Below are 144179 nucleotides of genomic sequence, written 5' to 3' on the forward strand. Positions count from 1 at the left end.
TAACACAAGGATAATGATTGAATCAGGACACCATCCACTGGGTGGTAAAGTTTTTTCAAAATTTTTTGCTTTTTCTTTTTCTTTAATTTAAGGACTTACCTTGGAGTATTCCTTCAAATACATAATTGTGACCCATAAAATACTGGTAGTAAGTGTGTCAGCCATTAGTGCCTATCAAATTAATGATTGCTGTGGACGATAAGGTTCACTGAGCTGCAATATGAGAGCTAATCTACTTCTCGTGCACTCTGAAGTGATAATGAAGCCCCAACGGTGTTTCTTGAAGGCACCTTGAGCATCATTGGTTGACATGATTTTCAGTGCAATAAAGTCTCCCTGATTAGCAGCCATGTGCTGATTGCTGATCAAAAGGCTCTGCACTGCTGTAACTTGATATTCATTGCAATGATCACACCTGCAGGCACTTTCTTCTTAAGGGACTCCACATACGAACAAAGAAGAATTTATACATTTTTTTAAAAAACAGGACGTGTAGTAGAAAATACTGGGATGTGAGATCAGAAGGTGATTTCCTATCCTATTAGCCATCATAGGCAATGGAAATCAGCTATTTGTATCAGCAATTATTGATAAAATAGATATTTATTGGTTTATATGCATTTTTCCATGTAAATGTGTGCAAACAATTATATAATTAAAACAGCAATGGTCCAACAATGAGATTTTTTTTGTTGATGTTCACCTTTCCTCCTCTTTTGAAAACATTGAAAAAGAAATAAAGACTTACATTTATATAGCGCCTTTCACGACCTCAAGACGTCCCAAAGCATTTTGCAGCCAATGAAGTACTTTTGAATTGTAGTCACCGTTGTAATGTAGGAAACGTGGCAGCCAATTTGCACACAACAATGTGATAATGACCAGATGTTTTTAGGTGTTGGTTGAGGAATAAATATTAGCCAGGACACCGGGGAGAACTCCCCTACTCTTCTTCGAAATAGTGCCATGGGATCTTTTTCGGCCAGAGGGCAGGCGGGGCCATGGTATAGCATCTCATCTGAAAGACGGGACCTTCGGCACTCCTTCAGCCCAGATTTTGTACTCAAGTCTCTGGAGTGGGGCCTTCTGACTCAGAGGCGAGAGTGCTACCGCTGAGCCACGGCTGACACCTACTGGTGTACATTTCCAAGGGTGTCAGGTGTAACAAAAGTAAAGCATTTTTGTCTAAGATTTAATATGGCACATAAAGGGTTAAAAGCCAGCTTCACTCACAAAAATCATATCCCAGCTTAATTTGGTGGATAGAGAGAAACTATTTCCGCTGGTTGGGGATTTTAGGAGTAGGGGGCACAGTCTAAAAATTAGAGCCAGACCTTTCAGGAGTGAGATTAGAGAACATTTCTACACACAAAGGGTGGTAGAAGTTTGGAACTCTCTTCTGCAAACGGCAATTGATACTAGCTCAATTGCTAAATTTAAATCTGAGATAGATAGCTTTTTGGCAACCAAAGGTATTAGGGGATATGGGCCAAAGGCAGGTATATGGAGTTAGATCACAGATCAGCCATGATCTTATCAAATGGCGGAGCAGGCACGAGGGGCTGAATGGCCTACTCCTGTTCCTATGTTCCTATAATTTAATACAATTGTCACAGGTTTTAATCGGTTTGTCTGTTTGTTGTTGTCCAAGGGAGGACCTAAGGCATTCAGATCAAATACAAACATCTTGTGGGATTTTTACAAATATGTTTGATTGGCAGTTATTTAAATCTGCTGGCCCGAGACATTTTTTTTAGAATGTATTTACCGACCTGTCTTCTTCAAATCAGAGTCTGACTGAAGCTTTTGAAGATAAATAGATAGCTTCCATAAAAGGTGAGAAAAAGGAGCCACTATGAAAGAATATTACTCATAACATAGTTGCAAACTACCTATTTTTTCTAATTATTGAGTAATTAGCTAAGCTTAATAACTGCTGCAAAGAAAGAAATTGCATTTATACAGTACTATTTACAATCTCAGGACAGCACAAAGCACTTCACAGCCAATAAATTACTTTTGAAGTGTAGTCATTGTTGTTATTTAAGCAATATATATTATGTTATTGCAAACTGCTGCTGTGTTTACCTACATTACAACAGTAACTATGATTCTAAAGTACTTAATTGGCTATGAAGCACTTTGAGTCATCCCAAGGTTGTAAAAGATACTATATCGATGCAAGCTCTTTCTTTTTTGCTATTCATTTGTTCTATGAGTGCTTAATAAATTTGTTTGGCAGTTAATGCCTCAGTCAAAGTTCAGTATAATGTCATTCTGCCACCTTCTGAAAACAAGGTAGATCAGTTTAATAAACTGAAGAGGGTTCTCTGTTCATTCCCTGGGCACAGTATGAATTTACCTAGATGTTAAGGCAAGTGAAAACTCTCTCTCTGGGACATAGAGCTCACCTGCGAATGTAGTCTGAAATACAGAAGCCAAAAATATGCAGACTTAAAAAAATGAAAAGAACCCAAATCATAACACTGGGCACCTTCCGGTTCCTCCCCCAAATGGTTGTTCTTTGTGCTCAGACAGTATGTTGACAGTTCCTCAAGTGTGTTCTGCCATTCTGTTAGATCATGGCTGATATATACCGCAACGCCATTTACCCTTCTTTTTTCCATATCCCTTGATACCCTTACCTGACAAAAATCTATTGATCTCAGTCTTGAAAATTTCAATTGGCCCAGCATCCACAGCCTTTTGGGGGAGACAGTTCCAGATTTCCACTACCTTTTGTGTGAAAAAATGCTTCCTGATTTCACTCCTAACTGGCCTAGCTCTAATTTTAAGATTATGCCCCTTGTTCTGGATTCCAGCACCAGTGAAACTGTCTCTGTATTTACCCTATCGAATCCCTTTATCATTTTAGACACTTCTATTAGATCACCCCTCAAACTTCTAACTCGAGGGAATACAAACCAAGTTTATGCAATCTGTCCGCATAATTTAATTTGGTGCCCAAAACTGAACTCAGTACGCCAGAAGGGGTCTGACGAAGGCTCTGCAAAACTGAAGCATCACGTTCTCGCTCCAGCCCACTTGTCAAGCCAATTGTATCTTCCCCTGATGTCCACACACATGCGCTTCCCAGCAGGGCTCACTGGATAAAGCATGAAGGGTGAATGATTTTCCCCTCCATAGCACAACAGCACTGAAGCCAGTTGTAGCACCTCAGCTGAAATCACTCTCAGCACAGACCAAAAATCAAACCTGAAACCTACTGGTCTATATTACTGAATAACAATCCGTCTTTACCAACTTGGCCATCAGGGCAGCTGGATGCTATACATTTAACAAATTTTAATCATGCAACCCCAAGTGCAGTGTATTAATGTCCTGAATTGAATACTATTTAGTGCGTTCAAGTTGTCCCGAGGGCAGTGGGAGGGAAGAAGAAATGGAGGGAAAATTACCTGTGTTACTTTTGAATATCTCTATCAACTAGTTTAAGATTTGTAAGGAATCCTACAACACCAGGTTATAGTCCAACTGTTTTATTTAAAACTCACAAGCTTTCGGAGGCTTTCTCCTTCGTCAGGTGAGCGAGTGTGCTCGCTCACCTGACTAAGGAGAAAGCCTCCGAAAGCTTGTGATTTTTAAATAAAACTGTTGGACTATAACCTGGTGTTGTAAGATTCCTTACATTTGTCAACCCCAGTCCATCACCGGCATCTCCACATCATAGTTTAAGATTGCACAGGCAGGGACTTGGGAGTAGGTACCTACCAGACCTTTTGGTGATGGAGGAATACATGACATGCAAGAGCTTTGATGGGGGGAAATATAAATTGTAATTAAAAAGGCGGCACAGTGGTACTCGAAGCTCAGCACTGCGTCATGGAGTACCAGGCCACAAGTTCATATCTATAATTCCCCACAAAGTGAGTTCATGTTTTGGGTCAGCATTAAGAGACACCAAGCAGAGATTGCTTTCTCAGCTGGCGAAGGTACAGTACATTGGGAATACTCGGTTGTGGGGGGGGGGGAGGAGAAGAGGGGAAAAGCAAATAAGTTGCAAAATTATAAAATAAATACTACATTTCTCAACACAAATTACAGCTAGAATGAAATAGATTTCAGGGATCAAGAATTTAAACAGTGCATTTTACTTACAAATGACAGAGATCTCAAGTCAATGGTAAATGCTAGCAACATGCAGATGAAGATCAGCAACCCAAAGGGGTAATTTATATTATTGCCACTTGCTCCAAAAAAGTAACATTTCTAAATTAATCACATTTCAAATATGTTTCTGTACTTTGAGTTTGTGTGCGGGTGGGGGGAGAGGGAATGAGATGGAGGGAGTAATGTATTTTAATGATTTATTTGTGGGGCACTGCAATGTTAACATGAATAAATATGAACACACAAAGGAAAGAAGCTGCAGAAAAAAATTTAAGAACAAACTTTCTTTATCATTTGTGATTATAACCATTGACAGGCCAATGATTTTTCTATATCATTATTACTAAATGGGTACAAACAGAAGTTTTATGTTGAGTGTTTTGTGCCAAAAGTGTCTAAAACAGTGTTTTATGAAAAGGAATGTTTGTCTTTATTTTATTACTGGTTTGTTAGTCTATCTCGGTGTTGTTCTATGACCTGAGTATATCATTGGTGACAATGATTTGGTACCATTGTCATCCTACCATTGTTAATTTGGGATCATTGATGTAGGATATGAAGGATTAATTTATCAGACCATTATACAAAATTATATACTTTCTTTAACAAAGGCTAATTATTGATAGTGCTATAGTTTGAGTTATACACCGTACTTTTATTTGATTATCACATCAGCACCATTTTTTCATCTTTCCTCCTGGTTTTGTAGCCTCCCCTTTTAGGTGTAAATGCAAATGTGCAGGAAATATTCTTGCCAACTTTACCACCCTCCCTGCCCCAATCAACTCGGGCAATATTAGACGGAGCAGGATACACATAATTAACATAGTGATTTTTTTTTTGTTTAATATTAGATTTAAGAGATGTTTTCCAGATATCTGAGCAGAAGATGAACTTGAGAAATGAGAAGGGCTCCAAATGGATTAAATTATTCAGCCTATTCATTGAAAGTGTATTTTCCTGAAATCCTGGCAATGCCTCAGCCAGTAGTCCAGGTGTAATATAAATTTTTGCTTTATAAGAAGCAGTTTGTAATTATAATTTTTACAAATGTACAAAGAGTATTCCTCCTCTCACAATGGAAACCTACTGTGAAAACAGTCATTTTTTTTATATAAAAAGGGAGAGCCAATGCTTCCATACAACGATCGATCCATCAATGTAATATTCCTCCTGGGCGTGAGGCTCGAGAAGCTTGTGAATGGAATTACTGTTCAACATCTTGAAGATAACAGTCTGCTATTACAGCACCACCGTGGATTCCATGATAATTGCACCTCCTAATTGCTCAATCTTTCATCCATCACAATGTTATGTTATCAGATGGATTTATTTTGATTTCATGCAGTTTGACATCAAGTTCTTCTGTACAACCTCCTTGATATAGTCTTGGAGCATCGCCTCTCCCTTTTTGAAAATTTCATCCGCAATTGTTTCTAGGCAAATTGTTTTGAATTGATTGTTAGAGTCCATTTATTGTAGCAGCAGATATTCCACAGGGGAGGATACTGTTTCTTCTTGATACTAATGGTCCAGAAGACAATAGCATGATTAGTCTTTGCTTATTTTCTGCTACAATTCACATTTTAACTGGAAAACCATCATTACCTAATGGCAAATCTTAGTCTAAAGTTTTGGAATGACCATGTAAAGATACAAAAAAATGGTCTGGCAACTAACTTGCTGACTTTAACTCCTGGAACCATAGATGTTTACATCACAAAAGGAGGCTATTTGGCCCATCGTTTCTGTGCTGTCATTTTGCTAGAGCAATCCAAAACTAATCCCACTGTCCTGCTTTTTCCCACAGCCCTGCATTTTTCTCTGCTTCAATTATTTATCCCATTTTCCGTTAAGAGATGCATTGTTCTCTGCCTCAAACACTCCCTGTGGGAAAGCATTCCCAGATCCAACAGTCCTCTGCTTAAAGACATTTCTCCTAACCTCTCTCTTAGTGACTATTTTAAATTGATGGCCGCTTGTCACTGATTTCCCAATCAGAGGAAATAACCATTCCCTAATCACTCTATCAAAACCCTTAATAATTTAAAGAAAAACACTATTAATTCTCCTCTTAGCCATTTCTGATTCAGTGGATACCTCCCCCCCCCCACAACGATCATGGACCCCCGTGATGACCCACGATTCCCCCCCCCCACCCCAACAATCATGGACCACAGCAATGACTCCTGAATCTCCCCAACGATCGCGGATTCCCACGATGACCCCCAATTTCCCCCCCCCAATGATTGCGGACCACCGCGATGACCCCCGATCCCGACCCCCCCCCCCCCCCCCCCGCCCCCCGTCAATGACTGACCTCCGGTGATTGACCCCCGATCCCTCCCCCCATGACTGGATGCCCCCAGGTGCCCCTATGCCCCCCAGTGCCCACCCATGCATCCCCCCCCCCACCAAATCCATACAATCTAAGACTTGCCTGTAGACTTTTTCCTTTATACGTCCGTCCTCTTCCTTGCTCTGCTCCCACCCGACTGAGGCCAGCCTGTCAATCAGGCCGGCCAGTCGGACGAGAAACCGACAAAATAAAATAAAAGACGTTCTAACGTCAAAATCGTAAGGATGTCCAGGAAACCCGTACTAATGGGTTTCCTGTCTGCAATTCAACTCCCCCGCCCTCTTCCCGGCTCAAGGTCAAAATCCTGGCCTATCTCTCAGCAGAATACTGCAATACTACTACACTGTATCACCCAGATACAATGTGTTTCACTACTCTACAACCAGGAGTTTGAAGAAAAAGGTGCAGTAGGAAACATAGGAATGTTAGTTAAAAAGTAGTGTCACTAAAAAAGACTACAGCAAAACCTGAGCACCACTGTATTAGATAGGGTCATTGCCATTAGTAATCACACTCTTTCTATATAGTCATGATGTGGAGATGCCGGTGATGGACTGGGGTTGACAATTGTAAACAATTTTACAACACCAAGTTATAGTCCAGCAATTTTATTTTAAATTCACAAGCTTTCGGAGGCTTCCTCCTTCGTCAGGTGAACGATGTTCACCTGACGAAGGAGGAAGCCTCCGAAAGCTTGTGAATTTAAAATAAAATTGCTGGACTATAACTTGGTGTTGTAAAATTGTTTACAATCTTTCTATATAGGACATTATTGGTAAAGGAATGTTCTGAAAAAGGGACCTACAACAGTCTTCAAATGTACCCTTCCTGATATTTAGACATTTAAAAAAATGTAATTTTATATGACATTTTTGTATTTTATCAGACAGTGATTGGTCTATTAGGCAGAGCTCCTCTCTTCACACTGATTCCGACACTGGTTGTTGAAATGTGACACTTTGGTGATAAGCCTCAGTTCCCAGCATGCCCCACTGAAAACTATAAGAAACTGTCTTCCTGGAAACTCAGGTTGAAGGCCCAAAGCTCATGTTTGAGTGATGATAAAGGCTCCAGTCAAAAGACAGCCATCCATCCATTGCAAAGAGAAAAATTACTTTAACAGGATTTTTTTTCTTTTCTTTTCAAACTAAGTATGTTTTGAACAGGTATGCAAAATTAACACTATTTTGGGGCTCTTACCTCAGAGTACATTCTTTTAATTTATTTAGCAGTAGTTCAACAATAGAGTACATAAGTTTACATCCTTAATTTACCTTTACAAAACTATCAAGGGTAAACACCAAGCAGCACACTTGACTTTTCCCTGAAGCAAAAAAGCTAGATGGAATGTCATTGTGTACTTGGATTATGCATACCTGCAAAGGCCAAACTTTTAGCAGAGTGAAGAAAAACATTGACACAGACTAAAAACTCACTGGAATGAATTGAATTCTTTTTTTATACAAGCAAGAGAAAAAATGTTTTTCATTTTTAAAAAAAGTAAACCTCAATGGAAATAAGCAAAATTTGGCAGGTTTGCCATGTGTGACGTTCCTATGGCGTTTTGGGACATGGCAGTGCAAGCTCTCAGGTAAATGAAATTTCAGGTTTCAATGTTGTAACAATGGTTCTGTGCACCTCCTCGCAAATGTAGGTTCAGGCATTCAACTTTAGTTCCCAGGATAGAGCAACATTGGAAGAGGCCTGGACACGGGTAGGGAATGCTGTGTGGCACAGAGGAATCTAAAACTAAATGAATCAGCAAAAGTGATTATAAACAAAGAAAAGTCTTATTTCGATATTCTTGCCCTTTGATTATATATAAATTCAAAAGCCTTTTGTTGCCCTACAGATGAGATTAGGGACAGTTCCAAATGTTTCACTAAGTTGTCAGTGCATTGGCTGCTTGGCTAAATATATGTGGTAGCTAACAAAGTGCATCTTTTTTCCAAGTACATTTCATACATTTTAACATGAATAGCAGCAGACAGGATTCTGAATCTGCCTAAGTATCTTGCTAAATATTTTAACAAGTAACAATGTCTCTTCAAAATGATTTCTAGTCTGTTTAGCTTCCTTTGCTCATACATTTTCACTAATGTCAAAACAAAATGTAATGGAAAAGGATAGCATCATGTGGTGGAACAAAGTAATATTTCATGACACCCGACTAAATTCTCCTGAAATATAATTTACAAAAAAGCCATAATCTGGCCACTTAATCCATCCCCTTCCCCGGCCATTGTCTCAGGCTGGACAAGATTGTTCGCAATCTGTGTCCCTTTCGACCCCGAGCTGAGTTTTATGACCCCATATACGCTTCATGTCAAAAATCACCTAACTTCCACCTCTGCAACATTTCCTACCTCAGCCAATCTGCTGCTGAAACCCTCATGCATGCCTTTGTCACCTCCAAACTCAACTATTCCAATGCTCTCCTGGCCAACTTCCAATTCTTCACCTTCTGTAAACTTCAGCTCATCCAAAACTCTGCTGCCCGTATCCTAACCCATACCGCGCCCTGCTCGCAAAACTACAATGGCTTTCAGACCCCAATGCCTCAAACTTAAAATTCTCATCTTCGTGTTTAAATCCTTTCATGGCCTCATCCCCTCCTTGTCTCCAGAATCTCCTCCAGCCTTACAATCCTCTCCCGAACTCTCCATTTTTCAGACCCTAACCTTCAGTGTGTCTCCTCTGCTCCTCCCCCCCCCCCCCCCCCCCTGCTTTAATCCCACCTTTGGTGGCTATGCCTTCAGATATCTAGGCTCCACACTCTGGAATTCCCTCCAAGGTTGCCAACTCTGCTTGACATATACTGGGAGGCTTCTGCCAACAGGAGTCCTGGTCCATTTTGAGGAACAGGTCTCATTAACATAGGGTCAGCGGACTACAGTCCTATGAATGTCATAGGAACACGGCTTGCATGTTAAAAAGGGGCTACTGCTTGACACCCAGCATTGGACCCGTGGGAAGATAGCATCAATCATGCTGTTGGCTCAAACAGGGCGGTCATACCTCACCGTTTTTGAGGTGCTTCCACCCCTTCTCCGCCAGGCAGGAGGCTTCAAAATCACCACCATATCCCCCTGCCTGATAATATAATTAGCTATGTTCATCTCCTGGGTTGCTCGTAGGAAAATTTACTTTCTGGAGAATACTGGGACAATCAGGGAGGGTTGGCAACCCCTTCACCTCCCTTTCCTCCTTTGAAGCCTTCCTTAAAAAATCACTTGTAAACAATTTTACAACACCAAGTTATAGTCCAGCAATTTTATTTTAAATTCACAAGCTTTCGGAGGCTTCCTCCTTCGTCAGGTAATTGTCAGGAGCTCCTTGAAGCCTACGCATTTATACATATAGAACAATACATGGTGTTTACAGACTGCCCCTGCAACTGCCCGTTGCCAAGGCAATCACCGTGTTCAGACAGAGAGGTGTCACCTGCAGAACCCCCGAATACACATTCAACAAAAAAACAAACAGGAAAAAAAAACAGAGAGAGGCAGAAACATCCGGAAGGCAGAGAAAGCCAGCAAATGACCCATTATATTAAAAACAGATAACATTTGTTCGCTGGTGGGGTAACGTGTAGCGTGACATGAACCCAAGATCCCGGTTGAGGCCGTCCTCATGGGTGCGGAACTTGGCTATCAATTTCTGCTCGACGATTTTGCGTTGTCGTGTGTCTCGAAGGCCGCCTTGGAGTACGCTTACCCGAAGGTCGGTGGATGAATGTCCATGACTGCTGAAGTGTTCCCCGACTGGGAGGGAACCCTCCTGTTTGGCGATTGTTGCGCGGTGTCCGTTCATCCGTTGTCGCAGCGTCTGCATGGTCTCGCCAATGTACCATGCTCTGGGGCATCCTTTCCTGCAACGTATGAGGTAGACAACGTTGGCCGAGTCACAGGAGTATGAACCATGCACCTGGTGGGTGGTGTCCTCTCGTGTGATGGTGGTATCTGTGTCGATGATCTGGCATGTCTTGCAGAGGTTACCGTGGCAGGGTTGTGTGGTGTCGTGGACGCTGTTCTCTTGAAAGCTAGGTAATTTGCTGCGAACGATGGTCTGTTTGAGGTTGGGTGGCTGTTTAAAGGCGAGTAGTGGAGGTGTGGGGATGGCCATAGCGAGGTGTTTGTCCTCATTGATGACATGTTGAAGGCTGCGGAGAACATGGCGTAGTTTCTCCGCTCCGGGGAAGTACTGGACGACAAAGGGTACTCTGTTGGTTGCGTCCCGTGTTAGTCTCCTGAGGAGGTCTATGCGATTTTTTGCTGTGGCCCGTCGGAACTGTCGATCGATGAGTCGAGCGTCATATCCCGTTCTTACTAGGGCGTCTTTCAGCGTCTGTAGGTGTCCATCGCGTTCCTCCTCGTCTGAGCAGACCCTGTGTATTCGCAGGGCCTGTCCATAGGGGATGGCCTCTTTGACGTGGTTAGGGTGGAAGCTGGAAAAGTGGAGCATCGTGAGGTTGTCCGTGGGCTTTGGACACACGAATCTCCATCAAAGACGGGCACCTCAGCACCTCACTCTACCGCAAGCCCACGGACAACCTCACGATGCTCCACTTTTCCAGCTTCCACCCTAACCACGTCAAAGAGGCCATCCCCTATGGACAGGCCCTGCGAATACACAGGGTCTGCTCAGACGAGGAGGAACGCGATGGACACCTACAGACGCTGAAAGACGCCCTAGTAAGAACGGGATATGACGCTCGACTCATCGATCGACAGTTCCGACGGGCCACAGCAAAAAATCGCATAGACCTCCTCAGGAGACCAACACGGGACGCAACCGAGTACCCTTTGTCGTCCAGTACTTCCCCGGAGCGGAGAAACTACGCCATGTTCTCCGCAGCCTTCAACATGTCATCAATGAGGACAAACACCTCGCTATGGCCATCCCCACACCTCCACTACTCGCCTTTAAACAGCCACCCAACCTCAAACAGACCATCGTTCGCAGCAAATTACCTAGCTTTCGAGAGAACAGCGTCCACGACACCACACAACCCTGCCACGGTAACCTCTGCAAGACATGCCAGATCATCGACACAGATACCACCATCACACGAGAGGACACCACCCACCAGGTGCATGGTTCATACTCCTGTGACTCGGCCAACGTTGTCTACCTCATACGTTGCAGGAAAGGATGCCCCAGAGCATGGTACATTGGCGAGACCATGCAGACGCTGCGACAACGGATGAACGGACACCGCGCAACAATCGCCAGACAGGAGGGTTCCCTCCCAGTCGGGGAACACTTCAGCAGTCATGGACATTCATCCACCGACCTTCGGGTAAGCGTACTCCAAGGCGGCCTTCGAGACACACGACAACGCAAAATCGTCGAGCAGAAATTGATAGCCAAGTTCCGCACCCATGAGGACGGCCTCAACCGGGATCTTGGGTTCATGTCACGCTACACGTTACCCCACCAGCGAACAAATGTTATCTGTTTTTAATATAATGGGTCATTTGCTGGCTTTCTCTGCCTTCCGGATGTTTCTGCCTCTCTCTGTTTTTTTTTCCTGTTTGTTTTTTTGTTGAATGTGTATTCGGGGGTTCTGCAGGTGACACCTCTCTGTCTGAACACGGTGATTGCCTTGGCAACGGGCAGTTGCAGGGGCAGTCTGTAAACACCATGTATTGTTCTATATGTATAAATGCGTAGGCTTCAAGGAGCTCCTGACAATTACCTGACGAAGGAGGAAGCCTCCGAAAGCTTGTGAATTTAAAATAAAATTGCTGGACTATAACTTGGTGTTGTAAAATTGTTTACAATTGTCAACCCCAGTCCATCACCGGCATCTCCACATCATTAAAAAATCACCTCTTTGACCGAACTTTTAGTCACCCTTCCTGATATCGCCTCCGTTGTCTGGCTGTCCATTTATTAACCGGTCACGCCTCTGTGAAGCATCTTCTGATGTTTTTAAAGGAGCTATATAAATGCAAGTTGTTGTTGTTGCTGCTGCTGCTGCTAAACAGATGTGTCAGCTCCCATTTCTGTGCAGCATGTCAATATTTTTTTTGATAATTAACAGAACTTTCCGTGTGTGCAGCTATGTTATTAAAAAAAAAGAGATTTGGAATACAGCAAGCTGAACACAAGAGGGGAAAAGCAGAGCCAGATTCTGCCTGGCCTGCTGGTGGGGGAAATGGACTGCGCATGCGCCCCGCTCGGACTCGTTTGTTTACACAGCATGCGTGCCGCTGCAGTCACGTGAGTGGGTGACGTCGGCGCGGTTGTCCGGGACCTGACGATGCGAGCTCTCAGGTGAAGGGAATCTCACAGGTACGTGACGGCGGGGGCGGGGACGGGACGGCGCCCGATAACTTTCTGTCCGGACACTCCATAATAACGCTTGCGACGTGACCTCCAGCTGGTAGGGACCGGAGTTCGTTCACTCCAACCTTCTTTTCCAGGCCCGCTTTGTCCTGTCCTGCCTCGGCCGGTTGACGTGAGGTTGCGAAGGCCTCGCGCAATTGTTTGTTTGACGTCTCAGGGAGGGGGCGGGCGTAGTGACCTGATAAGCGGGCTCTGATGATTGACGGGCGTGTCATCCAATCCGTGGCTGGCAGTGGGCGGGATAAGTTGATTGGCGGGTGGCTGGCGAATCATGTACTGGCTAGGGCGGGATGATGCATCCTGGAATGGGCGGGGTCTCCTGTAGCAGGCTTGGTTTCACAGTGAGTAACTGCAAGGATGTGCGATGATAAGCAAGAAAGTAGCAATGAATGTTACGCTTTGTCCAATAAGTGAATATAATGTTTAACTCATTTAAGGTACACTTTTTTTTTCCAAAAAGTCTCCTTGGTCAGTATTAATACACATTCTTACAAATATAGTCCCATGTATTTTTAGAAAAATAAATAATCGTATAGACAACAATTATCGTTTGACTCCTGCCAGTGGCTACGGTTATCTTCAAATCATAAACATGAACCCCGCAAATAAATTCCCGTTCCGCGAATTTTCTAACTTAAAAGGATTATTCAAAATCTTAGAAGGCTTATATATTTTTTAATTTTTGCATCTAAAGTTTCGAATTTTAGAAGTAACTTATTTTCAAAAACTTGGCCTGCCTAGTTTTGAAAATTTAAGAATATCACTTTGTGTTATATTTAACAAATTCATTTTCAGCTTGAATATGGAGGTTTTGCAGTGGAAATTTTATGAAATACCTGTTCACAGTTCCTGATAAGTCACCTCCCAAATAGCTAAATTACATAGTTCTCTATTACATATTTCGTGAGCAGGAACATATTCATGTTTTAAGAGGTTATTTTGTAATATTGTATATTACATATGTGAATATGTAATTTTGCACTAATTCACTCAATTATTCCTTCTGCAGCAATATTAACTTTTATTTAGTATGTCGCAATATTGTTTCATGACACATTTTGCCAGATCATTAACCTTTATCACTTTACATCTCAGTGAAACAACTGCCATCTTCACACCCACCAATTTGTAGATTTTATTTAAAACACATCAGGGAAAGATTTCCATTTATAAAGAACAGATTTACAATTTCACTATACCGAGCGCACCTAAAATAAACTTTTCCCATTATTATATTGCATAAATTAACAGTGATGGGAGAGACACTTGAAATTGTGATGTCAGGAAGCACTTCTTATCACGAAGGGTTGTAGAAATCTGGAACTCTCCCCAAAAGCTGTTGAGGCTAGGTCGATTGAAAATTTCAAAACTGTGATTGATAGATTTTTGTTAGGCAAGGATTACGGAAACAAGGCGGGTAGATGGAGTTAAGAGATCAGCCATGATCTAATTGAATGGAGGAATAGGCTCATGGGGCTGAATGGCCTACTCCTGTTCCTATATGTTCCTAGTTATATTTTGATTGTTGATATTGCATCATTTGGAATCAAGAGCAAGATTGGGACTGTGCTGTAAAATCCTGACGCAAAGTGTTAATTTTAGAACTTTAATTGCATTCTCCAAGTACGGCTGCCTCACAATTGTTGCTGCCTTCTGCTTTAAATATTTTAAGTTTGAACTCCATTTAGCTCGGGATTTAGACAGTTGAGTATTTTTAAATCATAACAATTGAAATTTAATTGCTGAAAAGTGAATTGGATCTAAGGGCAACTTAACTGAAAAGCCTGTGTGTATGTTCTTTTAAAACCATATTTTTTGCTTAATTGGCATGGGAAATCCCTGCCCCCAAAATAGTCCTGTTCATTATCAAGAAGGCCCACCACCACCTTCTGAAGACAACTAAGGAAAGAAACATAGGAATTGCTGGACAAAAAAAGACCAAGATCCATCTAGTTCACCTTCTGTCATCCTGGTAGTCGCATGATACAATGATAATGGAGGTGTTGACTAATCATAACAATCAATTTCTATCAACAGAACCAGAAATGACATGAGAAAAAAGGCAGTGGTGGAGAGCTTTGAAAACCATAGGTCCAAAGTCACCTTTCTCCTACCAAGCATGCTACTTCTACCATATGACATGTCTCAAATAACTCATATACTGTATCCCAAAATCTTATTTTCTGAAAGAAATCTATTGAATTTGCATTTGAATGAATTAATACTAACTGCTTCCACCGTCTCCCTGGGGAATCTGTTCCATAGATTGACCATAGTATCATAGTATGGTACAGCACAGAAGGAGGCCATTCGGCCCGTCATGCCTGGGCTGGCTCTTTGAAAGAGCTATCCACTCCCCACTCCCCTGCTGTATCCCCGTATCCCTGTAAATTTTTTCCCTTCAAGCATTTATCCAATTCCCTTTTGAAAGTTGCTATTGAATCTGTTTCCACGAGCCATTCAGGCATTGCATTCCAGATCATAACAACTTGCTGCGTTTAAAAAAAATGTTTCCTCATGTTGCCTCCGGTTCGTTTGCCAGTCACTTTAAATGTGTGTCCTCTGGTTACCGACCCTTCTGTCACTGGAAACAGTTTCTCCTTATTTACTCTTTCAAAACTGTTCTTGATTTTGAACACCTGTATCAAATCTCCTCTTAACCTTCTTTGCTCTAAGGAGAACAACCCCAGCTTCTCAATCTCTCCACATAACTGAAGTCCCTCATCCCTGGTACCATTCTAGTAAATCTCTTCTGCACCCTCTCTAAGGCCTTGACATCCTTCCTAAAGTGTGGTGTCCAGAATTGAACACAGTACTCCAGCTGAGGCCTAACCAGTGTTTTATAAAGGTTTAACATAACTTCCTTGCTGTTGTACTCTGTGCCTCTATTTATAAAGCCCAGGATCCCATATACTTTTTTAACGGCTTTCTCAACTTGCCCTACCATGTTCAAAGATTTGTGTACATACACCCTCAGGTCTCTCTGTTCCTGCACTCCCTTTAAAATTGTACCACTTAGTTTATATTGCCTCTCCTCATTCTTCCGACCAAAATGTATCACTTCACACTTCTCTGCCCATTTCACCAGTCTGTCTGTGTCCTCCTAAAGTCAGTTACTATCCTCCACATTGTTAACTACATTTGCGAGTTTCGTGTCATCGGCAAACTTTGAAATTATACCCAAGCCCAGGTCATTAATATATATCAAAAAGATGTAATCCTAATACCAACCCCTGGGGAACACCACTATATACTTCCCTCCAGTCTGAAAAACAACCGTTCACTACTCTCTGCTTTCTGTCCCTTCGCCAATTTTAATTCCATGCTGCCACTGTCCCTTTATTGCCATGGGCTTTAATTTTGCTAACAGGTCTATTATGTGGTACTTTATCAAATGCTTTCTGAAAGTCCATATAGACATCAACCACACTACCCTCATCAACCCTCTCCGTTACTTCACCAAAGAACTCAATCAGGTTAGTCAAAACAATTTTCCTTTAACAAATCCGTGCTGACTTTCATTTATTAGCCCATACTTTTCCAAGTGCCAGTTAATTTTGTCCCGGATTATTGTCTTTAAATGTTTCCCCACCACTGACGTTGCACTGACAGGCCTGTAATTGTTGGGTTTATCCCTCTCCCTTTTTTTGAACAAGGGAGTAACATCTGCAATCCTCCTGTCCTTTGACACCACTCCCATATCTAAAGAGGACTGGAAGATTGTGGCCATAGCCTCCGTATTTTCCACACTTACTTCCCTCAGTAACCTTAGGTGCATCCCACCTGGACCGGGTGACTTCTACTTTGAGTACTGCTAACCTTTTAAGTACCTCCTCTATCTATTTTTATTCCATCCGATATCGCTACCACCTCCTCCTTTAGTGCTACATTGTCAGCATCCATCTAGTGAAGACCGATGCAAAGTATTCATTTATTACCTCAGCCTTATCTTCTGCCTCCACAAGAAGATCCCCTTTTTTGTCCCTAATTGACCCCACCCTTCCTTTGATTACCCTTTTACTATTTATATGTTTACAAAAGACTTTTGGGTTCCCTTTTATGTTAGCCCCTAATCTATTCTCATACTCTCTCTTTGCCCCTCTTATTTCCTTTTTTAGATCTCCTCTGTACTTTCTGTATTCAGCTTGGTTCTCTACCATATTTTGAATCTTACATTTATCATAAACCTCCTTTTTCTGTTCCATTTTAATCTCTATCTCTTTAGTCATCCAGGGAGCTCCAGCTTTGGATGGCCTTCCTTTCTCCCTTGTGGAACTGTGTCTACTCTGCCATCTCCTAGAAGGCCTCACGTTGTTCAATTACTGTTTTGCTTAACAATTTCTGATTCCAATCCAACAGGGCAAGATCCCTTTTCAACTCCTTCAGCTTGATTATTCCTTATCGTTTTCCATAACTATTCTAAACCTGATGATATTATGATCACTGTTCCCCAGGTGCTCCCCTACTGAAACATGCTCCACTTGCCCCATTTCATTCCCCAGAATTAGGTCCAACACTGCTTCCTTCCTCATAGGGCTGGAAACACACTGATCAAGAAAGTTCTCTTGTACCCACTTCAGGAATTCCTCCTCCTCTTTGCCCTTTACATTGTTACTATCCCTGTCCATATTGGGATAATTGAAGTCCCCCATTATCACTACTCTATAGTTCTTGCATCTTACAGTAATTTGCCTGCAAATGTGCTCCTCTGCCACTCGCACACTGAAATATTGTTTCCACAGATTAGTTTTGAACTTACCCCCCTTCAAGTGCAGCCTGTGTTCTGCTTTTGTGGACAAAGTGAAATAGCTTGTCGTGGTCTACATTACCTAGTCCCTTTGGAATCCTAAAAACAGCAATTACATCACCTCTGAGCCTTCTCTTTTCCAGTGAGAACATGCCCAATTTGCATAATCGCTCCTCATAATCCAATCCTTCCATCCCCTCAATCATTCTGGTTGCTCTCTTCTGTATCCTTTTAATAGTTGTAATATCCTCTTGTACTGTGGCAACCAGAACTGTACACAGTATTCTTAATGTGATCGTACCAATGATTTATAACGTGGCAGGATTACCTCATTATTTTGGCTCAATATTGTTGACATAAGGAAACATTTGATCAAAGTTATGATCAGCATGCAAAATGGTCATGTGATGAACAATTGAATTACGCTCCATTTCTAACTTGGTAGATTCTTGCCCATCAAGTAGTATCGAGGCAAATTGCTTGAATGCCAATTTCAGAACATTTAAGTTTGTAATATCTGGTTGGCTGAAATTGTCCAGGTTTAATGTGGAAAATCGAATATGCATAGGTAGTTGAATCATTTTTGCCTTCAGTGCTTCTAAGTTGATGTAAAGAAAGAGTTTCAGCACATTTGTGTAGAATTGTTCCACAGCTTAGACACCTTGCCCTGGAATGATTGTAGATTTTTTTTATCCGTTCATGGGATGTGGGTGTCGCTGGCGAGGCTGGCATTTATTGCCCATCCCTAATTGCCCTTGAGAAGTGGTGGTGAGCCGCCTTCTTGAACCGCTGCAGTCCGTGTGGTAAATGATGATGCACTACCTACCTCACAAAGTATCTAGTTGTGTTGAGAATCTTCTGCAGTACACTTCAGTAGGAATGTACTTTACTCATTCTTTATCACATTGCAAAACTCTTGAAGTACAGTTTGGTGAAGAACATAGAGAGCACAATGATGACAGTGTAAAGTATTTTTAAAGTTTGGTGAGCTGTCATTTCCTATACCAGCACTGTTACTCAGCTTATCAAAACAACTTGCCATGATGCCTTATGCCATTCCAAGCGTGAAAAGTAATTTGGATTGAATTGCCATTTAAATTACTCTTCTACTCTTTTCAACAGTAAAACATTATTTGGCATTATTATCACTTCTGACATGTAGCAGTTTACAGTGCTCTAATCCATGTCTGTAGGCAATAGGAACTGACAAGAATTGTCTTTTGTTTGACATGGGGAAATTGATCAAAATGATGAATTATGTTGATTTATGATCAAAATATCAAATTATTTGTGTTGGAGCTATTCGGAAGGGATGTTCTGTTATTCAAAGACCAAAGTGGAGGCACTAATAAAGTTGAATTGAGAAGACCAAGAAATAATTGTTAAGTGACACCAGGCTTGAAGACTGTAAATAGAATGGGAAGACTGAGAGAAGTGAAGAGTTCCAGTTTGAGGTCCTGGAGAAGAATGAGTTTGAGCAGGATACCATGCAAAGGGTCTTCTGCAGTGATTCTTGATTTAAATACAGTGTGCATGTAGGGTGGAGAATGTGCATGCAGGGTGGAAGATGAGCATATAGGACAGCTTATTTGGAGCTTAAATGAAACCAGAGGAAAGTTCAGAGGAGCAATGGTCATCCTCGTATTAATAAAATAGAAAGATCCTGACAGCGAAGGATGGTAGTCATAAGAGACAGATTGCTTGTCAGACAACCGGACTTTTCTTATATTCTGTCTAGAAGTGCAGCAGAGTGATTAGAAGAGCCTCCTCAGATATGGGGAATTTTAGATTGATTGATTGAATTACAAAAGGGCACTCTTCCACCATCGCATTCAGAAAAAGCTGTGGAATCATCTGAAATTTGAAGAGCTTGTTAAACGCTGTGAATTTGAATCACACAAAAATGAGCACGTTTGGAACAGAATTCTGATTGGCATTGCTGACAAAGATCTATCACAGACATTGAAAATTGAATCAGAATTGACGCTTGACACAACTATCCAAATGGCACGTCACAAGGAGCTGATGAAATTCCAGTTAGGTCAGAGGCGTGGGTGTTAAAGCATTGATTGCTAGTGATAAATTACATGATCTAGAGTCATTTTTCCATGGGTTAGTTAATGTCTGACAATGAAAATCATGGCAGCTAGATAAATGGCAAATGTTAATTTTAAATGAAAACAGAAAATGCTGGAAATACTGAGCAGGTCAGGTAGCATCTGTGGGCAGAGAAATAGCATTATTAATGTTTCAGGTCGATGACCTGTCATCAGAACTGGAAGATGTTCGAGATGAACAGCTTTTAAGCAAGTACAGAGCCAGGGAAAAGTGGGGCAGGGAAAGCACAAAAGGGAAGGCCTGTGATAGGGTGGAGGGCAAGAGTGATTCAATGACAAAAGGGACGATGGTGCAAGGAGAAGATAATAGGACAAGTATGGAAACAAAAGATGGGTCCAGAGGAGGTTTAAGCAGTTACAGCAGAGGAGAAGGGAAGCATGGAAAACCTGACAAAGCAAGGAAGATTGCAGTGGCCTGGAAATGTGGCGGAAGATATGCAGGTAGACCCCCAGGAGTACAGCCAATCCCGCCAGCTGTGTACCGACGGGATCACCAGCCCCACACTTCCTCCATTCCCAGTGGCTCTGCTGCAGCCATCGTCCATATTTTCTGATATAAAGTAAATTGGCATTTCTGAACGATTCTTTGGAAATAGTAACTTGCATTTCATTTTTTTTAAGTGTCAGTGGCACAATAGACAAGCAGTTACAATATAGGCTATGCCCCTTTTATTGTCAAGTGACATGCAACAATATAGTTCCAGGAGATCAAACAGACTGCATTAAATGTAGAGTTTACAATGCTATACAATGTTTTTCAAAACTGTACAATGTTAGTCACAAATATATTATAGGGATACAAAGGAAAATATAAGTTCTCAAATTATACATATTAAACCTGGTGTTGCTTAAAAGTTGGCAAAGTCTAATAGTGTGTGAAGGCAGAAGGACAGGTGGAATTAAATCTGATCTTCATATAATCTGTTCCTTAATCTGCACTCATGATAGATCACGTCATCCTCATAATTACCAGCATTTTCATTGGACTGTGGGTTCTCGTGCTGTCCAAGAAAATGCAAAGAAATTAGAGGAACATATGAACAGGAACAGGCCATTTGGCCCCTCGAGCTTGTTCTGCCGTTCATTGAGATCATGACTAATCTGTGACCTAACTCCATATACCAGCCTTAGCCCCATATCCCTTAATGCCATTGGTTAACAAAACAGAGAGAGTAAAATCTGCATTTTTAAAAAAAATGGAGACAGCATTTTGAAATTGAAAGTAGCATTCATGATATTCATGTGCAGGATACAGCTTTGGGTGGGGTGGAAGAAGCAAGAGGGAACTCCATGCTAAAAGATTAATTAGACCGTGATGAGCAAAAAGTGTGTTTAAGTCGATGGTTTACCACATTGGTGGTTGATTTGGTATCTTTGAGTGTTAAAATGATTGCTGTTGACAAAAAAAATTACAATTGCTTTGAAGTTCATTGTGTCAGTGGGATTCTCCCTAAAATTTAAAAATATGAAACACTGAATATGAACAAACCAGATTTAAAATTAAAAATAACACTTAGTTACACCAGTAACAGGAATAAATGGAAATTATTGTTTCAGCAATCATCTGATATAGTTTTAGTATTCATCTCATTTTTTTCCTCCAGACCCAGGACTGAGTGCAAGTATCGTCACAGTAGCAACATGCGGAGAGGCCTTTGGAAGATGCTGGTGCTCAAGGGAATGTGGTTTACACTGGTGTATGATTTTACAATGTATATACTGACAAATCATAAATCGGTTAAACCTGGTGTTGCTTAAAAGTTGGCAAAGACTAATAGTGTGTGAAGGCAGAAGGACAGGTGGAATTAAATCTGATCTTCATATAATCTGTTCCTTAATCGAACAGGCTCGAGGGGCCATTTGTTAGTTTCCTTAATTGTTGATTACTATTATCCTTATTTCTAAAAGCAAATTATAATTACTGGTGTTTCAGTATTTTCAGTGCTTCGTATAATTTGTTTCTGCTTTCTTTCCTCCCATTGAGTCCTGTTTTTTTCCCTTCACCTATCATCTCCATCACTGTAAAATGTTTGCAATGGGAGGAAGTCAGCACAAATATGGACTTCAAAGCTCAGAGGGAAGATTTGAATTGTCGGCTGTAGGGTTTGATCTGTGCTTGTAAAGATATAATGTTTTATTTCTGAACTGCCATATGTTTTGCTTGAGAGCCAATAGTATATTTCAACAAAAAACTTTTAAAGCTAAGAGAAATATTTTTTTCAGAATTACCTTTTGATTATCGATAATGCACTCCATTAGCAAGTAATTTACCAAATCTTGTTTAATATATCTGTTGTCTTGTGTTTTGAACAGTACATGCTTTCATCCACGATGGAGCTAGCAACTAATTTTTATCGTGTGGAGTTCCCAAACTTTACAAATACTCTACTACAGAAGTTAAACCAACAGCGTCAAGAGGGACAACTATGTGACATTGCTATTCACGTTCAGGGCCATTTATTCAGGGCCCATAGGGCTGTCCTAGCTGCCAGTTCGCCTTATTTTTGTGATCAGGTACTACTGAAGAACAGTAATCGAATCCTTCTACCAGATGTGATGAATCCAAAGGCATTTGAAAATGTCTTGTTGTCTTGCTACACGGGAAAACTAGTACTGCCAGCCACTGACATTGTCAGTTACTTAACAGTAGCAAGCTTCCTTCAAATGTGGCACGTTGTAGATAAGTGTACAGAACTTTTAAAGGTGTGCCCATCAGTTCCTTATCAGAAATCGAATCATTTGAGTGATCATCAGTCACCTAGCAGCAGCAATTTTAATGGTTCAGGAGAGCCTTCAGAACTTGGAGCTGTAGGGCAGCCCGAATTTCATAAAAGTGTGAATGAAGATTCAAAGGCTGATGAAAATGGCGAAGAGAGTCCCAAAGAGGGTGATGCGTCACCGCCCCAAATAATCGATCACGACAACCTTCCTAGCAATTCTTCAGGGGAGCATGATCATTTAAGTGCAGAAATGAATAGCCAGGATGGTGAGGAAGGAGCAAGTGATAGTGCAGAGTACTCGTATGTCAGGCCAATCTATAGTCAACCTAGTATAATGCCTCACAAACGGTGGGTGTATGTGAAACAAGAAAAATTTGAACAGGATTACGGTGATGGAATGACTCGCCCTGCTGCTGAAGAGCAGCATGTCTCTGAATCAGAAAATATTAGTCAGGCCGAACCAGTAATACAATCTTCTAGCATTGATGACAGCTTTAATATTGTTGCTGCCAAAACGCAGGAGGCATTTGAGGAAGGCCATGAGAATCGTTCTTATGATGAGCAGGCTGATTACTATGGTTCATCGTTGGACGAATTTTCAGCTGACCGAGGAGATACAAATGTCAGTGGACACCGTCAGGACCCTTTAACGGCAGCTGAAATGCAGGTGAATCGGTTGCCAGGGTATGGCATTGAAGCTGAACTAGGAACAGGTGTCAGTGAAAAGACCTCTCACTCTGGCTTCACAGCTGTTGTTTACAAACTTTACCCTTGCCAGTGTGGCAAGAATTTTACTCACAAGAGTCAGCGAGATCGACATATGAGCATGCATCTTGGTCTTCGACCTTATGGCTGTGGTGTTTGTGGTAAGAAATTTAAAATGAAGCACCATCTTGTAGGCCATATGAAGATCCACACTGGCATTAAACCATATGAGTGTCACATCTGCGGTAAGAAATTCATGTGGCGAGACAGTTTCCATCGTCACGTGACATCATGCACTAAGCTATATCAGGTACCTGATGTCCGCTGACAGAACTAATGGGCCAACTGGCTCAGTGATATGATATATGGTACTTGATGTAGTGAAGATGTTTTAAGTGCTTTTGACTCATTCAGTGGTGTTCTCATTCGCAGTAGAAAATCAACGGTCTCAGTGGTGATAGCCTAGGAGTCTGTTAGAAATGTGTTGGTGCCATGACAACACTTATTTAACCAAAACCATTTTCCAATAGTGTTACACTTAAATATTGCACAATCGTGTGACTCTTAGTGAACTGAAATGAAGAAATGAGCCTTACATATATATTAAAATGAGTGGAAAGAAGGAAAAAAAAACCAAGAATAGACTTAGAACAGTATTTTGCTAATGTGTTGTAAGCCCCATTTGCACACAAATATTGTATGTTGAGTTTAGACTGGGTGTGTTGTGTGTAGAAATGCTACTCAACTTACAAAGGCAATTCTGTGTAACAGAGAGGATTGAGGTAGCAGTTTAAACTGACTTTACTTTTAATCACTTGCATGAAAACCAGAAACCAAAAGTGAAAACCGTCTACAATCATTTTATACCGAAAGGCTGAAAAGGACATTTTAATGGAAATTCCATTAAATTGCTGTATTCTGGAGCCTGATTCTCAAAAAAACAATATTTTGGTCTTGAGCATCAGCAACTAAATCAGGCCCCTGGTGTTAATTGGTACTGAATACGATTTGTGTAAATAGGCTACAGGTCAGTTTGCAAAAGACATAGAAATGCAAATTACAACAGTCATTCAAACTTCTGAAATCTTTCAGTCAGACCTTTTATTTGGGATGTTGGATGATGAGAAGAACAGTTCAGGAACATTTTCTGGTAACATTGGAATATTTGTCACATTTAGTAATTCTTAGTAGCTTTGCAGTACGTACTGCAAACTTGTCTCAATTGAGACTGATTTTGAATAACTAAGTGTGCAGCAAGTTGAGAATAACAAAGGTAGTCGACTAATGTTTTTTTTTAAATTATATTTACATACTGTATATAATGTATGTATATATTTGAGGTTAGTATGTGTCTTAGACACAGTAAATGTTGAGCATACATGATGGATGAGGAGTGTCAATCTTATTGATGGTTTAAATAATCACTTATTCAACCTGATAAAAAGATTCCCTTTAATAAAACCTTATTCATAAGAGATCCACACCTTTGAAACCATGACACAATAATAAGACAATGCCTTTGGGAGGAAAAGGGAGGGGAAAAAATTAATAAGACAGAAGACTCCTTTCTAGCAGCTCCAAAGCCGAAAGTGTAGCATTGAATGGAACAGCTTGTTGGTTCCATCAATAAATATTGGATGGTTTGTAAATGATGCATAGTAAATTATCTGAAGTTAATTGTTTCCTTGAAAATGGCCAGTCATGTCCTACTGAAAGTGAAGTACTCGATTACTGCGCTTGCATTCCAGATTTGCATCACTGTAGTTAGGAAATAGGACTAAAGGGAGTCTGGGAATGAAATACTTATGAATTTTAGACTACAACTTTTTAAAAACTACTGCAAACAGTTGAATTGTTGATTTCCAAAAACTGTAGCAATAGTTTAGCTATAACCCACCTTGACTCAAGTGATTTGATTAATGTAATTACTGTGTAAGATTGCCATTACTGTCATGTACTACAATTTTACATTACTTCCAAAAAGTCATAAGATTTGCAAGAGGTATCTAGAAAAGACTGCTACTTGTGTTTTGAATTCATATCTTCTCATCCCTTGTAAACGGAGGCTCTGCGTTCAATTTAGCTCCAAAATGACACACCTGTCGACGGGAATTGGAAACCAGGTAGCAGATGTGGTAATGTGATATCTGAGGTAGGAAGGTCAGGAGTACTTCAGGATGCTGTTGATGATGAATCACCCAGACTGGCTCATTGATAAGATGTGGAAGGATAGGTGTGTCAATGGGGCTGCCTAACGTAGACGTGGCTGGACAAGCAGCAGCAGACGTAAAAGTGCCATGTGCTGGTAAGCTGCATAATTTTAGCGAGTTCAAAATTTAGGAACATCTTAATACAAATTTGAAGGTCTCAAAGTTAGGTTTAAATTCTCTGAGCTTGGTTATGTGGTGTGTGCCTGAAGAGGGTAAGAGCATGCACACCATTATCAGGCAAATGGAAACTCAAGTTTGTAAATTTCTCAGTCGTTTGATTAAGCATATTCCTTGGTTCTTGCCCATGTCAGACTCTTAAGCTGATTTTTTTTAAAAATCATCCATTGCGAATCTCATTTAACATCTCAAGCTTAATGATGGACTTGAAAGTGAAGTAGATACGTAGAGATCGATTTTCAACTTGTCACCCGAGCATAAAACTGACGTTGCGGATTGGCCACCCATTATAGAAAGCACCTGATTTTCAGTTCCATTGATTTCAGTGGAAATGAGAATCAGGCAGTTTCTCGAAAGGTGGTCGATCTGCAATGCCAGGTTTATGCCCAGGCAACAAGTTGAAAATCTACTCCATCGTCTTTATTTTAAGGGTTGGCATTTAACTTCAGAATATTGTATTTTTAAATGCTCTGATTTCTGTAGGTAGATACATAGGCATCGAGTAAAGGATTAGTGTTGTGAATGACGTGAATCTGCCATTCATGAAATTTCCAACACCAGCAGGATTTATCAAAATGTCAAGCACATTGTTTAAATTGAAGTGCGCTAATTTTGGTGGTGGGAGCTGGAGGGAGGGAGTAGGAATCTGTTTGTGCCTTGACAATTAGAGAGAGACTGAAGGGTGTTGTTTACTCTTTGTAGCTTCCATTGTAGGTCCTTTCCGGTGACCAGTTAATTCTGGAATAAAGCAAAGGGTGCACCATAATGAGCTGCAGGCTTGCCAACTTTATTTGAGATTATTGGACGCCCTCTCCACTGTAGTCCAGTGTAAGAATCACCCAGACTTGCATGACATAACTTTTAAAAACAGAACCCAGAGAAGATAACTCTCTAGATATTCATACCTCTATACTACTATTTTTTTTAAAAAATAACTCCCCAGGCTAATCACAGAGCAAAAATTGCTTATTTGTAAAACATAGTTGATTTATCTATTTTAATAATCCATTTATGAACAGTATGGTTCTAGTAGTGATTTAAAAAGTGCAATTTATTAAATATGCAGTCTCTGAAAGATACTGGATTTTTGGAGTCAGTGGTGTACAACTAAATTATGTTTAAAATTGATCCTTTCCCTATCCTAGACATGTTTTCAATAGTCCAATTCAAACCTGTTTTCACACTCACTCACTCCATTATTGTTCACTGTAAATCTATAGCAGAATAGGTTTCACTGTTTGTAGAAAGTATGCACTTGACACTACGTAAATTTTGTGCATTTAGCAGGAGACCCCAGTCACCCCCGTTCTGGAATATGCTGACTCCACAGCCTAAACAGCAGTAAGTACAGGCAAGAGCAAGGAAGTGGGATTAGAGTAGTTATGTCAGCTGAGTGAACTCGCACCTGTACAATGCTCCAAATAGTCTGCTTCAGTATTGAAACTTCAGTGATTCTGTGTGCATGTATTATGTGTAACTGAACTGTCTGTTTTGAAATGAACATCTTGCCCTGCATTGTGGTATTATGCAGCTGATTGCACAAAGCTAATTTTGTTGAATTGTCTTATTTAAGATATAGGGCACAGGGGGGGCATTCAAAATTGCAACCATTTTGGACCCGCCTCCAACCCGCCCATTTCCGGTTTTCACCAGGGCGGAATGAGGGGCGGGAGACCAACCCGCTCCCAGGAGGCGGGTCAGGCCTTAAAATTTTTCATGGAGGCTTTGGGCCTCCGTTTTCCCACAGTTTCCAATTTCAACCCCGGGGGGCCGGGATTCCCGGGCCTTCTCTTTCACGCCACGTGAAAGGAAGCGAGAAGGTCCGAGCAGAAGTGCTTCCCCTAGGCCCAACAAGCCTACCTGCAGCAACTCCCCCCCCCCCCCCCCCCAACCCCCCCTCCAATGATCGCGGACCCGTGATGACCCCTGATCCTGACACACCCATGACTGACCCCCGATCCCTCCTCCATGACTAACTGCCCCCGTGCCAACCTGTGACCCTATGACCAAAAAAAAGACGTACTTCCAGGTTTCCCGTCCGCAATTTAACCCGCCCCCTTCCCGGCCCGGAGTCAAAATCATGCCTGTAGTCTTCATTCAATTTATAATCTGTACAGTTGCACCACATTTTGAAGCTTTTTCATGAGGGCAGAGATGCAATTAGGTTCCCCCCTCCTCTCCAAGACACACCTGCGATTTCCCTGCTCCTGAAACAATTTTTGTTGCTGTCACTGATCACAGTATGTTACAGTTCTATGCCGGCATTGCGCACATGTCAAGCACCATTGATGTTATCACAAGGGATATATTAATGGAACAATACCTGTGAGTGTAGCGTGACAAATAATATTGGAAGAAACTGTTCTACTGAATCTGGAAGTACGATAAGTGACATGGAATAATACGAGTGACTACATTTCAAATAAAACTTTTTTAACAAACGTAAAAATCAGTATTTTAAATCCATAACTGTTCTATCATTTCCCGTTATTAACCATTTTCATCTTTATTATCTGAAATAAGTAATGTAAAGTGAAACTTGTTAAAGGTGGTAAGTAAATGTGCACTGATTATTTTATGACTAGATTACAGAGGTTAGTTTATCAGATTTTGAAATCGATAGTTTATTATATTGTAGATTAATATAAATTGATTTTAGACTTTTATATATAACAAAACTGATGCATTGAAACAGTTACAGTTTTAGAGGTATAATTGACTGGATACTAACTAAATAATTTATATTGGAGAAATGTATAAAAACATACTTTGAAGAATTTAATCAATGAATTACAGTAGTCATTGCAATAATATACTCATCTTTGAGAGGCATTCTCGTATTAAATTTAACTTCAAAAATGTGACCTTTTCTGTGATAAATATTCAATACAACTCCATTCAGTGAGTTTCGGACAGATATCCCGTATGTAAAGGCTACTCTATAAAACTATATGTTAAATTGTAATGCTACCAAATATCAGATGTAAAAGTTTAAAGTGCTAGCAACAACAAATTTAGGTTTTGTGAAATGGTATTTACTGTAGGTTTTTTGATGCCAAGTGGAATTCCAGTGAATTTGAGTTCCTCTCTATTGCACATCACTAGTTTGTCAGGTTTCCCATTGTGTTAAGATATTGATATTTATGTGTCAACACAGCTAAGCTTTGAATGTCATAAGTTCAGATATCCACGAACAGTACCATGCACATTTCTGGTGCTGGGCTTGGGTCATTATGACTAAGGGAATAAACCGTGGTGCCTGATCAAGGTACTGTAGTGAGAAATAAGCTCAGAACATACTGTTGTGTGTTCGTTGCCTGTGTACTGTGCTATATGTGAAGTTATATCACAAATCAGTAGAGACTGAATATACGGTGATAAATTAGGCTTCTGTTTCACCATTGCACCTTTTTGTTCTGTAATTCCTGGTGCTTTATTTTGATTAGCTGTTACAAAATGTAAATACACAGCGTCAACTTGAATAAATAAATAGCATTTTTACTTTGACTTTAAAGGTCAAGTAACAAGGATGAGATTATGGCATATTTTATCAATTCGATGAACAATGAGATCAATATTTTTTGCTTTCTGTAGCATCATCTTGTTAATTATTAATGTTTATATAATTGGCCTTCAATCTAATTTGTTTCTTTGGTAGTTTTCTTAAAACTGTAAATCAGTAATGTTGCTACTAATTTGATACATGTTATAAAAGCCAAGGATTAATCTAATAGTCTGATCTTTTTTATTTTCAGTTGAAAAGTCCATTAAATCAGGTGGCATAAAGTCCTCAACTAACAAACTCCTTGCTTTAGAAAACAAAAACTCAAAACATGTTTAACAATGAGATTTCCAGTTGTATAATTTTAAGCTTATTGCAAAGTGTAAATAAGAAGATATGTATTTAGGAAATTTTGACACAAAAGACATCTTGTCATTTGACCTTTCTAGCAAATGGTGTAGCAGAAATTGCAATTTTTTTAGGATGTTGCAGTTCTCCAATCCCAGTGTGTATCAGAAAATTTTCAAAAAGACATATCAAATTGATATTGTGTTCTACTCCGGTTTAAAAATCAAGTGGGTCACTTAGTTTAACCTATGTGGGTTAGGTTTTTGAATATAAATGATCACTATCTTTCTGAACAATTGTTATTAAAGTTGTTTATTAACTGTTAACTCGCAAGTGTTCATGTTTTGTCCAATGTTATTTAAAAAGTGCTGTCAATGTGAAGTTACACTGAAACTAACCAAGGTAATGTCAGCTATTATGTGAATCTAATTTTTCTCTTTGTGCTTTAAAGTTTTTTTCCATTCTAATAAGTATATAGTATATGGCTTGTTTATTTAAATTGCCAATACTGTGAGTATTAACTTCTTCTCATAGAAGAAAACTGTGACTGTTTGTATAACTATATATAGTAAAATAAATGTAAGCTGACTCAGATAATTTGGTTGCTGATTTGTTCCATTTTTCCCAAAACAATAGGACTTCTTTCATGCCACAAGATCCACTTAAAATTGATTTTCTTTTCTGTGTGTGTGTAGTGTGAGAGTACACACATGTTAAATGTAGATAGCAATAGTTATTTTTATTAAAATGCTGAAACTAGTCTGCATGCTTTCTGTCCATCTTGCTGTACAACACCTGTCCAGCAACTCTGTGATGCAGATACAGTTGAACATGTCTCCAAAAGTTCTTTTTCAGATCATATCACTGGATTATTATTTTCATATGAAATATGTTACCCATTGACAAGCTACATGTTTCTGTCCATGTACAAGCTGTGAAAGTCCACTGTAGTGTACATCAAAATAAATCCTGATATTACTGTTGATCGAATCAAGTGATACATTACCACTTCTGTTCATCGGGGAAGTTGATTGAGGGAGCCGTTTATTACAACATCCTCAGCAGCAAAAAAAACTACAGAACAATGCACTAGAGCAATTAATGCGAAGTTTGCTATATTAAAGAGTAGCATGTGTTCCAAGGCAGTAAAATATCTCTGGGTTGAGATGACATAATCCTGACCCCTTCTCATCATGCTGCAAACTGTGTTCTGTATGTGAAGTGTAAGTAAATGGAGTCTGTAATGCAAATTAGAGTTTCAGTGCATTATTTTGCAACGTCTGCTCTTTTGTATTGCAAGGAAGCTTATTTGGGACTTACATATGTTTGTGTTGGGCCCTGCCCAAAGCATGCCAGTTGTCTGCAAGTTGACATATCCTTGCTCCAGACAGTTTGAGGGGTGTAGCTATCACTTACGCTTTTCCAAAACTCATTCTCGGGACGTGGGCGTCGCTAGCAAAAACAGCGTTTATTGCCCATCCCAAGTTGCCCTTCAGAAGGTGGTGGTGAGCCTTCTGCTTGAACCGCTGCAGTCCATGTGGTGAACATACTCCCACAATTCTGTCAGGTAGGGAATTGCAGGATTTTGACGCAGCGACAATGAAGGAACGGCGCGACATGTCCAAGTCGGGATGGCGTGTGACTTGGAGGGGAACTTGGAAGTGATGGTGTACCCATGCATCTGCTGCCCTTGTCCTTCTAGGTGGTGGAGGTCATGGGTTTGGGAGGTGCTGTCAAAGAACCCTTGGCGAGTTGCTGCAGTGCATACTGTAGATAGTACACATTGCAGCCAGTGTGCCGGTGGTGGAGTGGATGTACAGCTTGAATCTGCAATAGTAAGTTCCAAATATCAAGGCTGCTTGTTCTTTCAGTTCATGCATTTTGTGACTAAAGAATAAGATGGAGAGTGCCAGAAATCAGTCTGCTTGTGGATGATGCTTGATGGTCTAAGACAACAGAGCTTCATCTCTTGTTTCAAAATTGCAGGCAGGAAGGCTAATTTCCTTAAACCCAGTGTAAATGCAGCAGGTTTCCTAATTTGAATTCACACTGCAGTAAAAGATTTTCCTGTTGGTTATTTGGACAATGAACTTGGAATTGATGCTGTGTAAATGGAGAATCTTGTTCTGTTCACTCTTACTATTGCACATTGCAGCGTTTTTGCTGTAGTTTAAGCAGTGAAACTGTGTGTTAAGGTAAGAGAAACAGTGACTTTCTCACAGCTTTTAACTGAGCTCCACTACACAGCTCTGAGTGAAGTAGAATTTTAATTTTAACTTTAAAGAATGGAGATCATCACCTACTATCCCTGGGATGGCCGTACCAAAATATGACAGGGACAAAGTGAATGTGTGGGACTGTACTATTTTAAAGCGACAAATGCTCACTTAGTGTTATAAGTATAAAAATCCAATATTATTAGAGAATAAAACTCTGCAAACTCAGGCACACGTTCTGGCTGTGTTTTCCACAAAATGCGGAAAGAATGCATTTCATATTCATCATTTAAGGTCATGCTATAAGATGTATCTGCTCTACAAGAGGCTTTTACACTAATGAAATAGATGGATGTAATGGAGCCCAGGTTTAATATGACATTTTCCCAGTTTGTGGCTTTGTTCGTTCACATATTTTGTAATGATGGAGTTCTTGTGTACAAAAGACCAAACTTCATCTTACACTGTCTTAAGTATGAAGCAGTTGCCAGTAACTATGTACATTAATAAAATATAGGTGCTTGAAACAATTGTGGTCTCAGTAACTTTTGTACAAAAGGAAGAGCTTTAAACGTGGTAAGTTTCCATGTAGAAGGCTTTTCTATCAATGTAATATTAACACTGAACTACCAAAAGATTGAATTATTCATTTATTGGAAAGATCTGCATATCCCAAAATTGCTCAGTTATGGACACCAGTTTTAAGCAATGATTTAAATAAATCATTTCAATAGTTGACATGGGGTTGTAGGAGAGATGGCTGTAATGATGTAATATCCTGTCAAGATACTGTTGTGTAAAACCATGGAGGCATAGGTTGAAAATTTAGATTCTAAGCGAGCATGTTCTTTAGGACTTTATGTCGAAAAGTTCATAAGCTCAAGCTGTGCATCCCACTAATAAAACTCGATATTAGGATGAATACTCCCTTCAAGCACATGGAGAAACAGTCCGATCAAGTGTAGCTGGGGCTTATAGTTACACCAAATCAATTTAAATGTAACTCCATTTAAAGTCATGAAAACTTTCTCTGCTTAAATATTGTGTCCAACTGTAATCCAAAGACCATACTGTAAATCTTTGTCCTGAACTTGGAAGTATATAGCTGCCCATGTGTGGGCACTCCCACAGATGAAATTTTCAAAAAAGCCACTGACGTATAAAGTAGGGATTATTTTCAGAGTGAGATGAAAATAAGTGGTTTGATTTTTAATATTTATTTATGCCAGCACAATTTTTTCTCTTGTTAGATGTTCATGGTTGATTCTGGAAGTCAGTAGCTCCCTTCAGTGGGTGTGATGAGAGAACTTTCCAGTCAGTTTTTTCCATCTCCAATATTTTATAACTAATAAAAATGTTCAAAGAAAATGGGGGGAAAAAACTTTTTTAATGCTCCTATGATTTTTCTCCCGGGTTATTCATATCAGTGTCCAGGAGATTAATCTTTAAATTCCTGGAGACTCCAGGACAATCCTGGAGCGTTGGTAACCCTAGTCCCAGTGAAGGAAGACCAGTAACTTTTAAAGCAGAGTCAGGGATCTGTAGGCCACTGAGACTGAAGCGGGAATGAAGCTCCAGCAAAAGTCAATCGAGTGTGTGCTGGCAGGAAGCCACAGCGGTAGCCCGTAAGGATTTCGAGCTGTGGGCGGTAAGGGCCAGCGGGTTGGCTCGAGTATTTAGAGGCGGACGGAATCGGGCTGTGAGACAGGGTGGAGTTTGTCCTCTATCGGGGCGCAAAGGGCGGTGCCACAACACGCCGCTAAGATTCATTTGGCAGCGAGCCAGAGCACGAGTTAGGCCAGGAGCCAGGGCGCCAAGGGTAGTGCTGGCAGGCCCAGCGGGAGCAGTGATTGAGCCCGAGGCTGGAGAGGGGTTGTTGTTGGAGCGAGAATATGAAAAGGTTAAAGATGATACCTGAGAAATAATTGTTCTATAACTTACCTTATCTTTAAATTTACCCAATTTCTATACCTGTCCGATTACCTAAAGTTGGACTGAACAGCTCTCCACAAGGAAAAATACTGTTTTTAAAACTGGATTGATGCAGAAGCAGCAGTGCTGTGCAATGTGGAGGCTCCACTGCTCCACCTGCTGTCCACTTGGACCTGCCCATGTGACTGATACCCATGACCGCTCACAGCTGCTCACTTTGTAATGGGAAACAGTATCAAGGTGCCACCTAGAGGCGTGACGGGAAATGGTAAACCCATTAAAAGATACCCTCAAATCGACTGCACCAAACACATACCGATTTAAATATATTACTAGTCGATCTCCCCTGGCGTTACACCAAGTGTCATCTTGAGGTGAAGCGGGATTTGAGCTGAGGTATAAATAGATTAGAATGCTCAGACATAATTTATTCCCCGTTTTAAATTCATACATTCTAACATTTTTATATTTCGATGTCCACATTTAGAATGGAAACTGCCTATGTAAACTTGTCACATTGTAATTACACTTTCCTGCCTGGGACGGCACTGCAACAGCATAGCACAGAGGTAAGTGCAATAACAGGATGGGAGCTGAGGCTAAACAATGAAATGTCGTGAGTTTCCCCCAGCTTCAATGTTCCATAGTCTCCAGCCCCTATCAAGATAAGACCTATCACTTGCAGCTTTTAAAAGCATTTCAATTAGAAAGCTAAGTGAGACACCCATGTTTGAAGAGCTTTAATAAACATTTCGAAACCCATTCTATACATGTTAAGAAATATTGTCTTCTGTATATGTATAATGTTCTTAAGGAACATTGCTATAAAACTCAATGCTATATTTGTTTCATACAAACTAAACTACCACTTTCCACCAAGGATTACATTCACTCAGCCGTAGCCACGGCAACTTACACAATGTCAATAAAACAAACTTTTTTTTCCAGTTGTTAGGCAAGATGTTTACTTTATCCTTCACATATGTACGGTTACATCTAGCGCATTATTTCTATGTACATGGCTTCCCATGTCCTGTAATCAATGTTTTAGTAAGTAAGCTAAAATACCAAACAGCTATATTTACACACAGCTACTATTATTTTTCCTGACTTTGCTCTTTTTGACGCCAGTAGTATTCCATGAATTTCGTAATTTCATTACTATGGTGATGAAAATTCAGTCTCCGATCAGTGAGATCTGAAGTCACCTGTAGGAGAAATTGACATTTTAAATGATTATACTGGATATCTAAATAACTTGCATCTTCTAAATGTTGTCCAATTATAGGCAACAGTGTTCCAAAACCAAACTGCTGACTGTAAAATTGTGGCCCCGTGTTAATATTAAAGTCAGTACTGAGTCATTGTATGGCATGAAACACAAGATCCCATTGACTTCACAGGATAAATACAAATGAGGAATGCCATCCAGAATCCTGCTTTTCAGATCTCAGGTGATGAAAAATGTTCAACGTAGATCAGGATTAAACTCTAATCAGAAGCTAAAGCCAACTTAGTCAATTTGTACTATTTGTATCGCAACACATTTGAAGAGGCGAGGAGACACTGGTACAGCACCAAATCAATCTCAGCCATGCTACTGGGACTATACTGAGCACCTTCCCACGGGACAGAATGCCAAGCAGGTCTCCTTAGCAGCCGGAACAAGGTATCATTAGCAGGTGCCCAGGAGCAATTTGTCTCTCATTAGTATGGAGACTGGGGTGACTAGAGAGAGGGGGAAAAATACAACAAATGTTAACATGAATTATGTTTACAAGGTGTAAACAATTTGATTTCTGGTGTGAAGCTGTCTTTGCATGAAATTGGTCATCAGTTTATTACAGAGAATAGATGTTTGAATAAATTATTTCCTGGAATTATACCTTTAACATCTTCCTCGGAACAGAACACCTGATGCATGACCAATATGTAGTTTTTGACCTGATGTGGATTTCAGAAATACAAACAATCACACCTAGGCACTTCCTTCAGGTCACAAGAACTATACCTTTGGTTAATATTTTTTTTGTATCAGATGTTGATGAATGTTTGCAATGAAGTCATTAATTTGTGAATTTTTAGATTTTTTTTATTTTAGCAATTCAGGAAGGAGATTTTAAATGATTATATTAGGAGGCTTCTGATAATGTCCGGTTCATAATTCAGTAGAGAACCAAGCTGAATACAAAAAGGACAGAGGAGAACTGAAAAAGGAAATAAGAGGGGGAAAGAGAGTGTATGAGAATAGATTAGCGGATAAAATAAAAGGGAACCCAAAAGTCTTTTATAAACATATAAATAGTAACAGGGTAGTCAAAGAAAGGGTGGGACCAATTAGGGACCTAAAAAGAGGGTGCAGCGGAGATTTACTAGAATGGTACCAGGGATGAAAGACTTCAATTACATGGAGAAACTAGAGAAATTGGGGTTCTCCTTAGAGCAGAGAAGGTTAAGGGTAGATTTGTTAGAGGTGTTCAAAATCATGAAGGAATTTGATAGAGTAAAACTGTTTCTAGTGGCAGAAGGGTCGGTAAGCAGTGGACACAGATTTAAGGTAATTGGCAAAAGTACCAGAGGTGGCATGAGGAGAAAAAAATGTATGCAGCAAGTTGTCATGATCTGGACTGCACTGCCTGAAAGGGAGGTGGAAGCAGATTCAATAATAACTTTCAAAAGGGAATTGGATAAATACTTGATGGGGGAAAATTTGCAGGGCTATGGGGAAAGAGTGAGGGAGTGGGACTAATCGGATAGCTCTTTCAAAGAGCCGGCACAGGCACGATGGGCCAAATGGCCTCCCTCTGCGCTGTATCATTTTATGATTCTATGATATTAGTCTAGGTTTTATCAGTACTTTCTTCTCATACAAAAAACTAATAAAAGCATGAGTATCTGTTCAAAAATTATTTCCTTTGATGCATTTTACTTACCCATTGCAGAGAGATGCTATAAAAGGTTTTTATTTTGCATTAGTTGCATTCCAAATTTCTGACTGCTCTAACTGGTGATGTAATTTTCAATCTGACCTTGCATCATGCATCTTAAACTGTTCTTACCAAAAATAGTGGCCATACAATTGGAAAAACTTAATGGGCCTGATTTTGCTGTGAAAATAACAGTGAGGCTAATGGCACTCACCATTATTTCTGTGCAAATTGTACAGCAACTTCCGGTGAGTGCACATGTACAGTTAAAACACGGAAATCCAGAAGTTGCTGTACAAGATGCGATCCTCCTCCGTAGGCTCCACGAAAACGGCATCTGGCCGACTGGCTCCTCGTTCAAATCAATGGAACAGCATGAAGTTCCTGCACTGACATCGTAGATATGGACTAATCGCGCCAGAAAAAATTAAGGCTTGTCCATTCCGATGTAAGTACCCTTTAACACTAGGGTAAGTCTTAATGATTGCCAAACAACCTCTCTGGCACTGAAAATTAACTTTAACAAGTGTGGAGTCTCATTCCTTCAGATTTTGATGGGCATATAACAAAAATGTAAATTTTTATTTTTTTTACTTTCTGTCTCTTAATTCAATCTTTCTTTCTCTTTATTTCGCTTTCTGTACCTGATTTGACATTGAATTCACTATTCTAACTTGCACTTCCTGGTTCAATCTGCGCAGCTTATTAATGATGTTTCAATCTGATTGGTTAAGGAGATACATAGTTGCTTCCCCTGTTCACACAGGTCCCAGATGCCCTGTAGAGGGCTGTGTGCTGAGTGGATCTCGAACTTGCAGGAACTTGCCTTGCAAAACCCCATAGAAAGTCTATGGGCAAGTGTAAGTCTAACAAATGGCTAGTGGCATTCGTTCATTGCTCACAGCAAAATCCGGCCCATAACTTTCAGCCAACGCCCCAGACTCTTCCATCACCGTCCCTGGGTATGTCCTGTCCCACCGGCAGGACAGACTCACCAGAGGTGGCGGTACAGTGATATACAGTCAGGAGGGAGTGGCCCTGGGAGTCCTCAACATTGACTCCGGACCCCATGAAATCTCATGGCATCAGGTCAAACATGGGCAAGGAAACCTCCTGCTAATTACCACCTACTGCCCTTCCTCAGCTGATGAATCAGTCCTCCTCCATGTTGAACACCACTTGGAGGAAGCACTGAGGGTAGCAAGGGCACAAAACATACTCTGGGTGGGGGACTTCAATGTCCATCACCAAGAGTGGCTCGGTAGCTGGCCGAGTCCTGAAGGACATAGCTGCCAGACTGGGCCTGCGGCAGGTGGTGAGCGAACCAACACGAGGAAAAAACTTACTTGACCTCGTCCTCACCAATCTACCTGTCGCAAATGCATCTGTCCATGACAGTATTGGTAGGAGTGACCACCGCACAGTCCTCGTGGAGATGAAGTCCCGTCTTCGCACTGAGGACACCATCCAACGTGTTGTGTGGCACTACCACCGTGCAAAATGGGATAGATTCAGAACAGATCTAGCAGCTCAAAACTGGGCATCCATGAGGCACTGTGGGCCATCAGCAGCAGCAGAATTGTATTCCAGCACAATCTGTAACCTCATGGCCCGGCATATTCCTCACTCTACCATTACCAATAAGCCAGGGGATTAACCCTGGTTCAATGAGGAGTGTAGAAGAGCATGCCAGGAGCAGCACCAGGCGTACCTAAAAATGAGGTGCCAACCTGCTGAAGCTACAACTCAGGACTACATGCGTGCTAAACAGCGGAAGCAACATGCTATAGACACAGCTAAGCGATTCCACAACAAACGGATCAGATCAAAGCTCTGCAGTCCTGCCACATCCAGTCATGAATGGTGGTGGACAATTAAACAACTAACGGGAGGAGGAGGCTCTGCAAACATCCCCATCCTCAATGATGGCGGAGTCCAGCACGTGAGTGCAAAAGACAAGGCTGAAGCGTTTGCAACCATCTTCAGCCAGAAGTGCCGAGTGGATGATCCATCTCGGCCTCCTCCCGATATCCCCACCATCACAGAAACAGGTCTTCAGCCAATTCGATTCACTCCACGTGATATCAAGAAACGGCTGAGTGCACTGGATACAGCAAAGGCTATGGGCCCTGACAACATCCAAGCTGTAGTGCTGAAGACTTGTGCTCCAGAAGTAGCTGCGCCTCTAGCCAAGCTGTTCCAGTACAGCTACAACACTGGCATCTACCCGACAATGTGGAAAACTGCCCAGGTATGTCCTGTCCACAAAAAGCAGGACAAATCCAATCCGGCCAATTACCGCCCCATCAGTCTACTCTCAATCATCAGCAAAATGATGGAAGGTGTCGTTGACAGCGCTATCAAGCGGCACTTACTCACCAATAACCTGCTCACCGATGCTCAGTTTGGGTTCCTCCAGGACCACTCGGCTCCAGACCTCACTACAGCCTTGGTCCAAACATGGACAAAAGAGCTGAATTCCAGAGGTGAGGTGAGAGTGACTGCCCTTGACATCAAGGCAGCATTTGACCAAGTGTGGCACCAAGGAGCCCTAGTAAAATTGAAGTCAATGGGAATCAGGGGGAAAACTCTCCAGTGGCTGGAGTCATACCTAGCGCAAAGGAAGATGGTACTGGTTGTTGGAGGCCAATCATCTCAGCCCCAGGACATTGCTGCAGGAGTTCCTCAGGGCAATGTCCTAGGCCCAACCATCTTCAGCTGCTTCATCAATGACCTTCCCTCCACCATAAGGTCAGAAATGGGGATGTTCGCTGATGATTGCACAGTGTTCAGTTCCATTCGAAACCCCTCAAATAATGAAGCAGTCCGAGCCCGCATGCAACAAGACCTGGATAACATCCAGGCTTGGGCTCATAAGTGGCAAGTAACATTCGCGCCAGATAAGTGCCAGGCAATGACCATCTCCAACAAGAGAGAGTCTAACCACCTTCCCTTGACATTCAACGGCATTACCATCGCCGAATCCCCCACCATCAACATCCTGGGGGTCACCATTCACCAGAAACGTAACTGGACGAGCCATATAAATACTGTGGCTACGAGAGCAGGTCAGAGGCTGTGTATTCTGCGGCGAGTGACTCACCTCCTGACTCCCCAAAGACTTTCCACCATCTACAAGGCACAAGTCAGGAGTGTGATGGAATACTCTCCACTTGCCTGGATGAGTGCAGCTCCAACAACACTCAAGAAGCTCGACACCATCCAAGATAAAGCAGCCTGCTTGATTGGCACCCCATCCACCACCCTGAACATTCACTCCCATCACCACCGGCGCACTGTGGCTGCAGTGTGTACCATCCATAGGATGCACTGCAGCAACTCGCCAAGGCTTCTTCGACAGCACCTCCCAAACCCGCGACTTCTACCACCTAGAAGGACAAGAGCAGCAGGCACATGGGAACAACACCACCTGCACGTTCCCCTCCAAGTCACACACCATCCCGACTTGGAAATATATCGCCGTTCCTTCATCGTTGCTGGGTCAAAATCCTGGAACTCCCTTCCTAACAGCACTGTGGGAGAACCATCACCACACGGACTGCAGCGGTTCAAGAAGGCGGCTCACCACCACCTTCTCGAGGGCAATTAGGGATGGGCAATAAATGCCGGCCTCGCCAGCGACGCCCACATCCCATGAACGAATAAAAAAAAAACGTAGCTGGAGTACAAAATAACAGATTGTATCAAGAACCAATTTACAATTTACAAATCAGTTGCAAGAAACTCAGTTATATTGTATGTCTCTGCTTATTTGGCCTTGTCTGAAACTGCCCCATCGTAAATTTCAAACTCCATTATCAGAGAACTTTTCAATTTCAATCTGCTTTACACTCAATCTCCCCTTTGTAGTTTTTTTAAGGGACTTTCAGGTCCTTACCAGTGGAGTGGTCATCCAGCCAATCTCCTGAGCTTCTGTTTGTGGGAATGTATATTTCATCCTTGGTTCCAAAAACTTCCGCCCGAGTATTTTTCCTAAATTCTCTAAAAATATATATAGAAACCATCTTCAGATTTAATAGTACAAAATTACTTTTGTGCAACTTGGGGAAATCTGTATTAATTGTTATGCAAAATAAATAATGGATACATACGGTCTTCTTCCCCTTCCATGTCACGGTCCCGGACATTAGGTTTTCCTGTTATACAATGAACTGTGAGAAAATAAATACAGGAAATGATTTACAAAATGTAGACTTGATATTATTTAGAGTTAAATGTGATCTAATATTCCTCACCCAACAAAACAAACTTTTATACTCCAAGCATTATTGGTAAAAGACCATGTCTTACCCTAAAAATCAAATTGCTTGTCCTTTTAAGAGACCCTTAAGTGTTCCTTCCTTGTAGCAGTAATGAATGAAAAGACATCTACAATTACTATCCCCCTAATTTTGCTATTATGCTGTCTGAGATTTTTTTCTTCAACAGTTCGCTGCATTATATTTTTGGCACTTTGATCTGAAACTGTGGGTTATTAGTGTAAGTTTCTAGATTTCCCAAAATATGGGTGTAAGCCAGCTGATGCCTTGAAATTTTGCATCGTGTTACAGGCCGTTCTGCATTACGACCACTGCTCCTACTAATGTCATAACATTGATTTTTTTTTTAACCCTTTGCAAATTCTGCCAATGATTTCTGGAAAAGGCTGAAATGATTATCAAAATAAGATCATTCAAAATGAGGCAACAGTTATTGAATCAACTTACAGGCACAGAGGAATTGGCCATAGCACAGGGCTTCATCTTCTTCTCACAGTTATTTGTTCTTGCTGGAGAAAAATTGGAAAAGCTGTGCACCACAAACATGCTCTTTCTCTGGGAGCAAGGCCAGCACAAAGTTGTCTTCTATGCAGCCAACGTGAAAACGCATCTAAAGACAGTAATTATCACCCCTAGCCAATAATTGTTGCTGGGTTAGACAAGATTACTGAAGAGAATCCAACTAGTCAAGAATTTTCTCTCACCCCTCACAGCCAAGCTTTAAGAATTCCTGTCACGTGGCTGCTTGTCTGCATCATTTAGCCCTATGTTCGAGCCAAGAATTATTGACAGGTTTCTGAAGGAGACAGAGTCTCTGTATATATAACTGGATCACAGTTCTAAAGCTCAAGTATCTTGGCCCATTATATCTAAAGGCTAATGTAGTTAAATGTCCTATGTGTGTCTCTTAGTTTTGATAAGTCTTAGCCAGGCTGTGAAAGCAGCGTCTAGAATTCACCTCGTCGTTTGTAAGGTTCTGAGTATTAACGACCCTGCTTTGATTCACTAATGCTCAACTGAAAAGAGTGGAAAAGAGAACAACTTAAAGTAGTGGGGTATCCTCATTCAGGCCAGGTTCCTAATTTATAAAGACAAGTTACTAAGACCATCTAAATTTTGACCAGCATAAGATTCCACACCCACTAAGGTGATCACTTCTAATGATTACATTCTGGTGAGTCTGTATTTTAGTCGTTTCTCTGGAGATGATTATGTATCTTAAACAAATGTGATATAATTATTTTTACAAACTACTGGATTTTAATGTTTATGGATTGATTTAAAATGTATTAATAAAACGTTACCTGTTGACCAATTGGTATCTTGCAAAGTTCAGTGTTAAAGAATCAATTTTAGGTAGTCAGCTACTGATAGCAATGAATGATGCCAATGTATGGTCCTGAAATGGGAGAGACATGTCTTCTGAAAGCATGGCCATTGTGTTGGGACATTATGCATGTATTTAAATTGTCACTCTTCAATTTTCTAAATAATTTTCCTCTTTTCCTGCTAATTAACCTCTCTCCTTTTCTTCTCCCCTTCCCCTCCTGAAAGTGTTGACAAGTTGCTCGGGTATGGTTCTACTAGCTGTGTGCCCTTCAGTACCTAACCCAAATGGCCATTCTTCCAGCGTGAACCTAAATGATGAGGGTACGCAAGGGATTCAGTCACAGGTGGCATTTCAGCTGAATCCAATCCTGTTCTCTCTCACACACACACACACATATATCAGGGGTTGCTGAATAATGCCCCTAGCAAGCCTGGGCAATTTTATCTTCCATCGCCCAGGGGTGCTGAGACCAGTTGCAGAAACTCACCACTGCCCTAGTTGAGACCAACTAACTCAGCACAAACCAGGGACTTTGGTCTGTATTCCTTAGTTGCTCACCGGCTTAACCAGCTGAACCTTTAGGGAAATTACTCTTTAAATTCTTTGATGTCCGTGCACCTTATCAGGTTCAACTCCACATTGGGAAATCCCCACAGTATGCTCTGTCCCTACTCTCCCCCCTCCCCCCCCCCCACAACAAAAGAACTCAGGAAACCATATCTGATTATGGAAAGCAGACAGCAGTGCAGTTGCACCAAGAACTCATGGGTAGATGGGTGAGTTTATGCCCACAATGCCACCACCACCTAACATGATTGACTTGCTAACTGATCATTTCAATTTCAGACCTGATCTGCAGAATTTGTTTTCAATTTCTCCCATTTGCATTGATTGATCCTTGGGTGAGCTGAGCTTCTCCTTGCCATGGTTAGTTGCACATTTAAAAAAAATATATAATGTCTTCTATTTCTTTGGCTTCTCTCTATTGTCTGAATGAGAAGATCTTTTACATCATCTAACAATCTCCTGTTTTTCTTTTTAAGCAGTTTACACGTTATTCAACTGATAAGCTTCGCCTCTGTGCTTGGGGGATCTGTCTGTTCCTTCCCCCCCCCCCCTCCTTTTTGATTCAGCTAAAATGCTTGGTAATCTTTCATTTTTCAATTCTGAATAAGGGCCTGACCCAAAACCTTGGCATGTCCGTTTTCTCCACAGATGTTGACCTGCTGTCCATTTCCTGTTTAAGATTGCCAGCATTTGCCGGGAATCGTTGCTTATCATTTGATTTCCAATTATGGGATGTTGCTGGAATCTGTGACTCACGATTGACGAACGCCTCCTGCCCCTGAGGGGCACTTTGCGCACGGTTTGATTCGTTAGTAACAATTCCGCTGACCGCTCACTTACACTTTGTGTTTGGGTTGATGTTGAAGTGGGTGTACAATTTCTGAGACCGCAGTTCTTTCCTGATCGTTTCGCGTTCAATTGCGATCTGCTGCGCCGTGTCCATTGCCGCCTTCCCTGCTGGTGCTGCTGTCCCAGTGAGCTGCCTTATTCACAGGCTCTTCACCCCCTCCCCCCCCAATCTCTCCCTCTCGCCAAGGACAACACGGAACTCTGTTCCCGGATTGTTACACTGTAACCAGGCAACCAGCGCAAGGACGCAAACACACGTGGCGCCCCGCAAAACCCGCCGCTTGTCAGATACCCGCGCTAAAATAAACCAGCCAGCAAACTGCTTTAGAATTTAACCTCATTACTATATTTTTTCAGACTGGTTTGTCAACTGCGGAAATGTTAACTATCAAAAAAAAAATGAGTTTTTATTAAAATATATAATACTTTTTTTTAATAATATGTAATTTAAAATAATATATAATAGTTTTTTTAAATAATATGTAATTTAAAATAATATATAATAGTTGTTTTTAATTAACTATCCACTCTAACAGAGATATATCGTGAAAAATATGTGATTAATTTGTGCCTTCTCAGAGATCGGGGAAGCTCCAAGTCAAGTCATGTGGCACACTACTTATGGGAAGAAAACACGGATTATGGATTCAGACATATTGAACTTTTTTTTTTCCTTTTTACTATATTTATTTGCATTTTAAGTTTTCTTTCCGTTTGTTCCTTCTTGTTTTCCATCCGTCCCCCGACGCTCAGGCCAGTCCAAGAATCACTGTTCTTGTCACGTCCCATCTCTCGAATCCTTGCCGCACTCCCGTTCCTGACCAGCGCTGTCAGTGTTGAGTCCGCAGTTTCAGTGCAGAAGCTGCCCAGCTCCTGAAGCAAAAACCAGTTCAAAATGTCGAAAAGTCGCATCTGGTTAACAGGGGGAATATCTGAGAATTCCAAGTATCATTAAACCAGTAATGAACAAGTTTTTTCTCATAACATAAAACTTTCCTGAGCAACAAGAATTAACCTCCTATTGATCTCAGAATGTAGCTAATCATAGTACTTACCCAGAGAGAGCAGTGGATCAGATTTCTGTTCTGGTCCAGTTAGATTTTATGACCTTAAAGCGACAGGTCAGATAAACAGGATTTATAATACATTGTGGATTACATTATATAACCTGCTTGTCATTATAAATCACCGTATCTTCTGATGCCATGGAGATCTGCTAGTGTATTAAGATGAGAACATTATCAGTAATGAGAAGGGATGATCAGATGTTAATGAGTTGATCTGCAAAAGTAAGGAAGAATCAATTGATCTTTTATGTGTTTTGAACGGGGAACGATATTAACTCAAATGAAGATAGTGATACTTGCTGAATATTTTAATCCTTGTGAAATTTCTGGATTAAAGCTTTAATTTCAGATTCATCAAAGACAGAATAAGTTTTTAATTAATTTAGCAATAAATCTAACACTTAAAGGAGCTATTTGAAAACATTTTGATGTAAATGTAGTGTTTCTTCATGATAAGTGCAGTTTAAAAAAATCATGTGGGTCTTTGACCTTTTGTGTCCCTCTGGTTCGAAAGTTTGGCAGTCTGTCCCCTGACCCCTTCCCTGTCTGGGATTGGCCACTAGAGCTGCCAATTAAACAAGAGACCACCCTTCCAAGAGAGGATTCCTACCAGACAACTCTATGCTGTTTATGCAGGAACATGGACAATCCCACCAGCATATGTGTGAGTGCCTACTAATAGTGTCTGAAACAAGATAACAAGTACAAGATTATTGTAAATAACAGTTTCAATTGCTGGTTCATTAACTCCTGGATGGTGCATTGGCATACCGATCCCTTTCATTATGTTGATGGTACCTGTCCGCCTCGCTCTGTCAAACTGGCAGAAAGGATGCTGGACCTTTAAGGATCAATCTTTAAAGATACTGACCCTGAACCAAAACTCCAATCATATCAGTGATATATAATTATAGCTCAAACTGGAAATCCCTGCTAGGTTATATAACCAATAATCTCTAGTCATGTATGTAGAGGGTAGTACATAGGCCCAGTGTGATGCACATTTATACAAGTGGACCCAACTGTATAACTTGTGAGCAGTGACATACACCATTGTATCATATCCCATTGAATCCATAAACTGCGTAAATCTGGAAACACACCACAGTACTTTGCTTATGATAGTACCATATTTTGTAACAGTTATGCAAAAAAAAAGCCAGTAATATTTTTATGGAGTCACTGTGTTCTGGAAAGTCGCATCAGACAGGTCCGCATCCTTGCATTGTGGTATAAGCTCTGCTTCAGTTAAAATTGCTGTATACAGGTCACCTTCAGATTATTGAGGACCTGGAGCAGCAGTTGCTAAAGTTGATGATATGTTGGTGCTTCCTGCCAGTTGTAACATGGCAGGAAGTACTAGGATCATTGGCCTATGTAACTTGTCAGCCAGTTTGAAACGTATGTTATTAATTTGCTTTTGTTTGATGGATTTCTTTCCTTATTTTCTGCAACAGCTCTACAAGAAAGATGCAACAGAATACATGGGGTAGAGAACACTAACAGTGTCCAGCTCATGCAACTATTTAAACCACAAAATGAACTTAACTGCTTCTTTGAAATCTCTCTGTGCTCAAACTATATAAATATTTTAATAACTCTGTTTAATATTTAATAACGGTCTTATTAAACTGTTTTCTTTTTTGATAGAACTGACAGAAGATTCAGTAACCAGAGGATACAGATTTAAGGTAATTGGCAAAAGAGCCAGAGGTGAGATGAGGAGAATTTTTTTCACACTGCAAGTTATGATCTGGAATGCACTGCCTGAAAGGGTGGTGGAAGCAGATTCAATAGTAACTTTCAACAAGAAATTGGATAAATACTTGAAGGGGAAAAAATTGCAGGGCTATGGGAAAAGAGCTGGGGATTGGGACTAATTGGATAGCTCTTTCAAAGAGCCAGCACAGGCACGGTGGGCCAAATGGCCTCCTTCTGTGCTGTAAGATTCTATGATTTTATATGATTAACTATACAAGTTCATAGCATAAGAGGAGATCATTCAGCCTATTGTATCTGCAAAACTCATCCCACTACACCACTGTCTCCCCTTATCTCTGTATCTTCCTCTGCTTGAAATATTTATCCCAATTTTCCTTAAAAGATATCATGATCTCCACCTCAACCACTCCCGGTTGCAAAGAATTTCATAATCCAGCAACACTCTGTGTAAAGAAATGAATGGTTTAACAGCAGTTCTCATAACTGGGCTTTGTCCTTTGTAATCCATAAATTACACTTTTTTCTGTGATCTGCCCTTGCAGGATTTCATACCCTGCGAATTAACAGTTGCCCTACATGCATTAAACTGTTTACTGGATTTAATGTCTATCACTTTTTTAAAATAGTGGATATTAAACATTGACCAGACCAGGTTTTACAAACTATAATTTATTTCTTTACAATTAAATGGAGATATGAAGCACGAATTTTGAGCAAATACTAAAAGCCAATAAAAACATACTCACAATAATGATCCTTAATGGGTCAATTACCCTAAGAACTTTTTCAGCTCAAAAAATGTCTTTAGTTTTAAAAGGTTGATTATAGACAAGGTGACTTCAGTAAGTTCTGCTTTCTGGTACCGCGTTCAGTATTGCTGCATTGGAGCCGTTTTCAGTTTAAGCCAACAACCGGCGATTGGTGGATGGAGCATGCATTATAATGGCCATGAGGGTCGATCCATTTTGAAACTTGGGCTTGTACAGCTGGAAGAGATTACAGTGATAGCGAGGGTCAAGGACATGAAGGGATTTAAACACAATGATGAGAACTTAAAATTTGAGGCTTTGAGGGGCTGGGAGCCAACATAGGTCAGCAAAGTCAGGGGCGATGGGTAAACGAGAGTCGGTACGAGTTAGAGTACAGGCAGCAGAGTTTTGGATAAGCAGAAGCTTTTGAGGGTGGAGGATGGGAGGCCGGGACAGGAGACCTTTGGAATAGTCAAGTCTCGAGGTGGCAAAGGCATGGATGAAAGTTTCAGGCAGCAAGATGGGCTGAGGCAGGGGCAGAAGCAGGTGATGTAATGGATGTGGAAGTATATGTGATGATATGTGGTCAGAAACTCAGCTGAGGTTTGACTAGGATACCGATATTGCGAGCAGTCCAGTTTAGCCTGAGACAGCGGCCGGGGAGGGAGTTGGAATAGGTTGCAAGGGTACAGCTGAAGGAAATTGCGGCTTATCCAAGACTGGATATTAGCTGAGCAGTCTGAGGCAGTGAAGGGGTCGAGACAGGTATTGGAGAGGTAAAACTGAACCCAGGTGGCCAATGAGGTCGCTCAGGGACCGAATGTAAATGAGGAAAAGGAGGGGGCTATGCTAGATCCTTGTGGGCTTTATGGGTAATGGTGTAGGAGCGGGAAGCAAAGCCATTGTTGGAGATGCTATTGCTAGTATTAGATAGGTAAGAGTGGAACCAAGTAAGGGCAATCCCACTGAGCTGGACAATGGAGGACGGGTGTTGGAGGAGGAGGAGGCTGCAAAGAGGTCAAGGAGAACAGGGAGGGAAAATGCACCATGGTGACAGGCACAGAGGATGTCATTTGTGCCTTCATTTAGGGCTGTTTTTTTTCTGTGACTGTGAAGATTCAATATGGTTGTGGGTAGCAAGGACCTTATTCATGAGAGAACGGACATTTGGGAGGGATATGTGGAGAAGGTGGTGATTGATCTGGCAGAATCCAGGACAGCAGTGGTGAGTGGGATAAGCAGGATGAGAAAGAGGATGGCAAAGTTAGCCTCCAGCGGGTGTGCTGGATGGGAGGATCAGTGAGAGAGGATGATGGGGTAGTTGGAGTTGCTGTTCGTTGGAATTTTGCACACTGGTAGCACAATAAAACACAGTAATTCACCCTTAATCCCAGCATCAGCTTTCCTCAGCTGCTGGCCTGCATTACCTCTGTGGCAGCTTTGTTTAGCTTTGTCCTCTTTATAACAGACAGGTAAACAAGTAAAAACCAGAAGGGCAAACCAGTCTATTTTTAGGCCATCAGAGCAGAGCCCAGACCTGTTTTCACTGGACCTCCACGCACTCTCAGCATCAGTTTCTGCAATGCACAGACAGCAAATACTTTCTTTAGCTGTTGACAGGATAGTTTCTGCATGTGTGGCTTTCCTCCTCTATATAACTCATGGCATGGAGTCAGAGATATATATATACCTGTTGGAATTCATCCAAGCAGGTCTTTATCAACCGGGAGATCCAGCATGGCAAGTCTCTGTGACGCTACCATTTTACCAGCAGAAGTGGGTATATCTCTTTGAGATGAAACATTCTTATTTTTTTTACTGTCTTATTGCTTATAGTACTTGACACTTGAAAGCTACTTCCCCCTCCGTCACTAAGGCAGGACTCGAGATTAACCAATATTGGTAACAATCTAGTTTAACAATGTAAGAGAACGTAAATAGGCTCCATACCATGCCATGAATTTGAGAGAAAAAGGATGCAATGCGCATCGATCAATCAGGAGAAGGAGAACGAAGGATATGTTGTGCACAAGATAGGAGCGAGTAGCACATCAGATAACGAGCTCTTTGCTAAATCTCACTTCTCCCCCTTTTGTGGGCTGCTGATTGTTTTTGGCATGACCAACCTTTCAGATAATTTTCAATGTAAAAACTGGCCTCATGCATTTTTAGTTTCCAGCCTCAGGCCTCTGGCCTTAACCTTGCAATCTCTTGATTAAAACCTGACTGTGCCCGAGCATGGGCTTTCTCTTTGTTTCTGTTATTTCTGACCCCAGGAGACAGAGGGGCAGTGTCTCTGACATGTTACCTTGCACAGATTCACCAGTAGTCTTGTCAACCGAACAGACTACGCCCTGTCCGCAGAACCTCATTCCGTGCCCACTTGAATAGAATCGTCCTCGCTACATTATGTGCGAATGTTTGTTGGCCATTTGGATTGAGGTGATTAATTGCTTAACAACTCTGGTCATCCTGGCTAATGTGCTGGGAAGAGACAACAGACCCTCCTTGTATCAGTTTGAAATAGATTTATGACTATCACATTCCCCAAACTGGTTCATCTGGCTTTAATGGGCAACGTCAATGCCTTCAGCCAACGGTGCTTCTTTTTAAATATATGCAAATTCAATTTGTTTTAAAACACAACATAATTCAATCCCAAAATCCTTTCCGTGACGAAAGAAAAGGTAAAAAAAATCCCGAAACATGACACAAAGCATAGTGGAGTGGAGAATCAAACTTCCCTTATTCCTGTCAGATTAACAGTTTTAAAAAGTAAAACAATCTGACAGTAAATGTTTTCTGCATTATTGTCTCTGAAGTGTCATTAGGAAACTGTTGTCTAGTGACATCATGACTGGGAACAGACACTTTAGACAACATTCCGAATTCATGATGTCACTAGACAAGAACTTCATGAATTCATCGTAGTCAGTAATCTGCTCAAAGACTGCACTGACTGGCAGTTTTAAAGCACAAAAGTACTGAGAGATTCCAATAAATATACAGATATCTTCCTTAATAGCACCGTTGCTTATGTGGGAATCAGATGAAAGCACTTGACTTCCATGGAAATATTCCGTTATCAATTATTTCTTTAAGTGGAGTTGACTGTTGCAGCGTGAATGATTGCAATCCGCAAATAATTGGTTTGTTTTCAGGACTTGTTAAGAACAACAATCGTTCCTACACTCAAATCTATTAATTGAGATCAGACTGGTTTTGCCAAGAACTCATAGGTAACACTTTACATCTTTCACTAAATTACCTTTGCTGATACTTAGGAAGAACAGCAATGGTAGTGGCCACATTGTCGCAAACATGCAATTTTTCATAGATTCTCTTCCTAGTTCTAGTGAAGACAACTGTAAATGAAGGAGCTTTATTTTTTGGATGAAAGATTTACTTTAACTACTTAGGATTGTGACAATTACAGCAAAAGTTAAGATCATATCTAGTAGAATTTAATTATCACTTAATAGCCTGCATGACATAACATGTTTCCAGAATATATTTAGGAAGGCACCCCATGAATAGAAAATTGCTCACTGACAGTGTTACGTTATGGGAATTCTTTCAATTGCATAAAACAATATCTGTCAAGGACTTGTAGATCTTTCATGTTCATGGAAAACATACATAATTTTAGATCAATTGTATAACATTCTATGTAAAACAAACCAGCTCCATGTTACAAATTGAATGCCATTCAATATCAAATTTATAAAGAGTAGGAAGAATAAGGTTTTGTTTTTTGAGAAGGGCAGGGAAAATATATTGGAAGCCATTCACTGCTCTGCAAGTAGGGGAGCATAGAATGGTACCTGCTTACAGCAAAGCACAGACAATAGACCCAAAATAATGCTGATTCTGCATTGCTTTTTTATTATTTGTTCTCAGGATGCGGGCAGTGCTGGTAAGTCTACATTTATTGCCTGTCCCTAGTTGCCCTGAGGGCATTAAAAGTCAACCACATATTGTGGACTGGAGCCACATTGGCCAGACCATGAACATTATTTTTCCCACTGGTGCTAGAACACAAATTACCAGATTTATTGAATTCAATTTCATAACTTGCCTCTAGATTGCTAGTCTAGTATCGTAATTGCAACACTACTGTACCCATACAGTAAGGGAAAGCACAGCACACCAAATCCTGGTTACGTTTTAGCAAAGAGCAGATGGCTCTCTTCAAATGTGGAAAAGATTAAACTTTGCTTCACATCTATTGCAATTATACTCCTTGAAGGTGGAATTTGTACATTTTATATCTTTTTATGTGTTGATAATGTTAAACTTTACCTAGAGAACATAGAAAATAGGAGCAGGAGTAGGCCATTCGGCCCTTCGAGCCTGCTCTGCCATTCAATATGATCAGGGCTGATCCTCTATCTCAATACCATATTCCTGCTCTCTCCCCATACCCCTTGATGCCTTTTGTGTCTAGAAATCTATCTAGCTCATTCTTAAATATATTCAGTGACTTGGCCTCCACAGTCTTCTATGGTAGAGAATTCCACAGGTTCACCACCCTCCGAGTGAAGAAATTTCTCCTCATCTCAGTCCTAAATGTCCTACCCCGTAACCTGAGACTGTGACCCCTCATTCTGGACCCCCCACCAGGGGAAACATCCTCCAAGTATCCAGACTGTCTAGCCCTGTCAGAATTTTATATGTATCAATGAGATCCCCTCTCATTCTTCTAAACTCGAGCGAATACTGAGATCCCCTCTCATTCTTCTAAATTCGAGTGAATACTTTTGGCATATATAGTGTGAGAAATTATAATGGCCACTCAAAGGCCTTTGAATTTTTTTGGGGGGAATGCAAATTGTTCCCTTTTATTAATGGAAATTGTTTGAGAGGTAGTGAAATAATTGGTTACGTGCTTTTTAACGAATGTGAAGATTGAGCCAATCATCATGCCTTATGCTACATATGCATTGGATATATGGTAGATGAAGACCTTTTAATTACATAAACAGATGTTTAATTTTACAGAGGTGATGAGTATAATAAATTTCATCCAAATTTAGTCCAGGCATTTTTCTCCACCCCAAAACATGGGCGATACCATGTGTAACTTAAAAGTGCTGCAGTTGCATCTGATACAAAGCAAATCATACATAGTTGAAAATTAAAAACTGGAAGCGGTTTTTATTTTTAAATGATTGATTCCCAACAGATTCCAGCCCTCCTGCTAATCTCGAAAGTTCCTTTAGCAGAACTAAAGACATTGTTTATACTGAGACCTGGGACAATATTTTGGGCTCATGTATGCATGCAGGCAGTTTAAATAGAACTGATACTTATACTGCTAGCTTCCAGCTGAATAGCTGTACTGCCACCACTTCCCCTCTAGATTAATATTCCAGAGAATGTGAGTTAATATCCCACCATGGCAGATCAGGAATTTGAATTCATTTTTTAAAAAAAATCTGAAAATAAAAAGCTAGTATCAGTAAAAGTGATCATCAAGCTGTCAGATTGTCATAAAAACCTAACTGGTTCACTAATGCCCTTTAGGGAAGGAAGCCTTGCCATCCTTACCCAGTCTGGCCTATATATGGTTGCCCTCTGAAGTGGCCTAGAAAGTCACTTGGTTATATCAAACTGAGGGCTAAACAATAAACGTCAGCCTTTCCAGTGACACCCTCATCCTGAGAATGAATAAATAAAAAATAAAAAAATCCCTCTTTTGTTTATAGATTCACCTGTATCCTTATCAGCATGAAACCTGTTCCTCGGGTAGATCTTCTTTAAGCCAACATAAATCTGACCTGCAAAAATCAGACAATTTATGTTAACAGATGTAAGTCAGATCCTGGCCAACATGGGGTGTGATCTGAGTTTCTGTTTGACACTATAAATGAGGAACTATAGTGAAAATCTCAATTTTTAAAAAATCAGTCGATTTTTATTTTTACATGGAGGATAGAGCAAGTGAAACTTACATTTTAAGGAGGCTTACATTCTGTTTCTCGAGCTGCTGGAGCAAGAGATGCAATTGTAACCCCGTTGTATCTATCACTACACCATGTAGCAGTGAAATGGGTCAAGCTGCATATAGAAAGTAACAGTCAGTTCAGCCCACCTGAATTCAAAATTGTGGCTGTGCTGAAGCAATAGAACTGATATTTCCCTATGGATGCCACTCTTTTAAAGAGTAAAAGAGAAGAGATCAATCAGGAAGTAGTCATTTATTTTTTTTTTAAAAGGATAGATTTGTGTCTTCTGGATTGTTAGTGGCAGAATTGCAATACTAACTATCGTATCTCTAACAACTTCAAATGAAAGAATATGGTACCTTTAAATGATCTATTTTTGTGGCTCGCAGTACAGCCTTCTGTTATAACTTTAAATTTTCTCTTTTTCTGATTATTATTTTAATGTATAAAGTACAGCAATTTTATTGTATAAATCACCTGAAGTAAAGTGTATAAGTAAGCCATTTTGTCTTGTCTCAATTATGTTGATTGACAGCCACTGTGAAAAAGTAAACTATCTTACTATTAGAAAAAAAAATGGATTTGAGCCATTTAAAAAATTTTAAAAATGTCCCGTATTTGCAATGGTCTGACCATTGCAATATTGTGCAAATAGCAGCTAAGATTACCTCCCCAGAAATGTGTGTGTTGTGGGACAGGGTGGGGAGGCTGGTCCCATTACACAAATGAATTTCTGGATCTTGGCAATTGTCACTTGGAATTCTTAGCTTAATATTTCCAAGTCTCGTCCCAGACCTGACCTCTACAGTTGTAACTGCCAGCTTCATTCCGTTGGTTGCACTTCTGAGTCACAGTCAAGCCCAACTGCGGGACCTGAACACCCATTCTAAGCTGGCATTCCAGTACAGTACTGAGGGAGAGCTGGATTGAAGTGCTGTTCTTTAGATGAAACATTAAACTGAGGTCCTGTCTGCCTGGTTCAGGTGGATATTGAAGATCCCAAGGTACTATCTGAAGAAGAGAATTTCTCCTAGTGCCTTGGTCAACATTCCTCCCTCCACTACCAAAAAACAGATTAATTTGTGCTTCACCTCATTCCTGTTTATGGGAACTTGCTATCTACATTTCAAAACTACATTTCAAAACAGTTCATTGTGAAGTGTTTTGAGACTTTTCTGGTAGATGCTATCTAAATACAGGTCTATATTTTGTTTTTGCAGTTTTGGTCGTGCTCCCACATTTCAGATAAGCATGTCATTGAATTCAAGTCCCATGCCACTGACCCAAATTCCCGATCTCTGTGCTGATCCCACTTTGCTCTGGGTTTAATGCAATCCCACCTTCTAATGCATTTTCACATGCTTATTGGATACTCCATTTACTTTGTAGGCTTCCCTCTTAGATTGCTATTAGAGGCAGCCCCATAAAGTAAACCCCACATCAGTGCTGTCAGAGGGACCATAATCTTCCTTGAGCAGAGTTTTCCCAGGGTATCTCTAACTGCTGGCTTCCACAAAGATAAACTGCTATTGGCAGCACTTGGGTTGGGTCTGATGTTTTGGCATGGGTTTGACACTGATTACCTACAGATATTCCTCCAACATCAGGGAATGCCTTGTCTCTACTGTCAAGGTCACAAATGTAATTTTGAACTAACTGCCATCTTGCACTGTTGTAGTTGTTACCTTGCAGTTTAATCCACTGCACAGTATAAAGGGGGGAATCATACATACCAAACCAGAAAACTAGCAAAATCTGGCAAACAGCGAGAGAAAAGTTGATTCAGCCCCCGAAAATCTGACAACTCGAGCACAGCCCTGACATATGAAAACAAGTAGTTACACGAGCTTTGTAGTTTAAGTGGCAGATATGCAAGATATTTCCTCACTTATTTTGAAGGGGAAAAATTGTAAATACATGAAAGCCTGAAAGGGAAATACAAAATTTGAAAGGTACAGAATCGGTGATACATATCTAGGAGGTTTGGGTCATGTTCCCCTGGAAAATTTCAATTTTACATTAAAAATAATGCATTCTGGTTAACTTGAAGCACATTCATACTTCACAATTAGTAGGTTTTTAATCAAAAAAAGGAAAAATAAATTAGTATTTGGATTTTCAACAGCCCAACCAGACCATCACAGCAGTCACTGTCCCACATTGAAATCCCGCCACTGTAGTTTGCAAAGGAACTCTATCCTGCCAGACCCAGTTCAGACAGACACTGCACCTCATCCAACTCCCCATCCTTTAGAGAAATACTACTATTCCCTTCCAACCCTCAGTTCATACTGATACTCTTCTCCTCATCCATTCAAACTGGCACTCATCTCCCCCTCCAACCCCATTAAGCTGTTACTCTCCTTCCACTCCCCGGTTAAAGGTGGTACCATTCCTTCCTCCCACCCCAGTTCATGCTAGTATTTTCCCTCCCCACTCCCTCTCAGTTAGTACCAGCATTATTCTTCCTCTCCCACTCCAAAACACTGTTCCCAGCTTCTCTGCCCTCAGCTCCAACCACCTTCCATCTCCCCTTCATTATCATCTACTTACTGCCCCATTTATTGCCATCCATTTCCCCTTTCCCACTCTTCCTTGCCATCCGTTCCCCCTCCCTCTCTCTCTCTCTCTTCCAGTCTCATCCTCTCCTCTCCTTGCCATTCATGGGCCCACTGCTTCCCACTCTCAACCGTTCTCCCCCCTCTGCCCTTGTGATCCATTCTCCTTTCCCCTTGCCATCACTTTCCTCGGTAGTCATGATGTGGAGATGCCGGTGATGGACTGGGGTTGACAATTGTAAACAATTTTACAACACCAAGTTATAGTCCAGCAATTTTATTTTAAATTCACAAGCTTTCGGAGACTTCCTCCTTCCTCAGGTAAATGTTCAGGATCTCCTTGAAGCCTACGCGTTTATACATATAGAACAATACATGGTATTTACAGACTGCCCCTGCAACTGCCCGTTGCCAAGGCAATCACCGTGTTCAGACAGAGAGGTGTCACCTGCAGAACCCCCGAATACACATTCAACAAAAAAACAAAAAAACATTAGAGGCAGCCCCATAAAGTAAACCCCACATCAGTGCTGTCAGAGGGACCATAATCTTCCTTGAGCAGAGTTTTCCCAGGGTATCTCTAACTGCTGGCTTCCTCTAACTTCTAATTTCCCTGTTTGTTTTTTTGTTGAATGTGTATTCGGGGGACTATAACTTGGTGTTGTAAAATTGTTTACAATCACTTTCCTCCTCCACCTATTTCATCCTCCTTCCTGAAAGGTTGAACAACAACTTGCATTTATATGGAGGCACTGGGAAGCGCAAGAGGCTGTGCTGACTTTTGTTAGCAAATGCTGAATGTCAGCGTGAAATGCTTATTATTGGTGTGTATTGGGATATAGGGCAGCAACGAAACGGATTTCATTGCAGCAGCTTTTGTGAGGAAATGGTTAATGAGATGTTCTTTGTCCAATATACAGCCCATTACAACTTTCTAGTTTAAAAATTAAATATTTAATATTTTCAGGCTGTGAAACCCATTAACTGCTTTTTTTTTGTACAAGTAGTTACAGTTTCTGGCACCACTCATTGCACTTTTAGGACCAGTGCCAGGTTTCAAACTCAATACCATTCGGCTCCGGCTGGGCTCTCGCTCGGACCTGGCTCGGCTGCTCGGCTCCCGGCACTCGGCTCCGACCTCGCTCGGCTGCTCGGCTCCGACCTCGCTCGGCTGCTCGGCTCCCAGCACTCGGCTCCGACCTCGCTCGGCTCCCGGCACTCGGCTCCGACCTCGCTCGGCTGCTCGGCTCCGACCTCGCTCGGCTGCTCGGCTCCCAGCACTCGGCTCCGACCTCGCTCGGCTCCCGGCACTCGGCTCCGATCTCGCTCGGCTCCGACCTCGCTCGGCTCCCGGCACTCGGCTCCGACCTCGCTCGGCTGCTCGGCTCCCGGCACTCGGCTCCGACCTCGCTCGGCTGCTCGGCTCCCGGCACTCGGCTCCGATCTCGCTCGGGCATCTTCGGGAGTCGATGCCCGCCAGCGCCGGAAGTGTGGGGTGACGGGGTTTGACAGATTCAGTTCCGGGTTGGGACGGTTAGTCGGAGAGGCTGTAGCCGAGGCCTGGGAAAGCGACAGCTCCGGGGGGGGGGGCGGGGGGAAGGGGGAAAAAAAACACACACACACCACTGCAGGCGGCGTAAGTATGAAATGCGAGGCGGCGGCGGCGGTGGTGGTCGGCCACAGATAAAGCGAGCAGCGGGTTTGAGCGTGAGCAGGGCCCAGCCTCCATGTTGTAGGTGAAGTTAGGACCCAAGTAAGTGCTTTGCTGAGTTGTGTGCGCGCTGACCTGCGCTCGGACTCCTCACTCACACAGGAAGAGGCGGCTTCACCGCAAACCAAGTTTCGGGCTTCATCTGTTTATTGTTTATCGCCGAGTTTTCCCAACAAGCTCACTCTTAGTCTTTTAATAACAATTACAACCCTTTTCGGTCTCTTCCCATGTCACTTAAATGTTCCCCCCCCCCTCACGCCGCGCCAAATCCAAGTTAAAGGCAGTGGTTTTTATTTTTCTTTTTTAAAAAAGAAATTATTTTAATAATCTATTGACCTCGGGTTAAAAAATGATTTAAGCTTTGAATTGCCATCAACGTAACAATTGATGAGAGTTAAATAACAAAAAGGATTGTTCATGACGCGCTCTTGTCCTTTATGAGGAAACGTTGATAACAGTTACAATTTGTTTTTAAAGCAAACTGTCCCGTGATTTACGGGGAAAATAAACACCCAAGAAGTGTTTTTTTTAAGTTCGAGACATGTCCTTCAGAAAATTCTCGAGCTGTATGGTAAAATTGATTCGTAAAATCTACTCGATTACTAACATACTTGTTTGTAGTTTGTAACAAATGGACTAAAGTAGCAGAAGATACTGTGCAGAATGAAAGTGAAATGAGAGAAAAACTGTTGACCGTGTAGGGTACGTCGTCTGGACTAAAATCAACAGAGTCGTAACGCGGTCCGTGACTAAACCGGTGTTTAAAGCTACCTTTTTTTTGCTAACACTTTCTCTACATCCGTAAGACTGACCTTGTAATCCTAATTTACTCAAAACTAATGCCCATTAACATTCTCATTTAAACGTCGGTCAGAGAGTTTGTAGTTGGAAAAGGTGGATTAATCATTGTTTCCCCATTACTTTGTGGTAATATATATCCATATTTTTTGTATTTACGAGGATAAACACATGTTTGGAATTCTTTATGTTGGCTCCATGCCCACCTTTTAAAACATTTTGGGGAGGATATTAATCAAAAATTCCGAATCAAGGTGTAATTCACCAGTGGCAGCTGCGTCTGGAAAAATCAAGATCCTTTTCCCACACCCCTCCATTGCTATTGCGTGTGTTTTTAGGCTAAGAAATTCATAGACATTGTGGAGATTACATTGTTTCATTGTGGAAGTACAGATGTGCAAATATGATTATTACCTCATAGCAACATGGAGCTTTATTGTTTCCATCTGAAGTCCCTTCAGCTATCATGTACATTTAAACCTCTACCTCATGTCAACAAATTTGATTATAATTTTTATTGTGGACTGATAGTGATTTCAAAAGATACAAATAGCTGAGCTTTCAGAATTCTGATTAGAATTATAGAATGTTCAGCATAGAAACAGGCAATTATCCCATCAACTTGTGCTGGTTTTCTCCGTGACGCACCTAATCTAATATCATTCTCCCACTCGCTCCTCGTACCCTTTAATAATCCTTTTTTCCAAAATCCTAACACTATGATGCCAGTTTGATTCTTATCAATTCTAATTGCTTATTAAAAGGATAAAACTAAGTGCACATGGTGATATAATATTCTGAAACCAACTGCTCATAGTCAGCGGTAACTATGTAGCAGCTCTGCATCTTTTACCTGATAGCCATGTCTGTGGTTTATTTTGTTGAAAACTTGATCTTTTTGATTTACTATATGTCTATGATCACACATAATAAATACTGGGAGCTGTAGTCTGTTTGAGCCACCATTTTGATTGACTTCAGATGTTAAAGCTAATTAGCCCTATGAATATATTTTTATTGCACATACTTTAAAAAGGGCAATTATAATCCACCCAATTTTGGTGTTTTAATTATCTTTTTAAAGAGTCATTTTTTTTGTGCATTTGTCAATTTACCTGCATTCTACTTTTCTGCTACTTGTAAATTAGTTCCAGTATTCTATCGCTCAGTAGTAATGTACTTCTAACTGTCCGTAACTTTTGCATTCTGGTGAATTGTAGAAATAAAAGTACACCTTTGGTATTGCTATGCTGGAGCTGCTGTCCTCTGCTTTATGGAGTGGTGGCCTCTGGGTTTATAGTCTCAATTTCCTTCATTGTGAGTTCCTTATCTTAGCTATGCTGTTTTGGTGAGGTGCTGTGTGGAGGCTGGTGCTTCTCCATGGTGGGGATGTTGGAATAAGTCACCACATGCTGGCTGTTCCCTAGTAGCCCCTGACATCAAGTTACAACGTAGCATTGACATTGTTCAAAATGCGAGTCGTCTGCCCATCCACTTATGGGCATGGCATATAGCACAGGCAAATTGGAAAGATGGGAAATGTAGAAAGGAAATGATTATGTTGAGAATACAGATTACATATGTACTGATTTGTAACTGCATTTTTTAAAAAAAAATACTGCTGTAGGTGATTCTCCACATGTGGAGTTTACATTTCCATCATTTCAGGGCGATGGAAGTAGACTGCGGTGGGTGGGGGTGCTGCTTCCTCAAGACTGGATAGTAAATTAGTCGCTGTGCTGCTCTTGCAGACTACCAGGTGGCCAGTTTAAGAGCAGAAGCTTTGGAGCCAGTTCTTTAATTGCTCTTTTGAGTTGGGGAATAGTGTTTCCCACTTAAACAAAAGAGAGGGTGAATATAAAATATCTTGAGGTTTGCGTTCTACTAAATGCTGTCTAATTTTCACCATTCTGCCATCAGTTAAATGCTCTGAAAATAAAACACTTGGAGGTGACCTGGAAGCAAGGATACAAGTGTAGGGGTGTCAGAAGCTGAAGTAGGGGAAACAGTATTGTATTTAATTGCTTTAAAACATAATTCATTGTGTTCTATCGGGCCCTACTCTCCTCTGCCAAAACTGCTCGATAATCATTCTGGAATGCAAAGATAATCCCCCAGCTTCTTTGCTCCACTGTCATCCGTCTGCTTAAACCCCTCTCCCCTGCCCCCTCCAACTTCACCTCCAACAACAAATGCCAAGAACTTACAGACTTCTTTGTCACTAAGGTTGAGACCATCCATTCAGCTGGCTGTGCCGTATCCCTCCCTTCCCCTTGCCCACCAAGCCAAGGTTCCTCTTACACTGGCCCTGAACCCGCATCTTTCTCTAGTTTCTCTCCTATCTCCCCATATGCTCTCTGAGCTCATCTTGTCCTTGACACCCACCTCCTGCTCTCTTGACCATATTCCCACTAAACTTCTGACCACCCAACTTTCCTTCCGAGCCCCCACGCTCGATGACATTGTAAATGGTTCTTCATCTCCTCAGGTACTGTCTTCCCTCCCTTTCAAATCTGTCGTCAATACCCTCATCCTCAAAACATCCATTCTTGACCCCTCTATTCTTGCAAACTATTGCCCATCTCCAAAATCACTTTCCCTTGAAATCCGAGAACGTGTTGTCATCTCCCAAATCGGTGCCCTTTCCCGCAACTCGATGTTTGAACCTCATTAGTCAGGCTCTACCCCTGCACGATCCTAGTCAAAGTCACAAATATCACCCTCTGTGATTGACCGGGGTGCACTATCCCTCCTTGTCCTTCTCAACCTCTTTGGAACCTTTGACATGGTTGATCATGCTGCCTCTTCCTGCCCCTGCACTGTTACCTATGTAGTCTCCTAAGGATCTATCCTAGCCCCCTCCTTTTCCTCATCTACATGCTGCCCTTGGTGACATCATCCAAAGACATGACATTAGGTTCCATGTATATGCTGACAGCACCCAGTTCTACCTCACCACCACCCCTCCTCATTCTGTGTTGTCAGCCTGCTTGTCCAACATCCAGTACTGGGTGAGCTGCAATTTCCTAAAATTAAACATCGGGAAGACAAGCCAATTCCTTCCACTATCTCAGGCTGAACCAGACTGCTCGCAACCTCGGTGTCCTCTTTGACCTTAAGCTGAGCTACCAACCCCATATCTTCTCCGTCACAAAGACTGCCTACTTCCAACTCTGCAATATCTCCCTCAGCTGTGGAAATCCTCATCCATGCGGGTGTCTTGCCTCTAGACTCAACTATTCCAATGCCCTCCTGGCAGGCCTTCCATCTTCCACCCTTCATAAAGTTGAGCACATCCAAAACTCTATTGCCTGTATCCTAACCCACACTAAGTCCCGTTCACCCATTACCCCTGTGCTCGCTGACCTACGTTGGCTCCCGGACTACCAACGCCAACAGTTTTAAATATCACATCCTTGTGTTCAAATCTTTCAATGGCCTCTGTAACCGTCTCCAGTCCTACAATCGACTGAGAACTTTGTGTTTCTCCAACTCTGGTCTATTGCATATCCCTCACTCCATTCACCTACCATTGGCAGATGTGCCTTCAGGCATCTAGGCCCTAAGCTCTGGAATTCCTTCCTTAAACCCCTCCACCTCTGTGTCTCCTCCTTTTAAGACTCATTAAAACCTACCTCTTGGAGCATGCTTTTAGTGATCCCTCCTAATATCCCCTTCTTTGGCTCTGACTATGTTCCTGTAAAGTGCTTTGGGGTGTTTTCCTACGTTAAAGGTGCTATATAAATGCAAGTTGTTGTACTGTTTGGTACACTATTTTGTTTTGATGTTGACCATTGATTTTGTCACTTTCGCGAGTTACATAGTTTCCTTTCTTTTGCAAATGGAAGATAATGGATTCTTCTTTGAATTATCTAATCATAAAGGCAAGAGCGCAGCTCAGATAGTTTATGTTCGCTGTCTAAATCCTGAGATTAGATTATTGCCTAAATTCACTGAAGCATCTGTTACTGTTTACTATATCTAAAGTTGTAAATCTTTATGGTTATTTTCCTTGCTTTTGTAGTCTACATTTTTGTTTCCATTTCCATTTAAAGATATTACACGATTTAGGACTTGAATGTTGAATTTGGTGTAAGATCTCTTGAAAATGTATCAAATGTGTGATATATCACCTAAAGCACTACTTGGTGATTAATTTTATGGTGAATTACAGGAAGATTCACAACCTTGGATAAAAATATCACACACAGCCTTTCTGAAATATCCTCAATTTCTTGCATTTGGAAATTAAGATTGAAATGTTATAAATGAAGTTTTGTCATGCAGCAATGTGATGAAATTAATTATAACAGCGATGAAGTGTGAAAGGCCCATAGTTAAGTCAAGAACGCCATGGGCCCGAGTCACAATTTGAAACACCATCAATGGTGCAATATACTGTTTTATTTTAAACACATTATGGCATATTTGTGATATAGTGTTGTGATAATTGAGTTTAGTGGCAGTTTTTATTTTTTTTAACAGTAAAGGAACTGCCCTGATAAAGATGGTTAAAGATAAAGAACTTGCATCTATATAGCATTCACATCTTCAGGATGTTCCAAAGTGCTTCACAGTCGATGAAGTACTTTTGAAGTGCAGTCATTGTTGTAATGTAGAGAAACGCAGGAGCCAATTTGCGCAGAGCCAGTTCCCACAAACAGCAATGAGATAAATGACCAGATAATCTATTTTGATTGAAGGATAAGTGTTATCCAGGCCATGGAGAAACCCTTTGTTCTGTTTTGAATACTGCCATGGGATCTTTTAGGCCCACCTGAGAGGGCAGACAGGTTTAATGACTCATCCAAAAGACGGCACCTTTGATAGTGCAGCACTCCCTCAGTACTGCACTGAAGTGTGATCCTAGATTATGTGCTCAAGTCTGGAGGGGCTTGACCCCACAACCTTCTTGACTCAGGCGAGAGTGCAAACACCAAGTGAAAACTGTTTTAAACTACAGAATTGCTTATATCGTGCTATAGTTATGTTAGTGACTTTTACTGCTGCTCACTTGTAAAATTAAATGAGTAATGCAAGCAAATTTGCACAGACGTATCTGCATTTTCTATGACCCAACCCAGCTTCCATGGCAGCCAGTTGTGCAGGGATAGAAGGGGTAGGAATCTGCCATTGTCTGGTTATGATTGAGGCACTGGTCAAGTCAAGAGGGCATAAACCTTATGTATTAAACTATATTAAACAAGTATTTTTCCATCAGAGAATATTAGTAAGTGAACTCTTCCCAGGCCTTTGGTAATCCAAGTTAAAGGTGCGTATGAGAACAAGCAGATTGATGCTCCTGGTCTTTGTGGGCAGATTTCTGCTTGGGAGCAACTGTTGACAGTTGATAAGAATTATGAACAGTATTGGAGATAAACCGACATCCTACTGCTCTCCAGTGCATCAAAATGGTAAACGGACTGGTTGACCTTTTTTCCCCTCGTTTTGGAGGAAGTCCTGGCCTGGCATCAGTGCGTATGCTTAAATATAAGCTTAAGATCTAGAACCTGCCATGTGTGGAATCATATTTAAGTAGTTATCACATTCGTAGTGAAATTATCTCTCTTCCCACAAATGTCCCAGGACTTAGTTTTAAATGGTATTCGTTTGGTTTGCAATTAATTATGTGAGGCTTCATAATGTCTTAAGGGAAAGATAATTTTAAAATAAGTTAGGAAATGTTTTCTGCTTTGTAAAAATGTATCTGTTCTGCACATTTCCCTTTATCTGCATTATGCTCTGCTCAAAATAAAGTCAGGTTTTTAACACAGCAACAAAAAATAGCTTAACATCTAATTGCAAATAGTTAAGACTGAAGCTGTATCAGATTGGACTAAAAAGTGGAACTGAGTTTATCTATGAGGGTAGGAAAAAGATATTTAAGAAGGCTTTTTCGATTCCTAGGTTGTCTGAAGAAAAAAATACTTCAGTTTGTTTAAATATCGTTTTCTTTTCATGCTTTTTGTATGGGAGGTGTGGTGATGTCATCTTGACAAAGTGTAGTAGTGATCTATTACTGCAGGCAGGGCAAGAATGCAGTATGCTTTGCCATATGGGAGGTACTACCCAGCGTGAAAGATTTTTTATGGGAGTGTAGAGTTCTATTTTGTTTCGCTCGTGTGGTCTAGGAACTGAAATATTTTCCATACTTCCACACATTGAGCTAATCATCCACGGGGAGTGGGAGTATCTTCCTGTTAATGTTTCTCTGGCCCACCTGATAGTGATGGTCATTCGGGAGATTCAGTATACTGTATTAAGCTTTGCATTTCATCATATAGTTCATAAAATTCCTAATTCTCTCCATCAACCCTAATGCTTATTGAGCTGAAAGTTAACCAAAATTAAATACAGTTGAGTTTATACAACCCTCAAAACATTATTTGTCATTGAGATAGTTTAGATTTCTAGGGTTTGTGAGTGGCAAATCCAATTCCTACAAATCTGCAGGCTAGCATCACTGAGTGGTGGCATGTAAATTCATGTCTACATTCCTCCATATCAGTGGGGAATGACCAAGTGGGAGACCAGGTGCTCCCAAACATCGGGGAAAACCAATAGGAAAGTCATGTCTGTTGCATACCTGTCGGTAGCTGTTTCAGGGTTGTATCAGTAGGGTCAGGTTGCAAGCAAATTTGGGAGTCAACGCTTAATTTTGGCACAGGTCAAATGAACCTTGTATCCCAAACTTACAAGAGAGTATTTAGGTAACAGTGACTTCTAGTGAGGCACATGTACGCCTGGCCAAGATAGATTCCATATAGTGGTGCAGAGATGGAAAAGATGTTGTACTCAGAACTACCACTGCGTAGCTAAGCCACATAGACCAGGAAGATTCCCATCTCAATGCTGGCCTCTGCTTACATGACTAATCCCAGTCGAGGCCCCTGCCACAGCACTGTAACAGTCCTTATCAGAGTTACAAATGACATCCTATGTTACTGTGGTAAACTATCCCTCCTCATCCTTCTCGACTTGTCTGCAGCATTTGACACGGTTGACCACACCGTCCTCCTCCAACACCTCTCCTCCGTCGTCCAGCTGGGTGGGACTGCCCTCGCCATTTTCCATTCTTATCTGTCCAGTTGTAGCCAGAGAATCACTTGCAATGGCTTCTCTTCCTGCTTCCGTACTGTTACTTCTGGAGTTCCCCAAGGATCTATCCTTGGCCCCCTGCTATTTCTTATCTACATGCTGCCCCTTGGCAATATCATCCGAAAACATGTTAGGTTCCACGTGTATGCTGATGCTACCCAGCTCTACCTCCCCACCACCTCTCAACACCCGTCCACTGCCTCTGATTTGTCACGATGCTTGTCCGACATGAGCAGAAATTTCCTCCAACTAAATATTGGGAAGATAAGCCGTTGTCTTCAGTCCCCACCACAAACTCTGTTCCTTAACCACCGACTCCATCCTTCTCCCTGGCAACTGTCTGAGGTTGAACCAGGCTGTTCGCAATTTTGGCATCCTATTTGACCCTGAGGTAGGCATCAGACCCCATATCTGTTCCATCACCAAGACCGCCGACTTCCAACTCGGTAACATCGCCCGTCTCTGCACCTGCACCTGCCTCAGCTCATCTGCTAAAACCCTCATCCATGCCTTTGTTACCTCGAGACTCGACTATTCCAATGCTCTCCTGGCCGGTCTCCCACCTCCCACCCTCTGTAATCTTGAGCTCATCCAAAACTCCACTGCCCATATACTAACTCGCACCAAGTCCCGTTCACCCATCACCCCTGTGCTCCCTGACCTATATTGGCTCCTGGTCCAGCACCGCCTTGATTTAAAAATTCTCATCCTTGTTTTCAGATCCCCCCCATGGCCTCACCCCTCCCTATCTCTAACCTCCTTCAGCCCTATAACCCTCCAAAATCTCTGCGCTCCTCCAATTTTGACCTCTTGTGCATCCCCAATTTTAATCACAGTACCATTGGCAGCTGCTTAGACCCTAAGCTCTGGAATTCCCTCCCTAAACCTCTCCACCTCTCTACCTCTCCTCCTTTAAGATGCTCCATAAAACCTACCTCATAGACCAAGCTTTTGGTCACCTCTCGTAGTATCTCCTTATGTGGCTCGGTGTCATATTTTGTTTGCTAACATTCCTGTGAAGCATCTTGGGATGTTTTTCTACGTTAAATGCGCTATATAAATGCAGCTGTTGCTGAGGCAGCATCAAGGGTGGTGCAATGGAACTCAGCAGTTCTGGGTTAGGAAGGGGAAAAGAGTGAAGTTCCCTTTACTCAGTACACCCCTGCTAGAAGTGCGCACGTTTGGGTCGAAGTGAAGACAGAATTGGGCTCAGCCTCTGTCGTCAAATAGTTTGCTGATGCTTAGTGTTATGAAGAATGACAATTTAGATGAGGCACTGCTGCTGGTGAGCTGTCACTAGCAAGAAGTCAATGATTGTAGAGGAGGAGAACATTGCTAAGAAGAGGGGGAAAAATATTACAGTTGCACTGTTTCCTAAAGTAGCTGCAGGTACAAATTGGCAGATATGTCAGTTTTACCACTGAATATTTTCGACCAGTTCTGTACTTCTCTTCCCTACCCCCCCCCCCCAAAAAAAAATAGTTACAATAAGTACAGTTTGGACAAGTAGAGGTCTTAAGATTTTTTTTTCTCTTTATATCAGCAGAAATGTGCAGTGGGATTTGAATTGAGTTCATTGTATATTTTGACAACCAAGAAAATGTATTTTGAAAATAGTATTGTAGAAAGCAGTGTACACGTCACGGGACTTTAAATATTACATTCATCTCATGCTGCGCTGCAGGCATTACTTGTACTGCTGCATAAGTTATTTTCCAGGTTTACAGGTCATAAAACATAACATTAAGGTGTGACAGCTATATGCACAGGATTTTACAGTGAATGAGAGGGTTAAGATCCAGTTGGAAAAGACACAGAGAAAGGATCCTCTTTTTACGATTGCAACATCGCATTTACTTGCAGCCAACATGTAAAAATGACTACAATAGTGGCATTGTACATTAAGTGAAAAGCGCCCAATGGTTGCATGAAATGTAGAGCATGCATTGTGATATTCAGTCAGTGACCTAATCTGTAGTCTTAAGACTATACAGTCAAGATGAAAGAATAGTAATTTAATGTAGTTTTGCATCTAAACACAGAGTGGTACCTTTTTTAATATAAGCTGTGCAGCCATCACATTTACATGCTAAAAAGGGGTGTGGGGGGGAGGGGAAATCATAATTTCTTGTTAATCAAAAAGACACTAAGAAAACTTTTTAAAAGTGTGCAGTAATTCCACCATTTCACTACTTTCTGGAAGTTGTAGTTGAATGCATGTTCATATTCCACTCCTTTTACTGGAATTGGTTAATTTATCCATGAGACAGTGCTGAGTTGCCTTACCTTCCACTAGATTTCCTTTCTAGTTTGTTAGTTTAAGGATGACATATTGCAATATATTTCAGGTTTAATTGGTAAAACATCATCAGAGAGAAAACTGTGGAGTTGTTTTTTTTGATTTGCATCAATAAAATCCCACAGAAATAAATGAAAAAGCTGAGTGTTGGTCAGCGCTATGGGTGAGAATATTTCGCAATCTTAGTGTTACTGGTTACATTGTTGCAGGTTCTTCCTCCAGGTCCTGACAGCATTCTGTGCAGAACAGCAAGTCGGCTGGTTCCTCATACCCATGCTGTAGTAAGTTAAAGCGATGAAGTAAAAGCTGTAGAGTTCCTTGGATTAGCAGAGAAATTCAAATTAAAATGTGACTTAAAAAAGAAGCATATGACATTCTTGGGCTCTGAACACAAAAGAAAATCATGCAGAGTATAGAAAATAGAGAGGAAACTCAAAAAAAAAAAATTAGAAAGGTTAAGAGAGGGTATGAAGAAAGACTGGTGGATAACAAAGGAAAATAGTAAGTATTTTATAAACATATCCTCATATGTCATTCAAAATCTTGGATAGAGCATGCATGGCCTGTCCACAAACTGGGAGTTCCCTGTTGTCAAGATTTTTGGCCATATATTTGTGCCAGCATTTAACATTGTAAATTGTTATGTCAGCTTTACCCATTCAATTCTGCTGTGTCAGGTGTCACAATGTAGTTTCAGGCTCTGATCACTAGGTGGCTCTGTGGAGTTAGTTTCTGAAGTTTCTTTCTCCTCTGTCACCTATTTGCAAGTTAAATGCTTATTTTCATCAATTGACTGGGCAATGCCACAGGCAATTTACTAGTTTAAAAAAAGAGTGGGGCGAATTAGAGATGAAAAAGGAAAGACAAAGCAATGGTGGAGGTACTAAATGAATACTTCTCTTTGGTTTTCACATGAGTGTGTATTGATGGGAATGAGAAGGTGCAAGAGCAGGACCATAAATAAGGAAGTAAAATGAAAAAAATGGCGGAACTCAAAAATGAAAAGGCATCATGCCCCACTGGTGTGCATGCTTAGAATGCCAAGGGAAACGATAGCAGAGGCTTTAACCATCATCCTTCAAACATCCTTAGAAACGGCAGCTGTGCCAGAGGATTGGAGGTATGAGGATGGAGGGTTGCCAATGTAACACCTCTGTTCAAAAAGAGAGAAAGGGATAAGCCAGGTAACTGCAGAGCATTCAGCCTAAAGTCAGTATTTGGTATGCTTCTAGGGGCCAAAGTATGGGATAAGATTAATACTCACCTAGAAACAAGTGGGTTAATTAAGGACGGCCACCATGTGTTTGTAAAAGGGAAGTCATATTCGACCAATTTAATAAAGTTCTTTGAGGAAATAACAGAGTGCATTGATAAAGGAAATGAAGTGGATGTTTCAAAAGGCATTTGATAAGAAGCTGTATAGGAGGCTTGTTGATTTAAAAAAAAATTAAGGCGCATGATTTTAATGAGAATCTAGCAGCAAGGATAAGAGTAAGTTGGTTGGAGGAGAGGGACGAGTTATGGCTAATGGATGACTTTTTGGACTGGAAGGCTCCCCCCCCCCCCCCTCCCCCAGGTCAATGTGGAGGCTATTATTCTCATTAGTAAATGATCTGTATGTTGGTACAGCAGACTCTATCAAAATTTTCAGACAATATAAATGTGGCTAACTGAAGGGGGAATATAAGTGACTTTAGGAGGACAAACACAGGTTAGTAGATTGGACAGATAGATGTGAGATGAAATTTAATTCAGAGAAATGTGAGGGATAAATTTTGGGAGAAAGAAAGAATATATGCACTAAATGGCAAAAAGGAGTAGAGGAGCAGAGAGACTTGGGGTTTCAGATATCCAATTCTTAAAAAGTGGCAGGGCAAGTTGATGAAGCTTTTCTAAAAAGCACATAATTTTATAAATGGGGCAGTGGATTGCAGAAGCAAAGAGGCTATTTGAAAGCTATACACCTAATTGGTTGTGCCGCAGTTAGAATATCGTCCGGTTTTAGGCGCCCTACTTTAGGAAGGATGTCAAGCCCATGGAGAGGGTACTTGAGTCTTATGAGGAGATACTAGAAAAACTGGGGCGCTTTTCATTAGAACAGAGAATGTTAAGAGGAGATCTGATAGAAGTGATCAAAATTGTGAATGGTTTTGATAAAGTAAATAGGGGAAAACTATACCCACTGATCATTGAATCAGTAACTAAGATGCTCGAGTACTGTGTTCTTGTTTTGTGTTCAAGATCAACACTGAAAGAAGAGGTTAGGAGAAAATCTTTTACACAAAGGTTTGTTAGGAAATAGAAACAGTGGTGGAAGCAGAATCCACAATGGATTTTAAAAGAGAAGTGTGTAAATATTTGAAAAAGAAAAATGTCTTAGTATGGGGAAAGAGAGTGAGCGGAATGGGCTGAGTACCCTCGTCCTGTGCTGTAAAATTCTGATTCCATGAGTATCACTCCTGCAAAGACGTTCCCTTTACTGTAAAAAAAAATGGCCTAAATTTATTTTATATTTTTAAAGCAATAAAAATTAATCAACTGAGCCTCAATAAAACACACTTAATGAAAGCTTATGAAGTGGTGAAAAATAAGCATTGGCAATTATTTTCTTAAAAACACACCAAAAGCCAAATCTCAACATCTATTTCAACACGTGGACCTACGCTTATCTGCTAATCATGCTGTTTCCTGTTTAGTTTCATGCTGTAGCTGATTTATGGGTAATTTAGAAAAATAAATTTTGTGTTCCTAAACATTGACCAGCTGTTTGCTTTCTGGGAGCCATTGTTGTATTGCAACAGAAGGTGCATATACTTTTTTGCCTCTCTTGTCAAGTTGGTTGTCAATTTGCAACAATTAAGAACTTAATTGAGTATTTAAAAGACAATAAATTTGCTTGGGTAATGAGTTGTTTTTAAAGGGGAAGTAACACCTTTGGTTCCTGAACTAGCCCTCCATATGATATGTGTAACAATAGGAAAAATAACAGTATGTAGTGACTTTTGATCTAAATCACTTAAATAATTCTGTGTATGTACAGTATTTTGTTTAAATTTTTTTGTTTTATTTCAACACAACTCTTATTCCTCTTCCATCCTGAAGGTACTGGGTACATTCCATGAGTGAGCATTGACATGCTATAAGACCGTGGGGGGCATCGAAATCAAGCCTAATCTAGTCCTCGTGAGGTGCAGCTGGCTGTTTTTCCCTCTCCATAGTCTAGGGGTGTGAAGACATACAATAACACTTCCCAGGTGCTTATATATTACACTAGTGCCACTTGTTTCCAGAAGTGCAGGTATTGTGCAGCTGGCTGCAAGCCAGATATAAAGCTGAATGGTTCTTTTTGCATTTGAATGCAAACTGGTTACGTTTTAATTTTAGGTGTAGCAATCAAGTAATTTTTTTTCTAATTTTCTTTCTCCCTTCTTGGAAGATGCTGACTAATATTTAGGCAGGCACCATTGCTTCTGGCACCTCTTCTGAGTGGCCATTCTTTCCCAGTGAGGCTGGATGAATGAATATTGGTAGGCTGCTGGATTGTGAGGCTCATCACAGCCGAACCCGCTTGTGTCTTCACCCAAATTCCACATGCACACATTCCACCAGAGGTCACTGGATAGTGGGTAGCAACAAAAACCCTGCCTGAATTTGTTTTCCATCTCCCTAGCTCAAGAGCACTGAGGCTGATCACAACACTCAACCAGTGTCCTCGCTGAGAGCTAATCCAGAACAGACAGGGATCGAGCCTGAGGTGGTCTTGACCTGTGTGGCTAAGTAGTAGAGTGGGTGAGGCTGACGCCCACTGAGCTATGGAGAAGAAACCAAGTTAATATTTTAGGAAGTTGCTTAGCAACGTGAGTCTGATGGCAGTGTGCTGTGAATGTGTTGCATGTGGATTTCGGTTCTGTTTAGTTTCCCCCTTACTGGGTTGTAATCTCAACCAGACTGCTGGGATGGCGTGGGTGAGGGGAAGGAAATTGCTTACTCAGGAGGAGGACAGATCAAATGGCAAGTAAACTTGGGCCAATTATTAACTGCTTGCCATTTTAAAATAGAAGGACAAACAAGGAGGTGGAAAATTGTATGGGGACAGTTTTTAAAAAAAAATATAAGACTGGTTCTGACAAGATGTGAAATGTTCATTTCAAGAAGCGAGATGATGAATGTAATTAAATCTATTTGGCTTCTCACGGCAGTAAAACAATGGACACCCAATAATATTGCACCCCTGTTTTTAAATTGCAATTGGGAACATGTTTCCTCTGACTGAAGAGACTGGAGATGGAAATACTGTACCTTCCTTCATATGTATTGTTTTGCCCCAATTATATTTCTAGAATTGGTGATCTATGCTGCACAAACCCCTCTGCCTACCCACTGCAATCTAGTAATAAGAAACACAGGTTTCCTTAAATTTCTTCACTTAATGCTGACCAAATGATGTTTTACCCCTTGGGAAGAGCACTACAGATCCTCTTACTATCTCTGGCTGCAGCTTGTCTAGGAGAGTGTTACTATGGAAAAAATTGCTTCTGGTTTACAGTTACAATATGATCGTATCTTCTTAATATGGACCCCCTGCCCTTCCCCATGCGTTATTTCCTTTGACCATTTGGTGTTGCATCAACTGTCTGTTTGATCTTTAAGCGATTGCCCCACTTTCTCTAGTTGATTTTTGACACGGGTATTTTTTTATGTGTGTCACATTAATACAGTTCTCTGAGAGCGACCTCGAGCTCGAAACGCTGTGCAATGAGTAAAAACTTCTCATTCGGGAACATTTTCTACATAGCACAGTGCTTTTGCCCTGGGAGTATATATGGTCAAATCTGAAATTACTGTACTTAATATGGAAGAGCTGCCTGCCAGGCAGTTTTAAATTGATTTGAGATTGCCTGGTGGTATTTCACTGGAGCCCCGGCTGCTGAAGTGCCGCATTTTTTCTCAGTCTGGATATATTCTGGTTAGTGGAACCTTACACAATGTAACCTTTGTACTTCCCACCCCTAAATGTACTTGGCAACAGTAAACTTTCAGTATTGAGCTATTTCAATTGAATATTTTTATTTATAAGAGTTACAAAATGTAAAATATTTTACTACCGTTGAACTGAACACAAGCTTAAAATAGTGCTGCCTTAGCAGTCAAGATTTCCCCACGGCCCTGGTACCTCATGTTAGATTTTAGGCATGCTACTGGTGTGATGCTAATAGAAAACATGCCATAGAGTTCAATTTGTATTTTATATTCCTTTGCTGTAGCTGAGCTTTGTGATGCCATATGAATATTTAGATGAATTCATAATTTGATTTCAGGCATGCTGTCATTTGGAGTGCACAAGCATAACAGCCACAAGGTGTGCAAATGGCTGGCTCTCTTTTCCAACAGTTCAACTACCTTTATACAAAAAAAAATTTCTTGGCTTTAATTTTTTTATAATTGAAGATTATCTCGACATCTTTTAAAGCACAAGAATGTGGTGTTAATTGCATTGTTGTGAAATAATGTGGTGGAACAAAAATCTAAGATATTCCAGATGCTAATACAGCCACAATTTGCATAACACTCCCACTTTCTATCACCACTGCCAAAAAAGCATGTCAAATGGCTTGCGTAACAGTGCCAAAACTAATTTGTACCATGGTATAGAGCACAGAAATGATTTTGCAGCATTGTAAAAATTCAGAATGCCTCACTTCAGTATCTCAAACTTTTGATTTGGGGGAAATGGGCAAAAATAAAATTCAATTTTTGTTGTAACTAAAGTGATCCTTGTTTATTTGCGAAGATTAGCCTCAGTTTGGTGATAGATATACTGGTAAAAACAATGAGTGAATAAGAATAAATATCAGATTTACTTCCACGTTAGAAATGAAAGCTGGACCTAAATAACTAATTTAGTTCAGCTTTCTTCCTGACTTCGTGCTGGTTCTGCATTTTTTGTTTTTTTTAAACATATTGTACAATTTTGTGCATGGTCTGCTGCACATCATGCAGTTTTTTTCAAGTTTCATTCTCGCTGTTTGATACACCCCTTCGTACATTCTACCTTGTAGTACACTGCATTCCCATATAAATTGTCATTATAGTATATACAAAATCTAATTGTATGGTACTTAATGGAGTTGAGTGATTAATTTGCATGGATCACATAATCGCAGGTGTACCTTGTGATGAGCTTTTGACTACTTGGTACAGGGAAATCACATGCTTTGTGTGTATCTAGCTGGTTTCCTTTCAATGCAAGATAAATGACTTTGTGTGAAATCATTTTCTGTAAGGATCGATTATAGTGGTTTTATTTGTTTCATTTTGTGACCCTCACAGATTTTCAACATTGACCATAGAAGAAATGGATAACGGTGGTTATATTCAGTTTGACGTGCCTGAGTACAGCAACTGTGTTCTGAGCCAACTTAATGAGCTACGCTTACAAGGAAAGTTATGTGACATTATAGTTCACATTCAGGGTCAGCCATTCAGAGCCCACAAGGCTGTCCTAGCTGCCAGCTCCCCTTATTTCCGTGATCATTCAGCACTGAGCACCATGAGTGGTTTATCAATATCCGTTATTAAAAATCCAGATGTATTTGAACAGTTACTTTCATTTTGTTACACTGGGAGACTGTCATTGCACTTGAAAGATGTTGTTAGTTTTCTTACTGCTGCAAGCTTTCTGCAGATGCAGTGCATAATAGACAAATGCACTCAGATCTTGGAGAGCATTCACTCGAAATTCAGTATTGTGAGTATTGACTCTGTAGTTGTCAGTACTGAAGATAATCAGGGAAATCGCAATGGGGTTAGAGAGAGCAATAGCCGCTTCTTAAATCCAGTTGAAATCTCTCCACCATATTATGGCCAAGTACGGCAGACAACAATTGCTAATGAACCACGTATGGAGACCACACCAAACCGAAGTTTTCAGAATCGAACTATGGAAGAGCGGCACTCTGACCCCGGAAGCAGTGGTAGCATTTCTGAGCACGAAATCCAAATTGAAGGTGATCATGAGCAAGCAGAATTAATAGTGAGGGAGACCAATCCAATCAGCGCCCAGATTACAGAGGTCAAAGTCAAAATGGAAAAATCTGATCGGCCAAGTTGTTCTGATAGTTCATCAGTGGGAGATGATGGTTATCACACAGAAATGGTAGATGGGGATCATGTGGACCGAATGGTGGCTGTGAACGTCAGCTCATATGGACCAGTATTACAGCAAGCTTTCTCACTTTCTCAACCAGCATCGCAGTCAACTGGCTTATCAACTACCTATGGTTGCCTCACAAATTCAAGTCCTTCTCGATCTATGCTTAGTAATTTTAGAGGTCGTGGTCGACTGAAAAGAAACATACAGATACAGAATGACGGGCAAAATGTGATTAGTCAGTCCTCTGATGGCGACAGCGGGCTAAACAGGCAAGGTTTTGAGAGTAATCCCCGTGACCATGATTCAAGGGAACACTGGTTTCCATACAATCAGAGGTTAATCTGCATCTACTGTGGAAAATCCTTCAACCAGAAAGGGAGCCTTGACCGACACATGCGGCTCCACATGGGAATAACTCCTTTTGTCTGCCGCTTTTGTGGGAAAAAATACACACGGAAAGACCAGCTCGAATACCACATTCGCGGGCACACAGATGACAAACCATACCGCTGTGAGATCTGCGGTAAATGTTTCCCTTTCCAAGGCACTCTGAATCAACATTTGAGGAAAAATCATCCTGGCGCATCCGAGATTAAAGGTCGAGTCGAGTCACCTGACAGAACAGACACACAAATAGAACAAAAAGAAGGTGATGAGCCTTCTCCCTCAGAAGAAACCAACATGGAGACTGCAGTGCAGGATGCTCTTCCATTGTCCCATATTTCTGAATGAGTAGCTTAGGCGTAATGAAGCCAAAAGCACACAAAGCTAGAAATAATGCTACAATATTAGTATTTTGTTTTTTTTTTGTAGCACAGCATTCAGCATTTATATAACGTTTATGAAACTTCTATTCCCCAATCAAGTTCTATTTTTTTCCTTGTATCGATTCTTGAAAATTGATAATTTTGAATACTTCAGAAAATTTAGTGTTTGCTGCCTGATTAAAAGTACAGTGTATAATATAATTATCAAAAAAAAATAAATTGCCATGTCCAAGAGGAGAAGGGTCAGGATAATCAGTTATAGTAACTGGAAGAAATGTATGTGTGATAATAGAGTAATGCACCACCGTAAATAACTGAAAGTCACTGTGGCAAGCCTAAACATCCATTCATGTTTCACAAAGCAGTGAGAAATGCTATTCCAGTCCTTCTTTCACTTTGGTTTCATCAATGTAGGTTAAAGACATTTTTTTCAGCTGTCCTAATGGACAATGGTAATGAGGTTTGAATTGTTCAATTGGAAGCCTGGCACAGATCAGGTTTTAAAATTCCATTACGCTGTTTGTGATGAATTTGATATTTATTTTTAACCAGAAACTTGGTAAAATGTTAATTGACGTGAGACTTACGATCCCAGCATCTGGAGTGTGTCTTTTGTACACGTGCTGCATCTTGACACATTGAGTACCCTCTACTATTCAGTCCATGTGTAACATTCTCCCGAAATTATCCAGAAGTTTTTTTTTCCCAGGTCAGACTTCTACCTGTACCTGAAGGCGGTTTGGTGTGAATACTTGGATGCCCAACAACACCTTAATATATGATTGTCTTGTTTCAGCCTGCACTATTAAACTGTGCACCTCTTATCTAGTTTCTCTTTGATCAGTGTTACTTTCATACTGCTGTGTGGAATAGTTTGAATGCTTAAGGGCCATATTTAAATAAATAGCAGAGATAAGTTAATAAAAATACTTTTTCTGTTTTTAAAAAATCTTTTCACTCACTCGTACAAGAGACCTACATACAATATTTTTAGACTGTGACACAGTTTCAATTTTTTATATTTTTTAAAAAAACCTACTGATTTTCTTTTATAATCAAATTTACCCATGTCAAATTAGAAATGTACTTTTAGCATATTCCCAGTTCTGGTCAGACCTTGTAATGTACCTCAGCATCTTCAGGGAAATAGTGTTGGTCAAATGGACAGCAATTATTTTCACCCATATGGCAGACTTGGTGAAGGTGCAGGATTGCTTCGTCTCGTTTGGTGTCTTCTATTTAAATGTAACCTCTGAAAATATGGTAATTTACTCTTAGTGATAGGGTTATTGTGTTTGCAACTTTTGCTCTTAATGACTTGGCTGAGAAGGAATGCTTCCTTAATCTTCAAATTTAGAGACTAGAATTTATACTGAAGAAATCAGATTTAATGAACTAAATGTTTACCTTGCAGAGCAACATTTCATTTAATTTGGTGAGGTCAACTAGTTATTCTGTCAATAGGCACACTTCCAGGTTTTTATACCAAATTCAATGCCATGCCACGTTTGTTGGTTGAGAAATTTGTGGGGGGAGAAATCAAGTCAGTATTTAAAATACAAGGTGAATACATGAATAGCACCTACTTTTTAACGTTTTGTTTATATACAATTATAATTCCCAATACCAGAAGACTGATAAGTGGTGTGTTGTAGAAAAGATTGTTTTAAAGCAATTCAAGTAACTTTTAATTGTGTAAAAAATGTCACTTTTAACCAAAGCCTATGTGCCCCTCAACCCTGCATGTACTGTCTCTTTAAAAGATGTGACTAAGGTTAGCCTTACTGTAGTTTTGCTGATGGCAGGGTGCTATAATACCTGAAGTTCATTAAATTGATTATGGAATTAATATTTCAAATTGCCATACTATATCTTGTGCTAGTAGTGGCCTCAGTCTAGCACTTATATATAATTGTGTCTACAGAAATTGCCTATTGTACAAAGATTAATTTAAAAAGTCTTTGACCTTTGGTCATTGGAGAGCTTCTCTTTCAATGCAGTGGATTGAAACACTTGGAATGCAAGCAGGCTTGTGATACTTTAAGAAAGTTGACTGCCAGTTGTTCTGACATCAGTAGTGAAGCTTCCAGCTCTTATGTTAAATTCAGTGCCACATCACTCGGTTGAGAAGTTTGGGGGCAAAAATAAATCAAACCAGTATTTAAAATAAGTAAGTACATGACACACATCTACTTTATAACCATTGCAGTTCACGTAAAATCATAGTGGTACATCTATATTGCATAGAAAAAGATGACCCTTCTCTCCTCACCCTGAAAACCCCTCTTTCCTTCCTCCCTCCCATCCCCCTCAAAAAAAAAGTTTTGGATACATTTATTGTACACAGTATGCTAAACTAATGAACTGTTTCCTAGGATTATTTGATTAAGGATATACTTGCATATATTCCCAACGCTGTCTATAAAATGGATACCTTAAAGTTTATGATGTATGTTTTTAGAGGAAAAATAATACTGCTTAATTGTACCTGTTTTTATAAGAGTTGGTACTAATTGGAACAGTCTCCTTTTACAAAAGTTTTTTTTTTAAGAAAGCTAGTTTTACTTCCAACGTGAAAGATCTTTCCGCCAGCTTTAGTGTTCATTGTGAGAATTCACAAGGAAGAGCTGGAGCATTACATTGCAGCATATGCTCAGTAAGTGCTGGAAAAATCTATTGGTCCTTTGTTCATTCCAGATTTTTGAGTCTGTCCATACTTGGTCCATTCTATAAAAATCCTGTGGGATCCAGAAAAAGTTCAGCTAACCTTTCATTATATTGCTACCCATTAAATATGCACTCTTTGCATCCTTTCTTAATCCACAAGAATACTGAATGAAGTGATAATGAATTCAGGTGCTACAGCTTTTAGGCATCCTGAGCAAATGATTGCCTGTATAAGCAGGCACAAAAGTTAGAAATGAAGGGAGGGACCGTGGATTTTCTCAGCCTTGAAATATGAAAGTTATTGTTGGTGTGTAATATTCTACGTAATCCTTTTTGCTTTTCTTTTGTACGAGCCAGGTGAATAGAGTTATCTAAGAATCATGTCTACTCTCAAAGACCATAATATACATGCTGTGATGTTCTAGTTTTTAAAAAAAAACTAGCAGTACTACTAAACTTAAACTGTTTCATTGTTGCCTGGTTATAGGCCAATCCCTTTTTGGTATTCAAATGGCAGTTATATATTGGAAATGTATGTGCTCTACTGTGGTCATTGTGATTACCACCAATCCTGGATCAGTGCATACTTAACATCCAGATTTTCAGATTATTAGAGTTTGAACAGGATACAAACTCCAAAAGGGACATAGTTGCGTATGGCCTCACCTACCTTTTTTTAGGGGATTTGCCCTTAAATGGTGCTGTTAGATCAGGTTAGAATTATTTATTGAACCAGCATTAACAATTTTATATATAAATAATATTTGGATGAGTACTGTTTCAAATTTTTTGTTTATATAAATTCTTTATATGAACCCTGTAATATAATCAATCTGGAATTCTAGTCAACTCCAAAGTATTGATGGAATGATTGAAGTTGATGTTTTCTGGAATGCATGTAATCTTTAAGGAAACCTATAGAGTTTTAATCTATTTGTTCTAAAATCCAGCTAATCCATTATAATTTAATAGAACAGACTGACTTAACACAGTTTGGATAAATCAAGAGCTAAGCTGATGATGTCATTTTGTCTCTTAGATTATCCCTTGGAATTCTTTTTCCTAAGAAGCTAGCAGTTACCATGACCATTTCTAAAACAAAAACAACTGTAATAACCAAGATAAAGCACAAATCCTACCTGTTAAAACTTGCTTTCTGTCTAGTATATTTTGTGAATGGCTGAAATTTCATGAGCCGAGCCTGATTGGCCATTTTGAATTTCTCAAACTCTAAGCTACAATGCCAAATGAGCACCCTATTGCACTTTGACTTGCTGAACTCAGTCAGAAATGCTTGCTGAACTCAGCAGATATGGGACAGGCATTGTAAACAAATATAATTGCAAAGTAATGATGAATTCCCTGCCATTTCCTTTTTCTTGCTCAAATTAAACAATGATAAGACAACATTTGAAATGTTCAGTGTTAGCCAGTTTTGTGCTAAATAAATTGGGGTGCAATACTGTCAGTGAAATTGGAGAAAAGTGGGAGAGTATTTCACACTTCCCTGCATCACTCCGGTAAATTTCAGGACCTGAGTTCAGAGACACAGGTGCTGATTGGATAGAATAATACAGCACATGTACATTGGTGGACAGGACGGTAATGAAATTAGCTACGGTGCGCAGTTAAAAGGTGTTTGTGTGTGTGTATATAATATAAAAATAAATCTTTTAACATTACATACCTAACACTGTTTCTTGAACACCCCGACTCAGACTTGATTTTAGTGCAATAAACACTCATTCACAATAGACACATACAGTTTTAAATAAGCTATTTTCAAACCATATAGTGCATTTTTTTTACTTTTGATATTTACTGTGTATAATCTGTTTAGGACCATTGTGTCATAAGCAACCAAAAATGTATTCCACGTTTTATCAAGCAGTATGTCTCAAGAAGCTTTTTTGTTTTTTCTTCCGTGCAGCAATTGCAGAAGTTACAACAGAGCTTTTTGAGGAAGAGTAAAATGACTATATTATAAGGGAAATAATTTGACATCATCAGGGCTGGTTTCAATTTACACAGGCTCATTTTCTAGGCTCAGTCAATATGATCTAAAGAACCACAAAACGGCTGCTAGATTGTCACCATCTAGAGGGGACATTGACTTGCAGTTCACTTATTAAAACTCTGGAGATTTTCTTTAGCAGCCCATAATCCATGAGTGAGTGAAGTAAATGAAGCTAAGTAAAGCTGATGCTCTGACAGTTGATAACTAGCCATTATGGATGTATTTTCTAGCATGAATGCAATCAATATTTATTCAAAAGTATATGTTTTTCTCTTATCCTATTAGCTGTGTCTGACTGTGATCAATTAATATTTCAGTGCTGCTTAATTATTGTTTTGATGTTAATCCTTTATTTCTGTACTTCCATTTTGTTGCTTGTAAACAGCTTTTGTATTGTTTGAAGAGTAATAAATGGAAAGTTTCTGTTTTTGTAAATAAATCTTTTGCTGTTATAGAACCCCAACAGTTTGGTCTCCGTTTAGATTATAGTATGGTAAGTTGAATGTTGTATACCCATACTCATTTTGTCTAGGGCTTTCAACGTCATTTTTTTTTCCAAAATACAATAACGCCCGAAAGATCTAACTACTTAGCTGGCTCTATCTATCACCGTCACTCCTAGTTTTTAAATAACTTACATATTTAGTAAAGAGATATCTTAAAGAACAATGGGAGTCACTGCAGTTGTGATGTCACGGGGTGGCAGCAATGTGCATGTGTCTGTGAGCTGGAGGGAGACAAAGGGCAAAGTGAGAAAATTAGCATGTTTTGTTATTTAATTACAGGATGACAGAACGTGGGACTCACATTGACGTCTTGTAGACTGGCACTAGTCTCCTATTTCCTTTCTTACAGGCTCTCTTTAACTGCACGTTGGAAAGGCAGGTTGCAGTTGCAGGAGGTATGTAATCAGATTATTTTGCCAGTACTGCCCTTGCACACCCCCTCCCCCCTTCCCTCCACCCTGTGATGGAGTACCTCACTTCCCCAAGGTGCTTCCTCAAGTAGAGGACGGGCAAAATTCAAAGCAAATTTCAGTGAGTCAGCCCAGGGAAATTTCGGACCTGGTTAGAAGAGCTCACGTCTTAACTGGCCTTTGAATATCTATTAACAAAATGTATAGTTCTATTTTAATGGGAGGGAAAAAATGGATTTCAGTAACTGATTTGCACTTTATATAAAAGGAAAATATTGAATATGCACAGGCTTATGTTTGGATCGAAAAATTATATAGTATCTCAAAAACTGGTTCATTGCACGGAGAATGTTTTTTTTCTCTCCCCTCACATTCTTCAGGCAACATCTGAACTGCATGGTTGAAGCTGATGCTATTCTCAGCCTCAATAGACACTTTTAGCTATACTACACAATAGCTCACAGCATAGAAACCAAGAGATTGTCACCTCTAATTCTTCATTCCTTTCTAGTATTTGAGTCTGGAGCTACTGCACGGAAAGAAATCTAACAAGTGTTGATTTGTATGGGCTTGTACAAATTTCCCAGGAAACTTGTAATTGCTTGTACAGATTTCATGAGGTTTATAGAAATTAACTAAATCTGTAGGGATTTGTATGAATTTCCTGAGCTGATACAGAAGCAACAGGATGATGTAAAATTGCAGGTATCAATGATATTAACATGGATCAGAAGCTAATATCAAAGCACTTTTCCAAGAAATGTTTTTTTTTCCCCTGAAAGATACACATCTTTTTAAATTCAAAGTGTCCCTGACAAGGTCCAATAGCATTCTGAAATGACACACAAGTGGCAGAAACCAAGACCAGTTTTACAACTGACCCAAGCATTTCTAAAAAATGCATTTAGTTAGAAGGGATACTCTTTGCTGGAAGGGCATGATTATCCTCATAATGTTGGAGTCTTGGATTTTGTATCCAATATTTCCACATGATGCCTTTCTTGGTGTTCTTCCAAAAAAAGAGGAAAGAGCTGCCTGTAATGACTGCAGCTGTCCAACATGCAGGTTGGTCACTGGTTTTATATAAAAATCCCAAGCCTCTACAATCCAAATTTAAGCTGATCCAAAACTCTGCTGTCCACGTCCTGTCCTGTCCTGCTCACCCATCGCTCCTGACTATGCTGATCTGCATTGGCTCCTGGTTCACCAATGCTTCCAATTTAAAATTTCCACCTTCTTGTTCTGATCCCTTCTTGGCCTTGCTCCTCCTTATCCCTGTAACCTTCTCCTGCCCTAAGCCCCCCTCCCAGAACTCAATTTCTCTAACTCTGACCTCTTGTGCATCCCTTTCTCCCTTTGCCCTACCATTGGTGGCTGTGCCTTCAGCTGTCTAGGCCTCACGCTTTGGAATTCTCTTCCTAAGCTCCTCTGCCATTCCAGTTGCCTGACCTTTTTAAAACCCATCTCTTTGATCAAGCTTTGGTCAACTCTCCTAATATCTCCTTTGGCTCGGCATCCATTTTTGTATGATTACACCTCTGTTTAGTGCACTGGGATGTTTTTCTATATTAAAGGTGCTATATAATTGCAAGTTTTCACCTGAGGAGATAATTTACACCCGCTGTTGCTATCTTGGTCTTGAGGAATTTTGGGATCCTCCTCTTGACTTTGTTAAAGGGAAGATGAGATTCAGAGATCTGGCAAAAGTTAAAGCAGGTAATTTAGGAAATTGCATTGCGAGAGAGAGGAATGGGAGGAGGGGCATGACTATTAAAGTTAATGGATAAGATAGTTAGGTAGTGTTTCGAATTGCAATAGTCAACTCATTAAAGGCTCTCAATGATTCAGGGAGGTCCCAACTCCGGTATGTGTTGAGTTAACACATCTCAGGAAAGGCAGCAGTACAAGCATTACAATTAAAGAAGGACTCGCATTATTTATATAGTGCATTTCATGACATCAGGACGTCCCAAAGCACTTTACAGCCAATTAAATACTTTTTGAAGTGTAGCCATTTTTGTAACGTTGGAAATGTGGCAGCCAATTTATGCACGGTAAGGTCTCACAGGCAACAATGGGATAACCAGATCATCTGTTTTTTAGTGATGTCGGTTGAGGGATAAATGGTGGCCAGGATACCAGGGAGAACTCCTGTGCTCTTCGATATAATGCCACGGGATCTTTTATGCCCACCTGTGAGGGCAGATGGGGCTTCGGTTTAACGTCTCATCCCAAAGACGGCATCTCCGACAGTGCAGCACTCCCTCAATACTGCAGTGGCATGCGGCCAGTGTTCCTGTTCCTGCTCCTGATTGATGTCCGTTGACTCTTGTTTGAAGTGCGTGTTTTTGGATGCAGAAGGACAGGATCAGGCAGCAATCTGAAGTCTCTAATGGTCAAATAGCCTGCTAACTTTCACTGTCAAGGCTTACCCATGAATAATGGCCTCTTGAGCAAGATATTGGAGAGCACATGGCACCTGTGTAACCATATCCCAGAAAGGAGTCAAAAGCTTCAGGAGAAGAAGGGAGAAAATTGGTGAAACAAATTGATGATGATTGTATAAATGGAATTCAAAGCATTGATATAAAACTTTCAATCATTAAAGTTTTAAAAAAAATCAGCCGTAACTCATTGTAATGAATGGAAATACAAAAATTGACAGGAGCGGATGGTAATAGTTGTAAGGGTTATGTGACCCTTAACCCTGGGCACCGAGGCCAATTGTGACACCCCTATCCCAACTGAGATTGCTAACAACTGTAATTACACTTCCCAATTTAATTTTATAGTGCCATTTTCTGATTGCGTTCTCGGAACAAGTGCTCAGCAAGCATTTAATTCTGCGGGAGATGTAAGAATAGTGAGCAATTTTGCAGCCAGAAACTGCTTAAATATTGTAATGTTTTCTTCAATTTACTTGATTCCTCCTAGTCAAATTTCACATATATAGCCTATTATGCATAATTCTATTCAGCCTGTGTATGCCCAATGTGGAAAATTTTGATAGGATTAAAAATGAACAAATAACCATATTTTTATTTTACAAAATTCTAATTTAAATCACATTTTTTAGGGAAAGGAAAAGGCCCTTAAGCTCAAATAGAGCAACCCCACCTAATAACTTTCTCAAGAGACATATGAATCCCTTTTCTCTCCAGAAGCATGTTCAATTATCTCTTGAATCTATTTATACTCTCTGCTTCAAATGCCTTACTGATAACATATTCACAACTTCATTGCTCTGAGTGAAAAAGTTCCACCCCACTTTTATTTTTAACCTGTGTCCTAAAGAGGCAGAATCAAATAAATTAAAATATTTTAAAAATATACCACTTAATTAAGTTTTTTTTAATTTGTTCATGGGATGTGGGCGTCGCTGGCAAGGCCAGCATTTATTGCCCATCCCTAATTGCCCTTGAGAAGGTGGTGGTGAGCCGCCTTTTTGAACCGCTGCAGTCCGTGTGGTCAAGATTCTCCCACAGTGCTGTTAGGAAGGGAGTTCCAGGATTTTGACCCAGCGACGATGAAGGAACGGCGATATATTTCCAAGTCGGGATGGTGTGTGACTTGGAGGAGAACGTGCAGGTGGTGTTCCCATGTACCTGCTGCTCTTGTCCTTCTAGGTGGTAGCGGTCGCGGGTTCGGGAGGTGCCGTCGATGAAGCCTTGGCGAGTTGCTGCAGTGCATCCTGTGGATGGTACACACTGCAGCCACTGCGCCAGTGGCACAAAGTGTACATTTCCAACATTTTCTGTTTTTTATTTCAAATTTCTAGCATTTGCAGTTTTTCATTTTTTATTGTAATTGTTAATTAACAAATGTCTGCAGTATATAAGCAAATAGTTATAACAATCTGTATTAGAAAGCTCTTAGTTTCATTAACTATGGGCCAGAAATCGCGCAGAACGGCGAGGCACCGCTCACTGCAGCTCCTGCGAATTAAATTAATGAAAATACTTACTGCGAGCTCTGTGGCGCAAATTGCTTGAATTTGAACTTTAAACAAAATTGGGCGCTATCAACACAGCCTCTGAGCAACGTGAGTTGCCGTGCAGCTGGAAAAGTCTGAGAGGAGAAGTCTCACCCATAGATTCAGGCTGCATTGCTCAAGCAGGCAAGCAGACTTCATTCATTTAAAGTTAGTATTCTTTTTGTCATTGAAAATAAAAAATATATTTTTTTTTAATAAAAAGCCAAAGAAATAATTGAATTAAATTAAGGAGACAGAAGGGAGAAGTAGAAATGTTTTTTAAAAATTTGTTAATGACCAAAAACTATTTTAAAAGGAATAATATGAGACTCAACATTTTTAAAAGTTAATTTTTAGTTGTTTGGTAGTCATTAAGGCTAACTGTTAAAACTTAGTTTAGACCTGTATTTTTAAGCGTACCCGTTTGGTGGCGTAATTAGTTACTTTCCAGCTGGGCAGATAAGCAAGTTGGCACTTTTTCAATGATTTCTCTGATTGCAGCATGCGATGGCCATTTAATTCGAAGCTGTTATATCTCCGGTGAACCACTAGGAGCAAGTTCTGGATTTCTGTGTTTCCCTGCACATGTGCAAACGTGGGAACTTGCTTCTTCAATTCACCACTTAAAAACTGAGAGCGCTGTTAAGCGCCTCCGTTATTTCGGGAGCGATTTCTGGCCCACAGTAATGCAAATGCTTAAATGTGTGATGCAGGGGTTCACTTTGGTCATTGTAGTTGTAGACGTGATTGATGCACAAGCATGATCCCACTCTTCATAACTGAGCATGGGGTGTCCACTATAGTATACTGAAACATTTTAATAGCTTTAAGTTGATTTGGCCTCTGACTGCAATGCTAGATTAGGAGGCCTAAGTTTGAATCTCAGACTTGACTAACATTTGCACAAGAGGACTAGTTTCACCAACCTTGGACAGATTGCTTGCAGAAGAGAATTCTGGTGGCAGTGGAATTCCCTTCGGGCACCAACAGCTTGTCTCATGGAAGGTCAACTGAGAAATAGCAACAGCCAAGTGTGTGGACTTACCCGTGGCTGGATCGCTCCACCCAAAATAAAGATGGATTGGATAGTGTGGATGTAACTTGGAACTTCGGAGTGGGAAAAACAATGTTGAAATAAATCAATAGATTCATTATATCCACTAAAATGAGTATCAGGAATAGTAAATATTTTCACGGTGCCATAGCTTTACAGATGGGGATACATAACCAAATAAAGTGCTCAGCTATTTTTGTACAGCAGGGAGACCTCTTGATCAAAATTTGTTCTGTAAACTTATATATATCATTTTTCTTGTGTTCAAGGTCTCCCCATACCTGCCAGGTTTCCCAACAAAGAGGGTGGGCAGACAATGTGTGTGTGTTGTACAACATCACCCTCTCACATCCATTCTACCCTCTCATTGATTTCCCCCCCTCCCCTCCCCTCGCCTTTGCAGCAGTGAAGCACGTGTTTCCTGCTTGACATCTCACCATGACACCTTAGCTGAGATCAGAAACCATCAGTTGGGGAATTGAAGGCACATCACATTCAACCTGATGGTTAACTTTGTGATTCTTTTTAATATTTGTGTCTCTTTCAAGTCAGGCAATCACGTCAATACGAACCGAGATGGGGAGGGTAATGACTGTCCAGTCTAGCCTATTAATGTCTCTGCATGCTTTAATTATTGGCGACTCTTGATCGTTCTGTTTTCTCCCACTGAAACTCAGCAATAATATCCTTAAACAGAGAAAGATCAATGTGATTCCTGCCCTGTCAAGGATCGTACTAGCCCAACACTTTCCAGATTTTTCACTAGTGAGTTTAGTCCAAGTGAATTTTTGCTTCCCTTTGTTAAATGGACAGAAATAATGGTGGTATATTGCTTGCTAAGTTTAAGATTTTTATATAACTGAAAGAGCATGCTAGAAAACATTTTGATTAGTAGTTTATTCAATTTTTGATCTCATTTGTATGTATCTTTTTCCTATCTTCGAGTCCTAAGTAAGGCCTGAGTGTGTAGTAAGTTTTAATTCCATGACATTCGTGATCAATGTTTGGTTTCTCATTTTGTTTGGAGGGAGGGAGGGAGAGATGATGCATCATCGGGACTGCTTTTGTGATCTTTTGGGGAAGGTTACCACTACAAGACTTAAATATTACCTTCCTGTTACTACACTTCTGGATTGTTGATTACTAGGTGCTACGTAGCAGCAACTCCCTCTGTTAAAGATAGTAAGCATTTTCCCATTTTCAAAATCAATGTGCTTTTTTTTGCCAATTTTCTTGCTTTTCTTCCTTTTTCTGAAGGCATCTACTCTTGTTGGGGTACAGTCACCTTCTCATACCTCATTGAAGGAGCAATTTTTCATATGTAAGCCGAGATGATGAGGTGGGCTATTCAACTATAAGGAACATCACAGCAGAGTGATCCTTTCCTCACCTACCTCCGTACATGGTCCTTCCATCAGCACTCATCGAATAGCAATCAGAAATGAGAACCCAGGCTAATTTTCCCTTGCCTAACCCAAGGGTGCCAAGACAAACTGTAATGTTCCAACTGCTGCTCAACCAGTTCAGCTAACTGAGCACAGGGCAGGAATCAAACCTGTCACCTTCTGGTTTGCTTGCCTCTGCTCAACACAGGCTTTGCCAACTGAGCCTTGCATAATAAACACAGTAATCAACTGTAACTTAATGCTCAATAAATTTGTACAATTAAATTATCATCTGTGTAAAATACATGGAAGATAAGACCCCAAACAAAGCAAAGTGCCATTTATCAGTATAGTATGTTCAATGATAGTTTTAAACCATTAAGCTTTATTCTCATTATTTGTGATATCTAAACTCCTCATTGAGACTACAGTAACATATCCTCAGAAAGGATATATTGGCCTTGGAAGGAGTGCAGCGCAGATTCACCAGAATGTTATCAGGGCTCCAAGGGCTAAATTGTGAGGAGAGATTACATAAACTTGGCTTGTAGTCCCTGGAATATAGAAGATTCAAGGGTGATTTGATTGAGGTTTTTAAAATTTTGAAAAAAATCGATAGGGTTGATAGAGAAACGTTTCCTGCTGATGGGCGAGTCTAGGACAAGGGGACATAACCTTAAGATCAGAACTAGGCCATTCAGGAGAGAAGTTATGAAATACTTCTTCACGCAAACGGTGGTAGAAGTGTGGAACACTCTCCCACAAAAAGCAGTAGATGCTATCTCAATTAATAATTTTAAATCTGAGATCGATAGATTTTTGCTAGCCAATACGGTAAATGGAGTTGGGGAACAGATCAGCCGTTATCTCATTGAATGGCGGAATAGACTCAAGGGGCTGAACGGCCTCCTCCTGCTCCTATATTCCTAGGTTCTCTGATATCCATTCGGCATTTGGAAAATTAACCCTAAAAATGGTACAATTTAGTACATTTTGACTTCACTTTTCATTCTCATGTCGATTTCAGTATCTGGTCTCCTTGGAACACACACAATCGTGTTGATTGTCTTGATATATTTCTTTCATAGCTTTGTGGCATGAGATTCAATCAATAGCCTTAGATCTGGAAGACTTTATTAAACTACTCAAGTTTCAATGTTGCTGGACAGCTGTGGCATAGTCGGACGATTTTATGACTGAAATGCACTTGTATAACATTACTGCAGTTGTGTTGAAACAATATCACTCACTTGTCTATCTTCACTATTGGCTTTCTTGCCCTTGGGGCCATGTTTCACAATACTAAGCGAGGGGGAAAAGTCTTTTTTGTAAGTATAATGAAGTCAAATGTGCACACTTCCAACAAGATTCACGAGATAACAATCGGGAGCAGGAGCCCTGGCTGATTTTTTTTTTATCTCTCCCTATCACAGGGCCGCTAAGACAAATTGCTGTCCCAGCTGAGATCGGCTATATCCGTGCAGACCAGCAATCTAACTTGGAATCCTCTGGCCTATATGGGTTAGTGCTACACTGTCTGGTGCTTTATCTACTAGGTCTTTGGGGAGGTAAGATTTATGTTCAACCTAAATTCTCATCAGCCCACATAAGGACAAACTTTGTCAAAACGTTGAATTAATAGGACTTTACCCTTGAATGCCCTTATTTCAGACTATATTTAAACTAACTAAAAAGTACAGATATCTAATCAAAATCTGTTTGAGACAAATGTTTCTTTATAACATCCATTTTTGGTTATTTCCTTCTCTGTTCTGCTGCTCTGTAACCAGCAGTGAGGAGATGGGCAGAAATGATCCAGAATGACTCATTCTTTCTGCCTTTCCTTGAGAAAGCACCTAGACATCTCCTTGAAGACCTACCTGAAATCTGGAATTGGTGATATGAGGTATCATAACATTTGAAAGTGTTTTATATGTACTTTGGTGCCATGTGAAGTTCTTATCCTGTGCAGTGTTTATTTTATGATTTGGTTTTACCTTCTGGAGGTAAAAGTGTGTTAGGCTGTAAGCTAATCACATTGAATGCCAAGCACACGGGAGAAGCCAGTTTGAGTTTGGGACAAGCCTCGTTGATGATTGTTAGTGGATTTTCCCGTTACTGTCGCTACAAAAGAGTTATTAATCCTTCAACAATAACTATGGCATGATACAAGCCCGAGTGGCTCTAAAATTGCAAGCTTTAATAGATTGACTCAACAGTATTATAGTTATAATACAACTGTCTTCAGATTACATTAAATGACAAGCAATCGATACAACCTGGTTTTTCCCATGAATTCAGGATGATCGAACCTGATCTGCGTGGACTGCCTGAGGCAACGGACTTCCGACCGTCCCCGTTCGAGAGCTCTAAATTTTGGGGGGAGCATGCCCTGTCTACATACTGGGGGGGGGGGGGGGAGCATGCCCTGTCTATATACTTGGGTGGGGGGGGGGAGCATGCACTGTCTATACACTTGGGGGGGGGGGGGGAAGCATGCCCTGTCTATATACTGGGGCGGGGGGGAGCATGCCCTGTCTATATACTGGGGGGGGGGGGAGCATGCCCTGTCTATATACTGGGGGGGGGGGGGGGAGCATGCCCTGTCTATATACTGGGGGGGGGGAGCATGCCCTGTCTATATACTGGGGGGGGGGGGGAAGAGCATGCCTGTCTATATACTGGGGGGGGGGGGGTGCATGCCCTGTCTATATACTGGGGGGGGGGGGGAGCATGCCCTGTCTATATACTGGGGGGGGGGGGGGGGAGCATGCCCTGTCTATATACTGGGGGGGGGGGGGGAGCATGCCCTGTCTATATACTGGGGGGGGGGGGGGGGAGCATGCCCTGTCTATATACTGGGGGGGGGGGGGGGGGAGCATGCCCTGTCTATATACTGGGGCGGGGGGGAGCATGCCCTGTCTATATACTGGGGCGGGGGGGAGCATGCCCTGTCTATATACTGGGGCGGGGGGGAGCATGCCCTGTCTATATACTGGGGGGGGGGGGGGGGGAGCATGCCCTGTCTATATACTGGGGCGGGGGGGAGCATGCCCTGTCTATATACTGGGGGGGGGTGCATGCCCTGTCTATATACTGGGGGGGGGGGGAGGGGAGCATGCCCTGTCTATATACTGGGGGGGGGGAGCATGCCCTGTCTATATACTGGGGGGGGGGGGGGAAGAGCATGCCTGTCTATATACTGGGGGGGGGGGGTGCATGCCCTGTCTATATACTGGGGGGGGGGGAGCATGCCCTGTCTATATACTGGGGGGGGGGGAGCATGCCCTGTCTATATACTGGGGGGGGGGGGGGGAGCATGCCCTGTCTATATACTGGGGCGGGGGGGAGCATGCCCTGTCTATATACTGGGGGGGGGGGAGCATGCCCTGTCTATATACTGGGGGGGGGGGGGGGGGAGGGGAGCATGCCCTGTCTATATACTGGGGGGGGGGGGAGCATGCCCTGTCTATATACTGGGGGGGGGGGGGGGGAGGGGAGCATGCCCTGTCTATATACTGGGGCGGGGGGGAGCATGCCCTGTCTATATACTGGGGGGGGGGGGTGCATGCCCTGTCTATATACTGGGGCGGGGGGGAGCATGCCCTGTCTATATACTGGGGGGGGGGGGTGCATGCCCTGTCTATATACTGGGGGGGGGGGGTGCATGCCCTGTCTATATACTGGGGGGGGGGGGAGCATGCCCTGTCTATATACTGGGGGGGGGGGGAGAGGGGAGCATGCCCTGTCTATATACTGGGGGGGGGGGGAGCATGCCCTGTCTATATACTGGGGGGGGGGGGGGAGGGGAGCATGCCCTGTCTATATACTGGGGCGGGGGGGAGCATGCCCTGTCTATATACTGGGGGGGGGGGGGTGCATGCCCTGTCTATATACTGGGGGGCGGGGGGGAGCATGCCCTGTCTATATACTGGGGGGGTGCATGCCCTGTCTATATACTGGGGGGGGGGGTGCATGCCCTGCCTATATACTGGGGGGGGGGGGTGCATGCCCTGCCTATATACTGGGGGGGGGGGAGCATGCCCTGTCTATATACTGGGGGGGGGGGGGGAGCATGCCCTGTCTATATACTGGGGGGGGGGGGGGAGCATGCCCTGTCTATATACTGGGGCGGGGGGGAGCATGCCCTGTCTATATACTGGGGGAGGGGGGGGGGGGGGAGCATGCCCTGTCCATATACTGGGGGGGGGGGGGGGGAGCATGCCCTGTCTATATACTGGGGGGGGGGGGGGGGGGAGCATGCCCTGTCTATATACTGGGGGGGGGGGGGGGGGTGCATGCCCTGTCTATATACTGGGGGGCGGGGGGGGAGCATGCCCTGTCTATATACTGGGGGGGGTGCATGCCCTGTCTATATACTGGGGGGGGAGCATGCCCTGTCTATATACTGGGGGGGGGGGGAGCATGCCCTGTCTATATACTGGGGGGGGTGCATGCCCTGTCTATATACTGGGGGGGGAGCATGCCCTGTCTATATACTGGGGGGGGGGGAGCATGCCCTGTCTATATACTGGGGGGGGGGGAGCATGCCCTGTCTATATACTGGGGGGGTGCATGCCCTGTCTATAAACTGGGGGTGGGGGCATGCCCTGTCTATAAACTGGGGGGGGGGCATGCCCTGTCTCTATACAGGGGGGGGGGGGGAAAGCATGCCATGTCTATATAGTGGGGGGGGAGCATACCCTGTCTATATACTGGGGTGGGGAGCATGCCCTGTCTGTATACTGGGGGTGGGGGGGGGGGGGGAGCATGCCCTGTCTGTATACTGGGGGTGGGGGGGGAGGGGGAGCATGCCCTATCAGCAGCACTGACTCACTCTACTTCAGAGTTGTCCAGGTCCGCATTTCCATTTCACCCCCTCACTTCTTTTTCCGGTACATTGATGACTATCTGTGCCGTATCCTGCTCTTGCCCTGAATTGGAAAATTTCATCAACTTTGCTTCCAATTTCCATCCTTCCCTCATCCTCACGTGGTCCATCTCCAACTCTTCCCTTCCCTTCCTCGACTTCTCTATCTCCATATCTGGGGATAGGCTGTCAACCAATATCTGCTATAAGCCCACTAACTCTCACAGCTACCTTGATTACACTTTTACACTTCCTCCCACCTTGCTTCCTGTAAGGACTCTATTCCCTACTCCCAGTTTCTCTGTCGCATCCACATTCAACGGATCATCCTCCACCACTTCCGTCACCTCCAGCGGGGTGCCACCACCAAACCCCCCCACCCCACCTTTCAGCATTCAGAAGGGAGCGTTCCCTCCGCGACACCCTAGTCCACTCTTCCATCACCTCCAACACCCGCTCCTTCCCACGGCACCTTCCTGTGTGAGGGTAGGAGATGCAACACCTGCCCTTTCACCTCCTCCCTTCCCACCATCCAGGGCCCCAAACACTCCTTCCAGGTGAGACAGCGATTTACTTGTTGTACTTTCAATTTAGTATACTGTATTCGCTGCTCATAATGCGGTCTCCTCTATACTGGGGAGACCAAACGCAGATTGGGTGATCACTTTGCTGAACACCTGTGCTCAATCCGCAAGCGTGACCCTGATTTTCCGATCACTAGGCATTTTAATTCCCTGTCCCACTCCTGCTCTCACCTCTCAGTCCTCAGCCTCTTACACTGTTCCAATGAAGTTCAGCGGAAGCTCGAGGAACAGCACCTCATCTTTTGATTAGGCACTTTACAACCTTCCGGACTCAACATTGATTTCAATAACTTCAGATCATAACCACTGCTCCCATTTTTTCAGACAGCAGGTGCTGGTAATGGTTCTGATGTTGCCATTTACAGCTCCTATAGTCCCATCTTTTGTTTCTTTACTTGTCCCATTACCACCCTCCTTACCTTGCACCATCATCCCTTTTGTCATTTAATCACTCCTGCCCTCCACTCTATCAGAAACCTTCCCTTTTGTTCTTTCCTCCCTTCCCTTTCCAAAGCGCGCCCCCTTTCCCTGGCTCTGTACTTGCTTAAAAACTGTTAAATCTTCAACTTTTTCCAGTTCTGATGAAAGTTCATCGACCTGAAATGTTAACTCTGTTTCTTTCTCCACAGATGCTGCCTGACTTGTTGAGTATTTCCAGCATTTTCTGTTTTTATTTCTATCTTTACACTATTTGGCTGCATTGTTCTGCATGTAAGCAGCTCTGTCCTTATCTCCTGGTTGTAAAATGTCCCACTTTGCTGACTCTGTGAAACACAATGAAGGATGGCCATACTATGTTAGTGTGGCTACCCTATCCCTATCTCTGTGGCATAAACAGTTTGTTCCATGTCGGCCTTGCATGGCTTCAATGATGTCTACTGTTTTGTGTAGCCTTTCACTGTTATCAGGTCTTAGTATGTGGTTTCTTAGCAACTATCTGGTATGAACTGTCTCATGACTTTTGGTTGTTATTCACCATTCTAATGCCTCAGCATTCTTTCAATGACCTTTTGGGTTTCTGTAAGTTATCTTTCTCTGAGATGCTGAACTTCGCCCCCCGACCTTTAACATCCGCCCTCTTGCTAAGATGCTTGGCTATGAAAGCTGGTATTGTCTATGCTTGTTTCAAACAATATTCTTACAATGATGAGTGCAATATGATTTACATTTTCACATCTCTGGTATTATGCAGCCCATTGTTCTCTTTTATATTCCATGCTCTGGTTAGACCACACCTGGTGTACTGTGTTCAGTTCTGGGCACTGTACCTTAGGAAGGATATATTGGCCTTGGAGGGAGTGCAGCTTAGATTTACTAAAATGATACCTGGACTCCAAGGGTTAAATTACGATGAGAGATTACACAAACTAGGGCTGTAGTCCCTGGAATTCAGAAGATTGAGGGTGATTTGTTCGAAGTTTTCAAGATATTAAAGGGAACTGGAAGGGTAGATGGAGAGAAACCATTTCCGCTGGTTGGGGAGTCTAGGACTTGGGGACATAGCCTAAAAATTAGAGCTAGGACTTTCAGGAGTGAAGTTCGGAAACACTTCTACATGCAAAGCGTGGTAGAAGCTTGGAATTCTCTTCCGCAAATGGAAGTTGATGATAGCTCAATTGTTAATTTTAAATCTGAGATTGATAGATTTTTGTTAACCAGAGGTATTATAGGATATGGGGCTAAGGCAGGTATATGGAGTTAGGTCACAGATCAGCCATGATCTCATTGAATAGCAGAACAGGTTCGAGGGGCTAAATGGGCTACTCCTGTTCCTGGGTTCCTATGTTTCACTGGATGGCACATAAGAATATTTGAGATTTAAGCGGAAACTTTAGAACTTCTCTTCATTTGGAATATTTTTCTCTCTTCCTTTTTAGATCTCCTCACATCGCACGTCATTTTATGACTGAGATGGCAGTGGATGACTTTCCAACAGGTGCATGTCAGCATTGTTTAACTAGCCAAAGGGGTTTCATTACAGAAGTCCAGATTAATTTGCTCTCTTGATATTTGTTCCCCTTCCGGTTTCAAAACCCCTATGACACATTATTGGAAATGCAGAATCGTGGGTATGAATCAATATCGTATCATCCAATGTTGTGCATTAAAATACTGTCTCACTACATCATCCTCTCAGATCAACAAATCAGAAACAAAACAAACTAAGCACATGCTTAAAGCATTTCTGAAAAAGAGTTACGTTTTCACATGAAGCTCAGTCCACATTTGTCATTCCAGTAGATGGAAGTATTATCATTTACTATAGGCAGAGTAGTAGTAGCTCTGGTATTCTGGCACATTATGGATAAAGCAGCTTACTGGCATCTGTGAGATAGAATGGGACATATTCTATAAATTACATGCCCCAGGAATATGAGTGAACTGTTCTGATGGAAACTGCTGCTTGACCAGATGCTGATATTGTGAGGTTCACTGTTATTGCCCTATTCTCTAAATCTCATTGAAAATCATCCATTTTCTATGTACAAGATTCATGCTCAATTGTGTGGCTTTGTGTTCTAACTGTAAAACACCTCCCTACGCTCCTTTATTCTTTAGATACTTTATTTAAATTCAGAAATTGCTAAAATTGTCCATTATATGTAAATAGCACATTTAGTACCTAATGTCAACTGTTTTCTGAAGGGTGGGGGAAGAGGACGAGGAGGAGAAATTTTGGCTTTGCTCCACTTTGCCAATACTTTGCACGAAACTCGTGGAATTTGGGACTACTGCACATGATTGACCTGCAAATCCCCAGATCATTTCGGAGATGTATTTGATTTTGTTAAAACTAGGAGAAAACCTTTTTGCCAGCTATTTATAAACTAGCAGCGGCAATGGAGGGGGGCGGGGGAATTTGAGAAGGAAGGCAATGATTCACAACAGTGAGGTGAAGCAACACAGTAATGATAGATATTTTTTCTTCAAAAATCAGGATGCAATCAAAGCAAGGCAGTGAAATTCAAGGCCCCCTCACAGACAGTCTCGCTGCTATGTGCTGTATTTTTAAAAATTTGTTCAGTTTTTTATTATGTTTTAATTATGCCAGTTTAGTCCCTTACAATAACCAAGATGAGAGGAAAAAATATATCATTGTACAAGATGATGAACCAACCAAAGCAGGTGTGAGGAAAGATGTTGCTTTCCCTCACCTTATGAACCTGACTCTAGTATAAACTAGATGGGTTCAGGTCAAAGACTAACACAAATGTTAATAAATGTTTGCTTGCCAAATGAGGTATGTCAGAAAATGCATATTTACAACACAGTCGCCACTGGCAACCCCAACTCCAGCAATGCATTGTAAGAGAATCAGGGCCCTGAGACCCATCTATAGAACTGGTTTCCTCTGGTGCTATCTGAAGGCTGTCTCGCTGAAGTAGCACTGTTTCTGGTGGCTCGGGCTGGCATTTCTTTGGCAGTAGGCGGGGAAGGTCTGGCTGCCAAAAATTAGGTCACAAGGCACACTTTTCAAACAAGAATGCGTGTGTGCTTGTTTGCTGCTGGCTAAACTTAACAGATTCCACTGCACCAGAAACCCAGGGAATTGCGGAAACACTTAGGAACATAGGACCAGGAGTAGGTCATTCAGCCCTTCAAGCCATTCAATTAGATCATGGCTTATTTGTACCTCAACTCCATTTACCCGCCTTTGATTCATATCCCTTGATACCCTTACCTAACAAAAACCTTTCGATCTCAGTCGAAAATTTGAATTAACCCAGTATGCACAGCCTTTTGAGGAATTGAGGTCCAGATTTCTACTAGCTTTTGTGTGAAAAAGTGATTCCTGATTTCACTCCTAAATGGCCTAGCCCTAATTTTAAGATTATGCCCTCTTGTTCTGGATTTCCCCACCAGAGGAAATAGTTTATTTAAAATATTGAATCCCTTTATCATTTTAAACACCTCGATTAGATGACCCCTCAAACTTCTAAAGTCAAGGGAATACAAACCAAGTTTATGCAACCTGTCCTCATAACTTCACCCTTTAATCCCTGGTGTCATCCTGGTGAATCTGCGCTGTACTCTATCCAAGGCCAATATATCTTTCCTGAGGTGCTGTGCCTGGAACTGAACGCACTATTCCAGATGGTGTCTGATCAAGGCTCTGTACAACTAAAGCATAACATCCTCACTTTTGTACTCCAATCCCCTTGAGATAAAGGCCAATATTCCATTTACCTTTTTGAATACTTTTTGTACCTGTACACCAGCTTTTAGTTTTTTCTCATATTGCCTTTTTGTCCTTCATTACTCTCTTTGTATCCCTTTGTTGCTCTCACAGTCAGCTGGATTTCCACTTTTCCTTGCATTTGTGTAAGCTTTTAGCTTGATACTGTCTCTTACCTACTTGAAGCATTATTCTGTAACATAAATGCAATCAGGAGTCAGGAGATCAGGAGTTTACAGCATATCTCCAAAAAAAACCGTGAGGGTGGATGCAAACAGAGAATGCAAAGTTGTATGCTGCTTTCGAAAGATTTGTTCCAACTGGAGGAGACGGTTATCCCTAATTGTAAAGGGAAAGCAATCAAAAGGTAGACAGACTTGAGGTGAAAGAGAGGGAATAATTAGCATCGCTTATAGAATTCATTTGTTCTACAGAATATGATATTTTACCTTTTTTTAAATAAATGTATTTTTTCTAGAGCCCAAATGCTGTAGAAAGTTGAAAGGATAGACTGTAGACAATAAAGATGTCACAATGAACAATTCCATGGCTGCATTAGATGAAGTAGAAACAATGCTGCCCCTCAGGTGGCAACAAGTAGCTCAACACTGAGCAGATCACTTTATTTGAGTCACCATTTACCACAACCACCAGAAAGTTCCTACCCTTGGAAAGCATAGCTGATTCAACACAATAGTTGATTTGGTGGAATGCAGATTTCCCATGGGAGCAATAAGCTCTTATTAAAAAGAAATGATAATGCATTCACGATTTGCGCGATGAACCTGCCCATTGTAATCATTTTCATTTAGCAAATTCTAATGAATGCACTCTAATACTGTAACCAACTGGCTGGGAGGATAATGATGCATGTTTTTAATTGTAAATTAATATAGACCCCATTCCAAAAATACATTAACAATATGCAAATAATTGCAAACCCTGTCGCTATTACTGTTTTTTAGAAATGAGAAAGCAGTGATTAAAGCTCTTGCTGAGCACATCAGCATGTTGGCAAAGTTGCCCATAATTTTAGTAATTAACCAAATGATCAGATGCAACCACGATAACACCAAATCAATAAGTTGTTGGCCACTGTGTCAGTTCAGAGAATGAACAGAAGAAACCATAGTGTACTAATTGCTTCTAATAGGTATGTGAACTGTTTCGTGCAAAACATGAGAGGGTTACTTATTATTCCTCAGTACTGCCCTCTATTCATGCTAAGGAGGATTGCTATTGCCTTTCCATTGATTTGTGCTGCAGAAGTGACATGATTACTTTAAAATAATCAGGTTTTTTTTTGTAAAAGGAGGCAAGTAACAAAAAATAATATCTTTGAGATTTGAAGCCCCACATATATTAGAGGCACAACAGTACTTGGAAAACAATGAATAAAAACATATTTAAAGCAGAGGCACTGTTGTCACAATCAGTGATTTTAAGTGTTCATTGGCCTTGAATTAAGCAGACACTGTTGACAGTGTTTCACTGTAAGCCATGACAGTAGGATAAGGGACATGGGTTCAAATTAGTAATTAGCCCCGGAATCATTTAAGAAACAGTTGGGAGCTACGATGGTGTGTGTGTAATGTGGGGGTGAGGGGTTGGTGGAGAGGAGAGGAGGAAAAGAAGAACTGTTGGCTATATCCAGATAGACGAGCTAAGATAAACCGAATGGCTTTCCTCATTTGTATCTATCTTGTGAAAAAACTGCAAGGTATCTCTAGATCAGAGGAAAAAGACAGCTGCTTTGATATCGAGTGCAAGCCATACTATATTTCATGTATGACTCAGAAGGGGAAGTGGCCTATTGACCACAGCCTTCAGAACTTGAGAACTGTGAATGTGTTGCTTCACTTGCTGCAGTCGGTACTGGTGCACTTGGCTCGATGGAACTCTTCCTGCTGGGCAGCTTTTAAATGCAGCAGTGTCTTTTCACACTTTGCTTACATGTTCATTTTAATTTCTAAACTAAAATATCAAGAAGTCCACTTCAATGGAAAGCATTGCTTATCATTAAATTACAAACCATCAACCATTTCCATGCAATTTGTTTATTTCAAAAACGAGCCCATTTTAATCCCAAATATTCTGAATTAAAGCTTTTCAACTACATAAACTTCAATTAAATTATCTAGTGTGGGTGAACATTCACACCCTGGGTGTTAGAAAGTTATTAGTTTCCTTCCATTTTAATGCATGTGACTCTCAATATATCTTCGTTCTTTCATACCTTCCCTTCCCCCTCCTTGACTCGGAGGGTGGCAGGTGACTCATCTGAAGTCTTTGGTAGTGCTGCCAAGAGATGTACCAGAATAACTAAGGGTGAGTTGGCACTGATTTTTCTTTCAGCTACTGTAGAGAAATGCCTATTCTCTGTTCAGCAATTCCGTTTGATGGCCGGACCGAAACTGCAGACTGATTGTACAGGCCCGGGCCTATCCACTCCATAGCACAGAATGATGGCGTTTGCTCCACTTTTAAGTCAGCACTTTAACCTGTTCTCATTTTCCTTACAACATTCCTATAATTTTTTTTTAACTTTTTCCCCTCACCCTCTTTGAGTACTTTCCTTGCAATTCTATTTCTGCCATGCTGCGCCAGCTGTTTTATAAGCTCATTTAATTGCAAGGCTCGTTGAATATCATGCTTAGGTGGCAAATTGGGTATGACAGTAAGAAGGCTCCATTGTATAGTAAAATGTCAACGGTTGACTGAATAGTGCACAAAGATGAATCTTTGCCCCTCCCCATTATATGCTAACTTGCACTCCAATTACCAACAATATACAGAACTTCACCTTAGTTAAACTTGGATATTTTTGTTCTCCTTTCTCCTTTCATGACTGAATTTTATGAGACCTAACAATATTTTGGCTATTTTTTTTTTAAATGTGCTTTTATTTCTATTTTCATTGACTATTTTGTGAGGCAGCACTGCTGGCGAATGGACCATTTTCTATTTCTGTCAGTTAATCTAAACATGAAACACTCCTGGTTTAGCTGATACCCCTTTAATATACTACGACCTCAGTTGCTTCTGTACCATGGATGAAATATAAACTAGAAATAGTGAGGAAAAACAACAGTACCAGTACAGAAGGAGTGGATGGGTAGTGTAAACATCACTGTGTGGGAGGACAGGGGCAGCTGCAGCAACAGCAGACTGGCGGATACAGGATTACTAGTGGAGTGTGGCAGCACTTTTAAATTGGCCTGCATCTGAGACTGAGCTAGACTGGGTTTATGTCAATTTAGAGTTTGGCTACTTTATTATGGAAAACTGCCATTGGATTTCGTCAAATTTGTTTGCCTTTTTTGTATATTAAGCAAGTTTTGCACAGCCATGCATGGATCCACTGGAGGAGTCAGACTGGTTCCTGGAAAAACAATATGCACATTTTTGGAAATCTCCATCTGATTGATTTACTACTATATGCATAAGCGCGTCACTCAACTTCCTTGCAATCTACTTTTAATCAGCTTTTCTTGACTGGTGTTTCTTGCTACTTTACGATATGTGAGTTACGCAATCAAATTCCAGAAGCCTTGGGACCTGGATTCTTGAGACCTTTTGCACTGCCATCTCTGCATTCTTCCTGCCATAAAAGGCAACTGATTAGAACAACCCCTGAAAAGGTAAATTTGCCAAAAATAAACTTCAGTCTCCTCCCTCCTGCTTGAGTAGTTTCCATCGTGTCTGCTTTTCATTTCAAAAGAAGCCAGTTAACCATAGCTCTGTGGCTTATAAACCTGTGCTAAGTTTAAGATCTACCAGTAGATTTATTCTATTAAATAGCTTTATCTCAAACCTAAATTCTTATCAGCCCCATGCTGCCTTGCAGAAATTTATACTGCAGCAGATGTTGTTTATAAATGTAGCTGTGGTGTGAATTTTCACCAGCAGCAACCAAGGTGGTGGCACTTCATATAACGGGCTGAAATTCAGCTCCAGGCACGTAGGAAGTAGAGACAATGAGCTGTGGGCAGCATTCTTTTTTCACAATGCCAGTGAAGCACAATATTCAGTTGCTGCAGCAGGAATTCCACACAAAATACCCGTGTCCAGAGTGGCTCTGACCAACAATTTTACAACACTCACTACAGAAGTACGAAATAACCAGCAAGTGTAACATATCCCCTTTTTTTCTTTTCCGGTTTAACTTCTTAATTTGTTTTTGTGCATGTTCTGACTGGAAAAGGAAAGATTGAAAGATTATATGATTGCTGTTTGGAGGATTCTGAAAGGACTAGAATAATGTAAGTTAATTCACCCTGTCCAGAACAGTAGAACCAGAGGACACGGCCTGCATGTGAAGGGAGATAAATTCAAAATTAATCTGCGGAAACGTTATTTCAGTGAGCGAGTGATCAATCTATGGAACAGACTGCCTAGGGAGATGGTGGAAGCAGTTCGTATTGATTAATTCAAATGAAAATTAGATTGATTTCTTTCAGAAAATAACATTTTGAGATACAGATGAGTAATTTGAGACATGGCATGTGGTAAGTGTAGCATGCTTGGGAGGAAAAAGGTGACTTTGGACCTATGGTTCCCAAAGCTCTCCACCATCGAGGTTTTCCTCATGTCCTTTCTGGGTCTGCTGAAGACTAATTGATCGAGATTGATTGCAATGATTAGTCAACAACTCCATTATCATTTTATCTTGCGACTACCAGGAGAGTAGAAGGCGAATTGGATGGAGGTTGGTCTTTTTTCGTCTAGCAATTCCTATGTTCAAGCACGCCCATATTAGGTAGAGCATAGCCAGATATAGAGTAAAGCTCCATCTGCTCTGCCCTAACATTGAGCTTCAGCCAAAACCTCACGAGTACCACACTACTGCGCCAGTGTGACATTTTTCCATTTCCCCTACCAGCAATGTGGTCTCTAAGAATGCTGATTTGTGCCAAATTGGGGATAGTTTTGAGAAGTATGCTCATGCCCACTAGGAACTTGACTGAGACTGTATAAACTTACTTCACATAGAACTCTTACAGCCACAGGCAAAGCAATTTGAGCCCAACAACTTGCAATGCATAAAACTTTGTAAAATGCCTTTAACATAGAAAAATCCAGGCCACAGAGATGAAAAGCCAATGTCTAATCCACTGCAATACCTAATTCCAAAATATCTTTGCTTATCACATTTAGAAATATTTTTCAGATTAATATAATTACCCCTTTCCATGTCTTTATCTCATTGTTCTTCCTGTAGATCCCAATATTAATCCATGGCTCATTGGGCAATGACGGTCTCGATCTCTTTTCCAGATTCTGTCAGTTTCTCTGGGCTCAATATTAGGAAGGAGGTGGGTTGGCAGAGGAGGGGCCGACTGGGCGCGTGGGTAACGCGCCCAGTGAACTCGGGGTGCTCCGCACGCGATCGCAGCCTCGTTTAAGGCACTTACCTTGGCTTCCAGGTTTCGCGCTGGAAAACTGTGCAGCAGGCAGACTGCGCAGCCGCATCATAGGCTGTCAGCTGGAGGAGCCCTATTTAAAGGGGCAGTTCTCCACTGACTGATGATGCAGAAAGGAGCCAAATTAACAACATGGAGCAGCCCAGGGGGAAGGCTGCTCCCAGGTTTAATGATGCCTCACTCCAGGTCCTACTGGATGGGGTGAGGAGGAGGAGGACAGAGATCTTCTCCCCGGTGGATGGGAGGAAGTGGCCTGCCTCTGCCACCACGAAGGCCTAGCTTGAGGTGGCAGAGGAGGTCACCAGCACCACCAACTTATCGCCCACCTGCATACAGTGCAGGAGGTGCTTCAATGACCTAAGTAGGTCAGCCGAAGTGAGTACACTTACTCATTCCCCTACACTCCGTCTGCCACATCACCGCCCCCACCCCACATCTCCTTCTGCACTGCCAACACTACTCTGTCACATCACTCCTCACACCCACTCAAAGCTCATCCTCATCTTACCTGCACTTACTCAACTCGCCAGTACTCATCCCACCACTACCACTCAACCCAATCCTCATACAATCTCATGGCTTGATCTCATACTCACCCTCTCATGCATCTCTTTCAAGGTCAGCCCCACCCAACCTGCCACTACCTGTGCTGCAACCACAGGGCATGCATCACATATGTGCAGTAGGCAGCGTAAGGCAAACGTGTCGTGAGCATGAAGGGGATGCACAAGGGTGTTTGAGGGTTTGTCATGGTTTTTACTTCTATTTAATTTCTGATCAACTCACATTACATATTATATTGTCACCACTACTGCCACGTCTTTGCAAATCTTGTCTGATTTGTGCAATAATGCCCTTTCCTGAGGATCACCATGAAGACCCACACCTGATGCCACCCATTGTGTCACTGCAGAGTGGCTCTTTTGTGCAGACGACTGAGAGGTGTCGGCGATGTCCCCGGTGGCACCCTGGAAGGATGCGGAGGAGAAGTTGTTGAGGTCAGTGGTGACTTTGACAGCGACAGGTAAGGAGATGTTGCTCGGGCCAGCCGAGAGCAGCTCGGCATGAAGGAGGCTGCAGATCTCCACGACTATATGTCGAGTGACTCTGAGCCTCCGTGTGCACTGCTGCTCAGAGAGGTCCAGGAAGCTGAGCCTCGGTCTGTGGACCCTGTGGCATGGGTAGGGCCTTCTGCGACGCATCTCTCTCTGCCGTTGCCCTCCCTCCTGCTGTGCAGGTGGATGTGTCACAGTACTGTGTTGTGGAGCTCCACGTGTCAGAGGTGGACGGTGATGCTGTTCGTCCTCCAAGGAGGTCATGACTGCAGCTATGGCGGCCCCCATCCGGAAGACGTAAGTTTGAGGGGGTCCGCAAGGTAGGTAAATGTGTCTGCACGCCGGGGTAAGTGTGCAAGTTTGTGAATTTTATTGTTAGGAGGAGGGTGGTGGAGGCTAAACTTTGTCCAAAGTGACAGAGTGGCCTCCTGCAATGGGTGAGGGTCTGTCCCCCCACCTGTCAAATGGACCTTTGCAGCTGCCACAGGCTGGTGGCTGCAACACATCCATTTCAACTGGGAGTGTTTCCCCCAGTACGGGAAACAGTCTCAGTTGAGTTGAAAATCCCACCCTCCTAAAATATCCTATAAATCAGGTCTGCAAACGACCTGAACTATCTACTTAATTGGTTTAAGTGGGATCCAGTCGGCTTTAATTGCTGGTGGGAGTCCCACATGCGGGGGCTGCGCGCGCATCTAAGCGCGTCACTGGGGAACCCGGAAGTGGGCGGGTTGGAGCCGGGCTCCGGACCCGCTCTGGGAATCCCCGATTTTTGGAGCCCCCCGCCACGAAAGCTCGGACGTCCGAAAATCGAGCCCTCTGTGTCTGTTTCCCATGTGTATATTTTCTGTCTATTTAGACATGATTTTTTAAAAGCCGATGATGATGGAAATTTCTTGCCCAGTCTGCTGTGACTTAAGTGCAGGTAAGAGTTATTTATAAAAAAGGAAAACCGATCCAATTTAGTGGACTAATTGACACAGCAGATGACGACTGTTAGAAATAAATTCAGCAGTTTCCTCTTCCTTTCCCCCACTTGTTTGTTAATCAGTGTTACATTATACGCTGCATCTTTTCAGGAACGTGTAAAATCTGTGCATAACCTGCATCTAAATAAAAATTATATTGCTGTTCAGGAACTGTATGAATCACAGCAGTATTGATGTGAACTGATGTGGAAGGGTTTTAAAATTGGCCAATAAGTGTCTCTTTTTTTAATCAGTATTTTCTTCCTGTTCTTTTTGATCCCTTTGTAGTGAGACTACATGGGCTGCCTTTACAGATCTACTTTTAATATCAGGACGTAGCAGTTTCTACTTTGTATTAATGCTAAAGCTGTAGTGTAAATCCAAAGTCAGGACCAGACCTAACTCCAAATTGGATTGTCACCACACTTGATTCTGTAGTCATGTCAGATGTTCACTCTGCATTTACTGTACAACTTTAGCACTAGATTTGCAGTGTAATGATTATTTGCATGCAGATGACCTGATGTTAAGTCTTCCTAGTGCCATTGAACTGGCAGCAAGGAAAACCACAAGAGCAGCACAGGCTGACCTGCTCTCTGATTTTCCCACTTCCTCCTCCTTGTGCCTCAAGCAGACAGGGCATTTGAAATCTGGAACTCATCTCTAGAAAAGTAACTGAAGCAAATCTACATCTTACTCTCTGCACCTATAGGCCACACCACTGAGTCAGCTCAAACATATCGGGGGTTTACAGTAGATGGTTTTATGCTTCGACTGTAAAAAGAGCAGAATCTCCTGACTGTAATACTTGAGTCATACTTTTGCAGCTGTTATTATTCCAGGTCCAGACAGCAATGCCCTCTGTGTGACAGTCTTGCCTATCATGCCTATAAAGTTTTTCTGAAGCTGGTAAGAGTGGTTACATGCATCAGTGGTTTAAAAAAAAATCTCTGCGTGTCTTTGCAGCAGTAACAATGTGGCCAAATTTCCCTTAATCTTTAATGCTGATTATAGGTTCAACTGCAATTGATCAAATTGCATTGGAAAAGGGGACGTAATGACATTTTACTACGTTAAAGATGCTATATAAATGCAAGTTGTTAATTATGCCTTGTGCAATTTTCCTATCCTAGTTAAGGGTAATAGACAATGTAATTAAGACAAGTCTGCACCTGGCATTAAGACAGCACTAAAAATAGGGTAGACTTGAGCATGCAGACTCTGCTATCCAGTAGCATTGCCAGAGGCAGCTGCAATGACTGGCCATGTTATTGCTGTTGGAAAAATGAGACCAGGACTGGAAATATGAATAGGTTCTACTAATCCCCCTCACTAAATTGAATCTGTAAGAACGTCGCAGCAGGAAATTAGACGCAACTATTAGGTCACTGGAATAAAGGCAAAGTGTACCTATCACCAGTCACACAGATTTTAAACCACCAATAATATGCACAGTACACCTTTGGAGGAGTTGCTCCTTTCAAGCTGACAACATGCATCTTGTTTCAACCTTTGGAACACTGCTACTTTTTTAAAAAAGGGAACAAAGATTTCCAAATCCAGACTGCTCAAGATGAGGTGAATGTTAATTCTCTCCTCCCCAAATTTAGATTGCTTTTCAGTCTGCTAGGTGCTTGCCATTATAACGTCTAACATTAGTGTTGTATTCAAGGTCATGTACCATTTAGAGTTCTCAAAGGTTTTCATAGCTATTTTACAAGTATGGTGATTTAAAATAATATATTTTAGCTTCTGTGTCATTGATTTGAAATTTTAATTAAAATATTCGGCACTTAACATTATTTCTATTTTTCTGCACATTCCTGATTAATTAGCCTATAATTCTCAAAGACACTTATGAAAACATAGTCTAACATGTTGCTCCTAAAAGGATAATCATTATGCAGTCCAGGTTTTGCAAAGATAGGTGTTATGCTTTTTTAAAGTTAATGTAAATGTAATTAAGTTTACTTTGTTCCCCTCCAGAACAAAGTAAAAACTTAATGTTTTTAAACTGTCATACATTGATGATATAAAGCATAGAATGAAAAAGGCCATTTTGCCGATCACATTCCTTCAAATATTATTAGATATTGAATTTCCCGATAATTCAATCCAAATTTTTTCTTGACAGAGTGAGATAATAAAGGGGTGATCATGGATCTAGGAAAACATTGAATTGGCACCATGCTGACAACTGCTGCTAGCTCACAAAGCGATCATAACCAGAACAAGCACCTTTGTACAAAATTAAAATGCTACAAATAATAATTCCTTGAGATTGGTTTCAAAACTGTAATCTAATTTTGGGACTCACACAATGGTGTGATGTTTGCTTCCCTGGTTGATGATGTCACCTGAATTCTGATATTAGTTTGCCGCCTTGTATCTATTATTTCCTATTACACTTCATTTTAGGAGCTAAAGACCTCGAGAAAATGCAATTGCGAGAAGAAACATGAATGATCTTGAGGATAATTTTCAGCTAGGTTGTGTGGCAAAAAACATTTTTGAACAACTCAATAAAAATATTAACTTTTTTAAAAGACAGCCGAGCTCCTTCACCCCATGTCCACCCATTCCTGATGTGTAAGTGACTGTACAAATATATGTAATTATACCATCAATCGGCACTCTTGTAATGCTGTGTGAAGAAATATACCACTACTACATCAATGTGAAAACCTATTTACAGTTTTTCTGATGCAAAATAATTCCAAAAATGTCCATACCTTAATTGTTGAATGTTTTCCAATTTTCCTGTTCATTTGTAATTGTGTTTTCAAAAGGCGAACACAAGTAAAATAAAAGCAAAGAACAGAACGGGGAGAGGGGGAAGAAATGGGAGTAAAATAATTGAAGACTTTTCAACTTAGTGTATTCAATTTAAATCCAAGCAATTCAAATTTAAAACAATGCTAGATTTTTTCCACTATATTCTTTTTGCGTTTTTTGATCTGTTCAAAGTTTATCAGCTTTGCAAAATAGGAATGTACATAATTAATGGTAACACCAAAAAAAAAACTTTGTTTTTTATTTTTTTTAGCACGGTTAAATCCAACAGCTATTCTGTTAATAACACAAGTATTTGACATAAAATAAAAACTTATCTCCAACACATATGATTCTGCAGCCAAATTTCCTTTAAGGTTACCTTGTAGTTTTTTTTTGCTTATGCTATAAAGGATTTCCAAGCCACCTCCCAGGAGATGGCAAATTAGACAATTGCCTAGTCGTGACACAGGAACAGGATTTGGCCATTCAGCCCCTCCAGCCTGTTCCAATTAGATCATGGCTGATATGTATCTTAACTCCATCTATCCGCCTTGGTTCCGTATCCCTTATTACTCTTGCCTAACAAAAATCTATCAATCTCAGTTTTGAAATTTTCAATTGACGTGGCCTCAACAGCTTTTTGGGGGAAGAGTGTTCCAGATTTCCACTACCCTTTGTGTGAAGAAGTACTTACTGACATCACCCCTGAAATTCTTTTTTATTCGTTCATGGGCGTCGCTGGTGAGACCAGCATTTATTGCCCATCCCCAATTGCCCTTGTGAAGGTGGTGGTGAGCCGCCTTCTTGAACCGCTGCAGTCCGTGTGCTGAAGGTTCTCCCACAGTGCTGTTAGGAAGGGAGTTCCAGGATTTTGACCCAGCGACGATGAAGGAACGGCGATATATTTCCAAGCTGGGATGGTGTGTGACTTGGAGGGGAACGTGCAGGTGGTGTTGTTCCCATGAGCCTGCTGCTCTTGTCCTTCTATGTGGTAGAGGTCGCGGGTTTGGGAGGTGCTGTCGAAGAAGCCTTGGCGAGTTGATGCATTGTATCTTGTGGATGGTACATACTGCAGCCACTGTGCACCGGTGGTGAAGGGAGTGAATGTTTAGGGTGGTGGATGGGGTGCCAATCAAGCGGGCTGCTTTGTCCTGGATGGTGTCGAACTTCTTGAGTGTTGTTGGAGCTGCACTCATCCAGGCAAGTGGAGAGTATTCCATCGCACTCCTGACTTGTGCCTTGTAGATGGTGTAAAGGCTTTGGGGAGTCAGGAGGTGAGTCACTCGCCGCAGAATACCCAGCATCTGACCTGCTCTCGTAGCCACAGTATTTATATGGCTCGTCCAGTTACGTTTCTGGTGAATGGTGACCCCCAGGATGTTGATGGTGGGGGATTCGGCGATGGTAATGCCGTTGAATGTCAAGGGAAGGTGGTTAGACTCTCTCTTGTTGGAGATGGTCATTGCCTGGCACTTAACTGGCCCGAATTTTACTTGCCACTTATCAGCCCAAGCCTGGATGTTGTTCAGGGCTTGCTGCATGCGGGCTCGGACTTCTTCATTATTTGAGGGTTTGCGAATGGAACTGAACACTGCAATCATCAGCAAACATCCCCATTTCTGACCTCATGATGGAGGGAAGGTCATTGATGAAGCAGCTGAAGATGGTTGGGCCCAGGACACTGCCCCGAGGAACTCCTGCAGCAATGCCCTGGGGCTGAGATGATTGGCCTCCAACAACCACTACCATCTTCCTTTGTGCTAGGTATGACTCCAGCCACTGGGGAGTTTTCCCCCTGATTCCCATTGACTTCAATTTTACTAGGGCTCCTTGGTGCCACACTTGGTCAAATGCTGCCTTGATGTCAAAGGCAGTCCTCTCACCTCACCTCTGGAATTCAGCTCTTTTGTTCACGTTTGGACCAAGGCTGTAATGAGGTCTGGAGCCGAGTGGGCCTGGCGGAACCCAAACTGAGCATCGGTGAGCAGGTTAATGGTGAGTAAGTGCCGCTTGATAGCACTGTCGACGACACCTTCCATCACTTTGCTGATGATCGAGAGTAGACTGATGGGGTGGTAATTGGCCGGATTGGATTTGTCCTGCTTTTTGTGGACAGGACATACCTGGGCAATTTTCCACATTGTCGGGTAGATGCCAGTGTTGCAGCTGTACTGGAACAGCTTGGCTAGAGGCGCAGCTCGTTCTGGAGCACAAGTCTTCAGCACTACAGCTTGGATGTTGTCAGGGCCCATAGCGTTTGCTGTATCCAGTGCACTCAGCCGTTTCTTGATATCACGTGAAGTGAATCGAATTGGCTGAAGACTGGCTTCTGTGATGGTGGGGATATGAGGAGGAGGCCGAGATGGATCATCCACTCGGCACTTCTGGCTGGAGATAGTTGCAAACGCTTCAGCCTTGTCTTTTGCACTCACGTGCTGGACTCCGCCATCATTGAGGATGAGGATGTTTGCAGAGCCTCCTCCTCCCGTTAGTTTGTTTAATTGTCCACCACCATTCACGACTGGATGTGGCAGGACTGCAGAGCTTTGATCTGAACCGTTGGTTGTGGAATCGCTTAGCTCTGTCTGCGGCATGTTACTTCTGCTGTTTAGTAGTCCTGAGTTTAGCTTCACCAGGTCCTCATTGAACCAGGGTTGATCCCCTGGCTTGTTGGTAATGGTAGAGTGAGGAATATGTCGGGCCATGAGGTTACAGATTGTGCTGGAATACAATTCTGCTGCTGCTGATGGCCCACAGTGCCTCATGGATGCCCAGTTTGAGCTGCTAGATCTGTTCTGAATCTATCCCATTTAGCACGGTGGTAGTGCCACACAACACGTTGGATGGTGTCCTCAGTGCGAAGACGGGACTTCGTCTCCATGAGGACTATGCGGTGATCACTCCTACCAATACTGTCATGGACAGATGCATTTGCGACAGGTAGATTGGTGAGGACGTGGCCAAGTAAGTTTTTCCCTCGTGTTGGTTCGCTCACTATCTGCCGCAGGCCCAGTCTGGCAGCTATGCCCTTCAAGACTCGGCCCTTTGTTCTGGACTCTCCCACTCGAGGAAATAGTTTCTCTCTATCCACCCTATCAAATCCTTTAATTATCTTAAACACCTCAATTAGATCACCCCTTAATCTTCTATGCTCAAGGGAATACAAACCTAGCCGAAGCAACTTGACCTCAAAATGTAACCCTTTTAGCCCTGATATCATTCTGGTGAATTTGCGTGCACCCCCTCCGAAGCCAATATATCCTTCCTGAGGTGCGCTGCCCAGAACTGAACGCAGTACTTTAAATGGGGTCTAACCAGAACTTTATATAACTAACATAACTTCCACCCCTTTTGCATTCCAGCCCCCTTGATTGAGATAAAGGCTAACATTCCATTAGCCTTTTAAATTATTTTTTGTACCTGTCCACTAGCTTTTAGTAATCAAATCAAATTCACCGCTTGGGTAAATAATTTGAGATTCATATAATTGTGTAAAATAAAAAAAGTTGCAAGTTGATGGATAACCTGCAGTGATGTATTCTAGCACTGGGGTTCATTTCTAGGGGGATAGAAATGAAAAGCAGAAGTTATGTTAAATGTGTATAGAACCTTGATTAGAACACACTTGGAGTATTGTGAACAGTTCTGGTCTCCATATTCTAAAAAGGATATAGAGGCACTGGAGAAGGTGCAAAAAAGATTTGATCGTATGATGATACCAGAACTGAGAGGATATACTTATCAGGAATAGATGAACAGGCTTGGGACTCTTTTCTCCAGAAATTAGAAGGCTTAGGGGTGACCTGATTAGAGGTCTTTAAGATAACAAAAGGGTTTGAAAGGGTAGATATAGAGAAAATGTTTCCACTTGTGGGAGAGTCCAAAACTGGAGGTCATAAATATAAGATAATCACTAATAAATCCAGGAGGAAATTCAGGAGAAACTTCTTTACCCAGAGACTGGTAAGAACATGGAACGTGCTACCACAAGTAGTTGAGGCAAAAAGCATAGATGCATTTAAGGGGAAGCTGGATAAGCACACCAGGGAGAAAGGGATAGAAGGGTATGCTGATTGGGTTGGATGAAGAGGGGTGGGGGGAGGCATATGTTGAGCATAAAGGTAGGTGGAGACCAATTGGGCCCAATGACCTGTTTCTGTGCTGCAGACTCGATGTAGCAGTAATGCAATGTTGGCACGACACAACAATACTAATTGCCTTTAAAAAGGTTTCACATTTGCCTCACTTTCCTTTTCACTGTTCAGCCTATAATCCCTCCATGGACTATAACTCCCAGGATGCAAGTGAGACAGCGAGCCTGCGCACTGATCGCAACACCTCGCACTGGGCGAAATCCCGCCTCTTCTTTGCAATGATTGGGGAATGACTTTTGCGACAGGCGCCAATCCAGAGAGGGACTGGAGGTCGATGCCTCCGCTAATTGGTGAGGGTTGGCTGTCGATCAGCGAATGTACCTGCACTTCCTGTTGTCAAATTGGGGGCCAGCTCGAGCTGGTGTCAAGTGTCCACGGGAGGCACTGAATCCTGCCATATCGCAAAGCACAAATGCGTTGGTAGCACCAGCAAACAACAAAGGCTGTGAGAAATTATTGCAGACGCCTACTTTTGCAGGAGAAATAATTTAGCAATTGTTCAGCCACGAATATAATTTTTATTCCGTGGAATATAAAAGGTGCCTGAGACAGAATATTCAGTGGAATGACAGACTGCAGTGTCAGTAGAGGGAGAGGTGAGTACGACTGCCGCTGGTGAAATGTGAGGGCATTGCTATAAAAATAAAGGGGAAAAACAGAAACGTAGAGAGATGTCATCTTCTTGTAAAGTGTGCATTGAATGTGCGGCGGAATTAGAGTTGTGTTGATTCGCATGAAACGTCGACTTTTTTTTTGCATTTTCTGCCAGTCTGTTTGCAATATTGTATCCCTCCATTCTGTTTTGTTTACAAGGGCGGTAGTACAGTAATTATGTTGCATTTGAATGCATCAGGTAACACGATGCAAAAAAAAGAAATGGAAACATTGCGTCGCCATCCCAATGTAATGTGACACTGCAAGCAGCGCAAACGTTTCCCATTTACTAATTTTATCATTGCATATAATGGGACGATGTGATGCTGTGTATGTACATCGTATCAGAAACTGAGAAGGCTGAACCTGAGCTGTCGAAATATTTGTCCTACCTTGTTGCGAGGAAACGATGGACTTTAGGGATAAACCCAATCCCAAAGGATATTTGCATCCATAGGTTTTTTTTTGCGGGGGTGGTGGTGGAAGACACACTGTTTTAAAAATCTGCTAGTGTCACGAAAGTTGCTTCCTTTTTATTTATTGAAGTGAGATAGCTATTGATTTAATAGAAATCGAACATTCTCTTGAGTGTTACGGCATTTCAGCAGTGCAATAATGTATGCAGCTTTTTTTCTTAAGTTATTCCTCTAGCAGCTGGACATAAAGGCTCCCAGGGTGAGATTTTCTTTTTCCCTTTCGACAACCTAAAACAGTGGTATCTGTCTGAACGCACGCCTGATCCCAGTGAAAAAGTAGCATCGTTTGCAGCCAGTCGCACGCCCATTGTATCGGAGGCTTGATAAGCGCGTGTAATCATTTCAGTCTCATTAATCAGGATTCAGCAGCACGGTAATGAATCGTAAGTCTGGTCTGTGAATTTGTCTGGGAATTTTGTGAACGGTTCATTCCGATTGCAGTTGGTTTAATATGCAATTCGTGCTTTTCACATTCAAGAATGATATCAACACATTTTGATTTTTTTTCAATATAAGTGTTACTGTTCTTTCAGTGGCAGAACAGTATGTGGTCAGCAATCGTTAGAATGAGAAACACCCCTCAATGTTGCGTTTGTATTTGCAGGTCGCCGGATTATATTTTTGTTCGCAAATAGCAACACTTGGTTTAAAAAATGGTTACACTTGTCGTTTTTGCGGTCTGCATCGTGTAATCTCTAAATGATACCTGGTTTGTTTACAAGTAATGTTTCTGGAGGAATCATCTTCCCTGTCTGTGGTAATGTGACACTTCATCGACATGAGAGAAAAGGCCTAGTGTAAGGGCATTGCATCTTCGCACCTGTTCAATTATCATTTTAAACGCTAATACCCTTTAGCATGACAATAATTAAGGTTCCCCACGATCATTATAGAAATTTATACGCAGATGAATAGATTTATGTTACAGTAATTCACATTTATTCTGTTTGCATATTTTAACATTGTTTTGGGGGTACTAATAGATGGAAATTGTACATGCTGGAACTAAATAGAAGTTTAAAATATCTACACCGTGGGACTCGTGTTTTAAGAAAGCTCTTGTCGAACATTCTTAAAAATGTCAGTTAGTGGAATTAATAATTAAATGCAATGGTTGAGTACTTTTCAATTAAATCTGTCTGGGATGAAGATTTTTTTTAAAAAAATGAAGATTAAATGATGCAAATAAGGAGGGAGTTTAAATTAGATCAAATAAATTGAATTTAAGTGTGGTCATTTTAAGCTCAATAGTAACATTATTGCATATAACAAGCATCTCAGATGTGATTTTTTTAAAAAAAAGATATTATTTAGAGAGCAGTGGAAATGCTAGAATTTGAGGTGATTTTCAGTGTGACCCTCACTGAGACTAGCATTATGTAGAGGGTACAGAAATTGGAATTTGGGAGAGCTGCTAGAAAGCAATTAAGTTGTATCTGTGCGGGAAGAATAAATAGGCCAAATTTCTTAATCTTGACCTTTTAACGACACAATGGAGCCAATGCAGTATTAGTTTAGCCCTGATCAGGGAAGAGAGATGCAGCAGTAGAGGATCTAAAATGGGTGGAAATGAGGAATAGAGAACAAAGTATAGTTTCTGGAAACTCACATACAACTTGAAAAATAGTCTTTTAATGTAGTTTTCGTTTGTATTTCCTTATCGTGTTTCTATATCTGTAGTTGATCATGAAGGCAGGACGGTCCCACCAGCAGCAACCTTTGCACACTCTTACCAGATCTACTCCTCGGCAGACTTGCTGTGAGAAGTGTTGGGACAGTGTGAGAAGAGATTCCTTCCCATTTAGTTTTCCTTCCTTTTTAGATGAGCTAATCAAGACTGGAAAGCATGCCTGAGACTTGCACACCTCGGTATTGTGACTAACGTACAGTTGGGCTGCGTCAGTTTTCTCTTTGAACTAAAAAATAAACTAGAAAAGTTTTTGTGAAAATAAAACTAGGCAAAATTTCAAACTGGATTCTTAATTCCTACTCGCCTCAGATTGGCGAGAAGTATATGGGAAATGAAGAGAAGGGTTTGTTCTGTGTCTAGAATGTCGTTCTTTATCATTCCACACAATTTTATCACCTACCCAAGTCATTCACCCATCACCCCTGTGCTCGCTGACCTACATTGGCTCCTGATCTGGCAATACCTCAATTTTTAAAAAGATTTTCATCTTTGTTTTCAAATCACTCCATGGCCTCGCCCCTCCCTATCTTCGTAACCTCCTCCAGCCCTACAACCCTCCGAGATCTCTGCACTCCTCTAATTCTGGCCTCCTGCACATCTCCGATTTTCTTTGCTCCACCATTGGTGGTCGTGCCTTCAGCTGCCCAGGCATTAAGCTTTGGAATTCCTTCCCTAAGCCTCTCCGCCTCTCTCTCCTCCTTTTAAGATGCTCCTTAAAACTTACCTCTTTGACTCAGCTTTTGGTCACCTGGCCTAATATCTCCTTATGTGGCTTGGTGTTAAATTTTGTTTGCTAACAATCCTGTGAAGCACCTTGGGATGTTTTGCTACATTAAAGATGCAATAAAATGCAAATTGTTGATGTAAATAAAATGTAGGAAATTGACTTGATAAAGTATTGTCATAATACATAATTTGCTTGTCACAAGTACTTTGCATATAGCACACATAATACTAAATTTAGCATGTGACTGTCGTTCTTGTAGTGATAAAAGAGCAGAGAATGTGACGCTCATAGTGTTTCATGCACCTGCTTTGATTACACTTGGGATTCTAGTCTGCTGAGGATATAAAGTGTACATAGATGACTGGAAGCATAAACAATTATTAAGATTTAAGATGTTTAATTGGGTGTGAATAACAGTGAAATGGGCAACCAACTGTAAAGATTCACTTTTTAATGAATTTTGTCTGGAGTTCTCTTATCAAGTGTTTTTTTTCCGCAACTGACATTAGTACTTGTGCAAATGAATAATTGAGAACTGGATGCCCCACATTGGAAATAAAATGAATACTTTCAGGGAGACTAACATGGTGGCACACAAGTGGAAATTTTGAAGCATACTGTTTTGGCCAGCTCCAGGAATTGATCCTGGCCAAACACTTCCCCAATGGTGATGCTGCCTCAAGTTTTAAATATCTCCTAACAGTTAAAATGGAAATATTCTGTATGAATTGCTTAATTCCTGTGGTTTAGACTGGTTCAAATAATAATAGCCTACACTACAAAATTACAGATGATATGTACACATGTCTTTGAAGGTGGCAGGTCAAGTTGAAAAGGCATATGGGATCCTTGGCTTTATAGATAAAGGCATGGAGTGCAAAAGCAAGGAAGTTATGCTGAACCTTTATAAGACACTGGTTCGGCCCCAGCTAGAGTATTGTGGCCAATTCTGGGCACCACACTTTAGGAAGGATATCAAGGCCTTAGAGGGGTTGCAGAGGAGATTTACTAGAATGGTAGCAGGGATGAAAGACTTCAGTTACATGGAGAGACTAGAGAAACTGGGGTTGTTCTCCTTAGAGCAGAGAAGGTTATGGGGAGATTTGATAGAGGTGTTCAAAATCATGAAGGGTTTTGATAAAGTAAATAAGGAGAAACTGTTTCCAGTGGCAGAAGGGTTGGTAACCAGAAGACACCGATTTAAATTAATTGGCAAAAGAGCCAGAGGCGACATGAGGAAAAAAAATTTAAGCAGCAAGCTGTTATTATCTGGAATGCACTGCCTGAAAGGGTGGTGGAAACAGATTCAATAATAACTTTCAAAAGGGAATTGGATAAATACTTGAAGGGGGCAAAAATTGCAGGGCTAGGGGGAAAGAGCAGGGGAGTGGGACTAAATGGATAGCTCTTTCAAAAAGCTGGTACAGGCATGATGGGCCAAATAGCTGCCTTCTGCACTGTATCATTGTATGATTCCTTTGTAGCTTTTTAATTCAAAAATGTTAGCATATCTTTGTTTCAGATTATCATTTTAGGTAGGGAGGTTCTATCTTGAATTAATTCTTCGGTTTTGTAATCCACAGGCTGGATTTAAAAAAAAATTTAATCTCTTCATTCATGACGGCATTGATTACTGACTGGGACGCACTTCCACAGGCACCTGTCATCCTTATAGTATTTGTCAGCATCGACTGAGTGTGTTAGCAGGCAGTTAGAGCATCAGTCAAACCCAATGTACATGATTCAAACCACCTGCATATCCAATAAACACTTTTACACCTGGACTTCCAGCAGGTGTCATTGGATAGTGATTGGGAGCAGTAATCCTGGCTGTAAAAAGCTTTCATCACAAAAAAGTTAAACAGTCCGTGAAGTGGAATGTGAATGCTCAAAATGACTATTAGTCTGGTTTGCTGTTGGGAAGCCTTGGGCTTGAAAAATTGGCAAGAGTTAAGTTAAGTCTGCACTCATTTATTTTGAGATGTAAATTTGTCTGGTGAATGAGAGAACTCTGCAAGATATGGTACATTATTTTTCCCTCCCTCAGTATCCAGTACTTGCAGGGAAGGTATAATATTGGTAGGTGTTTCACTCGTAAGCCTGAGAGAAGAATTAATCCTATAAAAGGGCATTTTACGCCATAAAGTCATTGTTACAGTAATCTTTTTTTAAACAGTGTTATTCATCCTGTGGAATATGAACATTTGTATCTCAATTTGAAGGAAAATTTATGTTGCTCCTCACCTTTTATCACCACATCTGCTGAATTCACTGAGGGGTGTGATGGCCTTTTATATAATGTCATTGTAACCGACATGTTGCTGACGCAGAACTAGCTGATGCTTGTATTTCAGCCATTGCATCTCTCCCAATTTTCCTGAGGCAAAACTGCTTCCAAATTGTGGATTCCTGAATTATTTATGAATTACAGTTGTGGTATACTAAATATTTTGGGGAAACTTTTTTTAAATGAAGGACAGATGCTCACTAAGGAGCCCTTTATGGGCTGTAGCAAATGCGGGGAGAATCGTGCAGTTCTAAACTTTTAAGAAAAATGTATTTTTTTCCAATATTAAGAAAATCTTTACTGGACTAGTACTGCACGTCCACAATGCCCATCTTAATGGTTTCTTTGAATAAGATTGTCAACTTGGTGCTAATTGTTCGGTAACTTTTTGATGTACACCTGCACATGCTGGGAACTTAATAGAGTTTGCCCTGACTCATTTTGTGGAGGACCCTCAACAGCTGTTTGGGAGTTTTTAAAAAAAGTTTTCATGTGCAATATATCAAATATAATTGAAGAAACATAAATGGACACTCAGTTGTAATTTGAAATGAAGTCATAATGGTAACCCAAGCCAGACTATAGCAGGACCTGGACTGACACGTGGCAGGCAACATTTGCACCACTGCCAGGCAGTGACCATCTCCAACAAGGAAAGGCCCAACCACCTCCCCCTGACGTTCAATGGCGCCCACCCTCAACATCCTGGGGTCACTTGTGACCAGAGCTTAATTGGACCAGCCATATAAACAGTGTGGCTGCAAGAACAGGGTAGAGGCTAGGTAGGCAGAGATGCTCGCTAGTCAGCGTCTCTCCCATCAACAAGTCAGGAGTGTGATAGAATACTCACCATGTGCCAGGATGGGGGAACTGCAACATTAGTTCAAGAATCTTGACATGATCTAGGACAGAGCCGTCTGCTTGATCAGTGCCCCTGTCACTGGATTTAATATCCACCTCCTGTACTAATGGTGTACTGTGGCTGCACTATGTACCAGCAACTCACTGAGCTTGCCTCGATAACACCTTCCAGCCCTGTGATCTGCACCACGCAGAAGGACAAGAGTAACAAAATCATGGGAACACCATGACCTCCAGATTCCCCATCTAGTCGAAAGACAGTTGCTGCTATTCCTTCATCCTTACTGAGTCAAAATCCCGGAATTCCGTACCTAACACCATCGAGGGGACACCATCAGCACAAGAATTCCAGCAGTTCAAGGAGAGGGCCCACCACTTTTTTTCAGGATAACTAGACACGAGCAATAAATGTGCCTTGCCAGTATTGCCCACATCCTGAGAAAAAAATTTTTAAAAATCAGGAGTATTTGAATATGAAGTGAAGAGTATAGTAAGACTGTTTCTTAGAATATAGTATTGACTTAAAATAATCATAGTTGTATGATTAAGATTCCATCTGATCTGAGTTTACATTTGCCTTGTTCCTATGTCTTAAATGGGCACCATGGGCGTGTAACAGTGACAATTCAGAGATCAAGCACCTGTTTATAGTTGGATGGAAAATAAATCGGGCTAGTTATCTTGAAGGAATTGTGAGGACTATATTATATCACTAATCTCATTGTACGTGCGGAGCATAAGTGATATTTTCCATGATCTTTCCATCATTTTCACAAAGTGTAGAGCCAGCTGGTATGGCTCAGTCCAGAATACAGTCTTGAATTTGAGAGATGAAAGGAAAGTGTTACAGCCCAATGTACACCGGCTGCTTAATATTTTAAAGTCAATTTGAAATATTAAAATTGGAACTATTGTTTTGCATTTTAATTAAGCTTGATTTGGCTTTAGATCTATGTATTGAGCATAGACATTTTTGGTGTGAGCTGGCGTTGGCTATCAGGGCTCCTCAGTAAGGCATTAGTGCTTGGAGCTGGAAGAAGGGGTAGCAACATTTTCACAGTGTAAATATTCATTATAATTTTTAACAAGGCATGATTTGAATAAGAACTAAATTCACCTATTTTGGTTAAAAAAAAATTATGGAGTTTTTTTATTCTGAGCTGAGATCAGCTCTATGGTTCTCTGTATTTCATAACCCTGGACAGGCAGGTGCCACTCGAAATCTGGTAACCAATGACGGAGCACTTGATGCTTCTTACATTTGAGTAAGACAGAAAAGATGAAGCAAAGGACAATTAAATCATATGTTTGTGTATTTGTTAACCACAGAAAAATGCGTTCTAGGATAATCTTGACCAGTATCCAAATTAGAGAGAATGTAATGTCCTTATGTTTCAAGTCTGAGGAGAGTGTCTGTGTTGCCAAAGCAAGAAGGCTCATTAGGATGCATTGTAGCTTGGGTTCCCAAAGGAATTCACTCATTCTTGTAAAAGGGTTGATGCCTGTTGGATTCTGCTTGACCATGAGGCAGTTGGCTGATTGTGATTTATAAAGCGGACAGGAAGATACTTATCAGCATGTAGGTGGCATCCTGCCTACAGATACAGTAATAACAGTTGGACTGTTCCGCCCCACCTGTCCTTCGTGGAAAAGTTTGTGCAGAAAAACACCTTTGATCACAAGGCGATCAGCAAGTGGTCCGCACGTAACGTCCTCGAGACCCTGCGGGAAAAGGAGATGGTGGATCCTGTCGGTTGGTTCCCCAAGCAGACTGTCAATGTCATTTGGCAGAACGCCTCATCGCCAGAGCTTTCAAACAAGCACCAAGACCTAGCTTGGCTGGTGGTGAGAAGGGCCCTTCCCGTCAGATCCTTCATGCACTCCCGGGCTCTCAGCGCCACCGCGCGCTGTCCCAGAGGAGGCTGCGGTGGAGACGAGACCGTCACCCATCTCCTTATGGAATGTGCCTTTGCAAAGAAGGTCTGGAGAGAGATGCAGTGGTATCTGTCCAGGTTCGTCCCGAGCAGTTCCGTAACACAGGTTTCTGTGCTCTACGGGCTGTTCCCGGGGACGCACACTGAGACGGACATCAGCTGCTGCTGGAAGACCATCAACTCGGTGAAAGACGCCCTTTGGTCTGCCCGAAACTTGCTGGTCTTCCAGCACAAGGAGCTGTCTTCGACCGAGTGTTGCAGACTGGCACATTCCAAGGTCCAGGACTACGTGCTGAGGGATGCACTGAGGATGGGTGTGGCCGCCGCAAAGGCCCTGTGGGGAAAGGCAACCGTTTAGAGCCTTCCCGCCATTGTAAACCGAGGGGCTGCAATCAGGGAAAAACCCCCTCGGGCAGAATGTAAAATTCAAATTGCTGTAATGTACCTGTAATGAATCTGAAATGAATCTGTAAGCAATAATCTGTGTTGAGTCTGATGCAATGAGACACCCTAGAGTGTCATGAACTGTAATTATGTCCAATGTGTTCATTGTACTGCACTTGACGTAACCTGCAAATTGTATAATCTGTATTGTGTACGTTTGGAAAGTGATATGACAACTGTATTGTATGTACTGCTGCAAATTTTATGAATAAAGTATATTTTTTGAAAAAAAATAACTACTGCTTCTCGGCCTTTTGGCTAAGATCAAGTGTGTTCCTTTTCGGGCTTATTTGGATCTGAGCGGACTGGAACGCTGGCCGCGACCTCATGCGCTCGCAAAGTGCGGACTTTGCTGTGATTGGTCGTTTGTGTGCTGGCTCCGCCCCTAAATTTGCATAAGGACCACATCAACACTGCAATGGCAGGGAAGGGCACCCGGGCAGTCGGCCATGGTGTGCCAAACACAGTTAGGGTGACGGTAACGACAGTCGAATGTGTTTCGCCGGTGGATCGTGAGGTTTTCGTCAAACGCGTTTTGCTCGACTGCTGTGGATTCAAAGCGACGGACATCTTCTGCCTCCAGGATTTCCCTCGAAGCGGACATTTTGACGTCACCTTCAAGACCGTCACTGGATGCCAGAAGCTTCTTCAAGTCTTCAAGGAGAAGGGGAGCGTCGGACTGCTGGCCATGCTCGCTGCGGAGCCGCTCTTCACCCTCCCAACGCAGAGGAATCGGAAGCTGATTGTACACATGTACAACCCACACGTCCCGGTCGCCGATGTGCTGACGTTCCTCGCCAGATACGGGGCGCAGAACAGCGTCGACGTCACCGACCAGTTTGGGATCTGGACCAGCAAGAGGGAGGTCACGGCAACGTTGAGACTGGACGCCCACGGCAACATCGTCCACCCTCCCTCCAGCTTCGCCATCGGAGGAAGTCGAGGGTACATCACGTACGTGGGGCAGCCCAGAGTCTGTCGCACCTGCGGCAAATCCGGCCATTTGGCGAACACCTGCACTGCAACCGTCTGCAAGAACTGCAAGCAGGAAGGACACCAGACTAAGGACTGCAAGGAGAGCAAGCGCTGCAACCTGTGCGGGCTGGAAGGCCATCTCTACAGGGTCTGCCCCGAACGCAACCTCAGCTACGCCCAGGCGGCCAAGAACAACACAGCGGAGGAGGAGGGGGCAACAAGCAAGGATGCCCCAAAGAAGGCCAAGAGTCAGCGCCCGGCCGCGACCTCCTCCAAGAAGCCCCTAGCCCAGGAAAACAATGAACGAGGAAAGGGTCAAGCCGAAAACTGCCAGACCCCGACACCCAGCTCCGAGCCTCCCCACCAGGTGACAGAGTCCATGGACGAGGAGGCAGCAGAGGGAGGATGGCAGCTGGTGGTCAAAAAAACCAAAAAGAAGAAGCCAGAGAAAAGGAAACAAGCCCCTGCCGACACTACACCAGGGGTTAAAAGAGCACTCAAGTCGCAGTCGGACTGCAGCGACTACCCCGCGTCTGACGAGGAGGGACGACAGGAGCGAAGTGGTCAGCCGTCCCACCGAAAGCGGCAAAATACCCAAGGTGACACCGACGCGATCGGCAGCCCCCATCTCCAGAACACTGGGAGCGACAACACCTCCAGTGCCCTCCAGCTCCGGGAAGCCGGCAGCATCGTAGTGCCCAGCGCACACCAGCTCCGGGACACCGGGAGCAGCACCGCAGAGAGCGAAGAACAGCTCCGGGAAACCGGGAGAAGCGACAACGAGGAGCCCAAACCGATCGAGGATCGCACGGACTCTTCACCCGACACCAGGCCGCCGATGTCACCCCGGCGGAACGACGACCCCCTCTCTGAGGCAGAACAGAACTCGTACCTCAGCTCAGGGATCGTGGAACACTTTGCACAGATCACCTGGATGCAGGGACACGGCCAAGAGCTGGAAACAGCAAACGGACTGACGGGTGAGACTTTAAACTGTTGTTAAAATGGGTCTGAAAGTCGCATCCATTAACGTGCGTAGCGTTAAATGCACTACGCGATGTGTGTCGACCTTGGACTACCTGGCCAAGGTCAAGAGCGACCTGCTGTTCTTACAGGAGTGCGGCCTGCCGCATCTCAGCAATTACAGGCAATGGTCGCAGCGCTGGGCCCACGGGCCGTCTATCTGGTCGGGAGGCAACGATAACCGTGCCTCCGGCCTGGGGATTCTGCTGCGGGGGGGCAACTTCACCATCACCGAAGTAAAGGAGGTGGTGGGGGGCCGTCTCCTCGTAGCAGATGTAATGTACAAAAACGCTCCGCTCCGGCTGATGTGATCTCAAACCTAGCTGGGAAAACAATCCTGGAAGAAGAAATAAAGATCTATTATGTGTTATTACTTGACATCCAACTTATATATAGTTAATTGAGTTATTTTTCAAGCATTTTTAATTGTTTATTTTCCTCCAGGCGCAGTACGATTGTTAATGTATCTTGACCTTTAATAAGTGAGTTGCCATTTCAAATAGATCTGTTTTTTATTACTGAAATTGCTTAGCAGAATAATGTGGCTTGCTGGCAATTATCTCAACATCGAGCCACCAGTAATGGCTTTAGAAGGTGCTACGATATACAACCTTTTACAATATAAAATTATATTAGAGAAAAAAAAATTGGGAACTGGGTGTTTCAGCTGTTTGGCCATGGGCCTTACACCACTGCGACCTGGGTTTAAAGCCCACTCAGACTAAAGGGGTGAAAATGTCCTTTGGCTCGATGTAAGAATCCCATGGGAAATTAATTTGGGGTAGTCCCAGTGAGTTCTTTGGGAGTCCAAGCACACACCTGTCTTTAAGTTGGCACAAATTGGTAATTGGGAAAGTAATTAATGGAGTCGATGGTCCACATCTGACAATGTATCTGAACTCCAACCTTAGGGCAGAGCAGAGGCAGCTTTGCTCCGTATCTAATCTGCAAGTGTTTGATGCTGATACTGCATGTTTAAAATGGATAGTGTTGTATTCCCTAGCTTAATGAACATAAAATTCACACAATTTAAAGAAAACACAAGCAGTTGCAAAAGCAGTAGTCATTTAACAAATGTATTGATTGTCAGAAAGGCAAGCAATGACTAATGAGATTGGAAACAAATAGTACCAATTGGTGATCAGGTGAGTAAAATGTGGGCCCAAAACAAATAATTCACTTACTAATTGCTTTGTCTATGCTGGTTAGAAAAATTGGTTAAGCAAGAACATAAATTCTCCAACAGCAGATTACAGGTATGGCACCTTGAGCAATTTTATGAAGCAATTATATATTTTAAGTATTCCAGGGATATACAGCTATTCATTTTCAGATCAATTACTGTAGTACTAATATTAAAGTATTAACCTGATCAGACCCCATGTTCTCTCTAAATTTGCACAGCCTGAATATTTTGACATGGAGACATGCACCCAATCTAGGACTTAAAGAAATGCTTTCTGGAAAACTTGCCATTTTTAAAATTTAAATCAATAGCACTTTGAGAAATCCCCAGTGCCTGGAGGGAAACTTTATTTTTAAAAAATTATACGGGCTCTGAAAAGAATCTTTCATCTACAGAAATGAAAGATGACAAGTGGGTGTAACTCATTTTGGATTGCAATTTAATCAATTGGAGGACTTGCATAATTACTGGGTGAAAATGTATTTGAATGTGGTTCGAAATAAATTTTAATTCAATGTGCCATTGCCATCCAGAGAGAGAGAAAGAAAAAGAAAGAGTTTTATTACTTGGAACAGGGAGGTATTACCTTATGCTCAGGGATAAAGAAACCTTTTGGACATGTTATAAGAATCAAAAAGTGTTCACCTCGGCTCAGCATTAATGCACTGTTCAATCAATGGAGATTCTGTCAGCCATTAAGAGATGTTCATGCAGTCACAGCCTGGCAGTTCTGTGTTTTTATATATGTGCTTAAAATACTGTGGAATTTAACGCTCCTGTGATCCCTCCATCGAAGTCATTCTTCCATTAAAAACCCACAGTCCGCAAGATGCCCCATAGTGCTTCACATCCAATGAATTACTTTTGAAGTGCAGTCAGTAAGGTCCCATAAACAGTAAACGAGGTGAATGACCAGCTAATCTATTTTGTTTGTGTTGGTTGAAGGAAGCATTTTGGCCAGGACACTGGGAGAACTTTTCTTTGAATAGTGCCATGGGATCTTTTGCATCCACCTGAACAAGTAGATAGGGGCTCGGTTTAACATCTCGTGAAAGTCTGCACCTCCAGCAATGCAGCACTCCCTCAATACTGGACTGAAGTAGATTATGTGCTCAAGTCCTGCAGTGGGTCTTGAACCCCAAAGTTACTGATCCTGTGGTAACAGTGCTACCAGCTGAGCCACGCTGACACTATTGGATGCTGTGATGAGGAAACTGCAGTTTTATACAGAAAGATGAGTTATATGGAGGAAACAACCTTACTTATCCGTATTTATCTTTGTGATCACATCTTTGCCGATGCTTTGAGATTTAAACTAACCTGCCTTACTGAAAAATGTCAAAAATCCGCACAAATTGGCGAATGGATTTAATGTTATCCACGACTGGGATCTTAATAGTTTTGTGCATCATAGAAATTGAAGTGCAGAATGAAGTCATTTGGCCAATTGCGCCTGTGCCATTACCAGCTTTTCCACTGGAAAAATCCCATTATTTCCAACTTCTTTCTTTTAATGCTAACCCTGAGTTTATGCCCCCTTGTTACCCATTTGCTAACCAGCAGAAACGACCATTCATTGTTTATGCTTTCAAAATCTTTCGTAATTTTGAAAATGTGTATTTTATTCCCCTCTTAACTTACTTTCTTCAAGTGTAAAATGAAACAATTTTTTGAAGCTTTCCTCATAGCCATGACCTCATTCCTGCCATCATAGTCGTGAATCTTCACTGTACATTTTCCATCGTTCCTACATTGGAGCACCAGGATTTTACACAATCCTCCAACTGTGGTCTAGCCAATGTTTTGTACAAATTCATCATCACTTCTTTGCTTTTATATTCAATTCCCCTATATTTATTCAATTTTCAGGATTTTTAAAACTTTTTTTCCTCTTAAGGATTTGGAAAAAAAAGTTACTCTTTTTTTATCTTTTTTTAAGCAAAGTGTATTCTCACAAGTTTAAAAAAAAGCTACCTAGATGTAAGGTGGTTAATATGCTAAATGTGAGTTGTTATCCCCAGAGCAAATAATAAATGCTTTGAAAAAACACTGCGCCTTCATTATGTTGGAAAGTCCTTTGAAATCTGTTTGTCTGTGAAAGGAGGGAGATAAAAGGGTGAGAGGCAGCTTTGATACAGAAATCTGTGGGGAATATTGGGGTTGTTAAAGGGAAAGCTGTGAATGTTTTCACTGAGGCTGAGGGGTTAGAAAGGCTGACTGATGGTTAAATGCCATCTTGTTTGTAAGGGGACTGATGTGAACTAGTGTGGCATGTTTTTGATTTGGTATTAATACTTGAAGGTGTATCGGAGAGATTGAATAAGTACGCATGCAAAAGACATGACTTTCTGGTTGAAGTCACAAGGGGGTACTATTGTTAATCCTCTATTGTACAAGCAGTTATAGGGCAGCGTGTCTCCACTCTCTCAAAAGTAAGATGCTCGAACCACTTAAGGAGCAGCTTACGCCACTGAACCTGTGAAGGTATCTACAGCAGAGCCGAATTTGTAACCGAATGAAAGCTAGACTCCCACTTCCATTTTTTTGCTGAAGTTATTTTGTGGTCATCGAGATGGGGGTTGTTAGTGCTAGGGAATAGGAACACTTGCCCTTTCTCGCACCCAATGTTGGGTATGGCACAGCAAGAATCAGAGTAAAGTTACCTCTACTCTGTCCCCAATATTGTGCATCAGCCCCAAACCTCCAAAAAGCACTCCCTACTGCATCAGTTTGGCATTTTTTTCCATTTCCCATCTCCCACACCAGGCATCCTGTCTGAGGGACATTGTGAGCTCTATTGAAGAATAATAACCACCTTGCTCTGCAGTGTCTGGAAAAAATTGTACTTGTGTGTTTTGGCTATAGATAATTTTTCATGTTTCCAGAAAATGCAATCAGTCGCAAAAATACAGCTGTAAGATTTGCATACTCTAAGTACATGGACAACAAAGGAGAGGGTGACAAAAGGGAATATGAAGAGATTAGGAAAGAAGTCAAAAAAACTAACTAGGGAAGCTAAGAGGAGCTACGAGATTAAATTATCAAGGAATATAAAAAGAAATGGTAAAGTATTCTGGAGACACATAAGTAACAAGAAAAATTAGAATAGGGATAGGGCCAATAAGGGTTGCACATGATAAACTCACAAGTGACGACAGTGAAATGGCAGAAATATTGAATAGTTACTTAGCCTCCGTATTTACCAGGGAGACGAACAAGGTGGGCAGAACATTAGAAGAAGAGATCTAAAAAGATATTAAAACATTTAAGATAGAAAGGGGGGAGACAATTGATAAACTAATCAAACTTAGGGAGGATGAGACCCCTGGTCTGGATGGATTGCATCTGCGAATATTAAAAAGTTAGGGAGGAGATGGCACAGGCACTATTACATTATATATAAAAATTCATTAGAAAAGGGAATAGTGCCAGAGGACTGACAGACAGCTAATATTATTCCTATATTTAAAAAAGGAGATAGAACAAGTCCAGGGAAACTATAGACCAGTTAGCTTAACGTCGGTGATAGGAAAGATAATGGAATCTTGACCCAAAGATGTAATCGACATCAAGAGAACAAAAATATAATGAAGAATAGTCAGCATGGATTTCAGAAGGGAAAGTCATGTTTGGCCAACCTAAATGAATTCTTTGAAGAGGTAACAGAAAGACTAGACAAGGGTAATGTAGATGTAATATATTTGGATTTTCAAAAGGTCTTCGATAAGCTACCAAATGGTAGACTCATGGCTGAGGTCAGAGCATGTGGAGTCAGGGGACGGGTAGCAGAATGGATAGCAAGCTGGCTACAAAGCAGAGAGTCTGTGTTAAGGGTAGCTACTCAGACTGGCAAAAGGTGGGAAGTGGTGTTGCACAGGGATCAATGCTGGGACCACTGTTGTTCACAATTTACATTAACGATTTGGATTTGGGTATCAGAAGTACAATTCCAAAATTTGCGGATGACACCAAATTGGGGGTGTAGCTAATACAAAGGAAGAATGCGTCAAAATGCAAGAGGACATCAATAAACTTGCAGAATGGGCGTGTACTTGGCACATGCGTTCCAATATAGATAAGTGTGAGGTGGTGCATTTTGGTAGAAAGAATGAGGAGGCCATGTACTGCTTGGGTAATAAGAGTCTGACCAGGCTGGATGAGCAAAGGGATCTAGGAGTACTGATTCACAAATCACTAAAAGTAGCGACGCAGAATAATATGGCCATAAAAAAGGCCAATCAAGCGCTCTGATTCATTTCTAGGGGGATAGAATTGAAACACAAAGAAGTTACGTTAAACTTGTATAGAACCTTGGTTAGACCACACTTGGAGTATTGTGTACAGTTCTGGTCTCCATATTATGGAAAGAATATAGAAGCATTGGGGTGCAAAAAAGGTTGACAAGGATGATACCAGAACTGAGAGGATATCCTTATCAGGAAAGGCTGAACAGGCTGGGACTTTTTTTTTTCTCTAGAGAAAAGAAAAGGCTGAGGGGTGACCTGATCGAGGTTCTTTAAGATAATAGGGTTTGATGGGGAAGACGTAGAGAAAATGTTTGCAGTTGTGGGGGAGTCCAAAATTAGAGGTCATAAACGTAAAATAGTCGCTAATAAATCCAATAGGGAATTCAGGAGAAACTTCTTTACCCAATAAGTGGTAAGAATGTGGAATGCGCCACTGCAAGGAGTAGTTGAGGCAAATAGCATAGATGCATTAAGGGGAAGCTAGATAAACACGGGAGAGAAAGGAATAGAAGGATATCCTGATAGGGTTAGATGAAGTAGGGAAGGAGGAGGCGCGTGTGGAGCATAAATGCTGACATAGACCAGTTGGGCCGAATGGCCTGTTTCTGTGCTGTAGTTCCGATGTAACCCGATGATATATCGGGGGTGGGGGCTTGTTGGAAACCTACAAATTCCTTCAAAATGAACAAAGTACTGATAGGTTAATGACTATGGCATGTTACTAAGGAGACTCATACTATTTTTAGATGGAGCTTACTGTGTATCTAATGCTATACATAATGTATACTTGGCTCCTTTGATGACATCTGTTGGTTAGGCGGTTGCTATGGTAACCAACAAAGTGCTTAACACACTTAACAATACTGGTTTGGCCGTAGATAGGAAGCATATGCATGTGTTGCTGAAACCAATTGGATGTTAAAAAATACTTATTCTCAAGTACAGATGATGGTTTATAGGTCTGATATTTAAAAATTTTAACTATAACAATAAAAGTTGTTATAAAATTCTACTAAATCCAGTTTAACAGCATTGAAACTGGGTTGATTGTATATTTTAACCTTTTGGAGATGGTAGTAAAATTTTTCCATCAAATCTTAAGGTATCTGATTCTGTCAAGATTGTTAAATGAATTTCAGGATTCTGTTTGTGGAGCACTCTGTCCTACATTTGTTTTCCATTAATAAGTCAAAACAGAGTACTGTTGAACGCCTGCCTAATATTTAAAACTAATTAATTTTTTCATGTCAACCCGCTCTCATGCACCTGGAGTATCAACAGTGTGAAAAATAGTAATGACTGGATTTTTATCTTTTTGTCTATTTTGTAGTTGGCTTATCAGGGGAAAGCAGCAAGAGCCAAGTTCGGGGCACCACGGGTGGCTCTGCTGCACAGGAGGGGAGGAAGAAGAGTGGCAGGGCTATAGTGATAGGGGATTCAATTGTAAGGGGAACAGATAGGCATTTCTGCGCCTGCAAACGTGACTCCAGGATGGTATGTTGCCTCCCTGGTGCTAGGGTCAAGGATGTCACGGAGCGGCTGCAGGGCATATTGGCCTTGGAGGGAGTGCAGCGTAGGTTTACTAGAATGATACCCGGACTTCAAGGGTTAAGTTACGAGGAGAGATTACACAAATTGGGGTTGTGTTCTCTAGAGTTTAGAAGGTTAAGGGGTGATCTGATCGAAGCTTATAAGATATTAAGGGGAACAGATAGGGTGGATAGAGAGAAACTATTTCCGCTGGTTGGGGATTCTAGGAGTAGGGGGCACAGTCTAAAAATTAGAGCCAGACCTTTCAGGAGTGAGATTAGAAAACATTTCTACACACAAAGGGTTGTAGAAGTTTGGAACTCTCTTCTGCAAACGGCAATTGATACTAGCTCAATTGCTAAATTTAAATGTGAGATAGATAGCTTTTTGGCAACCAAAGGTATTAAGGGATATGGGCCAAAGGCAGGTATATGGAGTTAGATCACAGATCAGCCATGATCTTATCAAATCGCGGAGCAGGCACGAGGGGTTGAATGGCCTACTCCTGTTCCGATGTAGTTACCGAATGCTCGTTAATGTTAAATTGCTCTCTAAAGTGAACATACAAGCAGGAAAATGTAAATACTATTTTCATCCAAGAGCCGATGTGTTACTGGAATTTGTTTGTAAACTTCCATCTATTCATGTTTTTGATTCATTTAGTTTTTTTTTCACCAAATGTTGAGAAGAAGACTTAGTTCAGCAGAGCTCCATTGTAGCAATCATGTTTAATAGTTGCCTATGGCATTTCTACCCATTTGAGATGCTTTGCTTTGTAGTTGGCACGCTGCATTACAAATCAGATCGTACAGTTGATTTGTATATTGTCTCTTCCTCTCAAACTTAGCCTACATGACAACAGTGACAACACTTCAAAAGTACTTCATTGGTTGTGAAGTGCTTTCTTTCATTCCTTTCCTTTTTTTTCCCTTCCTCCCATCCCTCCCTCTATTCCAAGAATATACAGTCCTCACCACTTATATTGGGCACGTCTGTGTTGATGTGGTTTACCCACGATGTAAGATGGATAGCTAAACAAGTAACACTTCTCAAACTGTTCAACCTGACATCCTTTTTCTCATGCTTCCTCTTTCTGTCTGGGTTGGACTTTTGATGCTCTTCAGTGAACAGCTGTTCACGCTGTCTCTAAGTCGGCGACTGTAGATTCTGGAAGTCCGAGGCACTGTGCTTGGTCTTGCTGGCTCATCTAAGGCGGCTCATCTGTCTTGATTAGGTGGTCTTGATTTTCGTGCTGAGGCTCGCCACTTTCCTCTTTGCAGCCATATTCGCTGCTGCAGTCAGTGCTGTAAGCGCAAGCTATAACCGGATACTAATGACAAAGGATTACGTAGCCAAGGTGCCAACTGCTGATAGAATAGCTGAGTCTGTCCGAAATAGCCAGAGCGCTTAATATTGCCTTTGCAATTGACAACTATGGGAATGGCAACTGGCGGGGGTTAATTGCCCGGTATAGACATGCCCACAATAACTGTGGACAGTATAAGTGATGGGGACTGTACTAAAATATATGATATGAAAGTAGTAATGCAGCAAACTGCAGATGGCATGATCACTATGTATAGTAAAATATCCTAAAGAGGACAAACACAGTAAGGTCACTGGTTTAAGGTGACAACATAATCTTAATTTCATGACTTGAACTTGAATTTGCTCCAAGAGATAATCTGTCTTTGTGTCACTGAAGATTGGTGGTAATTTATAGAAAGGTCACTAGATTTCACCAATAACTTGCCTGTTCAAGCTTTAAACCACTTCTTTACAAATAAGTTTTGAATTAATGGATTATGCTTGTCAACAAAAATTAAAGCTCTTGCAAAAAATGTAGTCTGAATTTATATTTACAAGTAGTATTATCCACTATGCAAGGGAGAGAAATGTTTAAATTTATCATTGATGATGAATCTGGGTATATTTGTGGAGGTTCCTCCATTCTAACCGCAAGTGTTTACTGAGTGCAACAGTAAATAGAATGACTCATGTCCATTCGTTGTGGAAAATAACAGTGTACACTTCTATGTAATTGTGTGAAAGGAATCATTAACACAATTAATTTTAAAAACCGATGTTGTGTCACTGCCCTGACAATTAATGCAGCTACATCACCTTTTAGATTGCACTTATGCTAATTCTATTTTCAGTCTAGCAGAAGAACCTGTTTAAACTGCCTGGCTCCAATTGGAACACGAGATCAGAGAGAGCTGTGCACGTGCATATTTACATACATTTGCAGATCACTGCTTCCAGTGGTTAAATCTTACTTGTTTTAAGAGTGCAGATGGGAGCCTTTCTCAGAACAACTCTGCGTAAGCTTGTGAAGTGCTCAGAAAGTCCAAGGCAATCCTTGGGCACTTTTTTTTCCAAAAAATATACTTTATTCATAAAATTTGCAGCAGTACATACAATACAGTTGTCATATCACATTCCAAACGTACACAATACAGATTATACAATTTGCGGGTTACATCAAGTACAGTTCAGTGAATACATTGGACATAATTACAGTTCATGACACTCCAGCGTGCCTCATTGCATCACAGTCAATACAGGTGATTCATTTCAGATACATTACAGATCCATTACAGTTACATTACATCAATTTGAGTTTTACATTCTGCCCAAGGAGGTTTTCCCTGATTTCAGCCCCTCGATATACAGTGGCGGGAGGGCTCCAAACAGTTGCCTTTCCCCACAGAGCCTTTGTGGCGGCCGCACCCATCCTCAGTGCATCCCTGAGCACGTAGTCCTGGACCTTGGAATGTGCCAGTCTGCAACACTCGGTCGAGGACAGCTCCTTGCACTGGAAGACCAGCAAGTTTCGGGCAGACCAAAGGACGTCTTTCACCGAGTTGATGGTCTTCCAGCAGCAGCTGATGTCCGTCTCAGTGTGCGTCCCCGGGAACAGCCCATAGAGCACAGAATCCTGTGTTACAGAACTGCTCGGGACGAACCCGGACAGATACCACTGCATCTCTCTCCAGACCTTCTTTGCAAAGGCACATTCCAGAAGGAGATGGGTGACGGTCTCTTCTCCACCGCAGCCTCCTCTGGGACAGCGCACAGTGGCGCTGAGAGTCCGGGAGTGCGTGAAGGATCTGACGGGAAGGGCCCTTCTCACCACCAGCCAAGCTGGGTCTTGGTGCTTGTTTGAAAGCTCTGGCGATGAGGCGTTCTGCCAAATGACATTGACAGTCTGCTTGGGGAACCAACCGACAGGATCCACCATCTCCTTTTCCCGCAGGGTCTCGAGGACGTTACGTGCGGACCACTTGCTGATCGCCTTGTGGTCAAAGGTGTTTTTCTGCACAAACTTTTCCACGAAGGACAGGTGGGGCGGAACAGTCCAACTGGACGGAGCGCTCTGTGGCAGCGTGGCCAGGCCCATCCTTCTCAACACCGGGGACAGGTAGAACCTCAGCACGTAGTGACACTTTGTGTTTGCGTACCGAGGGTCTTGATGCAGCCGCACACAAAGGTGGCCATCAGGATGAGGGCCACGTTGGGCACGCCTTTCCCCCCTTTCTCTGGAGATTTGTACATCGTGACCCTGCGGACACGGTCCATTTTTGATCTCCAGACAAAGCGGAAGATGGCTTGGGTGACTGTCGCAAATTCCGAGGAAGGTGATTAACACATTTAGAAAGCATATATGAATATCATCTTCTGAGCTGCACGTGACTGCAATGAGCACCTTCGCCTGCACAGAATGAGTTGCCAGTTTGTAATTTTCACCTGAGAAAACATTTAGTCGGTTTGGTTGAACCAGACAAATGCACATTCATACTCGGCTTGTAACGAAAGACGGAGACACAGAATAGCAGTTGACTCATGTGACTTTTTCTTTTACATGCATAATAAGTGACCCAATTTGCATCCAAATGACTCTTAAACCAAGCTTTATACCACACTGAAGTTATAGCCCATGTTGTGTTTAATCCAAGAGACCTGTTTCATGTATGGAAATCACTTTTCAGCAATGCAGTGTATAACTACACCATTTATAGAGTGAAGGCAGCCAACCAAACTTATGCGGCATGCGTGATGTGATGACTTATGATGCCATGACCTCTATCAGCAATATATCATGGCAATATCACACCTCGGTAGATATCATTGAAGTAATGACAAAATAAAGAAATTAACATTAGAAGTGCTGACTGGTTGTCAAACATGCATTTTGTAATTGAGCTTACTAAAGTGTATGTCTAATGCCATTATTTGGCAACCAACGATTACCTATCCAGTTCAAGATAAAACATAAATGGTAAAGTCATTTGGATGCAAATTGGGTCACTTATTCATGTAAAAGAAAAAGTCACATGAGTCAACTGCTATTCTGTGTCTCCGTCTTTCGTTACAAGCTGAGTACGAACGTGCATTTGTCTGGTTCAACCAAACCGACTAAATGTTTTCTCAGGTGAAAATTACAAACTGGCAACTCATTCTGTGCAGGCGAAGGTGCTCACTGCAGTCACGTGCAGCTCAGAATATGATATTCATATCTGCTTTCTAAATGTGTTAACCACCTTCCTCGGAATTCCTAGCCTGTGAGTTCTTGTTGGAGAATGAACTATTTAACCATGTAACACAATTACTCACTAGATCAGATGCAGTGCAAGCTTCGATATCACCCGAAAATTCAGAACTACCTTCAATACATGAATAAATACTCGCATCCCTGTGTCTGTCTCTGGGACAGTAGTTTTTATTTTAGACTTTATTGTCAAGTTATCGACTTATTTAAAGTTGGTAATTTAGCACATACTGGTAACTGGAATGAAACATTAGATTTTCCCCAAGTGAGTAACTGGAAAGAGGCTTAGGCAGGAACTTCTCAGAAAACAGATGATTCTTTCCTGGAATTTATTCATCTCGCTGTTTCTAAGAAAACCTCTGGACTGCCACAACATAGATTGCTTATTACAAATCCCATCAGACAGGGGCTTTTTTTTTATTGGGAAGGGACCTGTTATCTTTACTGCATTAGCCAGTTGTGTTACATAATTAGTATGTTTCATCTTTTAATTCCTCTCAGTTTGAATAGATGGATTATTCTTCCCACTCATCTTCCACGCACCAACATTGTGTGAAAATAAGCAGTATATTATATCTAATAATACCTTATGATGCAGAATGTTTCAGATCAGCTAACTGTTTTCGTAGACTCTTAAGGTGTATTCATACTACAATGGTAGTGCAGTGTGAAGCGTTTTTGCTTGGCATTGATGCAGTTATAGTGTTAATGTAGCCTGAATTTGGTGTCAGCTCCTCTCCGCAAACCTGTTCACGCTGGACTTTTGCGTGCTACTTTGGCCTCTCCATGACCCTGTCCCAAATCCCAGGGGTGGGATTATTTAAATATTTGGGTTGGGTTCCTTAATTAGGTCAAAGACGCAAGTTTAAGGAAAAATTCCTACAAGGAACCGTGGTCCAGTTGAAGAAGGCATTGATTATCTTCATTCCTTTACATCTTTGGGGCCTTTTGTCGGCCCACAACAGAACCTGTTCCTTCTCTCAGCAGACGTGAGAACCACAGGGCCTAATGGGGGTGAATTGGACAGAGGTCCTGTGGTAGTTTGGGCCTTAACACCCAATTTACACGCTAGGTTTAGTGTTGGAGCAAAGCGGTTTTGGCTTTGCACTATTGCTAACCTTGTAGATTGAGAATGCACCATTAGAGATTTCGGAAGGAGACAATTCGTCCCATCATGTCTGTTCTGGTGCTAGCTGCACATAAGAGCTATCTAATGCATTTCTGTGCTTCGTCTCCACATCCTTCAATTAGTTTCCTTCTTCCAGGTTTTATCTAATTCCCTTTTGTTTTGTTGTTGCCAAGGAAACAATACTTCAGTAATGTTCTTCCAAGAAAGTATAGACAATAATGAACTTTGGCAGTAAAATGAGGGTTGCTATCCCTTTTGTGGCTGGATGTTTCAGAATCATTGGCATTTGAAATGCGGTTTGGAAGAAGGGCATGCAAGTACACAAAAGGAATTTGCATATCTAACAAAAGTAGATTTATTCTTGGAAGTGAATGTTAACATCAGCGGCTATCATTACTTATAAACATCTATGCACACAAATTATTATAATTCCCTTGTGTGCTGTAAAGGTACAACTATTAAAATGCTAAGTGTTGCTCCCTGAGGGAAGGAAAAGAAAATATTTCTGCAGCACAGGTTACGATACAATTACAGTTTCTTCAAATGTATGAACAGTCCTTTGTACTTCAATTTTCCCTTCAACTCGACCCAAAAACCTACTTGGAATGCAAGTTTTTTATTGGTGAACTGAAAAACCAGTAACACAATTATTATTTTTTTGAGTGGTTTTCTTCAAAACTTCTGTTTAAATATTTTCTAATTTGGGGGAAAAGTGAATTTAGAGTAAATAGCACGATCGCACTCTGTTCTTGCTCTTGAAATCTCAAGTAGGATATAGTTCTAGCTGTTCCTCATTAAGCATCCTAAGTGTAGTATGTCTCAACAGACTTGGCCTACTTTCCTCTAGACACTGATCCATAGTGCAAAACTACTAGTCAGCAATTTCGCAGCTGAATTGCCAAGACCTCAACTCCTGACTGAAGATTTTGAATTTGCTTACCTTGGTTGTGTGACTTTCATCCACTCTCGGTTTGGGCTGGTAAGTGAGGTGTGATATCTGGAAGCTTGGTGTTGCACTGGAAGGTAGTGAGAGGGCAGGGAAAGAACTTCATCTCGTTCAGCCTGCCTGAATCATGCTGCTGCTGCCCAATCGCGATATGACACTGATTGTGATACTGGTGATGTTAGTGGCTTATAAAGATAGAAGAGGTTGCGTAACGTTGTATGCAGGTTCGGAGTAGATGAGCAGGTGCAGCGTTTGACCTCTCTGGATGTTTAACAGCAAAAAGATGTTATATTCCCAGGAGTAGTTTTTTGCTTGTTAAATTGAGAAATCTCTTGGTCGAAATAAAAAAAATTGAACTTCAGCTACAAAATGGAGACCTAGACACTGAATTTCTCCTCATATTGAAATATTTTTGGATTTTGGTAGAGAGCTGCTATTTTTCATCTCTGTGTAAACATTAGCAGTGTAATATTTTGAAGAGACAAGTTCTTACTCAACTGCATACATACTTGAAATTTAGTATGTAAATGTGATTTTTCTTTTTTGAGGTATTTATTCCAAGTAGTTTTATTTTAAACTTCACCTGCAGTCGTCAAGTCTGAAAAATGTGAATGCGTTTTCAACACGGATACCCCTGTTAATAATGGTACGAATGTATGACCTTTTTTCTTGATGTCAGTAATTTTGAGTCCAGCTGTTGTGGAAAGAAAATAAGTCAATTTACACATTAAAAATTTTTATTACTCTGTCTTAGGAAGCCATCATTTTTTTTTGACGAGGGGTATTTTAAGAGTGGAACAGATATTGGGAATGGCTTGTCATCCAACATATTGCACCAGGAAGAGGCTAGGTTGGAAATTCATGGCCACAGTCCTCTGCTCTGCTGAGCTCCTGATTGCAATCACACTTCTGTAGGTAACTGTTGAACAGATGTCGCCCATGGCCTGATAGGAAGGATGCAAACATGAACTGGAGCCATCTCTGGTTACTCCTATGTACCTTGTAGCAGATCATCTACTCATCATCCTCTTCCTCACATTTTAAGCTTGGACAATGGAGAGCAGAGAAAAGAGAGCAGGTATAGGGAGTTTAAATCTGGAATTTTTAAAATAAAAAGCAATTCATGTTGATTCTGTTTTGGTGAGGGCATCTAAGAAAGTGTTTGTGTTGCTGTCTGGATGTCAGAAAGCCTTATCAGTGAGCTAACTGTAAAAATAGACTTCCAGTCTCCCGATAATGCATACTGTACTGCACAGGCTTTCAAGCTGTGTTCCCCAGCCCTAGGGTCCTAGGAAAATACATGAGGTCATTGGATTTATCAATCAGTCATCAGATTTTTATGTATTATTGATTTACTAGCTTGTTATTTCCATTGTATATATTAATGAAAAACATTTTGCAATGATGACAGCATTTTCCTTTGCTGAACTGTCTATGATCTGAGAGTTCATCTGTAATTAATATTGCCAGGGTCCCTCAAACAGAAAATTTTGAAAGCTAATGGTCAGTTGGTAGAACTCTCACCTCTGGGTCAGAATGTTGTGGGACTGAGCCACGTATTCGGGTTTACAAGCATAATCTGGGCTGACCCACCATTATAGTACTGAGAGAGTACTGTCAAGAGGTGCAGTCCATCTGATATGTTAAACTGAGACCATGTCTGCCTGTTCTGGTTCAAGTGAGTGTTAAAGACCCCACTGCACTATTTGAAAAAGAGGAGAAGGGAGTTTACTCAGTCTCCTGACCAACATTCCTCCCTCAATCAATATCACAGGGAGGAAAAAACTGATGCCATGCCTATCATTTAATTTCTGTTTGAGGGACATTGGTGCAGAATGGCTGTCATACATGCTAGCTTCCCAATAACTGCATTTCAAAATGTATTTTGTGAACTGCTTTGCAGTTTTTTGATATGTTAAAAGTACTATATAAATGGAAGTATTATCATAATTATGAGGATATTTTCTATGAACTGAAATGATTTTCAGCATATTTAGTATTGTTTTGCAACAAAAACAAAAAAAAAAGTCCCAGACCTCCTGATCCTAATTGTGTATCAGTCCGTGGCAAGTTCACCATCTCTGTCAAGCCATAAGCTTAGGAATGACCCATAGAACTCAAGTTGAGCACCCTCCACCAGCTCTGTTAGTGAGGTGTTGCAAAATAGCATTGGTGGATGCTTCAGCCCATTGAACCTCTCTCTTGGACTCTTCCCAACTTGTTTAGCCCCCCCAACAGAGGTCAGCAACCACAGAATAAAACTTGCTGATGTTTCTTCTTGACCCACTCAAGGTAATTGAGCAAAATGCCAATTTTCAATCAAACATTATTCAACGCTGACCAATTGAATTCCACAGACGATGTTCCTGTGGTTCCAACTGCACTGGAACCATTGTATTTAATTCTGTATTTGATCATTTGTGTCCAGACTTGCTCTTACAACCATGCTTATTTATTAAGAGTTTGAGTACAGAATTTTGGTGGGAGTTTATTTCACTTGCCTTCTGTTTTGGAGGGAGATATAATCTATGATCTTCCCTTAAAGTTTCATTTGTGTCCTGCCTCATTTTCTGGGGAATGGGATGTGGAGGATTGGGCCACATAAAGAGGAAAGAAAATAAACAAATTTGGATTAAGAGAAAACCCTTGGCATCAAGGTATTAAAGGCTATGCCATGAGAGACTAGCTGTACTTCAAAATTGTGATTGGCTGTCTAAATCTGTGGCTAAGTAAATGAGGCACGCTTTATTACCGAACCAGTCACACATGGTGCAATTGGGATTCTGTTGCCATGGAGATTGGATTAGATATTTACTAGCTGTATTGAACCACCTTCCAGGTGGTTGTTCCCTCTTTGTTTTTCTCCCCTCATGCTTTTAAGATTACAATTATTGCATAGATGTTAATGATAACTCACTGTTGTCAAAAATAAGTTCACGTATAAATCCTTAACTGTCAGGATTAGTATGTGGTGTTCAACAATTCATCTGAAGTCATGCTTCATGCCTTTGTTCACTACTACGACTTCTGCTTCGTGACCGTAGAGGCCTAAATTTGGCATGGAAATTAGTACAATAGAACTGTTGAAAGTTACTTTCACTATCTTTGCTGAGACTCACCCTCATTAAGTGGTTCAGCAGTACAGTGGTGCTTATGTTGGCTCTCTGGTCTTGGTGCATTCAAGGCACTGTGTCAGCTTCAACTATGTGATAAAGGCAGTGTATTCAAAATGGCGTGTATTTACTTACCATTTCCCAGTTGGACTCCTTGGGCTGTATTCTCATGTATGCACTTTGATTGTGTGTTACCAAGCTATACTGGGTGCTTTAGGTACCTCTGAAACTCAAGATGTTACTCTCCAGACACGTACAACATATGGGATACATAAAGCAGCATGTCCTGCAACATCTTAAAATATGGCCAAAACCAGAGTCCATACTTTGAGTAATTGAGAGATGACTGAACCAGCTTCAGTGAGGCAGTTTTACTTGACTGGTGTTTGTGATTTGAGTGCTCTTGCCAAAAAGTTTAAAATCTTGAATCTGCTTTTAAAGTGTTGCTGTCCAAATGATGATGCTTCCCTTTCCTCATGTGGACTGTTCCAATAAGTGAAGTAATGGATTGGGTAGAATGTATGGAAAATATGGTTGGAGTTCAACTCTTGTCCTTGTCAAAGCAGAAGGGTAGATGGTCAGAATGTTAAACCTTTGGCCATTCTGGGTTTGCTGAACAATCCATTGCTTGTCCCAGTTTCTTTTTTTAAACCAGCTTATTGAAGTTTGCGTTTAACATAATATTTACTGGGGCATTGCAGGTTTATTTTTTTTCTTTTGGCTTTGGTCTTTCCTCTCCTGAAGATGCTGAAGTGTAGGCATTCGGTACCTTGGCTAAAGAACCATTTTTCATAGGCATTGTGTCAGCAAGCCATTTCATTGTGAAGCATAACAACCCAGTTCTTGTACTCACCCGCTGTCCACACATGTTAAATATTATGCAGCCTTTGCTGCCTTCACAAAGGGGAGAAAGATAAATGTAATCAGCCATTTCACAGAAAAATTGATCATGAATCAAGTATTTACAGTTCAGTGTTTTGAACAATTCTGCACTGACTTCAATAATGTAATCCTGCAATAATTTTTAGGATTTTATATTTTTCCTGGTGCAGGCTTGCCAATAGTGGAGGGAATAATGTGTTGAGCAGCTAATTAGCATGGGGAAGTATGGAATAAGAAATGGTCATTCACAGATCATTGAGGCTTCCACACATAAGTGTTAACTGTCATTAACTGTTGTAAACAATTTTACAACACCAAGTTATAGTCCAGCAATTTTATTTTAAATTCACAAGCTTTCGGAGATTTTCTCCTTCCTCAGGCAAATGTTTCAAGATCTCCTTGAAGCCTACGCATTTTAGAGAGACAAGTACAAAACTCTGGGTCAAAAGAACTACCTTTCATTTTATTTGAAGGTTTTAATTTTGTACTTGTCCTCTAGTTCAAATTAAATGATCTGGTTACATCCACTTTATCTGTGTTTCTCAGCAAGGTTAAGATTTGGATCTCTTCCCAGTCTCTCTAAAATCACAGAGGCATTGTTCTGTGATTTTAAAATGCGAAGGATTCGAAAATGTTATTTCCACACCGTTCACCTGAGGAAGGAGGAAGCCTCCGAAAGCTTGTGGGATTAAAAATAAAATTGTTGGACTATAACTTGGTGTTGTAAAATTGTTTACATTTGTGAAAAGTAATGGAGCAAAACTCCAGTCATAAGATAATGCTAACACTTTAGCCTTGACTAGTTGTGTTTCAGAGATGAAACTTGCATGGTCCCAGCAACACAGAAACAATCGTTTACCAAAGATCTTCTGTGTCTGTGCTTGGAACATTAAAAAACCGTTGCTGTTCAAGTATTTATCCAGCCTGTTTTTTAATACTTAAGCAAAGCCAGTTAATACTTGTCAAGAGTCAATTCAACTTGTCTTCTACTCTGGGTCAAAAGAACTACCTTTCATTTTATTTGAAGGTTTTAATTTTGTACTTGTCCTCTAGTTCAAATTAAATGATCTGGTTACATCCACTTTATCTGTGTTTCTCAGCAAGGTTAAGATTTGGATCTCTTCCCAGTCTCTCTTTTTCCCTCTTTTTATTCAGTTCTGTGAGTGGTTCTGCATAACCTGAAGCCACAAGTCCTGATTATGCTTGTCTCTCTTCTCTGCACCCTGTCGAGCATGCTGAAGTCCTTTTCAAGATAGTGTGCCCAGGGTGAAAATAACCTGCTTTGACATGGTCAGTAATCACACCCAAATCCACAGAAGCAAAATAAGACGCTCATCTGTATTCATCCGTGGAAAGAATAGCCTTAATTATTAGAAGTGATGAAGCTTTGTAATGTTTAATAGCTGTTTGACAACTTACCCAAAAATGAAAACTGCCCATTTTTTCCCCCTCTCAATCAATAATACTCTTCAAAATAACTTTAATTTTAAATCAGTATCTTCTTTGAATACAAATGTTCAGTTTAAAGTAAAATGTCATTCTGGTTTGTCATTCAAAATGTAGTATGCTGATAGTTGCTAAAATTAAGTTTATTTATTTACTTGTTTGTTGTATAATACAAGGTGAGCCATGTAAGTCAGTAACATGGACACTCATTCACACACAGGCAGTTATACACATCCAATTTACATTGATTTCCCCCCCCCCCCTTCCTACTTTTCCTCTCCTGCTAGAGGCATGAACTCATGCTAACCTACAGTTTCACAGACACAGGGTGTCCTCCAGCATCTCACCTAAATGGCCATTCTTCACATCTGAGCCTAGACATTGAGTGTCGTCAATTGGGGACATTGCAGTTGAGTCCAGTTCTTGCCTTATCCAGCATTCATTGCATACGCTTTCAGCAAAGATTGCTGGGTGGCGATCAGGAGTGGGAATTCTTGCCAATTTATTCCACTGCTTAACCCAAGGGTACTGAGGCCAATTACAACTCCTACTGCTGTCCTGGCTGAGATTAGTTAGTTCAGGGCAGAAGGGGGATCAAATTTGGGCAACTAAACCATTGGAGAGCAAACATAACGTGTCTAATATAGAATTACAAGGTCGAAAGTGGAACTGAAACTTAACTGCACAATTCCCAATAGAAGGGACTTTCCTTGGGTCTTTTGGATGGGAGCTCCCCTTTTTAAATATGGCTTTTTTACAGCACGTAGTTTTTTGTAGTGTGACATCTCATGAATTTCTGTACTTGTGTGGTGTACAATTTTCTGCAGACACGGAAAATGCTAGTTTCTGAGCGGGTCTAAGCAATAACAAATTTCTGCTATAAACCACTTGCTTTATGTGCCACCCCTCCAAGCACGGTCAATTACTTGGAAACTTAAAAGGGGAAAGATTTCCTACCTGCACTACATAACAAAGTTGTCAGTCTATTGTCAGGCTGGGGTTGTTTTCCTTTGAACAGAAGAGGCTAGAGGGTGATTTAATTGAGGTGTACAAAATTATGAGGGGCCGAGATAGGTCCTTCCTATTCACTCTATTTCCCCTAGCAGAGGGGTCAATAATGGGGGGGGGGGGGCATAGATTTAAGGTGATTGGTAGAAGAATTAGAGTGGAAATGAGGAAAATAATTTTCACCCAGAGGGTGGTGGGAGTCTGGAACTCACTACCTGAGAGGATGGTAGAGGCAGAAACCCTCAACTCATATTTTTTTTAAAAAACACCTAGATGTGCACCTGAAGAGCTGTGACCTGAGACAGACCAAATGCGGGAAAATGGGATTAGGTTGGGTGGCTTGTTTCTCAGCTGGCGCTGACATGATGGGCCGAACGGCCTCCTTCTGTGCCGTAAATTTTCTATGATTCTATGATTTATAAGGGATGCATTTCTAATATCACTGCACCTAATGCACTGAGGAAATCCCTCCCCCGCCCCCCCCCCGCCCAAGAAGATAATCTAGTTTCTTTTACGTGCATAAAAGAATAAACTTGGGCATTCCCACTGTAACAATCACTTTGGGCCAAGGACATGAATCTGGACTGTAATGCACAGATTAGGCTTAGGATCATTATTGCTTGTTTGTACCCTCTACTGGAAAATAAGTAGGTCACCACAGATAATTAGCTAAATACACAACTGGATTAAACTAGTTTCCAGGCACAGTGTTGAAGTGGTGTCTTTTGCGAAGCTCCATAAATAAAAAATTTGCCTAATAGCAAAGAAGTTGTTGAGTGCTGTGAATAGAAGACATAATTACATGGATATCTCTATGGACAGGTATCAGCTCCATGAATGAATATTTTGTCTATATCCAGTGCTAGGTTCCATTTGATCCAATTAAATTTTTTAATAAGATATTAAGAGTGGTATGCACTGAACTATGGCGATAGGATATGCAAATTTAGTCCCTATAATGGTATATTGCTGACTTTAGCTGCATTACTCTGGGAAGATATCAGTCCGAGAACAGACACCTAAAGAAAGAAAAATTTGCATTTATATAATGTCTATCACTGCCGTGGGACATCCTAAAGTGCTTTATAATCAATAATGTACTTTTTGAAGTGTAGTCACTGTTGTAATGTAGGAAATGCGGCAGCTAATTTGCACACAGCTAGCTCCCACAAACAGCAATGAAATAAATGACCAGATCATCTGTTTAAGGTGTTGCATGAGGGATGAATGTTGGCCAGGACACTGGGAGAACTCCCCTGCTCATCTTTTGAATAGTGCAGTGGGACCTTTTACATCCACCTGAGAGGGCAGACAAGGCTTCGGTTTAACGTCTCATCCGAAAGGTGGATGAAAGGAAAGACCTGCCATAGGGGAGGGAAAATTTAAGGCAAAGTCGTTCTGGGCACTGTCATGTACCTCATCATGATCTGCTGAGAACAATTGAGAGCAGCCTGGGCGTAAGTTGCCCATGCTCTCTGTCACAAGTGAGACCAGAGGTACCTGGAGCGGGGGGTGAGGTGGAATTTGGTACAGTTTATATAAAAGAAAAAGAAAAGTAGGGGTTTAGTGGCAGTGGAGAGCTATTGAGCAGATTGAATCTGTTGTAGAGTGCCTGTGCAAGGAATGAAGCTTTTGGAAAGTTTTTTTTTTAGTTCCTGTGGGAGACGTTAAGTACATTCTGATTAAGCTTCTGCTTTGAGTGTTTTGGAA

The 144179-nt window shown here is 41.5% G+C and overlaps 4 protein-coding genes across 7 annotated transcripts in view; 3 read left to right on the forward strand and 1 right to left on the reverse strand.

Moving 5' to 3' along the window:
• Window positions 1-12735: 12735 nt before the first annotated feature.
• On the forward strand, window positions 12736-30353 carry zbtb43 (zinc finger and BTB domain containing 43). The gene is made up of 2 exons (XM_067969740.1): window positions 12736-12790; window positions 22022-30353. The coding sequence occupies exon 2, from the start codon at window positions 22025-22027 to the stop codon at window positions 23459-23461; it is 1437 nt and encodes a 478-aa protein (XP_067825841.1). The 5' UTR covers window positions 12736-12790; window positions 22022-22024; the 3' UTR covers window positions 23462-30353.
• Window positions 30354-34243: 3890 nt separating this feature from the next.
• On the reverse strand, window positions 34244-43642 carry cfap144 (cilia and flagella associated protein 144). The gene is made up of 4 exons (XM_067969492.1): window positions 43463-43642; window positions 40558-40617; window positions 40344-40447; window positions 34244-34726 (listed from the first exon to the last, which is right to left on the reverse strand). Exons 1-4 carry the CDS (start codon window positions 43563-43565, stop codon window positions 34616-34618), a joined length of 378 nt encoding a protein of 125 aa, XP_067825593.1. The 5' UTR covers window positions 43566-43642; the 3' UTR covers window positions 34244-34615.
• A 13423-nt stretch (window positions 43643-57065) lies between these two features.
• On the forward strand, window positions 57066-80480 carry zbtb34 (zinc finger and BTB domain containing 34). Of its 2 annotated transcripts, none has more exons than XM_067969741.1 (2): window positions 57066-57268; window positions 73752-80480. In XM_067969741.1, the coding sequence occupies exon 2, from the start codon at window positions 73777-73779 to the stop codon at window positions 75304-75306; it is 1530 nt and encodes a 509-aa protein (XP_067825842.1). In that variant the 5' UTR covers window positions 57066-57268; window positions 73752-73776; the 3' UTR covers window positions 75307-80480. The 2 variants fall into 2 exon arrangements, with proteins under 2 accessions (XP_067825842.1, XP_067825843.1); XM_067969742.1 differs by having other exon boundaries at window positions 57067-57151.
• A 31268-nt stretch (window positions 80481-111748) lies between these two features.
• ralgps1 (Ral GEF with PH domain and SH3 binding motif 1) overlaps window positions 111749-144179 on the forward strand; it is a 540533-nt gene continuing 508102 nt past the window's right edge. For all 3 annotated transcript variants that reach the window (XM_067969743.1, XM_067969745.1, XM_067969744.1), the window contains exon 1: window positions 111749-111955. The gene's annotated coding sequence lies outside the window, so the exon portion shown is untranslated. The remainder of the gene's footprint in view (window positions 111956-144179) is intronic.

The sequence above is a fragment of the Heptranchias perlo genome, chromosome 31 (genome assembly GCF_035084215.1).
Source record: "Heptranchias perlo isolate sHepPer1 chromosome 31, sHepPer1.hap1, whole genome shotgun sequence".
NCBI lineage: Eukaryota > Metazoa > Chordata > Chondrichthyes > Hexanchiformes > Hexanchidae > Heptranchias > Heptranchias perlo.

Bases quoted from the DNA above. Each gene is read 5' to 3' on its own strand.
- zbtb43 (XM_067969740.1), top strand. From the start codon at position 22,025: ATGCTTTCATCCACGATGGAGCTAGCAACTAATTTTTATCGTGTGGAG.
- cfap144 (XM_067969492.1), bottom strand. From the start codon at position 43,565: ATGGACACGGCGCAGCAGATCGCAATTGAACGCGAAACGATCAGGAAA. The intron at 40,618-43,462 runs GTAAGTGAGCGG...ATTTTCTCACAG, and splicing joins CATCAACCCAAACACAAAGT to TTCATTGTATAACAGGAAAA. The intron at 40,448-40,557 runs GTATGTATCCAT...ATATATTTTTAG, and splicing joins CATGGAAGGGGAAGAAGACC to AGAATTTAGGAAAAATACTC.
- zbtb34 (XM_067969741.1), top strand. From the start codon at position 73,777: ATGGATAACGGTGGTTATATTCAGTTTGACGTGCCTGAGTACAGCAAC.